This window comes from Camelus bactrianus, chromosome 16 (genome assembly GCF_048773025.1).
Source record: "Camelus bactrianus isolate YW-2024 breed Bactrian camel chromosome 16, ASM4877302v1, whole genome shotgun sequence".
Lineage (NCBI taxonomy): Eukaryota > Metazoa > Chordata > Mammalia > Artiodactyla > Camelidae > Camelus > Camelus bactrianus.
This window is the reverse complement of record NC_133554.1, coordinates 39,964,290-40,108,468: the sequence shown is the minus strand read 5'-3', so window position 1 is coordinate 40,108,468 and position 144,179 is coordinate 39,964,290. Positions and strand designations below refer to the sequence as shown.

Here is a 144,179-nt window from a genome sequence, read left to right as displayed (position 1 = left end):
ACACAGCAGCAGAGTAACTGGTGGCTTCAAGGAGGACTACGTGGGCTCAGACGGCGAGCTTATCAGTGGGGTCTAGTGCGGATTAGAGTGCCTGCCCCAAATGCTCTGGACTGTGAAAGACTCTTGGGAGCTTTACGCAACACAAGAGACAAAGGGAGGGAGATTCAATTATGAGCAAGACTTTTTTTTTTGCTAAGCCCAGTAGGATGGGGGCTCTGAGTCAGATTTAACTGAACTTAGAGAGTTCTGTGACAGTTTGTGCAAAGGTTCAAAAACATGACATAAATATGAACAGAAGACTGCCCTGGCTCTCCAGGGACTTGCAGCCTAATGGAAAACTCCCCCTGCCCCCACGTTATTTCTTGAGAACATCCTGAGGAATTTTGTACCTTTGTTATCTTTGACTTGATTTGATCTCTAGAACTGCATAAAGTTGCTAGAGTCCATTTTGCAGACAAGAAAACTGAACTTACAGTGGTTTAGCGACTTGCCCTTGGCCTAAAAATATCAGATCCAGTGCCAGAATACGGGACTTCTGACCCCAAGCCTGGTTCTTTCCACTGCACCAGGCGGCACTGCTGATTCACGAAGGATGAGGAAACTTTGGTAAGGCAAAGGGCAGCAGATGGCTCTCAGTACTCTGATCTCTTGGGCTTGTTTCCTTATCTGTAAAAGGAGAATACTGCCTCACCAAGTGAACAGGATTTTGTCTGTATGTGTGATGTATGTATGCATGCATGATGTACGAAGCAAAGTGCTGGGTGTACATTCCATGTGTTAACAGGTTATAACACACAGGCATAGATAAAAGGAAGCTGCCAAATATTCCCGAACAGAGTGATGTGAGGTTGGAAGTTGTTCAGGAAGATAAACCAGGCAGGTGCGTGCAAAGCAGGTAGAGAGGGGTTAGACAGGAGGCAGGGCACCCAGCTCTGAGGGCGGCTGCTATGTGCAGTCCCATAATGAACCACAGGGCCTCAGCTTGGGGACCAGGCAACAGGGACGGGAAAGGGAAGTGGAGAGGATTGAGGACTGATTCCAGGGCAAAAAAGCACCAAATGGCATATTCTCAGCATGTTGTCCTTAATGAGAGGAGAACCGCTTAAAAAAAAAAAAAGTGAATGACACATTGAGATAATGTGACACTTTGGGGGAAATAATTATGTTTAAACTATAGTTTTTTGGCATGGAGTTAAAGGCAGCTACTAACTATATTTGCCTGCTCTCCCTCAAGCTGTAAGCAATTTTATCAGTAAGACTAATTGAATGTTTGAGAATATCTAAAAGAAATGTACTAATTAAGAGAAAGTGTTTCCTAAGAGCTCTCTATCTCAAAGGAAGGAAAATGAGTATGACAGATCAGGGTAACAAATTAGAAGGCAATTTTACGAGGGTTTGGAGAGCATCTTCAGTAATCTCTGGGATTCCTCTCAGCAGAAAGCTGTAACAGACTTTCGGCACCTAATCTTTTTAGCTTTTAAGTGTCTTCAGAGAGTTAGTAATAAAGAGCTTTGCAAGCTGAACAGCTCTCTGCCGGGGTGGGAGATCTTAGCCGAGCGGAGCGGAAGCCATCAGGCTGAAGTGCAATCCTCTCTGTTCCAACTTGGCCAGCAAATCTGTTGTCTTCAGAAGGAGGAATAGATTTGTTTTTCTCCTGGCTTTTGCTTTAGAGAAACAAGAGGAAATGTCCTGACAGTAAATATCTTCGGTGAGATTCCCCCGTTTTTTCTTTCTTTTTTTTTTTTTTAAACTTCTAGGCGTCTCTGATAGCAGACAAAGCAAGGCATGTTGGGGCAGAGCCTCAGCTCCTTTCCCAAGGAAAGTCCAGGTTCAATAGGAGTTGGCAGCCTGTCAGTGGAAAGGAAATGTACCACGGTGTCGTTTGGGTGGCCCTGACTGAGGATCTGTGCTGAGGTGCCCTGTCAGGCTTGGCCTCTGCCATCTTTAGGAAGACCTCTGAGGTTCTAAAGTAGAAGGTATGAAGAAATGGGCAGGAAGTTTGGTCCAAATTAAAGCCACTAAAAAAGACTCGTCCTACAACTTCAGTGCATTAGTTCTTGTAAAGGAATAGTGATTGTAGTTAGCATTCTTTGAAAATAATCAAGCCACAGGGCTTTACATATTCTAAATGTGTCACCTTTAAAATCAGGCAAAATTGGTGGTTCTTCTATAGCTTCTTTCCTAATTATGCAGCGTGAGTTAAAATACATTTTGCAGAACTAGGATAATGTTTGGCATCAAAGAGCCCTCAAGATTCAAATCCTTGTTTAACGTTCACTGTTTTTGAGCAAATTAGTCCTCTGCTCGTTTATCTGTGAAAGGGGAGGCTACCTCTCTAAGTGCTGTTGGATTTTCTGTATGTCTATGTGGGGTGCACACATACAGGGAAGGACACAATAGGAAGCCACAAGACCCCAAGGAAGAGGTGACTTTAGAGGCTATGTGACTGGATGGGAGGGAAAAGCTGGGGTGGCCCACAAAGGAAGAACAGTAAGATCAGATAAGGATGGGGGGCTGGGGAGTCAGTACCAATGGGGACAGGGTTTCTTTTTGGGGTGATGAAAATGTTCTAAAGTTAGATAGTGGTGCTGGTTGCCCAACTAACATACTAAAACCCATCAGTATACTTTGAAAGGGTGAGTTTTGTGGTATGTGAATTATATCTCCATTATACTGTTATTTTCAAAGAAGGATGCAGAATACATGAGTGAGAACATTTGGGGACGTAATGGAAAATGAGGGATTTTCATATTCTCCAGGGTGGGAGGTGTGACAGTGGAAAATCAAGTCCTGATCTACAGGATAAAAATGTCCTTATTTAGGGAGGGTAAGAACCTGTTTTTCTGGCTAAATTCTACAATTTCACATTTCAGTCATACCTCCTGAAGTTTCATTTTGGTAAGAGATTCTCCTTCACTCCTTGGACTAAAATTATTAGGGGAATATTCCTACGACGCTTTTTGAGTTATAGGTATTAGCTTTTCAGTACCTGCACTGTTTCACCCTGGGTTTTAGGACACCATGAAAAATACTTACCAGTATCAAAATTTCATAGTCACGATCCCAATCTGCCTCAATGGCACTGTTCCAATACAAACAACCATAGACACACCACTCAGATTTCTAATTTATTATTAAATTACATAACAAAGCTTCTTCTATACAGTCAGAAAATGCACATTTAGATGAGAACAAAAATTATGTACAAATACAATAAACCTGGTTCCAAGAAGCCATTTTAAAAGCAAAAAATTAGAAAGTGCATTTGTAATTTTTAAAAATCTGTAATGGCATTTTTCATGAGGAAACATCTCCCATCATGGTAAAGTGTGACTGGAACTGATATCCCTCCTTCTCTAAGAGCTAACAGGATGGGAATGGATGCAAATACTTTGATACTAAGTGATAGTGCGGATACTTAGTACAGCACAAAGACAATGAGTAAGAGCCCTCAGGACGTGGCTCAGCTTTGCCTCAGCTTCTTATCCAATAAACATCCTTAAGAGTCACTTGTTCCTCATTTTCTTTTCCCCTATGAAACTTCCGGGTATGCAGGTTTATAAAGGAATACCAAGATTAGCTTACAAAGATCATGATGAAAAGTTCTGTATCTTTTTGGAGACCAGGCTAAACAACCCTTACCCCGAAAGGAGAATGGAACACAATCATTTTAACTCCCAGTAGAATCCATTTGCTCTTAAGTTACATTTGCCACCAAATTCAGTGTAACACTAGACATGGCCATCTATCCTCAATAGCTTAATACTGCAAGTTAGTAAACTCAGTCAATTTCCAGGAAATCATATCTGGCTAGTGATCAAACATGAGGTACCAGAAAACCAAAAAGGCTAGTCCAGTTCTTTAAAGTCCTTTTCATCAGTTGAGATTATTAACAATGAAACAGAAAATTAATGGTGGGATGCAGGTCCAAGGTGCCTCAATTCCATAGAGGCCAAAAGTCACTGCATCAAAAGGCTCAATAGGTACATTTTTCTATTCAGATGTTTTCAGCATCCAAAAGGAAAGAATGGTAAAATTGATATTATTTGGTTCCAGGTACAAAAAGTGCCCTCATGATGACTCCTCTCATCACCCATTTCCATTCTCAGGATTTTAGTCCTATGTCTGATCTGAGAGCTGGGCAGTATGGGGAAAGGCATCCTCTAAAAATTTGTGAATTCTGGTACAAAGGAGATTAATAATGAAGAAGAAAAGCCCTTTTCTAACACTAGAAAAATAAAGGGTGAGCAATGCAGGTTTAAAGGGACGCCTTCAGCATCATTAACAACAGTAAGAAGAGCACAGAGACAGCCAGGACAGAGCAAGGAAATCACTTCAGTATCTGGCCTTGAACTTGAGTAACAAATTAATTGAACATTTTAGACTAAAGTTACCAGCACACATTAAAACAAACTCTCAGAAGTAAACCTTTTGGAATTTTCTGCCCTTCTTGTTGCCATGGTTTTTTATACTTTAAAGTGAAATGGAAAATTCTGAGTGGTTATTTAAAAGACCCCAAAAGGAGTGATCCGTTCTATAAGAAAAATGGCTGAGAGAGTAACTTCCTCTAAGAGGCAACATTTGGGGCCAGGAATAGAAAATTCCTTGGACCTGGCTCTGACTGGCTCTCAGAAGCAACTTACTGTTGGCCCCTGAGCCAAGCAACTGGTTTGTAAGGGCAGCAAAAAAGTTGGAAAAAAACAAGAAAAAAAGAAGTTAAATGGCATAAAACTTTAAAGAGTTCAAATAAATTATCATGGGATCCAAACTGAGCCTCTACTTGTAAATGGCACATTTGTACTTCCTTACGCCAGGGCTTCCTTCCGCAAAAGGGGATGGGAAGGAAAGGGCGAGTCCTGCCCTAGCCATCTGCATTCGGCCCTGGGTCACCTCACTCTGGGCTACAGCACTGGGAGGTTAGTCAGACCCACCTGACACCAATATCTGCACCACACTTTTTCAACTTCCTTGGAAGAACTATTTTCTTTATTTTCATTAAGAAAATAACCAATATAATTCTATTACTTCATTTAAGCATAACCCTAATGGAAAGGCTCATTGGTCATCAAAAGTATTTGCTCAGGTGCAGCAAAGCTAGATGAGCTGGGTCCTCATTTTACTCTCATACCATCAGCTTTAATGAATGCACCAAATAATCAGACCAGTAAAAAAGACTGGTAGTATAATTAAATAAATAACTTTATTTATGATACTTCAGATTTTATAAATGCCAACTATATAGCAACCAAATCCCATAAATTCTAGTTGAAGCACAATAACCGATCAAAACCCTTTGAAAAATCAAAGATAATAAAGTATCAGGGGAGAGAAGTTTGTTCTCCCAACAGAGAATTTAATAGATGAACTTACTTCTCTGATCTTTTAAGGTTCACACTGGGAAAGCTTAAACTTTCTTTTAAGGGCATCCCCAATCAACTAACTGATCAACCAACCCATATTTAGAAAAATAAAACCCCATAGTTTAAAAAATATATATCAAATGCTCTTCATACCCAGAACATAATAAAACTTTTGACACCAGAATGAAAAATCTCTCAGTTTCTGTACTAGACAGGGGTTAGTCTACTCCACCAGCCGTGTATCAAGTTCATCTGAACGTCACCGTCAATACACTGTGATGTAGTTAAGAACTACATCCTAATATCCTTTTACTCCCTGTGGCAGAGTCTCAAACCAAGACTAAAATACCATAGTAAATTCCAAAGGTGAAGAACAGCTTTCTTGCTTGATGAGGAGTGTAGATGTTAGAAGTCTCCAAACTGTGGCCGTTTAGACAGACAATACAGAAACTGAGAAATGGTTAAACTTGAAAAGAATTCTGGTGGGTGGTTTAAAATTTTGTCAATGTCCAGGGATGGTAATAGAAGACAGGTGCAGACAGAGACGGATTCTGTCATAAGCACCTTCAACAGTAAAACCATTCTCTGGATGTTTGGAAAAGCTTAACAGATTTGGAATGAATACAGAATTCCTGGTACATCAGAAGGTGGTTCTTAAACTTTTGCTCATAAGTTGTGGAACATTTATAAATGGAATTATCTGGATGGTGACCCCTCACTCAGTGTCTTTTTACATGTGGCTTGTTAAAGAGACCTCACTGAAAATCGAGCAGCCTCCTCACTCAGTTGTCTTCCTCACGTGTTAATCCTGACATGATGAGCAATAGTTGGGGGCACTGATAGACATGGCTTGTTGTCACGGCAGAACTGAGATTTCATTTCCTTGTAGTAGCAAATATTAATCCAATGAAAGAAATAAACAAAAACCCCTAAACAATGACTGACTTTGTAAAAAAAGCCTGTCATTCTTGATGTTTTTCCAGCAACGCAGTTAACCTCAGTATGTGCATGATTAAAAAAAAAAAAGAAAAAAAGTTTTGTAGTGCTTGTCCTGTTTCAGACAACCTCAACTGTGTTGAAGTTGGCCTGTCAGCATCTCAAACATTCTGTGAAAAATGTAATTTTTCTTGAATACCAAGAGAGTTGGAGACAAAGAGTAGAAATTTATATCACAGATTATTAAGAAATGACTTGTGATTTCTCATGATGAGTGTAACATAAAAGGACAAAAACTATGTTTATTCACAACCCCATCTGGTGGCTGAAAGGAGAGCAGTCTCTGGATAGAGAGAAACTTGGTTTTCTGAAGGGTAAGACCTGCCTTGTCATCAGCCTTCAACACTATCACTGAAGCACAGAAACTCTGCTTCTGATGGGCTTACTTACCTCTTGGTGAGACAAAAGCAACTGAAAACATTTTTTTAAAAAACTAAAAACAGAAGGAAATGTGTGTTAGAAAAGACAGCACAGAAAACCTGTGACTTCAGCTCAACCTGACTATGTCACAGAGTCCAGCACGATCAGTCTTGAATTAATCCTGCTGGTCAGGCTAATTATCAGGTCAGTCAACTTCTCCTTCCTATTTTTCCTTATTCCGGATCAGGGTGTGAAAGTGGTGGCTGTCAAGAGTCCCTGGAGATGTCCCATCAATGGAACGCATACAGCAGCAAGAGGATGGTACAGACACCAATAACTCCTCCCAGGATGAGGGAGTCTCGCCGCTTCCTAAGGTTGATCCGCTGGATCAGGCTGTTCACAGCAGGAAAACGATCTTTGGGAAGTCTTTATTAAGGTCATATTTGGAAGAAGCCTCTTAAGTGAAAAGTCACAAGAAACACAAAAATAGAGATCAGTGGAGTACAGGAATGATAAATAACAAAAAGAAACAGGGAAAGAAAATCACACTGAGGGCATTTTAGCAAACACACATGCCTACCACTTAAGGTCCCAAATTCAAGTCTCCCAGTACACTGCAGTACACAAGTAATAATAATGAAAAGAAAAAAAAATTGATAGAGAGAGAGGGAGAAGAAAGTAACAATGATGACAGCTGGCTGGTACCCAGGGACTATCGCCAGGCTTCAGGTCCGGCTGGGAGTCAGCGTGGTCAGGAACAGAGCAACCCTGCACAGACGGTGCAGCCAGCTACAACCATTACCACCACCCTGAGGTTCCTGCCTTTCCTTTTCTCCTCATCTCTCTCTCTCTTTTAACCCCTTCTCTCAGGAGACTGGGAAGTTTTGCCAGAGGGTTTTGAGGAGTACCCAGGCCCTCTTGGATTCAGGCAATTAGTGGGAACCAACTCTAGTGTCTGTATAATTAAGCACTGGTTAATTATTTAAAATTCTGAATTTACTTTGCAGCAGGAGGCAGGATATTGCTAAAAAAAAAAAAAAGTGGGTTCAACTGCTCTAGCTGTCCTATTTGAGAAACATAAAAAAAGGAAAGATAGGAAATGTTCAAATTTAGGGGTTTTACAGAGGTCACAGCCGTATTTTACTCAGTACTGCGAAGTATCTTCCTGTCTTACTTGTTTCTATGCTGTAGATCAAAGCACATGCCTGTGTGTCCTATAGTGTTCTGTATTTCTAGAGCTGGTTTCTGACCACACGCCTGCAGGTGCATCCTCTTTGTTAACAGAGGTAGTATATCAAGGTCAGGAAAAGCACCAACAAAACCACGCTGGATACGAGGGAGCCAGACCAATCCCAACTCCTGCTGAACCCTCACTGCATTTTCCTGTAATGAAATGACCCTCAGCAGGGACTGTACTGTGTATTTATATAATCTACATGTTGTATGTGTAGGCCCATGTTTTCTTCTAATCTTGAATTTTCCTGTGCATATTGAATAGAGCTTCACACACTGCAGGTTTTAATGTGTGTTTTGAATTAGTTAATGAAAAAGAGAGGACAATAAGCAGAAACAATTTTTAAAATGCAAAAGAAAAGAGGCATGAAGTCATGGGCAAAATCTGAGCCCCTGAATCCAGACATACCTTAAGTCGAACTCTACCCCTGAATTTTACAGATACATGAAGAGATTAATTCTCTCCTTTTCTCCCTTAAGTCAGCCTGAATTAGGTTTTTATTACTACCTCTCTGCGGAGTCCTGACTAACTTGTACCCATTTTATTTGATTTTTTAAAAAATATTTTTGGGGAACAATTGTAATTTGTGGTAATAATAATAAAATGAGGTAATGAATATAACAGTACTCTGTAAACTATCAAACCCTGAATAAAACAGAAATGATTTTGGATGTGCGGTTTTATACTTAGGGTGACAATGCAAGAACAAAATTCACAAAAAACTGTAGGATATTACAACACACTTCAGGATATTCTTTTCCTCAGGCAAATAAGGTATCAAACTAAAAGCGACCTGAAATTATCCAGGAACCAGAAGATACTCAACTTTTGAAAATCACAGGTCCTGTCCTCATTAGTAATTGGGAAGGAAACTTTTTTCTCTAAAAGGTTTGACTTCTCAGAGTAAACAAAATGTTTTAGCTTAGCAGGCTTATCAGTTTCTCTGCTGGGGTTCTCAGAAGTATTAGTAATACTAATTTAAATTGGGAAACTGAAGAATTAAGAAGGTAGAGGTCACAATAGACAAGCAGTGAATCTATCCTAGAGTTCAGCTTGTGTAGAACGAGTCACAGTGGAAATACTCTATCAGCAGTTACAACTCACCCACGCGTATAGTAGCTGTCCCTCCCCTTAGAAGCATCTGCCACTGACCTACTCTCCAAACTGAGAAGAAAAAGCTCGTAATTTATGTTTACATTAATATAGTATATACTATGGGGCTCTAATATGGATTCAAGAGCTTTTAAAATATAAAACAATTTTGTGAATAATTTGAAAAAACGCACTTCTAATTTTTTTCTAGATCTACTAATAGTAAACCTCTGGCGTGCAATCTTTTAGAAACGGCGCTAAACAGGATGGACTTTCACAAAGTAGGAGTGCCGGGTATATTCTTAATCTGTAATTACTGATGGCCTCTACTGAGACTGAAGCTGGCAACCTGCCCGGGGGGAGGGGGGAGGGAGAAGTGGTGACACAGATTTGTTCCCCCTAAAAGACACAGATTTCAAACTTTCAAAAAGGATACTGGCCAAAGTGTTCATTTTACTCTGAATTGACTTCAACATTCCTCTCTGTGAAGTCATATTTTCTTTTGTTGCCATAGCAATGCTGCAAGTGAGAAAAAGAGAAGCTCATTAAACTGACATTTAAGATTATCTTGCATGGATCCATCATATCTTTAAAAGTAAACAGAAAACTAAGGTGAGCAACATCACCTCTGAAAAGCACTGGGCAGGAACATGGAAAAACAATCACTTCCCAACTCATCTTCCCACTGTCCTTTTTCTGAATGACCCCTCCATCCCCACTGCTATCCTTTGATATCTTTCTGGACAAGGCAGTAAGCCATTTCCTGTGGTTTTTTTTTTTTCCTTCAAAGTAACAAATGAAATAAGGCAACTAACAAATCACATATTATGAAAGCTTCTTAAAACAGTTTTAAAACGAGCCAGGTACTAAAATATCCTTAATCAGGAAAAACTCTGAGAGGGAAGTAGGGAATTACAAACATAAAAATACAACCAAAAGTGTAATATATTACAAAATACTCATATATAACCAGCCCTAAATTTATGAAAAGATTATGTTCCAAAATTCTATTTGAGAGCCAACCGAGCAGATTTTAGGACACACATGCACATTATGCTGGTTTCCAAGCCAGGTGACAAAGGTCACAGATTTCATTAAACAACTGAGAAAGAAAAGAAGTGACTTTTTCACTCTTTGTATAGTTTCTTCCATGTGACTACCTTGATGTGCTTTTTAAAGGAATCCCAGTTAATATCTTTTTGCTATCACTGCCAGGATTAACTTTCATTAGTCTTACCTCCTTGGATATTAGCATCCTAGAAGGCAGGGTCAGAATCCATTTTGATATGTAATACACAGGGGAGTGTTTTAGATACTGGCTTATAAAAAGTAATAAGAAATAAAATGTTCTTGAAGAATTATGAAAATATGTAAAACATTTTTCAAAAGAGGAACAGAAATGAAGAGATTCTGGGAAGATGGTGGTCAGAGCACAAATTCCTGACCTTATCTCTGGCCCAGTTTCCTCCATTGGAAGAACACAAGAACAAAGGCAGACTTGCTGGGGAGGGTCCATCTGAGTCCCAAGTTCTCTTGAGATCTCTAAGGAAGACAGCAAGGGAGGGCTACACTCTCTCAAGCAAGGGAAGAACCAGGGAACTAAGGGCAGGGAAGACTCTATTCTTCTTCAAGCCGGGGGCAAAGACCTACGTGTCACTGAGTCCTAAGGAGCCAAGACAATGGAGGACATGCATCTGCAGGTACAGGGGCTGCAGTGATTAACTGAACTGCTCCCAGTTCTTAAGCTGGGAGAGGACTGCTACACACAGCCAGAAAGACCTATAAGCAGACAGCTGACTACCAGCCAGTGTGACAATCAGCCGCTAAGAGGGTAAATTGCTGGGCCATCTACCACCACCTGGTATGTCACTGCTTTAGGGTCTCCAATAGCCTGGCCTACCAGAGAGCTAACTGAACACATTTTCGAGCAGGCAAGACCAGGTATCCTATTGGAGAAAAATGCTAGAGGGAGTACTCTGAGCAAATGACAGATAAATCAAAATTGAAATTTTGAGATTTGAGAGGGCAAAGAAGAGACAAAAGTGTGCAGGGAGATGTATTAAAAAACAAGTATTGTTTGGAATAGTATTAGACAAACAAAAAACACCCCTCCACCAAAACAAATAAACAAACACCTGGAAACGACACTGGAATGGTTTAGTAGATTATGGTATAACCACCATACTATAAAATAAAATTTGGTTATTAAAAGAATGAGTCAGTATTATTTCTATCAACCTGGAGGGATGTTTATGATATACTAAATGATTAAAGTCAGCCACAGAATGTGTAGAGTATGAGTCCTTTTCATTTGAAGAAACACTCAAATCATCTTTGTGCGTGCTTGTATGACAGTGAGAAAGATATACAACTGTCAGTTAATACAAGTTGTTTCAAGGGGCAGAATGGAGGGACACTGCCAGGAGATAAACCTTTTCTTTATACATTTTAGAATAACTTAAATTGTTACAATAGTAACATTATTACTTTGATAATATATAAATATCTAATAAAGAAAATTAGAGGAATTTCACCTGAATGATTAAGAAACGTTGGCACCAAATTTCCTACTGTTACTTAACTCAGTACCACTATCAGTCAAGTAATGACTTAAAGTTTTCTCAGGTTCTAGAAAATCTAAAGAATCTAAATCTAAAGAATCAAAGAGAACAAGTGTATCTGAAGACAGAATGAAAATGTGTGGAAATTTGTAAAAGGAGTTGTCAGACCCCTAAATTACCTTCCCTAAACCATGCAGTCAGGTGACTGCCCTCAGTTCAGTAGAAGACATAACCGAGATTTTGAAGTCCCAGTGAAACAGCCAGGTCTCTTCCCGATCACTCATTGTGAAACCTACCACTCAGCAAGTCCTATCAGCCATCCACAAAGAATGAGCTTCCGGTCACTAGATTTGGAGCCTCACCCTTAAATATGAACAAACAGCCAAGGGACACCAGACATTTGAGGGAAGCCTCTAACATAAAAGGCAGAGATCCACAAACTAACCAGCAAACAGAAAGTGAGTCTGAGGAAATAGTGGCAATAAAGGAAGCTCATGAAACTCTAAAAATCAAATTATATTTACTGTCCTTTGAGAGGTAAAATAACATCACATCTATGCAACACACAAACATATAGACGTGTGTGTATCTATCCCTTTTGAGAGTAAATTACAAAAAGGAGAGTGGAAATAAAAATGTAAAAGAAGTGTCGAAGGACAAACTGAGTAAACTTCCAGAAAGTAGGAAAAAAAAAAAAAAAGGAAAATAGAGAAAAGGTAGGAAAGTATCAAGAAAAAGGAGGGACGAAAATGATAAACAAACAAAATCTCAAATCTGAAAACAAGTTTCCAGATTGTAAGGATCCGCCAAATGCTTAGTGCAATGGAGTAAAAAAGATGAATGTCAAGCTCACCCTGGTGAGATTGAAGACAAACAAAAACACAGGGGAAAAGGAATGATCCTAAAAGCTTCCAGAAGGAAAAAGCTTATCACATACAAAGGATCAGAACTTATAACTGGCAATGGACTTAAAAAGCAGTACTAGAAACATTGCCTTCAAAAATTTCATAATTATTTTCAACCTAGATTTCTGTATCTTAGCTAAATAGTGAATCAAGAATATGGGTAGAATAGAGACTTTTTTAAATTTGCAAAGTCCAAAAATAAATCTATAAATTAAGAAAGTGGAAGACACTAAATCCAAGAAATAGGTGATCCAATAAAGCAAGTCATTTTAGGATAATGGTGAAAGGACATCCAAGGACCAGAACAGTGAATGCAGCAGGTCTAGAGCACAACCAGTCAAGACTGGAGCAGAAGGAAGTAGGCGACGTCAACTTGAAACAAAGAAAAAAGATCACAAGAAGAGTCAAACTAACAACATGCTTTGTATCGTTATTTCTTATTCATAATTTTTCAGGTTAAGCGTATGTCTATAATAGAATATGATACGTTTAAAATATGGTTGTTTTGTAATAAACTTAATTTACAGGGTTTTTAAAAATAGGTATTAGGGCTTTGTGTAAAGTAACAGAAGTCAAACCTGAGCTGAGCAACCTGAGGCCAATCTTTGCATCATAAATGCCTGTTTTTTTAAACTGGGACTATCACCATCTCCTATGCACTTTGAGTCAGAAGTAGAGAGAGAAAATTAAAAAATCATTTCCGCAAAGCACTTTGTATTCCTTGGAGAACGGATATTATCATCATACATTATGTTATTATCTTGTTGAATATGCACGATTTCCAGTACCACACAAAGTATATCTAGATAGATATACTTTCCCATCTCATTCCATCATTTGGAGTGAAGCTGAGTGAAATCTAGGCTGTTATTTCAAGGGTCAAATACACAGAGGTGAAACATAAGCTCCAAATAATATATAATGCTTTTAAAATGATAAATTATTGATGTGTTTACTGGAACTTCAACTTTCTTACCTGTTCTGTGAACTAAACTTAGACATTTATTTTTGCAACAACAGACAATACTAGTTATACATTTAAAGTTTAAGAACACACTTATTAAATTATTACAAATAAAATTACTAATATTAAAAATGTTAAATTTTTTTCAATAAATTGATGCCTGTTTATATTGTTGTGTACATATTTTAAAAACAGTTCCAAAGGGAAAGGTCAAATTTTCCATATAGAAAAGGAAAAATAATTAGACACTTAAATTACATATTATCCATAAGTAATCATACCTAGCTATATATTCAATAAAATTTCATTTGTGATACCCATCATATTTTGAAACAAAGAAAAACAGTGAAATAAAAGCCCTTCTAATTAAATATTTTTTGCTTTTAACTAGCAAAATAACAGTATCAGTGATTCGACGCTTCTCAACTGTTCCTATTCTATGAGGTACTCCAAATTTTTATACTCATACTACCAGCCCCTAAAAAGTCCAGCTTTGAATTGAAAAGTTTAAGGCAGCTTGGCCAGAGAAGATGAAGCAGAAAGGAGGAAATAAAAGGGAAAAAAAAGAAAAAGGGTTTATAGGGAAGCTTTAAGTAAAGAATCTGGCAAAATGTGACCTGACTTTATGTACTGAAGAAAGGGAAGGCGTCACAATGGAGATGTATCAGTTGACAATTAGGCAATTCTGTGAAAACTTTGTTCAGATGGAAGACCTAGTACATGCAATTCAAACAAAATTCTAAGATATGATAGCTGTATATTATTATAAAAGATTTATTAAGATTATTAAATAATGATAGGAACATGTTATAATCTATTAAATAAAATAACAATCCATATGTCCATTTCAACATAAATTAATATTTAGGATATGAACACTGAAATATTTAGGGGTGAAGAGGCACCATGCCTATAATTTATTTTCAAGTAGTTCAGGAACAACAATTGGCTTAGCATGCACGAGGTCCTGGGTTCAATCCCCTGTGCCTCCATTAAAAGAAAAAAAAAGCTCAGAAAATGGTCCAGATCTAGAATGAATGAATGAATGACTCAAAATTGAAAAGAGAAAAACAAAAATTGTGAAAACACAAATGTGAATCCAGGTAAAGGGTAATATGGAAATTCTTTGTATTATTAGAACTTTTCTGAAATCTGAAAGTGATATTAAAATAAAAGGTTTAAAAAACATATTAATAATAGAGCTACCATTTTCAGATTACCTAGTACCAGCCAGGTATTGTGCGAGGCATTTTATTCATATTATCTTTAATCTTCACAACAATCTTTTAGGGTAGGTATAATCATCAATCCCATGTTTTTAAACATGTAAGAAAATGAAGGCTCCAACTAACTTATCCAAGAACAGAGATCTAATAAGTAGCACAGCCAGGTTCCAAACCAACTCACACTCCAAAGCTTGGCCTCTTTCTGTACGATAGTAAATATAGTAGTGGTTTAGATAGAGCACTGTTCTAGAGTTAGACTCAGATTTGAGGATCTGAATCCTCAATACTATCTATTAGTTATGTGACCGTGGGCAAATTACTTACCTTAATTTCTTTTTTTGTTTTGGAGATAGGCACTGATCATTATATACTATCTCAAAGGTTATTGAGAAGATTAAATAAAATAAAGCATGTAAAGCACTTGAACACAGTATCAAAATATATAGTAGGAATACAAACGCTTGCTGCTGTTACTTCATTTTATCTTTCCTGAAACACAGTGCTTTAGACATTGCTGAATTCTAAAGCACTGACATCATAGCTAGTTAACTTACCTTTTTACTGTCATAAAATAGGTATTTAAAAATTCACCAAACCTAGGGAGTTAAGCAGTTCAAACCAAAGAACAAATTTCCCTTACCTTAAGCAAGACACTACTTGAATATTATTACAGATAATACTAATTAATGCAGATTTCTACAGCTACTGTAACAGAAATCAAGTCTACATAAAAGTTAGATTTAAAGCATTATCAAATCACATGCTTAAGACTGTTTTCTTTTTAAAAGTGAGAATAAAAAGATTGAGGCTAAAAATGTTGAGTATAAATTAATCAGAAAATTAACCTAGGTAAAACAGCCTAACTCTAGTAATTCCAGAAACAAATGTTTCAGGCTTCAAATATATCTTATAAGGGAAAGACACAGTAAATACATTACCATATAATGAAATCCTCATCTTTAAGGACAATGAACTGACTTTAACTCTAGTTACAGGATTAACATGATCTGTTCATTTATGTGCAAACAAAAACAAAGCATTTTTCTTACCTTATTGTCTCTTCTATTAGACGATCTGAGCTGCAAATAAAAAATTTCAAATTCTGGAATTATTAAAAACACATTTAAAATTTGCACTTAATTTTTCTACATTTTACCAATAGATTACTTTTCCAGCCATTTACGTAAAAAGAAGCCCAGACTTTTGAAAGCATCTGGAGAAAATTCTGGACTCTGAAATTAATTAATCCACGTATAATTTTCATCTTATTTTTACTTGTTGGCTTAAATCTATTTCTTTCACAGAGTTACTTGATGATGTAAGTCAGAATAGTTTTAATGACAGCACAAATAAATAAAACCTTTTCTCTAATCTAGACAGCTCAAAGTTGTCATGACCACCTACCCAAAACTTAAGAGTTACAACCAACTTGTTGAGACAAGACAGGCAAATATAGTTCTGATGCCTGTAAGTAGTAATTATTTATACCTTAAAATTTCTTAATTTTTTGAGAAACAAAACCAAATCTCAGCTTGCCACACTTTAGAATTCAAGAAGCTGAATAAAGACCCCAATGCACCTTTGAACTGTAAAATATCTGCCTCCATGCATCACATACTGGAAAGAAAGGACTCCTCAAAAAATCCATTTTAGGAAGGAATTTACAGGTAAATTGGTTGTGAGGAATCAGTTTCCATTTGTTGTTCTTTAGATAAATGGTACAAAAGGACTGAAATTCTAAAATCCTAAAAGAACTACCTGAATCATAAAGAATCTATGAAATATTAAGCAAATATTTTCTAATTTGTTTCTGAAACCTCTAAAAAAAAAACCCCTTATGTATCCACATAAGTTAATCTACTTATATAAATAAAATGGAACTATATTTTCATTATATGTATGTTTCTCTCTCATATACTTATAACTCAAAACAATTGTTTCATAAATATAATCATAGAAATCCAATAATATCAGCAATCATGACATTCATGAAACTGTAAAAAACAAAATGGCTAGCTGCTTTTTCTTACACCCTAGAACCTGAGTTTTAGTCAAGGCTCAAGCACTTAACTGTGTGAACTCACTTCATGGAGTTGTCACAAGGCTCAGAAGATGATGTAAATAAGTATTGTGTGAGCTGTATAAGACACACGGCTGATACAGACTAAGGCACTTTCATGCCTCACAGTCTCTTTCTTGTTCTGCATCCTGATTCTCAACATAATATCAACATATCCTTTGTGAAGCCTTCCTCATTCTACCTATACATCTGGGCAGAACTAATTCTTCTTTATACTATAATATTATCTTTTCATAGCTCTTTGCTCTTCATCAATTCATTCAAAAATATAACAAACATTTAAGACATATCAGACATCACACTATGCACTGGAGGAAAAATATCTTAAATTTGTAAACCTTTTTTCACATGTTATCTCATTTAACACTTTAAAAAATGTCCTATTTCACAGGCTATCACAGTGATTTGTTTATTATGTCTCTAACCAGAATGAGTTCCCACAGGGTAGAGACTGAGTCTGATCCATCTTAGATTCCCTAGAGTCTAGTACAGTACCCAGCACACAGGAGACATTCATTAAATGCTTGATAAATGAATGACTAAATGAGTAAATTAGACACTAGCTGGATCAATAAAATATCAGAGAAATAATCCTTATAAATTTCCACAGTGGGCAACGAGGATATATATGTTATATAAACACATCTGGGAAGAGAAAATTTCTCACTATTGCAGAGCACTGCCAACTCAAGTTTTACCGTTTAACAAAGTCAGGTACCAAATGAAGATGAATTTGATTTCACTATAGCTCCAGGTGAAAAAAAAATGAGTTCTGTATAAAAGCTCCTACTAAGGTCATTCTGCTTTGTAAAACTGGACATTACCACATAAATATGAAAATAAACAAAGTATTGCTCAGGGCAATATCAATTTCCTTTGTCATTTATTTCAATATGGCAGACAACTGTACCACCTGAAGACAATGGAGCTTTGACATGTAATTTTAAACTACCCCATGAGTGGAATGATAGACATATAGTGAAACCAATGCTACCAGTTTTCACAGGTGAAAAATTCAGTTCTCCATCATATGAATGACCCCTGATAAGGTAAGGGATATACACAAAACAATGTGAAAATGGATCACAAACCTAAATATAAAAGCTAAAACTATAAAACTTAAGAAAGAAAACAAAGGACAAAATATTTGCAACCTTAGGATAGGCCAAGATTTCTTAGGCTGAAAATAAATGAACTATAAAAGAAAAAAATCAATCAACTGAAATTCGTCAAAATGTATAAACTTTGATCTTTTGAAAGTCATCATTATGAAAACAAAAAGGCAAGTCACAGGTTCAAAGAAATTATCTGCAGAACTTCTATCTGACAAGGGACTTGTATCCAGAAAAAGAACTCTTACAACTCAGTAAGAAGTCCAACAGCCCAATTAAAAAAGGAGCGAAAGAATAATTTGAATAGACACTTCATTAAAGAAAATATACAAATGGTTGTAGCACCTGAAAGGATACTTATTATCAGCCGTTAGAGAAATGCAAATTAAAACCACAATGAGAATATATTACACACCTACTAGAATGGCTAAAACAGAAGGACTGACAATATCAAGTGTTAACAAGGATTTAAAGCAACTAGTACTCTCAATACAGTACTGATGGGAATACAGAAATGGGACAACTACTTTGGAAAACTGCTTAACAGTTTCCTATGAAGTGAATCATAAACTTACACTTGCCATGCAACCTAACAACAGAACTCCTAGGTATTTACTCAAGAGAAATGAAAACATGAGCACACAAAATTTGTCCTTGAATGTTCACATCAGCTTTATCTGTAACAGCCCCAAATTTAAAACAACCCAAATATCCATCAATGGGTGAATGGATAAACAAATTGTGGTATACCATGATAAAATGGAAGTTATTCAGTTATAGAAAGGAACTGACTACTGACATAAGATCAACCTTAGGAACACTATGCTAAGTGAAAGAAGTGTATATTGTATGGATTCATTTATATGAAATTCTGGAAAAGGTAAAACTAATCTATAGTGACAGAAAGAAGATGAGCAGCTGTCTGGGACTGGGAGACAAGGACTGACTACAAAGGGGAATAAGGAATTTTGGTGGGTAACAGAAATGTTCTGTACCTTGACTATGTTGGGCAGTTAAGAGTGTATACATTTGCTCACGCTTACTTGAACTGGAAACTTAAAATGGGTACATTTTTATTATAAGTAAATTATACCTTGTATATTTGCTTTATGAAAAAAAAATAGTAGCCTCAGACTAACTCCACATGATCTCTCAGTTCACCCCCCCACTGTTTCCTCTTGCTGCATATATGAGGCTGCCCTTTCAGGACCATGAGGAAGGCCTGTAATCTGGGAGAGAGTTTGTAGACAGGCAATAAATGAATGATATTTCTAATATATCCATATCGATAACTTACCAGAAATGATACAGATTAAAAAAATACGGTAATAAGGTTCAAGTTTCTTTTCCCAAAATCTTTTCTTATGTCTACTTGGTGAATACTCATCCTTCAAGGCTCAAATCAAATGTTTTACTTCTATAAAGCCCTTTCAGAAGCTTTAGAGAGGAGTTAACCACTCCCTTTAATGTGACCCTATAGAAGTAAGCACAAATCTCTCCATGTATTAAAGCTTTATTACTTTGCACTGTAATTACCTGTTAACATTTCTGTTCCGCCCCCCACTGCCATCCTAGTGGAGCTCATTGAAAACAGGGCAGAATGCGACTAGGCTTTATCTCTTCTCTATCTCCAGTACCTAGTACAATGCTTTCCACACTGTAGATGTCCAAAAAATGCTTGGTAAAACAATGAAAACTGAATATATATACCACATCTTCTTTATCCATTCATCCGATAATGAGCACTTAGACTGTTTCCATATCTTGGCTATTATAATTCATGCTGTGAATAAAGGGGTGCATCCATCTTTTTGAATTAGTGTTTTCATATTATTTGGATAAATATCCAGAAATGGAATAGCAGGATCATACAGTAGTTAAATATTCTTAATGTTTTGAGGAATCTCCATACTGTTTTCCATAGCAGATGCACCAATTTACATTCCCACCAACATACCCTTACCAACATTTGTTATTTCTTGACTTTTTGAAAACAGCCATTCTACAGGCATGAGGTATCTCAATGGGTAAAGAAGATGTAGTATATACATACAATGGAATACTACTCAGTCATTAAAAATAATGAAATCTTGCCATTTGTGACAACATGGGTGGACCTTGAGGGTATTATGCTAAGTGAAATAAGTCAGGTGGGGAAAGACAAATACTGTATGATTTTACTCATGTCTGGAGTATAAAAAACAACAAAAACAACAACAAAAAAACCAAAATAAATGAACAAACCAAACAAAAACACACAGATACAGAGAAAAGAGCAGAGGTTACTACAGGGTAAGGGGAGGGGAAGATGAAATGGGTAAACGGAATCAACTGTATGGTGAAAAATGCCAACTAAATTTCTGGTGGTGAGCACACTGTAGCATATACAGAGGCAGAAATATGTTGTACATATGAAACTTATAAATGTTATAAACCATCCTTACCTCAATAAACAACAACAAAAACTGGTACAAAAAATTATATGTGCTTTCAGATAAATGCAAAGAAACGGAATGCAATTAGAATTTGAGAACTCCCACCTAAAAGTAATGAATAAACCATTCATTATGCTAATGAAAATCTAATGAGAAGAGAATGATTTAAAAATACACTCTGGCTTTAAGAGATAAGCAGGGTTAGCTGATATTCATCTATTCCTACATGCCACCTCTGCACTGAAGGACCCCAGAGGGCTGGAGTCTCTGTCACCTAGCTCTCCGTACACAGTTCTTGTCTACCGGTCTACTCTTCTGTTCTAATGCTATTATGGGCAAGGACGGGTCAATGTAATTTGAGAGCTGGCCTACTACATGTCAGACATTGTACTAGGTTAAAACTTTACACATGTCATTGCTAATTGTTGTAATACTTTGCAAAGTAAGGGTTAAATTTTCTCCATTTAAGACAGTAGAGAGTCAGAGAGTTTAAGGCCCCTGTCCCAAAATATACAGTCCACACCAGGATTTAAACTCAGATCTGTTTGGATTCAAAATAAAAAGTACCCTAGTAGCAAACCTGGCCTCCTCACTATAAATGGGCTGGATGAAATACATAATCTCTTACTGTCCATCTCACTTTCAGGTTAATTTAACTATTACTCCTTTATGCTTCTTTGCTTGACTATTTAACTTATATCTTCTCTAATGAAAATGTATTTCTATATTAGGAAAAAAAACTTGCTGCCTAAGAATTTTTGCCTATCTTCATAGCATGAATTAAAAAAAACAAAACAAAAAAACCCCCAAAATATCAGTGTTACTGAGGGCTTTGGTAGACTACTACTAAAGGGACTCTAAAGTAGCAAACCTTTAGAGAAAAACTTGACAATACCATATCAAAAGCTTTAAAAATGAATATGTTCTTTAATCCTGCAATTCCAATTCCAGGAATTTATATGGAAATAATTATGGATACATGCAGACTGCAATACGTACAGTAAAAGCTAGAAGTAATCCAAAAGGCCAACATTAGTGAAATGGTTATATGAATTATGGTTTATCTGTACTATAGGATATGTGCACTATTAAAAGTTAAAAGAACTATTCAAAAACAAACAAAAAATTGTCAAATACCATGGGAAAAGGTTCACAATCTACTGATGAGTAAAAATGGTTACAGCATCTATACTAATGAGTGATTTAGATTGTCTTTTTTGTGTTGCTGAATTATTCATATTTTATAAATGAGTGCTCTAAAGCATATATGTAACTTTTTTTTATTAAAAAGTTATTCTAAAAAAATTTTTCCTCAAAGTACCTAGCAAATGAAATACAGAGACAATACTGAAAAAAGAGAAAGTTTTTCATATTACTTTACACACATATTAGTCCTTAATTTTATTATCTAACAAGTGTTTGTGATTTACACAAAATACTGATTTTTCTAAAGCGTATTTAGAAGCTCTGTGTTCTAGTATTGAGAGCAATGACTAGGTCCTTGTTGCTGAGACTAAGCCCTGGTCTCCACAATTCTCCCCATTCATCAGCTCATATTCCATTCAGCTTCATTCTGCCTCAGTTTCCCTCTGTATGCAATGAGCACAGACAACCTTTTTTACAAGAATGCTGAAAGGAATATATATATATATATAAAACATAATATACAAAATAATCTGAGAAACAAAAATGGGAAAAATCTTTTGACTGCCAATCTTGTCATTTTTTTATAACCCTAAACAAATTAAGCTGTGTGCCCCTAAATTGTTGTGTTTTTTTTCCTGTACAATGGACAATACTAAACTCCTAAAGGGTTTTCTTTGAATTATTAAAATAAATGCAAAACTGAAAATGTTCATAAAAAATTTTAATAAACAGTGTGTTCTGAAATAATGAAATATAGGATATTAATTTATATAATAACTCTGGTATACTCTTTTCAGCATCAAATAATTCTTAAAAGTAATTAAACTATTGCATTTCTGTGTAACTCCTTTTAGGGTAACAAATATAAGAATGTTAATGCAATCTAGTCTTTATTTTGTGCTATTTGAGTTACTTTATCCCTCAAATTACTCTGTACTCCCCAAAAATAATAATATAGTTTTGGATGTAATGCAAACATCCAAAAAATTCTTTTTATGGTGGTCTCTCAAACACAAAAAGAACTACCAAAGCTATAAATAGCTATAAACTAAAATACTCTAGGAAAGACTGCCCCCTTGTGCCAATCAATAATATTTAACACGTTAAGAAAACACTAAAATCTACTTCTGAAACTAGAAGCACCCAGACTTCTAAAAAAGTCTTGATCTTTCCGTGTTCTGATTTCAACAGCTTATATTTAAAGTGGTAATCTTTTTTTTAGGTTTTTTTCTGGAGGGGTAGGAGTGGGAATGGAGGTAATTAGGTTTACTTATTTATTTACTTTTTTTAGAGGAGGTACTGGGGACTGAACCCAGGACCTCATGTATGCTAAGCATGCGTTCTACCACTTTGAGCTATACCTTCCCCCTAAAGTGGTGATCTTTAAAGAAAAATAAATTGAACAGTACATTAAGCTTATACAGACATGACTAATTTATGACATCCAGCAGCAAATATCAACATAATTCATATCATTTAAGTATCATGGATACTAGTTGCTCAAGTGCTTAGAGGCTGAGCTCACAGAGATAAGTAATTTTCTGATCCTTAAGTTCTACAACAAAATACAAAGAAAATAAAGAAACCAGTACATTTCAGAGGAAAAACAGATAAAGCAGGGATAGAGTACGGTGGCTTGTTAAAAAAAAAAAAAAATATATATATATATGTAGTTATCCAAGTTTTTAGGTATTTTCTTCTGAATTCTTAGAAAATAAGATACTTTCTTTGAATCTGATGTATGACCAATTACCCTTTATAAAGCTTCTTGACATATATAAGTGGTATCAATCCATTCAAACATAAGTCAGTTTCAGTATTATCAGTATTACTAATAACCTATATTAGTGGACAAAAGTATTAGAGCAATAGTCTTGCTAAAGAAAAGAAACATTAAGGCAATAAAAGACGTATTACAGGTAATGTGAATGCAGATTTGTATATTTGACAGCATCATACCTTTCCTAATTATGGTCAGAACAAATGTATTTCTACCAAATAGGATCATTAGAAGAATTAAATGAATTAGCATCAATAAAGCACTTACTATAATAAACACCATGAAATATTTGCTAGACAAGTAAATGAATCAGTAAGTATGCACTACATAGTATGCATACATTCAGTAATACATACTTTCGAAGGTGGTCATGTTCTTTCAAAAATAGTTCAGTTCTTCTGTTGTTTACTCCAGACCCACTTTTATATGACCTAGAACAAAATAAAGAAAATTTAAGAATATTTTTGGCAGACACTGTAAAAAAGATTAAAGGACTGACTCTAGTAATATCCAAAGTGGACAAATTGAGCTTCTCCATAGTTTTGATTAAACAATTAAAACGTATAATCCTTTCCATCTCCTAAAAATGACATCTATTATAAATAGATAAATATGAATGGCTCTCTAATTTAGGCCTAAGACTTTATTACTTTCACCAAATATTCCAACATTCTTAAACAAACAAAAGTCTTACTTTCCCTTTCTTTTTAAAAATTTTATATGCATTTATTAATGATGCTTCTAAAAGTCTGTATTTTTTATCAGTTGCCAAAAATTCCAACTCACTAAAGTACGTAAGAAGAGAATATATATTTATCCATTTGTTTATTCAATAATTCAGCAAATCTTTTTTCAACATTTGTTAGGAACCAGACATTATAACAGTGAAATACACTACCTAGCCACATGTTGTTCACAGTTCAGAGAGGTTCATAAATTATGTAACTGTAATTCAGTATAAATAGGAACTATTATTATAATAATTTGTACAAAAGAAGAGAGTAGTAATTTCTATAGGGTAGGAGGTAGATTAGAGAGATTGTGAGAAATGTAGAGACATTCTTCAGAGAGAGAAAATCCTTAAAGGGTATCCTATAGAATGAGTGACAATTTATAGTTATAAAAAGTGGAAGATTATTCCAGGAAGGAAGCAGAATGTGTTCAGTGTCGTGGGGTGTGGAAGAACAGGGTGGCTTCAGAAAACTCATCTTGAAGAGTAAGGCTTGGGAAGACAGTGTAAAAGATGAGGAAAGCAGAGGGCTTTAGAGCATTATTTTTCCTTTCTTTGTCTATTTTATCCTGTATCTTTGTTTTCTCCAAGAGGAAGTAAAACCGAAGTTTTTAGACTGATTACTACACAGCACATTGGGTAGGGAAGCCACTGAAATGGAATGTTTTCCTTCACAACGGTACATGCAGCCCATCAACTGAAGCCTCAGGAGCACTAACATGAAGTGAAAGATCTGCCAATTTGGCATACTTAAGGATTTCTATCTTGGTCTTAAGATCACTACAACTTACAAGAAAATGCTTGTATCACCACTATCAACACTTTCATGTTTTGGCTCTTTAGTTCCAATAAAGTACCAAGAACAAAACAAAAAATTGAAGTAATTGCATATATACTGCAGTAAGACAAAAGAGGGTCACGCCGTTAAAACTGTATGACTGGCTGAGTGGCAGGCCTAATGTGCAAAGCACAGCAGGAAAGAAAAGACCAGGAAAAGCAGCATGGTATATAACCAAGAGCACAATGCACTTGAAGATTGATCATTTGTATTTAAATCTGTACTTTGTCATGTATTAGCCAGTTAACCGTAGACAAGCCTCTTAATATCTAGTTTCATAAAATGCAACTAATAATTTCTATCTATATCAAAAGATTATATGAAGCCAAAAAAGAGATAACATGACAAAGTAGTGTGCAACTGCAAAAAAATTTTAAATATTAGTTATTACCACTATATCTCATCTCACTAATCATATTCTGCCATGTATGACATGAATTTGAGTATATGCCTTACTCCCCTCTAGTATCTAGATTATAAACTCCTAGAGGGCCAATCTGTCTTTTCATTTGTACCTTCCACTGTGACTAACACAGTGTCTCACTCATGGTTAGCAATCAGGAAATGGTTTAGTAAATGAACATGTTTCTTTTATGATCATCTTTCAGAAAGCAAGTTATTACACTGGACTGTAGTCTAGTGATTCTCACAAATTGTGGGGTAGTTAAATGCCTACACATTAAAGGTTGTACCCAATTCATTCTTCAAAATATACATGTAAATAGATCAGAAAGAAATTAAACACAAGACTTACACGTTCCTGAGAATTATAAATACCACAAAATACCTCATATGGCAAAAATGTTTCATTTTTTTCACTCTTATTTGTTACACAAAGTACACATGACTATATATAAACATATATATAAATATACATATACATATATATAAAGATAAGAACATAGATAAAACAGAGACAAAAATAAAAATCAATTTTCCAAGATAATTTCTGGAGGTAGAAACATAACTGGTGACTGGATACTCTTGGGTTTAAAGTTTTGGACAAAAATTTTGAATAGAATGAATATTAAATGATTTCTGCTACAAAACTGTTTTACTGTTACAACAAAATAAAGGGTCTCTAAGAAAATGTTTATTAGAGTACACGTGATATGTATCAGTTTATGACATGGTAGTCCATACCACAGTTTATGAAACTGAGTATCATACTTATGAAACCTAAGTACCATAAACTTACCACACGTGAGACAACGACAGGCATCAACAGATGGTCCAAAAGTGCAAAGTCTGCAGGTTTAACTAGATGCCCAATGGATTTAACCTTGCCAGTCATACACAGTTGCAAAAAAATTTTCAAAAATGTGTATGAAATGCCAGAATATATTATGGAAGGTGAGGTAAAGGGATGGAAGAAAAGAATATATTTTTAAAATTATGGATTGAGAGCAGCATAAAAATGTTGGAAGTCTTTAAGTAATCTGACAGAAGATTATGACTTTATTCTAGGGAAATAAAGGCTACTTTGATAGCTACCTGAATATATAATTGTTGGCATAAGGGAAAGAGGGTAGGGGGACAGGTGGTAATCAGGAAGAGAAACACACAGAGCTTCAGTTATTGGTAATGTTATAATTCTTAAGGTGGGTGGTAGATCAGAGAAAAACTCCCAAAGACATCATCTAAACTGGACTTTGAATTAAGACAGGAAAGTCAAGGTTGCCAGGAGCCAATGATAAAACCATGGGAAGCTGGAGATAAGGCCAGCAAAGTAGATTAGGGCCATACTGTAGAAGCAAAGTTTAAAGAACAGTGAAATGGAAATTAGAAACCTTGAAATCTAAATCATGGTTCTGCTCATCAATTTGCTGTTAATCGTGGATATACTCTAAATCTAATTCTGAATAAACATCCTACAAAATAATATAAAAGGTAACTTACTCAATATCCTTTCGTACTGATCCCATGAGATTCTCCCTTTCCCGTATTGCCATAAAGTTTGCTTTGGTCTTATGGAATTCATGTGTATAATCCTGCAATAAATCAACATCCAGTCTCAGCATAAGCTAATTATAAACGGTCATCTTATTGAGCCAGTTATGTATTGTTATATTTAAATTTCTGTCAGAAAACCTGCTATTTAAGAAACCAAATTGCCAAGAGGTAAAAATAACATTATAATCACTTTCCTGAAGAATGACCAACTTCTTTCAAATAAAAACAATTTGGAGCTAGAGTAATAGTGCCACTAAATCACCTTCGTATCCCTTAGTATCTTGTCTTATGGGGCTGAATTGTAAAGAAACAGTAGTCCTTAGATAAAATGACTTCAAATCACCTAGGATAAAACTTAAGATGCTCTTTCTACTCATAAGTGCACCTAATGGAGCTTATTTTCAAATTTCATCCTTTTGGAACTCCTGCAGAAATTTAATTTCTAAACCAATCAAAGGAAGAATAGTACCAAGAGAAATGTAAAGAATAAAATAATCTTCAAATATTTTCCTTTCTTTTTCTACCATATTTCTAAGATATTAAGGAATACTCATTACTTTTAAAAATTCAGATAACTATATAAAGAAGACAGAAAACATAATCCCACCTCTCAGAGAGCCCCCTATTGACCCTTTAAAAACAAAAATAATGGCTCAACACAGGGTGCCTACTAAAAGAGGACCAAAAGGGTAAACATAAAAACCACCCTGCTCAACAGTTCATAATATTATCATCATTTTCCATCATTTTCTTTCAGGAAATATGTTTCTATTATTTCTTTTCATTTATGCTAAAGAAATCATATTATATTCTGCCATGCCTTGTTTTCTGTAGTTCATAAAATATCAAGTAATCTTTCCATATTAGCAAATAGAAATCTACATTATTTTTAATAGCTATATAGAATTCTATCTATGATTCTGTAATTTAATAAACTCCCTACTGATAAACACTGTAGTTGCCTTTTTTTTTTTTTGCTGCTAAAAAAAATGGTTCAAAAAACATTCTTTTATATACTTCACTGAATTCTCTAAGTGTATTTAAAGGGTAAATGCCTAGAAGATTAACTGGGTCAAAGAATCTTACATGAACATTTTGATAATGCTAAACTGCCTTCTAGACTAACTTGTGTTCTCAGCAAATGGATGAGTGCCCATTTTTCTACACTCTTGTCAATAACAGGTTACAAATGTTTTATTATTTGCTAATCTGACAGGTGAAAAATTATCTTATTTTGATTTGTATATTTTTCATTTGGGAATGTGGCTGACCACCTTTTTATGGTTTTTGCCACTCATTTTCTGTAAATATCAAGTTCATATGCCCATTTCCTCACTAGGTTATCTTTTTCTTATTTCTATGTACATTAAGTAAGTTAGTCATTTGTTATAGTTTCTGGTATTAGGTCTTGCTTAGGACAGTCCTTTACTACCTCAAAATGTGTAAACCATCCATGCTTTATTCTGAACCTTTATAGTTTCCTTTTGTAAATATAAATCTTTGGTCGACTTGGAATTTACTCTGGATAAGAGGAATGAGTTAGAAACTGAGGGTTCCCCTCCCCACAAATAATTAGTCAATTGTTACAGCTCTATTTATTTTATAATCTCTCTTTCCCCTATTGAATTAAAATAGCTCTTTTATCAGAAACTAAATTTTCATGCGTATTTGGGTCTATATATGAACTCTATTCTTTTCTATTAGTCTACTTTTTCTCCAGAATCAAACTGTCTTAATTATTCTAGCTTCTTAATGGGTTTTAATATGTGGTAGAACAAGGCATCCTTTACTACTTATCTCCATTTTCACATGTTTTTTTTCTTGGTTATTCTTGTATTCTGTAATTCCAAATAAACTCAAGTGTCATTCTGCCATTTTTTTTTTAATGAAACAACCAACAAAAAACCCTGTACACTGGGACAGTATTCAATTTATAGGTTGATTTAGAGAGAAAGCTTCCCATCCAGAAGCAAAGAAAATCTTCTTTTATGTTCCTCAGTAGAGTTTTACATATACAAGTCCTATACATTTCTTACTAAATTGATACATAAAAGTTTTATAGTTTCTTCCGTTGTTATTTTCTGATCAATTACTGTTTGTGTGTAGGAAACTATCTGCTGTTATATATTAATTTTGTAAGCCATCAACTTATTGAATTTGTTTCTAATTTTTTTTTTTTTTTAGTTTTCTTGGTTGTATTAGCTATATAATCTTATCACTGCCATATAACACAGTTTTTGCCTCTTCCTTTTCAAAATTTATATCTTGTTTCTTTTTACTGTGTAACTGAACCACCAAGAACTTCCAAAATAATGTTAAATGTCTGTGGGGATTGTGTGTATTCTTGTCTTGTTTTTCTCTTCAATGAGAAGTTTTTTAGTGCTTTATTATTAAGCATGATGATAGCTTTTAACCTGATATACACATTAGCACATTAGGTAAATACAGTATCCTTCTATTCTGACTTTTTAACAAGAGTTTAAAAATTAAAAACGGCTGAATTTTTTCAATATTAAATATATTTGCCTTCCTATTTGTATTACTGTATCTTTAACAACCCCCATGTACATTTTTAAGAGTTTATTCATTTCATTGGTACACTTTTAATATTTTCTCAAACAGTATACTAAATACAGCAAATTATTCCTTTTCTATGTTATCTTCAAAGCCTGATGAGGAAACCATCATACTGTTGCTTATGACTGACCACTGGCTATTTCACTGTTTCAGCTAACTAGTAAGCAAGGTGTCCCACAGTAGAAGTATGTTTACTTACTGATGAATATTATTTAATTTTACCAGGCAAAAGCAAGAGCTATTACATATTTTCAGAATTTTATAATACCAAGAAAAAAAAAGTGAAATATGACAAATGTCTATAGCATTGTATTTATCCTCTCAGAAGATTTTTTTCCCCATTGCTCTCTTAAATAAATACACGTGCACACATTCCATTCACAAATTAAAAAGAAAAACAAAACCCTCCTATAATAACATAAAAATCTCAAGCCCAGTATTTTACCTGCAGTATGTCTCTGTGTCGCTGTAATGTATGCATCAGTGCCGCATTCAAGGAGGGGACACCTGCACTGTTGGTATATTCTGCCATTTTATCATTTACTCCTGTAAGCTAAAAAAAAAAGGAAAAGGAAAAGAAAAGAAAGAAAGAAAAAGAAATCCAACAAAAATATTTTAGAAAGCACTATAAAGAGATAAAAATAAATTATTTGCCTACACGCTCTTCTGGCTAATAGCAAAAAACAAAAACAAGAAGATAGCAGACAAGGATTCAGTATTCCCCCAAATAATCCATAAAGGCTAAAGTAATACCCATAGGACATTGGAATGGCTGTCATCAAAATTCAAGTGGCCTGGAGAGGCCACTTGAACGAAAGGGTGATTTCAATAAATATGTCTGCATTAATATAATCTAATACCATATCTAACAAGTACACAATTAGCGGCAAAATAGCCATTTAACAGAAAGTACTTACCCTTGCCAAAAGCTGTTCAATCTCAATTGCCATTGTTTCAAACATTCTATCTTGGCTTGATCCATTTAAGAGAGGTGTTGTGTCAGAGCTAAAGGGAAGTTCAAATAAAGAGAATCCATTACCAATTTGCAGATACTAATTACTATGTATGAAATAGATAAACAAGGAGAGCTGTATTCAATACCTTGTAATAGCCTATAATGAAAAAGAATATAAAAAGGAACATATATATGTATAACAATCACTATGCTGTACATCAGAAATTAACACATTGTAAACTGACAATACTTCAATAAAAAGAGAATCCATTACTTAAACCTAATCATTTAAAAATACTTAAAATAATGTGATTATTCTTAAAGAGGGCTGAGATATTCTGTTTCTTAAGAAACTATAATTTTATAGGCATTTTCCTATAAGATCACACATGTCCTAAATATTAAATTCAGTATAAAATATAATTTAATGTAAGACTGTCCCAAGCTTTAATAGGTCCAATCTTAATAATGCAAAGAAATTCTAAATGCTCATTTACTGTTTCCCAAATGAAAGCAATTTAAGCTATCGCAGTTCTCAATAAAATGCTGAATCTGAAAGAACAAATTATGTAAACTAAAACTATAGAATTATGTGGTACAGCATATAAGAGGAACCGTAAAATGTACTATGTTTGCTATCAGATCTGTGAGGAATAATCTTTTTTTTAACCTTAATTATGGTTCCTTAGACCTTAAATTAAGTTTTCTCCTCCTTCCATGATTCTTTCCAATAAATAAAATGGAGATTTAAATGACCCACAAATTGGATAACTAGTTATTAAATAATCAGGAACTGGCTTTAAGTCTAATATAGATAGCCACATCCAGCAGGGAAGCTGTAGTACCAACGCTTTACATTTCCACTTATATTATACAATTGTTTCTATTTTGTTTTGCAAAAATGTGCTAACTGTCTTTTAAAATCTTCAATAGTCAGACCTATGTTTTTACAAATGAAACTTACGTTTGACAGATTCAAATTCTAAAATCATGTCTTGAAAGTTTCTTTTGCCTCTTCTGAAAAACCACTAACCTTCATTAGGTCCACAAATTGTATATATCATCATATGAGCAGCTTCAGCTCAATACAGATCTCAGTTATACTGAACACAGACAAACACCCAGGCAATGACTATGCTCTCCAATCTTAATGAAGACTTTGTCTTGTCCTGCGATAGTGCTTGAACGCAGTGAATGAAAACAGATTAAATCACCAGTTTAATGGCCAAAATTACCTTGGCTATATCCTTTCTCCATATGCATACCTACAGTAATAGTAACACGGAATGAAATAGCCAAAAAGCAGCTAATAAGGAGGATTTTTAAGATGTTTAATTAGGTCCAAATTTTTATTTATTTAAAAAATTTATTTGCTCTCAAATATATCAAAATATCTCATTCTTTATTACATTTCAGAGCTAACCCAAGGTTCTGTGGTTATCTCTTAAAATATGCCCAGCAAAATTCTCTATATTCTACTGATACAGATCCTCTCCTGCCAGATGTATGAAAAAGAACAATGGGATAATGATGTAAGCTCCAAGAGGAGGAAAACTGCCCCTGTCTTACACACACACACACACAAATATATATATATTTGCTTAGCACCTAGAATAGTGCCTGGCACATGATAGATGCTCACTGGATACTTGTTGAATGAATGAGGAGGCAATCTCTACCTTCAACATTCTCAGAAAAGTATACAACAGGGAAATGGTCAAAAATACAGTCTCCACAATAATAAAATTCAGTTAAATTTAATTGATTTTACAGGTATGTGGTGATTCATAGACCATAAAGTTCTCAAAAGTAGAAAGTAAAAAAATTCCTCCTGGAAGAAAAATTCTGGTCATCACTGAGCTTATTCATTATGTCACACTTTCAACCTGGGCAACAAACAAAACACTTTAGAATGCAAATTGCATCTTGATTCTCATGGCCTTAGGTTTCTTATTAAAGGGGACAACTTGGCTGAAATAATTCCACAAAATCGTTCCCAATTTGTTGTAGAATTTCTAAGGGAATGTTTTAAAATAGTTTTTCCTTCAAAGGAGTCATAAAAGTATGGGCGTATCTCAGAGACATTGCAGGTTTAGTTCCAGACCACCGTAAGACAGCAAATATCTCAATAAAGTGAGTCACACTAATTTTTTTGTTTCTTACTGCATATTTAAGTTGTTCACACTTTACTGAAGTCTATTAAGTGTGCAATATAGCACTGTGTCTAAAAAAACAATGTACGTACTTTAATTTAAAAATACTTTATTGCTATATGTTATAAACAGATGTGCTATCATCTAGGCTTTGTTGTTCCATTTACAGAACACAGGCAGAGTAGATTTAGCATAATTTTAAGGGCCCTAAGATTTCTGGAATGGTAAACGAGCACTGGCTTCAACTTAAAGTCATCAGCCACAATTAGCCCCTAACAAGAGAGTCAGATCCTTTTTTTTTTTTCCAATTACAGTCAGTTATAATGTGTCAGTTTCTGGTGTACAGCATAATGTCCCTGTCATGCATATATATACATATATTCTTTTTCATTAAGGGTTATTACAAGATATTGAATATGATTCCCTGTGCTTATACAGAAGAAATTTGTTTTTTATCTGTTTTTATATATAGCGGTTAACATTTGCCAGCCTCTCCTTTGAGGTGGCCAGGCACTGACCTCTTCTCTCTGGCTATGGCATCTTCTTCCAACAGAAGGCTGTTTCATCTACATTAAAAAATCTGCTCTTTAGGGTAGCCACTTTCACTGTCTTATCTAGATCCCAGATAACGTGCTGCAGCTTCTACATCAGCACTTGTGCTTCACCTTGCACTTTTATGTTATGGCAATGACTTCTTTCCTTAAACTTCATGAAGCGACCTCAACTGCCTTCAAACTTTTCTTCTGCAGCTTCCTGACCTCTCCAATCTTCACAGAATTGAAAAGAGTCAGGGCCTTGCTCTGGATTAAACTTTGCCGTAAGGGAATGTTGGTGGCTGATTTGATCTTCTATTCAGACCACTGAAACTTTTCCTGTATCAGCAACAAGGCTTTTCACTTTATCATTCTTGTATCTGCTGGAGTAGCACTTCTCAATTTCCTTCAAGAACTTTTCTTTTGCATTCACAAGTTGGTTATTTGGCATAACAGGCCTAGCTTTCGACCTATCTTGACTTTCAATACACTTTCCTCACTAAGCTTCATCATTTCTAGCTTTTGATTTAAATTTGATTTAAAGTGAGAGACATGCAACAATTCTTCCTTTCACTTGAACACTTAGAGGTCACTGTAGGGTTATTAATTGGTCTAACTGTAATACTGCTGTGTCTCAGGGAATAGGGAGACCTGAGCAAAAGGGAAAGAGATGGGGGAATGATCAGTCTGTGGAGCAGTCAGAACCCACACGAGATTTATGGACTAAGTTTGCCATCTTATATGGGTGCAGTTCATGGCGTCCCATCACAATTAGGACAGTAACATCAAAGATCACTGATCACAGATCACCATAAGAAACACAGTAATAATGAAAAAGTTCGAAATATTGCGAGAATTACCAGAACATGATACAGAGACACAAAGTGAGCAAACGCTACTGGAAAAATGGCACCCACAGACTTGTTAGACACAAGGTTGCCATAAACCTTCAATCTGTAAAAAATGCAACATATATAAAGAGCAATAAAGCAAAGCACAATAAAACAAGGCATGCACGTATTAAGTTCATGAAACACAGAGAACACAGAAAAAGTATCATGAATTGTATCTCTTCACAGTTTGGGGTTTTAAAATTACATACTCACTGGCATAGGCAAGTGGCAGACTTATTTTCAGGAAAAATGCTTTCCAGTGATAAAATAAGTTTACTCATAGAAAAGAACAGTCCTCATTTTCTTTACTTGCTAAGGAAAGGTGAGCCCAAAGCAATGTACTGCAGTCAAAGCTATGTTACATGCCAACAGCCCACTTTTAGCTTCTGGAGTCAATATGTTGGCCCTGCTATCTTTAATAATGTGACCTTATAAAAAGAAGAAACACTCTGGCTATAGTACTGAAATGAATCTTCTGTTGGAAAGGACACAAAAAGATTTGGAGCATGGGCTCTGGATATAGAAAGACCTGAGTTCAAATCCAAGCTCAATTTTTATTGTTTTTATTATTATTAGCTGAAAAATATCCAACCCACCACCAATCCCAAAGGATGTAAAATAAAGAGAGGATAACAAGTACCAACTCAGGAATCAGCAAATCTACTGCTAGATACACAGAAATATTTTTATAGGTAAAAATGTTCCCAGTAGCCTTTCTATAAAGCTCTTAAAACAGCACCCAAGACATGATAAACACTGTGTCAGCTATTTAAATTATTATTAGTTAGCAAAAATTAGAAACAATGTCCACCTACAGAATAAGCTGTGATACAGTCATATAGTATAATACTATATGCAGAAAATGAATATATCAGAGTTAAATGTATCCATAGTTTAATCTCAAAACTAATGTTAAACAAAAAAGCAAGTTGCAAAATAACTATTGTAGGATACTAGGAATTGTTTAGGAATACAAACGCCATGTAGTAAAAATATATGGAGACTATGGGGAGGGAGAAAATGAGATGCTGTCAGGGGCTTCAGTTGAATTGGTCATGATTATTCTTAAAGTGGGAGACAGGCACATGGGGATCCATTATATTAATATTTTTTTAAAATATATTTTTATTGAAGTATAGTCAGTTACAATGTTGTGTCAATTTCTGGTGTACAGCACAATACTTCAGTCACATAGGAACATACATATATTCATTTTCATATTCTCTTTCACTATAAGTTACTACTGACAGTGATATTAAATACAATTCCCTGTGCTATACAGTATAAACTTGTTGTTTACATTATATTATTCTTTATATCTTTCTTAGTGTCTTCAATATTTTCTAATATTCTTTGAAATGAGTGGATGGCCTAAAATGAGATTCACAGATAAGAATAATGGTTTCCGTATGTTCAAAACAGTAGTATTCCAGTTTCTTAAAAAAGAATCAAAATTTAAAAAGCTTAGATTATTAATAGTGAGGATACACTCTGCATTAGATTCATTCTAAAACACCAGGTTAGCAGCAGTGGGTATACTCTGCACTTGAGTAGTTCCTCAGATCCATTCAGCAATCAGAAAATATAAGAAATATAATGTGGGCAGGGCAATCACATTTCCTTACAGTAGCTGAAATAGAAACTTATTTCCGAGGCAAATTCATCTTTAAGCCTTAGCATTTTCCTCCTAACAACACCACAATCTTTGCTTAAGAATCCCAAATACATGTTTAGTCTCAAGAATTACGAATTTTTATAATCTCTAAAAAACAACAAACACCAACACACCAAATTACAGAGTTACATATTTTACTTTATATTTTAATGCTATAAAACATTATAAAGTTTAAGGCATAAGAGAGAGAATTTGGTAGTACCTATACCTGTCGCGTCTTCCATCTCGGGCACTGCTGTGACTGTAACTTGTACACAGTTTACTGAAGGAAACTAGTTTCAGGTCAAGTTCATTTTCCAGCTGTCGAGCCTGTTTCCTAAGATCTTTAACAAAATTATAAAAGCAAATAATTAGACACAACAAGTCCACTGATAGATATAAAAATCACAAAATTTTTCTGAAGAAAAAAACTACTGAAAATGATCATGTATCTAAATTCTCCCTTAAAGACAATTGTTAAAAGAAGGAAATATAACACTTACCCAGAAAAGCAAATTGTCATTTATTTAAACTTCAGATGGGGCAAAAAGGGGAGAAACAGTGGGAGATGCAAAATTTCAGCTTTATCTCAAAGACAGCTAGACAACAAATGTTGTTCTAACATCCCTGAAATTGTTTCTACAGCAATAACTAAAATTTTGTAATTTAGGGGAAAACAGAAAAGAATACAAATCACAAAGGAAATGAATATGGTTTATGACCAGCATTATATCAATTTACCAGCTAACTTTACAAAAAAGAATCCATCACTGTTTTTGACAAGGATTTTCCTCTTAATGTCCCAAAGTTTTACTAGGCTTATGAAATTCTTAATAGTAGAGTGATTAAGAGATTGAGTGTAAAGAAAAGATCATTGACAAAGATTTAAAAAATTGTCTTCCAATAAGCTTACTAAAAGAAATTTGGAGAGGCTGAAATTAACAGTAAACAATGTGCTACCAACAAGGTCAAACGTAAGTATGAGAGAAATAAGAGCATATGTTTTAAAATAAGCAAACAAGCATGCAGAGAAATTAGTGTAATAGTCTGGCATCTAAGTGGCTGAGTGAGAGAAGCCATATCTAGATGTGAGTACACTCATTCATTCATAGTGAAGTAGAGGTCAAAATAAAAAGGTTGAGATAATAGAAGGCATACTATGAAGATCTCATCTTTCAGGAATAATTAACACAAAATATTATTTCAGTATACCTTTATCCGCAACCAGAAGTAGGATCGCAGAATGCAGGTAATACAATGGAGAACATTTTCCCAGGGACAAATCTCAGTTAGAACCTCAATTCTGCCTAAAGTTCTGAGATTCTGAGAATTGGCTCTGAGATGCATTCATAATCTACTTAACTTATGAGCCTCTACTTTTTGTTTTTTAAATCCTTCTCTTCAGGGGTTTTCTATGCATTAGTAATCATGTGTTTAAAGCACCTGGCATAGTACAGGCTGGCAATAATAAGCTGTTGTAATTATTACAGCATGGTGCTTCAAAATAGTAAAGCGTAATGACTAGCATCCAAGTGACAGATAGCCACTTTTACCAAATTTAAACATATTTTCTAGCTAGCACACACATTTCAAATAGACGTTTTAATACATGTTTTAAACTATAAGCATACTTCTCTGTAATTAGTAACTGTCTTCTCTAGTAGAGAACATCAAGGTAAAAGCATTTCCTAAGTATGACAGGCAAGTACGGATGAACTTGGAATTAGGTAGATTAGAGCAAGTCGCTGATAGTGACAATACTGTTATTTGTGGTTTCCAAAGGCTTCAGTGGGTAGCAACAGGAAACGGGTTAAAAGGGAAAAGGGATTTGGAGAGTAGTTTCTATTCTGCAGTAAAGCAGAGACAATTGAAAGAAAAGGCTGAGCCTTCTCTGATCTTTGTTCATCATCATGGTCCAGGAATGAATTTTTACATGAGTTCACTTTATCGAACCGTATTTTCAGGAATTAAATAAATGTACTTATCAAGTCACAAGATGGTTTTTTTGGTAGACGAGGTAAGGCAAATGCAATAACTACAATTCACACTGATCTCTCAACTTTCTCTTAACAAAACCGATCTCCAGAGCAGAGGGTAAAGTTATTTCCTCTTCCTCCAAACGCGACTGGACACCCAATTCACGGAGTCCCAGGCTGAAGCTGCCAAGGGGACCCAGTAGGCTCACACAACTTCCCTCGATGGACCGGATGGGCAAGTTCCTCCTTTCTCTTTTCCTACTCAATTGTCCAACAGTGACCTCAGCTCTTAAGGCGCTGACTCTTCCTGTCTCCTGGGCTCGGGACATTCTCTCTCAACACTGGTTTCCTCCCGGAGTTCATGCCCCAAGCCCCTTCCTCCGAGTTCCGCTACCCTCTCAACCCAGCTCTCCTCCGGTGACCCCGGCCCCTCTTCCTCTCGGTTCCGGCTCAGCCCTCTCTGCCCAACCTCTGCCCCAAGTCTCGCTGCCTCTCAGGTCAGCCCCTCCGCAGACCGTACGGTCTCTTCAGCCCCCAGGCCCCGGGGCTCCCCCTAGACCAGCCCCGCCCGCAGCTCGGCCGTTCTGGAAACCAAGCTCTTCTCTCTGCTGCCTGCCTCTAAACCGGTCCTCCCTCAGCCCCTCTGCTCCTCGGCGAGACCCTCACGGAGCTCTCCCCTCACCTTCCCAATAATTGCTGGTTCCTGCCGCCATCTTTGTTGTCCAACGTCAGTGGGGATAGGAGAGTAGAGGCGACGCAAGCTAGAGAGTCACCTCCACTCCTTCTTCCGCCTGGCGCCAGGGCCGATGGGATACGTGGGCTTCCATAGACACCGCCACCTGGCGGTCAAGCCGTCATTTTACACCTTTTGAATAGCGAGACTGAAAACAGGTTTAGCGCCTGACACGCCCTGAGTATCTGTCTTTCTGGTGTTCGTATCCGCTCTCCGCGCCCCAAACCTGCACCATCGCCGTCAGCTGGGTTTACCCCCTCTCTAGCAGGGATCTCCTAGGCTGAGAAGAAAGTCATCCTTATTATGCAACTGCCTGCTTCCCTCACTTTCTCTCAAATGTGTATCTTCAGCCAGCCTCCTCTTCTCGGAGCCAGAGGCTTTTTTCTTCCCAAGACCAACTCCCTTCATCCTCACTCCGCCCTTGCTCCATTATCCCACATCTCTGACATATGTGCCCTTCTCCACTGGCTGCCTCTTCCTCTGTCTACAGTAGAGTCCCAGCCCTCCTTCTTTTTCAGGCGCCAAATCCAGAAAGTGTGTGCAGCTTCCATGCACCTCATCCTGACCCCTCAACCTGTTAAAATCTGCTGTCAGAACCCACCCTTTATAGATACATAAATGATCACAGTCTAAGTGTGTCCATATTTCACCAGTTCTGGTGAAATGTGGAAACCTAACCTCCTGTAAATATTTTAAAATCACACCTGTCCCTTTACTCACTGCCATTTATAATTGTATTTAATATTTCCTCTACATTCGCCGCGAACCACACCAGATAATGTTATAATTTTTGCTTCAACTGTCAAACATAACTTACAAAGTTTAAAAGGAGAAGGAATGCCTAGTGTTTACACATATTTTACCCTTCCCGCTTTTCTTTCTTCCTTTCTGGTGTTCCAAGATTTTTTTTTTTAATCATTTTCTTTCTGTTTCAAGAACTTCCTTTAGCCATTTTTTTTTAAAGAGTAGGTGAGCTGGAAACAAATTCTGTTAGTTTTTCTTCATCCAAGATGTCTTGATTTCCCATTCTTTTCTGAAAGATATTGTTGCCAGATATAGAATCTGGGGTTGACAGTTTCTTTTTTACTGCACTTGAAAATTGTGCCAATTCCGTTTTGCTTCCACAGTTTCTGATGAGAAATTGGCTGTTACTTGAATTGTTTTTCCACTGTAGCTAAGGTGTCTTTTCTCTGTGCTTTCAAAACTTTTTCTTTTTCTTTAGTTGCCAGAGGGTTGATTATAGTGTGACAGTGTAGATTTCTTCGGTTTTATCCAGCTTCTTGAATCTTAGGTTTATGTGTTTTGGCACATTTGGGAAATTTTCAGCCCTTGTTTCTTCTAATACCTTTTCTGCCCCACTCTCTTATTCTTCTCCTTTTGGGACTTTGATGATGTGAATGCTAAATCTTTTGTTATAATCCTTAATATCCCTGAGGCTCTATTAATTTTTTTCAGTCTATTTTCTGTTGTTCGGGTTGGATAATTTCTACTCTTCTGTCTTCAAGTTCACTAACAGGAGTGTCTTGGCTCTGTCTGCTTCATTCTGCCGTCGAGCCCATTCACTGTGTTTTTTATTTTAATTATTGTGTTTTTCAGATCTAAAATTTCTATTTGATTTCTCATTATATCTTGTATTTATTTGGTGAGACTTTTTTTTTTGCTGAAACTTTTATCATTTGTTCTAAGATCATTTGCAATTGCTCACTGAAATATTTTTATTCTATCCTTGTTAGATAATGCCAATGTCTGCGTCATTTTGATGTTGGTATCTGTTGTCTTTTTTTTATTCTGTCATTCAGGTTGAAAATTTCTGGATTCTTTGTGTCATGAGTGATTTAAAAAAATGTATCCTGGATATTCAAGGTATTACAAGGCTCTGGATCTTATTTAAAACCCTTGTTGAAGCAGAACTCCTCTGACGCTATGCTGATGGGAAAGGTGGGGGAACTGCCTTGTTACTACCAGGTGAGAGTGAAAGTTCAGGCTCTCCTTTGGCCTTTTTTGATACCCCAGGTGAGGAAGGTGACTTGTTACTGCTCCCCACGTGCCCTCCACTGATGCTATGAAGCCTCGTTACCGCTGTGTGGTGGTGGAAGTCCTGGAAGTCCTCTCCACATGGGCTTCTTTGATACCACCCAGGCAGTGGGAAAGAGTGCTTCATTACAGCCAGAAGGTGGAGTCTAGACTCCCCGTTCAGCCTTTGCTGGCAGAGGGTAGAGATGAACCTCAGTTTTTCCTGTAGCATTTGCCTGGAGTAGTACAATTATTATCTAAAACTATTTTGTCCCAGTAGGCTGTCCCTTTCCTGGTCCTTTGGCTAGAGAAGTTTTTTCCTTGGGTTTTTTCTTTTTTCTTTTTTTTCTGTCTGCACCCTTTGGCATTCCTGGTTGCCAGCTTCTCCAGCACCCATTATGGGATATCTGAAGCAAAAAGAAAACCCAGGAAACTCAGCACCATGTCATTCCTTGGATGCTGGAGATTCCTTGGAGGTTCCTAGCTGGTCTGCCTTCTCTCCACCTTTGAGTATCCTTATTTGTTTTATATATAATGCACGAGTTTTTTGCTGTGCTTATGGGAGGAATAGAAGAGAAATGTATCTAGTCCATTTTGTCCAGAATCGAAAGCCTCCATTTAATTTCTAATAGATTTTAATCATCTGCTAAAAATTCTTCATCCTGTCTTTTTTACTTTCTTGGATTTATTCCTTACCATTATCTTAAATAAGGTTCTGATGGTAACTGAAAAAATCTGTCACTCCCATGGGACTGTTTCTGCTTTTTTTTCTTGATCTTTCAACATTTGGTATGTGAGAATAAAGGTAACGTTTGATTGGATGCTGTATATTATAGATTAAAATCAGTAGTAGTCATTTGAGGCGCCAGGTGGTATCTTCCTCCACACAGTTTACTGTTGCATCTTGCAGGCAGTTCAGGGGCAGAACAGCTTACTCCAGTAGGAAGTGGGACTGATGCCAAGTGGGATTCTATGATTGTAAAAATTGGTCTGCTTCTGATTAGCCCTTACTCCTAACGTGTAGCCATTCAAGTGTCCTAACTGAAAAGCTGTTGTGGTGCCCCCTTCCTTGATAGGTGCTGAATTCATATTTCCCGCCACCAGCAGTACTGCCTAAAAGCTTCTGGGTGGCTTCTCTGCCTCCTGTCTGGCCTCTCTGCTACTAGGTATCTCCCTTAGTCACCACTTATGAATCAACAAATGCCTCAAGGTGAAAACTTTGTTATTTTCACCCCCCTGAACTCCCTTTGCTAGGATCTTGACCCCCTACGTCCCTGTTACTTTAGTAGCTCTCTGATCTTTCAACAGGTCTTGTTGTTGTTGTTGTTGTTCTTAAATCCAGCTTTTCTGGGGGGAAAGGGTACAGCTCAAGTGGTAGAGCGCATGCTTAGCATGCAGGAGGCCCTGAGTTTGATCCCTAGTATTCCCTCTAAACATAAATAAATAAACCTAATTACCTCCCCCCTCCCGAATAAAAATAAATAAAAATCTTCAAAAAAGATCTAGCTTTTCTATTTATTCTTGATGGGAAGGTCTTTCTGTTTAAAGGCAATCCACCCATAGCTGGAAGTAGAACTAAGTTATCATTATTTCTGACTTAACCTGTAGATTATTTTGTATTTTCCACACATAATCATGCCTACGAATAATGACAAATTTGTTTCTTCCTTATCAATGTTCCTATCTGTTATTGACATTTCCATGCTTCATGGCTGAGATCTCATCTGTCAACACAGCAAAGTTCACATGCTTTAGTGGGGCTTTTGTTGGTCTGGGTTGGTGAGAGGGAGGGGTTGTAAGTGTTCCAGTTTTGCAGTTTGCAGTTGTCTTGCAAGACTCTACATTTCCAGTTTTTCCTTTTCACTTTCATCACCTAATTGTCAGTAGGTGCTTCTCCTTTTTCACTTTTTTCTTTCACCAGAAGCTAGTGTTTCAGAGATTGCCTCCCCCTTAAATTATACCAGCCCCTACAAATTGTACTCACTCTGAAGCCCCTTCTCTATAGACTGTGCTCTGTTTGGACATGTTTGGGCACGTTTTTTAGACCGTTCAGACTTAGTCTTTCTGTTAGTAGTTTTCCACTAACTTTAGGCCTATTTGCTAGCATCCTTTTTCTGTCTTTCTTGCGATTCATCTCTCTCCCTTCTCTCAACAAAGCCTTGCACTGAGGTGGTGTAGGGGCAGGCTTATGAGAGTATATGCTGAGATTTGGTGGTTTTTCTTATTTTATCATTAGTTTGAAGTTTCAAAATTCTCTTGCTTCAAGTTACCCTGAAGTTTCTATATAGACTTACTTTTTCCTTCTTGTTTTTTGCATTATTTTGCAATGAAATATTGGGAGACGTGTAGCTAAGGTTGCCACCAGTTTTCAGCTACCTGGAAGTTCACTCTCATTCTTGAAAGATATGTTCAGTATAGAATTTTATGTTGGGAGTTCATGTTTTCCCTGGCACTTTTGAAGTATAATTTCACTGCACTGGTTTTCATTGTGGGGAGTGATTCTAATCTCTTAATCTAATTGCTAATTCTTTGAAGTTAATTTCTTTTCTCTCTGACTACCTTACATTTTTTTGTCTCTGGTGCTCAGCAGTTTCACCGATGTGTCTAGATGTGGATATTTACTTCTTGTGGCTTGGATGGAGTGTCTTTAATGTATAGATCATTTATCAGTTTTGGAAAATTCTCCATTGTTGTCTCTTAAAATCGTTTTCTGCGCTTCATTCATTCTCCCCTTTCCCTCTAGAACTGATTATCAAACGTGCATTAGTCGTATTTTTACCTTCTCCTTCATATTTTCTAGCATTTGTCTCTGTGCTGTGTAAGAGAATCTCTATGGATCTATCTTCTTATTCCTGCTTCTCTGTGTCCAATCAGCCATTGCAACTATCCATTTAATTTTAGTTTCTGTATTTTAATTTCTAGAAATTCTATTATTTTGTAGTTTCGTATGATAATCTCAGGTTTATCTTTTATTTCTTTGAAAACAGTAAGTTTATTTGTTGTACAGTGTTTGATAATGTCATCGTCTAAAACTGGTGAACTTTTCTGCTTTATTACTGGTAGTATCTTATTTTACTGTATATTTGGTTATCTTTGTTCATGTTTGGTCTTTGCTCCTGAAAAATAGTGAGATCTCCTCCAAATCTAGGATGGAGAGATACCTCACTTGAGAAGATCTGAGTTTAACTCAGTCAGCCAGAAGTAGTCCCATGTGGCTTGACACCTGGACCACGGAGGCTATGCATACTGGGCTCGGTTCTAGACATCAAGTTTCCTATGCCCATTCCCTTTCAAATGTGTTCCATTCAAGTCCTGCTGAATAGCAAACTACAATCCTTCCTCTTTTGCCCTCCCAACACCCACATCCTCCAAATAAAAGTCCAGCAGCCAACTCTATATTATCTTTGCGACTTTTCTATACATCTACATCTTCTAAAATTATTTTTTAACTCTAGAAGTCATTCAGTTCAGCTGTTACCATGATATGCCCACTTCCCATCTATCCCATTCCCTAACTATCTTTAGGATCAATTCTTCTGGGCACCTAACATCTTTCAAATGCCAAATCAGAAGCCTGTTTGATCTCAAAAAAACTCTAATAGGAATTATGCAATAATAAATGATGATAATAATTATAAATATTGGAATAACTCCAAATACTCAAAATTAATAGTGATATTCAGAGCTAGCAGTTTAGACCTTCCCCATGACCCTTTCACTTTGATTCAACCTCAGTGACAAACAGAATATAACCCATGTTAAAATTTCTATTTAATTTCTATTTAATCCACAACCTCTTTCTACATATTCCACCTTAAATTTCTCCTCCAGCTTTCATTTTTCCATCTACAGCTTTGACTATTTCATGACCTCTTCATATTGCTTTTAACTGAATCAAAATAAATGGTCTTAGCTGAATTTGAGACATCCATCTCACTATACTCCCACTTCCAAATACCACATTTTTTCAATCTAATCAAGCTTTTCATCCTTCTGTTTCAAACTTCTTCCAGGTTGGCCTCTAAACTTGAAAAACATTCTACTCCAATTATTGCTTGTTTACACAGTAACAGGGACTAGGATTCCATCTGACCCCAGCCAAATGCCAAAGAGAGAATATGTTTGCTTTTTTTTTTTTTTTTAACATGCTATTGACTAATGTAGGTAGAAACTGTGACAGTAAATTTAAAATTCAGTTTTATATGCTGATTTCATTGCTTTTGAATTCCGGGTGATGATGTATTTATATGAGGTCTGTAAATAGCATAGCATCAGTTGGCATTCTAACTACATGTAAGAAGAGATGAAGACCTGCATGATGGCATTATTCATAACTAAGTAGTGCCTTAGCACTGAGCATTCACGTTGACTTTTCTGAGAACAGTATCTAGAAAGCTGAAAAACTGAACATAATCAATAGATTACTGTTTATGACACAAACCAAAAGGTTCTTGATTTAGTTACGAGCAAACTCCAGACAAAAACTCGGGAAAATATTTCAAACACTGGGCAAAGAAGAACCGTCATCACTGTTCATATTTCTTAGCAGCAGTTAAGTAAGGCTGTTTTCACTAAAGTAGCATAAATATCACCTAATTTTATTGTAAAACAAATGTGAAGTGTTTGGCACAATTTAAAACTTTACTGCCATGCTATAGACAATCTATGGAACCACATAATGGAAAACGTTTAAGTTTTTTTTTTTTTTTCCAGTGTTCATGTCTAGGACTTCTTCTAAACTAAAAAGGCCACGTGTAAACAGATCTTTGTTCATGTATTTGGTAAAATAACTTTATTTTAAAAGAAAACAGCAAATGATGCTGATTACCACGGTCACTGAATTCTGAGTCAAATATTATGTTGGGCTCTTTGCTAACGTTATTTCGCTTAATTCCTACTACATTCCCATTAGGTATTATTCCTTAACCAGTAGAGAAACTGAGACTCAGAAATGTTAAGAAACTTGTACAAAATAAAGTCACAAAGGAAGAAAGTGGCAGAGCCAAGAGTCAACGTAGACTGGTTCAACTCTAAAGTCCATACTCAAATCTCCATGCCAAACTTCCTCCATAGCAGACCTTCTTTTTAGAGGAACCAGTCACTACAGAAGTACAGCTTACTTCTATTTCTGTTTCTCAGGTCTGGAATATGAGTTCCTTGTCGGTTGAGCCCCATGTTTTTTATTGTAACTTTGCTTTTTCAATTCCCATTAGAGCAGCAGTATCAACAAATTATTGCTAAATGAAAAGGGGATGCTGAATTCATGACTGCTGTGCCCTCAGAGTGCCAGGAGACATTAAGTCAGCTCACCGTAAAAAAAGAACCAAATTTTTAACAAGCCTGAGATGGGTTCATAAACCTTTCAATGGTCAGCTTTATTGTGTTCATTGTGGAATGACATTTATCAATCTAGCTGCTATGTAATTATTCCAGAAACATAGTTTTGAGTTAATTCATGAAGGCAGAAACACTCTGCAGTTAACAACTTGTATTCCTTGCCTGGTACTATTTTTCCCCTTGTATAGGTAGAAAAACTAAATCCGTAACTTTCAAATTGGAACAATAGCTTTTTCTGGTCTATTGCTTTTGAAAAAAGATTATGAGACAAAACACAAAGAAAGACAAACATCATAAAATAACTTTTATACAGGATTAGTAGATCTGTTTACATATAAAAAACAGAAAGGACCTCATTACAGTTAGATTTCACATAAATTACACAGATTTGACTTTTTAAAACTACTATTCAACTTCGTTTAAAGTCCCTTTTAAAAATTTCATTTTGAAGGCACAGTGCATGAAGTAAAACCAAAAGCTGAAGCACTTGAGATGAATGAGTCTTGGGCACCTCATATAAATAGCTATAGATTGTTCTGGAGCTGGGGAATGTCACTCTGAAAAAATGGAGAGGTGAAAAGTTGATTTTTAATCTGAGTATAAAAAAATACCATTATGTCATACCTCCAGAAAATCTGCCGCATGGCCGGCACAGACTGTAGCTAGTACACTCATGTCATGCCTTTTATAAAAGCCATAATCATACATATTTATATAATTTATATCCAACTGCCTCAAAATGGTAGCCTATTTTCAAATTCCACAATAGATTCTGCCAAATCAAAATCAACCGGGGTAATATTCTAAAAATCAAGTGGAATATTAATGAATTATTGCTAAAAATAGGAGAAATGAGCATTGGGAAGTATTTCTTCACGAACTGGAAATCCAAGTTCAGCTGACATTAATCAAGGACCCTACTTACCCTCCCCGCAAATGTGCTTTAATTAAAACAAATCAGAAAAAAGTTGCTAGATAAAAAACTACTGAACACCAACCATCGTGGAATTTTTTTGTAGTAACATGAAAGTTGCTTCTGTTAAAAACAATTCCACCAGGGAACCGTTAACATAGGGCAGTATTACAGCATTCATAGAAGCTTTTAATACAGCAAGGACAGAACCTGGCACAAGTGCATTTCTGGCCACAGGAAAGTCAAATGGTTTACTGCTGAGAACACATGGAAATGGAGGAACAGGTCATGGTTACTGAGTAACCTGGCGTTAGCTCAGAAACACAATAAGCTCAGGCATAAGCACTACCTTTATTTATTTGTCAACTCAGAATTAGTTTTAAGTTCAATATTTATCAAGCCAGCAAATCCCATTCAGGTAAAAGTTATCAAAGATTAACCAATCACTGGGCCACATACACATTACGTTTCCTTTCTGGAGGAGGACAGAGTCCCAAAGTAAACACCATCCGATGAGAATTACAAGCATTCCTCAACTGGGTGGGATCCCAATTACTACTCAAATGTTCAGCAAAATACATAAAAACCAAAGAAGGGTCTTTCCTTCTGAAATTAACTTGAGTTTACCTTACTGAACTGCATAATCAGTACAAGTACACTTATATAGGCAGACACTTCGAACATTACTTACTCAGTCACTTGACTTTTATTAAGGAGCTGGGAGGGAATAGGGCTTACAAACTGACCACCAGGACCAAAAAAAAAAAGCCTTGTGAGCAGAGAAAGGCACAACTCAGGTTTGGGCATATTTCTTAATACTGTGATACTTACTTGCCTCTATGACTCCAAGGAAATGGAAAGTCTCTAGGAGAAATACTGAAGAAATGCATTCCCTAAGCCATATGGCTTCAATGCCTTAAGCAGTTAATGTGGTCTAATATCAGATTAGATCCACAAATAAAAGACAACGCAGGGCAGAGAACACAGTCTTAGTAGTCATGATCCTGTACATTCATGTTAACAGGTAACACAGGCTGAGAAGGCCTTGTTTTCCAGAGCAATGCATTATTTATAAATTCACTAGAGAGTCAAGGTTTATGGCATAATTTGGTTTTCTTTTCAGGAAAAATTAATAAAAGGACTATTTGTATGTTCATTTCTAAAAAAAATGTTTACACATGCTTAAAAGGTATGGACTCCAGCCACTGGGATGTACAGTGAAAGACATGTTTAATTCAAGAGAGAAATGAATTTAAAAGGCATCCTCTAGTGAAGACCAATGCTAATAAAGTGAAGGCTGTCACGTCAACTTGGTTTCATTTCTACCTGCAATGTCCCAAGCAGAGCCAGTCACTCATAGGCCCTTTGTTGGTTTTCTGACTTCGCACTCTTAAAAATAAAGCTGAAAAGTGCAATACCACCACATCATCCCCTTAAGGAAAGTGTAAAATATGATTAGAAGAAATTAAATCATGTATATTTCATTAAGAATTAGCACTCCACAAACTCTGTTCTGCGTATGTGGTGGGCAGGATGGGGTGGCAAGGGCTCAACATTGAGTTTTTAGTAACAGGATTAATAGCAGAATGGCTTACCCTTGAACTACACAAATTAGATCACAGACACTCATTAATAAATGTCATGACTTCATTATTTCTGCTAAACCAAATATTTTCTTATAAAGCCACTTTGAGTACATTCCTTACAAAACTTGGCTGAATGACCTAGGTGGGTGCTAAACCACTCCACATGAAGGCTTTGGGATGACTGATACATTACTGTATACAGGATACGCTTTGAAAAGATGAGAGCAAGTTTTTTGATCCCCTGATTTAGTACAAGTTCAGCAGCAACTTGGCCATTAAAACATTCAAAGGTATTAAATCACTAGATCATTGTTAAGATTCATACTTACAAAAAGTATCATTTCCATTGAATAGCATGATATGACAAACACAATAAAACGTAAATCTTTTAGGCCTTTGCAATAACCCCGACTGGCACTGAAGATGACACTTTCTCACCACAGTTACTTTTTTTTTTTTTTTAATGGAGGGAGCAATATTTAAGTGCTTTCAACCGAACTTTTTAACGAAACTGGTTGATCAAGAAGAGACGGTCAGATGAAACATGAGGACAAAGAACCCAATCACTTGCAGAGGCCTTTATGGATAAGACTGGCCAAACTATTTCAATGACAGGGTGCTATTACAGGGCGCAGGCTTGGGCTGGACGTGAAGTGCAGATATTTTGTGTTCAAGTGTGCAAGTAGGTCTCTTCCACACTTCCAGGTATTTTCAGTAGAATTCAGATCTTGTAGATTGCCAGCTCATCTCAAAAGCCTAACTGTACAACATAGAAAAAGTTTCAAATTTAGGAAATATTAAAGAATTAGGCATTCCTAGAATAAACTAGTGCTTCACAGATAAAAGCAGCAGCACCTGTGGGTTTTTACCAAGTTAAAAGATAGGCAACATGAGTTTCAGCTTTTGCTAGATCTCCCTCTCAGCTCCACTCAAATGGACACTTAGATCTTGTACAACAAAGTCAACAAGTTCTTCCTTAAAATGGGGATAATTAGAACTTTGCTAAACTTTACAAGAGAGGTAGTGAAATCCTGCTTAGAAGACAGCCCACAAGTTCTAATCTAGCCTCGGAACAGGTAAAAAGCCAAATACGGAAGCCCATTTATTCATTTCCTAATATTATATAAGCTTCAAAATCAATTCAGCCTCCATTAAACCTGAATAATAAGAGAAACTCCAGCTATTTGATAACTAGAGAAAAGTACTCCTCAGTAGGTTGAGAAAAACCTCGAGTTTTTAAAGCTTTATGTCAGATTCTGACTGCTGTCCCTGCCTTAATGTTTCTGGATTCTTTTGGCCATTTAAAACAAAGAGAAAAAGCTAAAGCCACTAGTAAACACCTGATGTGCAAAATACAACATCCACTAGTTGGCTTTGTGCAGTTATAACATAAGCTCCAAACAGCTGATCTTAAATTAAAAGGAAAAACAAAGTGGCTGTCCCATCTCTGCTGCATAAATAGAAAGCAGATTTTTTTTTTAAAGGTAAGAGTACTTTAAGAGGGGAAGTCCAAAACTGCCAGCCAATTTCACAGAGAATACAAATTTAGCAAGTTAACTTCCCAAAGCTCTTTGAAGAAGCAAGATAGTCTTTCTTCTTAATGCAGTGTCTCCCCAAAGGAACTGCAATTTTGCTTGGTACTTATGCTGGGAGAGATGCAAGATGTGTGTTTCAATGTTTACTAGAATATAATGTTTCCTCTTCAGTGTCCGTTTCATCCTGAAACTCATGACTTAAGAGAGACTTCTTGGAGCCGGTTGACATCAGGCGAATTTCATCTTCATACTCATCATGATGCTGCCTGAGCCGATGAAAGCCATCCTTGTGTCTGTTAGACTTGATTGAGCAGATACACCAAATAATGCAAGCTGTTAGGATCAATGCTGACATGGTGGCACCTGCCAAACAAAACCACCATGTGAGTGGTGTCCTATTTGAAGGATATAAATAAGCAGCTGCTTACAATGGCACTTTTTATAATATGCCCTTCATTTACTTTATTTCTATTTCATGCATGTAAAAACAACCTTTTATTATTACAGCAGTAGTGTATGTATCATATGCAAAATTAGAAAAATATAGATAAGCGAAATACTAAAAACCCAAACCCCACTTCTCATTTCTGTTTCCCCAAGATCATTTTTAACAACCCTAGTAAATATTTTTTCCAGATTTTTCTTCATTCATGTGTATCAATATATATTTTTTCTTTTACCACAATGAAGTCAAACTGGGTCTACTGTTGTGCAACTTGCTTTCTTATCAATGACTTCTACTTTTCCTTTCCCAACAATTTTCATCTCATCCCAAACTCATTTAAAATATTTGTGCAAAGGGTTTCAGAATAAGAGTCTAAGTAACAGAAAATAATAACAATAAAATCAGAATAAAAATTAAGTTCACAACAGCAAATGAGTGGCAGAGTCAGATTTAAACCATGGCTGAATACCAGCTGCTGTGTTTCTAACCACTTAGTGATTAGAAACTGGTTCAAGTTAAGAACTCCACCTTAAACAGTCCACAGCAGGCCCTATGATTTGACCAAGTTTCCAATATATCACTCTCTCAACTAAGGAGCTCTCCCTACCACACCCTGTATTAAAGCTTGGTTATTTTGCATCAGGTCCAAGTTGTACTTAGAAATGAACCAAGGTTCTCTGTGTCAAAAGATAGCAGAGTATTTATTATTTTACCACATTTTTTAAAATTTCTAAGCAATGGCACACATTAATCCTGGAGAAAACAAATCCTTTCTCCTTCTAGGATCATGACAGAAACAGAACTAATATAAGTCAAAGTCCAAGGGACTTACGATTTTAGTATAAAGCAAATCATTCACACCCTCAACAACTCTTTATTACGACCACTAAGGTTCCCTATATGCCAACTATGGTTCTAGGCAGTGGGGAGGCAGATAAAATCGCTGGAGCTTATGTTTTAGTGGGAAAGATCGAATACAAATAAATGACTAAATATATAATACAATGGCAGGTAGTGTTAAGTGCAGTAACAGAAACAAGTACAGTGGAGATAGTGGCAGGAGTACTATTTTAGCTAGGGTAATCAGGGAAGGCCTCTCTGTGGAGGTGACATTTGAGTACAAACCTGAAAATGTGAGAGGACAAGTCATGAGAACACGTGAGAGCACAGTGTTCCAGGAAAATCATGCTTGGATAAGGAGACATAGAGGAAAAGTGATCAGCTTCAGGTGATTATGGAGGCGATCCACTCTCAAACTGAAATGCCAGGATTGGTTTTAACTTCAACTACTGAAAATTTAAATTTCTTTACCTGATACAGTTACCACAAGCTCCCTTGGTAAACCAAATATCCGGTTATCTGTGTCAAAGACTATTACCACAGAACTAGCTGCATCATGATGCACAAAGACCTAGAAAGATAAAGTGCAAGAATTGTGAAAAAGTTTACTTAAGGTACATTGTATCCCTGCTCTATTCCTAGAGCCTTTATAGCAAACCAAGGAGATGGTTCCTTGTCATCTAAAGAATACAAAATGCTACAAAAATTTCCCTTTTGTTGTTAAAGGACAGAACGATTACAAGACATCATAACCAAGAGGTGGTCACGTTTTTTCTTTATTCCTCACAAGCTTTCTAACAAGAGTTTCCAATTACATAGAAGCACTATTAACAATAAGAATTTACATGACAACTCAGTTCAAGTTTCTTACCTGTGAATGTTGCTGCTGATACCCGTCAGCGATGGCATTGATGTTATGGACACCTGGGGCTAACAGCACATGGAAATAGCCTCCCTCTTTTGTGTGCACCTTTATTCCTTCATTGAGCACAATGACGGCTTTAGAGATCGGTTTTCCAGTCTTATCTTTAACAAATCCACGAACTCCCTTGTGAACCTGAAAAAAAAAAGTTTAAAATATAAATTTCTATTTTCATAGTGCCAGATAGTCTGGAGGCAACAGCTTGAGGTGTGACAAAAACAAACAAAACAACAAAACCCCACCTTAAGACTGGCTTACTCCTCCTTCCCCACTGACTGTGCCCTCATCTGCTAGTCATTCACTGCTTCAGAGGCACAGAGATGGAAATAAGGGAAAAGAGGACTCTGATACAGCCAAAGCCTAAAATGTTAGAACCCAAATCTTCTGACGCCTTGAAAGATTTACTTCCCACCACAGGACACTGTCTCGAGTAACTCCGCGTGATACTCAAATGGAAGAACCTGCAACATCGCACAGGGTTAAATTACTTAAATATACACAGATCTGTGAACTTGTGGCATCTATTTAGGCAATATAAGATGAACAAAATTCTCCCTTCTATATAGATTTAAAAATAAAGTTTTGGTAAAAGATTAAGAAAATGTCTTGACAAAGGTTTTCATTAAACACTCTTGGGAGTTTGTTTTCGAGTGAAAAGAGAAAGACTCACCTCCACCAACATGCTAAGAAGAGATTTTTTATTTTCTGCCCATAATGAAGGGAGCTGTGCGGCACTAGGAAAGTAGCAGCAGCTTGTATATACTGTGATTTCTGGACAGTGGCCATAGGTAACACTATAATCCTGGAAAAAAATTCAAAAGAATGTAGGATAATTAATATGTAAAAGTAAAAATGAAACTTTGCAATGCAATAAATGAAATGAAGGGAATAAAAAGAAAACTTTGTGATGTGAACAGAGAATCCATAAAGCATTTCACAGAGAATATAAATAAACCACTTGGTATTATAATCAGTCACAGACATGGTCAATCCTAAGACAGCTCTTAAGACCAGGGATAGTGGGTAATTCATTTTTATATCTTCAGTGCTTCCAACAGTGCCTGGCAGGTAGAGGGGGGTATATCAGGATTTGTTGGATAAATGAGTAAGTACATGCAGAGGGTCACCATCCCTCTAAACCCTAGAACTTCACTGCTATTACTGCCTTTGGCGCCCTTTGCAGTAGAAGCACAGGCACCTGCCCTCTGATACCCTCGACCTGCAGGCTCAAGCCACCACACAGCAATACAGCAATATTAAGGCAGGAAATGCTTGTGTGCACAGGTTCCAAAACCTAATTTAATACCTTTTCCCCTCAAACCTGCTCTTCTTCCTAATTCAGTTAATGACATTAACTCATTTTCTCACACAGATATGAAATCTCTTGTTTTTGACTCCAGTTTCTCTCATCATCCAGAATTTGCCAAATCCTATGAATTCCACCTCTACAATGTCTCTGAAACTTCACCCCTTGAATCCACTCCCACTGCCCCACTCTAATCTGGGCCTTCATTAGTCCTTATCTAGGCGGTTCTAAACCAGTCTCCCGGCACCACAGTCTGTCCTTCCTCCAAACTATCTTAACCCACTGTTAAGAGATTAGTTCTTCCATAGCACAGCTGAGATCATGTCACCTTATCCCTGCTCAAGGCCTTCAGTGGCTCCCCATTCCTTATCAAAGCAAAGTGTTCAAAGCCCCAAACTCTCTTTCCTTTCTTGTCTTCTGCTGGTCGCCCTTACACCCCATATTCTAACTTAACTAGACTGCTTATGGGCCTCTGCCCACACTGCTTCCTCTTTCTGGATGTCTTAGTTCACCATCTCTGCATCCCTAATCTCCCCCATGAAAAGAAGGCTGCATTTCTAACCCTTTCTGTCTTTAATTTCTCATGGCATATTGAGAGCTGCTCTCTTCTAGATCAAAGCAATTAATTCTGTAACATAGTTATTGTACCATTGGCCAGGGAATGTGTTTTATTTATCATTCATAAAGCAAAGTGCCTCACATGTAGTATATACTTAGTAAATAAAGGAGGGAAGGCAGGCAGGGAAGGGGACAAAATGAAGTTTCTGGTTGCACATGTAAACGGAACGATGAGCTAACCACCCAACTGCTAACAACTCCTGATTAATCTGAAGTGGATGGACAACAAATTAAAATGCTATCAGAAAGAAATTAAAGAAGACTTATTAAATGGAAAGACATACTATGTTCATGAACAGGAAAACAATACTGTTGAGATGTCAGAACAACCCAAAGTCATCTACAGATTCAACACATCCTCTAAGAAAATTCCAACAGCCTTTTTACAGAAACAGAGAAGCCAGCCTCAAACTCAAATGAGACTGGAAGGATCTTTGAATAGCCAAAATAATCTTGGAAAATAACAAAGTTGGTGGACTCACAGTTCCCAATTTAAAACTTACTACAAAGATACTGTAATCACAACAGTGGTCCTGGCTGTCCTGGCTTAAGAATAGACATATAGATCAATAAAATAGAAGTGAGAGTCCAGAAATAAACCCATACATCTATGGTCAATTACTTTTTGACAAGGATGCCAAGACTACTCATCAGGGAAAGAACAGTCTTTCCAACAAATAGTGATGGGACAACTGAACTTCCAGAGGCAAACAAATGAATCTTGAGCTCCTACTTCATATCATATACAAAAATCAGCTCCGAATGTGTTCATGATCTAAATATGAGAGCTAAATCTATAAAACTCTTAGAAGAAAACACAAGAGTAAATTTTTATGACCTTGCATTTAGCAATGAATTAGATATGACAACAAAAGCATGAGCAACAAAAGGAAAAAAATAGATAAAACTGACTTCATCAAAATTAAAAACTTTTGTGCATCATAGGACATCATCAAGAAAGTCAAAAGACAACCTAGAAAATGGGAGAAATTATTGGTAAATCAAATTATCTGATAAAGGTTTAGCATTCAAAATATATAAAGAATTCTTATAGCTCAACAAGATTGAAGAAAAAAAAATTGTAAAATGGGCTATAGATTTGAACAGACATTTCTCCAAAGAAAACATACAAATGGCCAATAAGCACATAAAAAGATGCTCAAAATCATTAGTCATCAGGGAAATGCAAATCAAAACTACAGTGAGATACCACTTCACACCTATCATGATGGCTATAATAAAAAATGGAAAATTACAAGTGTTGGTGAGGGAGGACATGGAGAAATTGGAACCCTTATACATTGCTGGTGGGGATGTAAAATGGTTCAGCTGCTATGGAAGTTTGGCAGCTCCTCAAAAGTTAAACAGAATTACAATACAACCAGCAAATCCACTTCTAAGTATGTACTCAAAAGAATTAAAAACAGGGGCTCAAACAGATACTTGTTCACAAATGTTCACTGCAGCACTATTTGCAATAGCCAAAAGGTGGCTATCCACCTGTCTTTCAACAGATGAAATGATAAACAAAATGTGGTATATACATACAGTAGAATGCTATTTAGCCATAAAAAGGAAGGGAGTAGTGATGCATGCTTCGAAATGGATGAACCCTGAAAGTATTCTGCTAAGTGAAAGAAGCCAGACACACAAGAAAACATATTGTACAGTTCCACTTATGTGAAATACTCAGAATAGGCAAATACATAGATAAAAGTAGACTAGAAGTTACCAGGGGCTGGAGGAAGAGGAGAATGGGGAGTTATTGCTTTGGGGAGCAGAGTTTCTGTTCGTGGTAATGAAAAAGTTTTGGAAATAGATATGGTGATGGTTGCACAACATTGCTAGTGTATTAATGTCACTAAATTATACAATTAAAAATGGTGAAAATGGCAAAAAAATTTGCTGTCAGAGTTTAATTTAAGGGCTGACAGGTCAAGAAAGCCAAAAAGCAGATGCCATTCACTCTGCTGTATCAGAAAAGCTACCTGTTCCTTCACTCAACGTCCAACATGTACTTATAATTCCATCGTCACTGTACTCTATAAAGCATACCTTCATGCTGCCCAGGTGACTATGCCATTCTGCTCCACGCATTACTCCTCCTGGAATATTCTCATCTAGAAAAGCATTGAGAGTTAATAGGATCAGCAAGACCATAAGGCAAGTCCTCCTCCTCCCCCAAAGCAGCCACAACAATAACAGAGGGTAAGGAAAATACCTACCTGATTTATTTGGGCAACTGGGCTGACCCATATGCATTGATGGATGATTATTTGCATAAAGAGATGCCAAATGCTTTAGAGTCTCTTTGTTTTCCACTACAAAAGGAAAAATTCAGAAGTTAGTGGAGAAACCCAATTTTCCTCCAAGTTCAACATCATGGACACAAAAGTCATTTTCCTTTCCTTTTAGTAAATTTTGCACCTCACTGAGGTTTATTGACGAGTCATTAGAATTAAGCACCTGGTTCTGTTCAGCTCAAGATAATCTGAACAAGAAGACAGGCACCTTCCTTATATTAAAAGGCACTAATGGTGAGTTTAACAACAGGTTACCACACTAAAATACAAACCTGTTTTGGTATGTTTTACTACATTTTGGGGCACCTGCGGCCTAACAGCAATATCCCTCGTAAGCTGCGTTGAAAACAACATGAACTATCTCCATATACAATGGCCTCAGAGAGATTCAACAGGCAACTATTTAACCATCATAAGGTGCAACCCGTTAGTCAAGGTTTAAAGCAGGGGAGGGCAATTCTGTATTCTTAATATTTGGCTACATAATATGAATTTCTTGGGGGCAGGCACTGTGTCTTTTGTATACCCAATACCTACAGACATAATAATTGTTCCATAAATGCTTATGGAGTAAACTGAACGGATGTGACAGGACGGCTACACTGAATAAAGCTAGGCCATCATTAGATCTGATATTCCTCCTCCAAGTGACTGTTTGAACTGTTGACATATGGACAGTCTTCTTAGGTTGGTTATTTGTTCATGCAGTGTGCTCAAATGCTCAACATTTGAAAAAATTTTAGAAGGGACATTACCTAATTGAAATGTCCTATCTCAGCTTAAACAGTATATATGTAAAGTGACATTTTACATACCTGTTTGTACTGGCTTGTCATATGGGTATGTGACCAACACTGAACCACCATCTAAAGCAACAGAAAGACTGAAGTCCTGTTTCTGAATCAAGTTTTCAATGATGGCTTTAGTCTCAGGTTGGGAGGCATTATCTAAAAAATAGAAAAGTCAAATATAAAATGTTAAGTTTTAAAATTTCAGTATGAGTAGCTAAGACAATATACCTTCCTTGAACACAGTCAAAGGCTAACTCAGAAAATCTGTAAGATAAATACTTTATTATTCCCTAAGTCACTATCTCAAGCAAGAAAGACATATTCTAGGAGGTAGGTTATTTTGAGTTTTACATACTTCAGGATAAGGTGAAAAGGTTAATGGCTCTAAGGAAGTTTAAGAAAATTATTACTGGAAACAAAAAGGGATGGACATATCCCCCTTTAAAAAATAATAACCTGTCTTTGAAAGAAAGTAAGATTTTCAGAAATGGGGGTGTTTTTTGCAGCATTGTTTGCAAGAGCAAAAAATTAGAAACGAAATGTCCATTCAGTAGGGAAATGGTTGAATAAACTAGAATATAACCCATACATTAACAGCATATTTAGATGCCATTAATAAGAATGTCAGAAACTTGTAAGTATTGAAATGGATAGGTGTCGACAACATACCCAATGGAAAAAGTTGCAGAACAGTATGTGTAGCTGATGATCTTAAGTAAGAAACAGACCCTCTCAAATCAACACATACACTGTGTGTATGTGTGTGTATGTACACACATTATAAGAGGGTATGACTATTGAACCCTCCCAAATATTACTGATTGAATTTCTTAGAAAAAACTTGAATTATTTTTGCAGATGGAAAACAAGAAAAATTTGAAAATTTCTTCTAGATGTTTCTATTCATTTATATTGTGCATCCTAGACAAGAAAGCACTCCATTACTCGTCTACAAAATAGGATCAACCAATCTCCTAGCAAAGAGAAAATCATCTGCAAAGTACTTCAATGGCCTGAAAATTAGTCTTACTGGTGAAGTCTGTATCCAGGTCTTTGCCATGAGCATTTGTCTGTCCTATCTTTGAAGTACAGTCTTTCTCTTGTGCTCTCTCCCGCCCATCTGGATTTAGAGAAGGGACAATCACAATTCTAGTCCTGTCAACCAACTAAAACAGAAACAGAAATCAATGAGTTTATTATTAGCTCTTCGTGGAATCAAAAGATACCCTCCTATGCCTCAAACTGAAAGTGTTTGTTGTTTGTTTTAAACACAGATTTAAAACGCAGAACTAAAAAAACAAATAAAATTCTCTCCTGCTCCAAATAAATTTAAAAAGAAACAAACAAACAAAAAAAAAAACTGCACCATTAATGTTCCCAGAGACCTCCTGGTAACTTACAACAACGGTCAGAAACCACCATGTGTAGGCTAAATCCAGCCTCCTGCTTGCTATTGTAGGTAAAGTTTTATTGACACACAGTCCTGCCCATTCATATGACTGTTTTTTCCCCTGCAGTGGCATAGCTGAGTAGCTGCAACACAGAACATCTGACCCACAAAGCCCAAAATACATACTATATTGCCCTTTATAGAAAAAGTTTGCTGACCACTGGTTTAGGTTAATAATAATGGTAGTATTATATTTCCAGATTAAAAACTGGAACACATAATCTGACAAATATTAATGTATGTCTAGAAACAATGAAACAGAAGAGTTGAAATCAGTGTATCAAAAAAAAAAAAAGCAGCAGGATATCTGTCTGATCCATAGTAATTTCTCTCTCAGATGATCCGTATCCATAGGCAGTGAAAGCTACAGATACGGCATGAACTTCTAATACAATTCATCCTACATATTTTTAATTGTAAGTGATCCCTCATTTATTTATTCTGGTAAAGTAGTCAAGAGCTTGAAAATATATCTGAGATCCTTTAATTCATTTATTCTTGAATCTCTCCCCTGAGGGAGATTTTTTTTCCCTCAAGTCTATATGCTTGGGTCTCTAGGTATGTGTATATTTTCTTGAACTCTCCAGACAATTCTGGCACTTAGCTCAAAACAAATGGCAATCTAAAGTGATCTAAACCTAGCTAGACCAGAGAGGCAAATTCTCACAAACAAGGAGTTTTAAAATTTCTGGTAGGTGTTTCGTCTGGGATGTACAGTCTCTTATAACCATCAGATCAGTAGGAAGAAATTCTGTCCAAATACTGGAATAACCTAAGGAGCTTTTAAAGGATTACCGATGCCTCTGGGGATAAGGTAAAGGCGGTGGTAGTTTTTAAAACTTCCCAGATGTTTCTAATGTTTCTAACCAGGGTTGAGAACCACTGTCCCAGGTACTCTCTCGTTTTAAAAAAAGAACAACAACAAAAAATCTTTGAAATACTCCTCTAATTCACATGAAGAAGTCAATGGGATTTGTTTTGTTGAATATGGTAAAATAACTTTTGATCAAGTCTGATTTAAGTTCACCTCATCTAATCCCACAGGTCCCTTCTGATCCTAATCATGACATCAGTTTTTTTCCAAATTTCTTTCAGGGGAGGCAGTATGGTATAAAAGAACAGTACAGGCTTTAGAGTGAGACGTGCTTGGGTTTAAATCCCAGTTTTACCACTTAGTTAGTAGCTGTGTAACCTCCTGTAAGTTATCAAGTATCTCTGCCTCAGTTTTTACATCTATAAAATGGAGATAACATAATTGCAGGGCTGAGGATTAAATTATGATATATGTAAAGTACTTAGTCTAATACCTAGCACACAGTAGGTATTAAATAACTACTAGTTCCTTTCCCCTTTATTGAGTTCTACATAGATAGTGTCAATTAGCGAGTGTCCTAGATGGATATACACTCTTTCCTTCCTTTCTCTAAGGCAACACTGAACCAGGCTGCTTAATCATACGTGGTCAGCTTCTGGATCAAAGTTCTTTTCTGTAGTCATGGGTGGCTGGAGTAGGCATTGCCATATTGCTTTTTCTAAAATCTCTTAGCAGTCAAGATGTCCAATAATTTCATCTTTATTACATGACAAGAAAAACTATTTCTCTTCCACTTTATGTTTCAATATAGCATCCTAGTTATAAATAACTGGGAATGGAAGTCATTCAACTTAGAATGCACATCACTGTGAGTACAGCCTGGAAGGGAAACTTGACTTTACATAAAGGAACAGAGGACTGAATGCAAAACTTTATTATTTTTTCCTCTATGCCTTTTAAGATACACAAAGAAATATAACAGAAAGACACTATTAACAATGACTATATACCAGGTCCATTTTTAAAGAGTAAAAGTTTATAATACCCTAAAACTGCCTCTGTGTAAAATCTATGGGAAATTAAAATTTTTAATGGTGACTTGATATCACTGTATCTCTTGAGTTTTCTCCTTTTAAAGCATGTCAAAACAGGCCATTTTCTTACTTGGGTAACAGCTGGGTTCTTTTTGTAGTTTAGGCAGAGAAATTCTGCCAGAGCCAAAAGCAGTTCAGTTCCAACTGGAGCATTTCCATGGATACCAGCAACAAAACGAATCTTTGGTTCTTCAGGCTCAGATACATTGGGCTTATTGGAGATTTCAAGGGACCAAATATGACGATATTCAGCACTTTGTCCCAAACTTTCAAAAACCAGAAACAAAAAGTCAGCAAGTAATGAAGCATTATGTTCATGCTGCCTTACAGATTTTTTAAAAAGACATGAAAACAAAATATGAAGTCTTAAGTCTGTAAATAATAAATTTTTGTGTCAGAAAACATTAGTAAAATTAGTTTTCCTTGATCAAAGAAAGCAAATAGATGTGAGATCCTACCAGATTTAGGAAAGATTATGATTCAGTTCAGCATTCCTCCAAATTCAGTAACTCTCACACCGTCTTCACAGTATTTACCCCATCTTCTATAACCTGTACTATTACTTAGTTAACATATGTCTCAAATTAACTCAAATTTTTATTATGAAAAATTTAAATATACACAAATGTAAGAGAACCTTACTTTTAAAATCTAAATTAATTTATGTAAATAGGACACTTTATACTTTACTATAAATAAAGTATCAGTATTGCAGTAAAAATAATTTAAAATGCTCTGCTTGCCCAAGAGCTCTGAGCTTAAGGCCTGCTTTCTTTGCTATAAAGGGAGATTTACAAGAGTTCGAAAAATATTTGTTAGCACTAAATTGAGAAGAATTAATAGAAAAAGTATTGCTTTCTCACAATGTTATTCAGTGATACTTAGCAACCACTGCAGGACCACCTAAAACTGTGTTGTGCTTCCCCACTGGCAGGTGCTGCACATTTTGGGGGGAAATATTTAACTTTTTAAAAAGCACATCTTGAATTGAAAGGCTAAAAAAACTTAAATGAACTAAGTAAATGGATAGCAAAATAATGTCCAAGTTTTTGTTTATTTTACAGTAAGAGTCTGTGCCTCTAAATGGCACTAAAATGGACCCTGTTAAAACCTGACCTGGGCAGAAATATTCAAGAATCAGTTGAGGAAGAGAGGTAACTGGTATTGCCAAAGTGAACATCATTCTTTGCAACCACGAACACTATAAACCAGTATTTGAGAAGCTAAATTTACTGGTAAAATTAAAAGAACCAAAGAAGGAGAACAAGTGAAAAAGTAAAAGGCTAGATAATGCTTTAGGTTTATAATAGAGAACCGTACAATCAGGGCAAAATGTAAAGTAAAAGTCCTACAAAAGGCAGATGATAGGAATCAACAAATCAAGGAAATAATTTTGAAACAGTGAACGTGAGGCAGAGAAGCCCCAGGAAGCGAAGGTAAAGCCGTCTCAGGCATCAGTTTCACATAAGCCGGTGCTGCATGTTTTCGCAGAATCGTCATCACATACGTCCCTAAAGCTTCCGGGAACAGTGACTGAGTAGAGACTAAAGTACAGCAAATGACAGCCAACCGGGCTTCATTTTCTAATTTGAAGGAAACAAAAGGTTAAACATGATCCGCGACAAGTGAGCTCATAGTTCCAAATTTGCACCCTGGCCCCAGCAAAATAAAACAAACTCGACAGTATTCAGTCAGAACATGAATCTGCAGCCGAGAAGTGGAAAGGGCTTTGAAATCAGTCAAGGCAATCATTAGAAAGAAGGATTTTACATTTTCTGGAGGCACAGGTTATACATTGCTAATCTAACAAGTTAATTCTGCCTCAATGTTCTTCATTAGTTTTCAAGATACATTGTTAGAAAGATCTCCAAGGAAATAACTGTTTCAAAATAAGTAAACTCCAACTCTCTATACATCCAGCTCCCAAATATTTCTAAATGATTTACAAGAACCATTTAATGTGGCTTATGCTGAATGTAATCTCTTGAAAAAAGAAAGGAAGAAAAAAGGAAAGAAGGAAGAAAAAAGGGCAAAAAAGAGGAATTAAGAAGGTGCCACTTACTTGGTAAGATTTGTAATTTGTGGATAGTTCATCACAAGTCCTCTCAGAAACTCTGATAAGTCCTTGTATGAATGGTATCGATAAAGATCCAGGTTTGAGGAGGAGCGTAACACAAGGTCTTCCAGGCCATGCTCAGCTGAAAGGTCTTTGATTAAAGTTTCAAACTCTTTGGTAGTTGGATCACTGGCCTCTTCAGTGTTGGTGCTGTCCCCTTTTCCTTTCTTTGATTCATTGTTTGAATCTGTTGAAGATCGAACAAGTGTGAAGTTGACCTGAATAGCCCCTTCACTCTTTACTGTCACATTCTTGGTAATTGGATTATACCTGTAATAAAAGAAACAGATCAGAGCTATGCTTCTTCAGCTGGAGAACCCAGGCCCTGGGAAAACAGAGGTGTGCAGAGGATGTGTGAATACTTGCAGAGATAAATGTGGTGCATCTTCCTAAAGGGTCAAATTTTAAACTTTGTGATCATTTAAGATTTATTTTAAACATGAACACAGGACAGACAAGGGTAGACTATAAAATAAGAGTTTTTAAGATTAAATATGACTTTAAAAGAAAGCTTGTGCTTTCTTCCCATGTTTCCCATATGGGATATTCCCATATTTCATGGACTCTGAGTTCACTTGTCTGCCATCAGGGTATATGGTTCAAAAAGTTTGAGAAAGTACTAACTTAAGACTTTCTGTACCAAACGCATCATTCTTGCCCTACTTTTCAGATACCTTGGTGCTGTGGTTTTTCCAGTACTAAGCCAAAACTGAAGAAAACCAAAAAAGACTTCTTTACTCATTAGAGTTAAGTTCTAAGCCACTCATTTACCAACCACTAGGTATTTGGAAATCATTTTTTTTAAGTAACAATAACTATAAATGTTTCCATGTATTTACCCTTATTTCAATGAGTGGTCAAACTAACTCTTCAGAAATAAGACAGCTAGTAGGGGGAGGGGAAAATATTCTGTGGGAACCTCTACACATACCAAAACATAAAAAAGACAACTACAAGAGGGTAAAAACGGTAAGTTTCAGATTAAAGAGTCAGGTGGTTTCCGTCTCAGGTATTTGTAAAGGATGGGGAACATATAAGGAAAATTAAGTTTTTTCCAAGGAAAAAAAAGATCATAAGTTAATTTTTCTTTTTAAGTAAATATATCTTTGTGGTAAGAATAACTGTAAAAAAGATGAAAACGGCCTTTCTTAGAGAACAGCAATAAGTAAGAAAATCTCACTGACTCAAGAAGGCAAAGGTACAACAATAAAAAACAAGTGTCTGTGAAAGAGTTTTAAAAGGGTACAAATGTAAAGTGGTGGTATTTTTTGGACATGACTAGAAATATGCAGAATAGGAGTCGTTTTTCCCACCTAACAAGTACTTCCCAGAACTGTCACCAACAGTGAAGGAAATCACTCACTAAGGCTTTATATCTGGACAGGGGGCTGGTGACCTGAGAGGAGGTAGAAGAGACCACCATTCAAAGTACGTAATTTACAGGTTTCTTACATCTGATAGTTCATGTACTCACTTTGCCACCATAGAAGAGTCAAATGTGTAACCAGCTTTAAACTTCTCAGCATTAAACTCAAGTTTGCTTAGCAGGCTCTATAAGGCTTTCTGGCAATAATCTTTCAAAACGAAACTATGGTTGTTTCATCTCCAAGCACTCAACTTCAGGGCACTCAGTCACTCACCCTCGAGCAGATGCTGTGATTTTATAAGTTCCTGGAACCAAGAGACGCCAGTAATCTCCAGTTTTGTAAGTAGTCACTGGGTGGTTAATTTCAGCAACACTAATGGTGGCATTTAATATACCTCTGCCGTCTGTGGCATCTAGGACGAATCCTTTGACACCCTGATGAACCTGGATAAAGGACAAGGACACCCAGATTTCACTGGTAAAAGTCATCAACTTCTATTGTGGGAGCTCACATCCAAAATAACAGATTGTTAAAAAATAAAAACATGTGGAACAAACAGGGCTTATGGAGTTCACAGAGTACAGCTAAATGTAACTGCCCGCTAAACAAAATATTTTAGCTTCTGAAAGGCAAATTTTTCATAAGTTAGATCTGTCTTTATCACGAGGAAGATAAATAACTGTTTAAACGTGAGCACCAATTGCAAAATATAGGCCATTCTGCAAGAAAACTGGCCTGGCTATTTCAAAAAGGAAATGTCATTTAAAAATAAAACAGAAGGACTATTCTAGATTAAAAAGAGTAAAGAGATGTAATAATCAAATGCAGTATATGAACTTTGACTAGATTCTGGTTCTAAAATATAGCTATAGAAAGACATTTTGGGGACAAGAGGAGGAAATTATAGAGTATGGACTAGGTATTAGGTAATATTAGGGAATTGCTGTTAATTTTCTTAGTTAAGATAGTGGCAATTGGAGATGGCATGTAGGAGAATAACCTTACTTTTAGAAGATGTATTCTGAAATATTTAGGGATAAAATATTGTAACACGTGCAATTTACACTGAAACAGTTCAGCAAAACTGTGTGTGTGTGTGTGTGTAAATAAAGCAAATGCAGTAAAATTTTAAAATTGTTAAATCTAGGTGAAGAAATAGTAGTACTTATTGTGTTAGTCTTATAATTTTTTGATGATTAAAATTTTTCAGAATAAAATATTTAAAAAAATTAGTATGCAAACTCACAGCCTTTATGTTACTCCACTCAGCAAAAATAAAGCAGAAACGTACTGACACAAAGTATTGGTCAGATAATCCTGATAACTTTAACCACTATTAGCATATTTAATAAGTCTTTACCTACTGGCCACCATGCATATCCAAACAAAAGGAAATTAATCATCTCACAGTAAACCACTGGCAAAAAAAAAAGAATAAAAGCATTTACCCCATACCCCATTTTTCTATCACTTGACAAATGGTTATGTGTGTATTCAATTTATGTTAGCCTTGTATAAAGACAAGGGTAAAAAGTGACCACTAACCATTAACAGCAAAACATCATTACATTATTTAATCATTTTCCTCTCCACACATACAAATAAACTCATTTCCATCCATGAATTTTCTATATAAACCTCCTAAAACAGGACAGGAGGTTTAACATGGATAGGTTAAAATGGAATTCAAATGGGGTGTATTTTACAATCAGTGCATGAAAACCACATGTACACACAAAAATCTTCTTGCTCTTGGGGGAAATTTCATGTCACTCTTGAATAAGTCACCTGTTTCATAAACTGGATTAGAGATCTTCGATTCTGTTCCCAAAATTTTGGCAGATCTTTCTCAAATGGGTATTTCACACAACCTAGTTCAATAGTCACTTCAAAGCAATTTGTTTGTAAATAGTTCCAGTCCTGCATACCACCTAAAGGATAAAAATTTAAATCCGTTACTCTGAAGCTTTAAGTAGTTCAGATCCCAAATGATAAGCAACATTCCTAGTAAAAAAAGCCAAATTCTTCTTTTATCAGCATGGTTGAAAACCAATAATGCATTCAGTTGAGAGCTCTTTGATGCCTGTGGTATAGGCAGAACATCTGCACTTTCATGCTCAAGAAGAATTCAAATGCAGCTCCCACTCTCCTTATTAGCACATTTAAGGCTCTTTGTAATATAGCCAGAGGTAAAATATAACACTTTCATCAACTTTTAGGACATCACTTTTACTTAAAACTCAAAGCACACCAAGTATAAAAATATTTGAAAAGGTTATTTGCATTTTTAAAACTATTTATGCAGTATTTTTAAAAGAATGATTCTTTCTTAAAATTAAAAAATCAGTAACAAGGAGCACCCTCCAAGAGGACAGAAAATCCATCAAGTTATATGGCCTTGATATTGATAAAAGAAAATTTCACTGAAATTTAGGGAAGTCATTCTGGTTTATACATGAATTAACTTGAATTTTACACTAAAATAGCCTGCTGGTGGCCTATCAAATGTGCATTGTACTTGTGCTTTGATTATTAAGGAAAAGGGCACACTGACGAGAAGCAAAGAATGTCCATGTCAAAAATAAAAGTTAAATGCCCCTCTTCCTGGGACACCAATGCTGGTCCTCCCTTGATGATAAGATTCCCTTCTCAGGTGCCAAGGCCATACTGACTCACTGCGTACATGCTGGTATGCTCTTTTTTTGAAACCCTGAAGAAATTCACCCCTGATTTGTTAATGTTTCTTTGTTCTAACAAGATATAAAATTGTGCTGGGAACCATGTTTCTCCATTCTCCAGAGCAGCACCTCAGAGTAATCCAGCCTAGTCCTCAGTTTGGCTCAAATAATACTCTTTCCTGTTCTTATTATTGTTTACTGATTATTTTTGTCAACAATATAAAAGATTGTTTTACCTGGTACATTATACCAACTGGCTCCATTTGTTATTCCATGTGGGAAATATTCATTAGGGTACATATTCTTGCAAGGTCTACCTTGAAACATCTGGGAATTTTCCTTAAAAAAAAATAATTTTATTTGTATTTATTTGTATCTGCATCAAGAAACACAGGAAGAATTAGGGGAAAAAAAAAAGAATAGCTACCAACAGGAGTACCAATAGTTACCAATGTAGAGTCATGGAAAGCAGAGAGTCTTTTCAATGGATAGCTTTCTATGTCATTTTGATTTTTCACTGTATGGATTTATTACCTGTTTTCTTCTTTAGTCTTTTAATATGGTGAATTACACTGACTTATTTTCAAATGTCGAAAGAGAAAGCAGCTACAGACAATATGTAAAATAACAGTTGTGGCTGTATGTCAATAAAACTTTATTTACAAGAACAGGTGGTGGGCTGGTTTTGGTCCCAGAGCTGTAATGTGTCAACCCCGCCTTAGACTACTAGGTTTATATTTAAGTACTTGTCAAGTGAAATAAACTAGCATGCTAGTTTATGTTTGTTTAGTTTATGATGTTCCAGGTACTGTGCTAAAAGCTGTAGAAGAAAAGATACTACCTGAGCTTAAAGGCTAGTGGGGAAACACAGGCAGTATGTTTAAAAGTGAGGTGGGAAACAGAGGAGAAAAAGAGATAATGCTGTCTGAAAGGAATCATGGAAGGCTTAACCAAGAAGAAAGTATTTGACCTGAGTCTTGCAAGACTTTGTTTTAACGCATTTTTAAACAAAAAATTAATTTTCATGGTATTTTATGTTTAAGCACAAGCCTACCTTGGAATAAGAAAGTGCTATTTGTTGAAACACAGTATCATCTGGTGATTTACTGTATGTGGCAACACCTTGTTCATCATCATCAAAAGGGTAGTTAACCACCAAAGAGCCTACAAGGGAAGTGAGGAAAATGCATTGTGTTACTTCTTTCAAGATGAGGCATTAACATAAAGTGAGCTTTTCACAATACTGCCACAGACAGGAAACCAGTACAATTTTCCAAGGCTAATTTCCTCAATAGAAATGAAAAAAAAAAGTTGCTAACTTCCTCAACAGAAAATCAGTGTGGATAAATGAAATATTAAATAGCTATGCATGACACTTAAAGGTTGCCTTAACTGGAAAGGTCTTGGGAATTTATCTGAACTTACAGGTGTAATTTACATGTTAGTGCTGAAACCAGAAGTCATACAGGCTTAATTTAAATAATTTTTACATTTTAAATAAAATTTATAATATTTAGGATCAGAAAAATTGAGCAAAATTGGATACTCTTTCAGTAAAATTCAGATATTTATAAGGTCATGGAATTTTAAAAAAAGAAAAGACCCTTGAAGTCCAATTAACCCAACCTCCTCAGATTTTATTTTGCAGATGTGGAGTCTAAAATGGAGAGACTAAATGACTAGTTAATGTATGGTAGTAGAGCCAACCCTGACCTTCATTCAGAAAAAAATGCTAAAATTTTCTTTTATGATCATATTATAAATTAGTCAATTGAAATTATATCCCACAATTTTTCATGACCTAAAGTACAGAAAGTGATGTTTTAAAACGTATGTAAAGGATATTAACTCCCTTCATGCTCCCCACAGGGCAGAAAGCAATTAGGGTGCTTCTCAGGCAAAAGCCCTGAACTGCTCCCCTACCACGGGACCAAATTCTTTATTTTCCTACTAGTCACACTGTTTTCATTGGTCCATCTGTCCATTTATTTGGCATCTATTAGGCTACTCAGCTTTGCCTTTTTTGTCATACCTTGGCATGGAAGTAAAAGAATATTCAACTTGAATCCAGATGAAATAATCCTGTGATAACAAATATGAGCAAACATTCTCATATTTTTAAAAAATTTAAGAAGCAAGTATGAAGAGCTGTGTTCATTCTATTCCCAAAAATAGTTCTAAAAAGAATAAGTGTACTTCAACACTTGATCCTACACAAACTACTCCAAAAAATTTAATTTCACCCTGGATCTGTGACCCATGTCTAAAAATTACAACAGAAAAAAGTCAACTTCTACTTAATATTGTCTTTCAAATGGCTAATTTTCTAAGGCCAAAAAAAGTCATAAAAGACTTGATATTCCAACAAGTTTATTTTAAAAAATTAGTATGAACACAAAAAGCATGAGCAATAAAAAACAGATAAATTTGACTTCATCAAAATTAAAACTTTTGTGCATCAAAGGACATTATTTAAAAAGTTAAAATACAACCTATAGAATGGGAGAAAATATTTGCAAATCAGCAATTTGATAAAGGTCTAGAATCCAGATTAAAGAAAGGACTCCTGCAACTCAACAAAAAGCTGAAAAACCCAAGAAAAATGGGCAGAAGACTTGAATATAAAATTCTCCAAAGAAGATATACAAATGGCCAAAAAGCACATGAAAAGATGCTTAACATCATTAGCCATGAGGGAAATGCAAATCAAAATTGTAATGAGATTATCACCTTTCACTCACTAAAATAGGTATAATAAAAAAAAAAACAAAACCCAGAAAATAACAAGGTAAGGATGCAGAAAAACCATGACCCTCATACATTGCTGGTGAGGATGTAAAATGCTTCAGTTACTGTGGAAGTTTGGCAGTTCCTCAAAAAACTAAATATGAAATTATCATCTGATGATATTTCCATCAAAAAGCCAAACACAGAATAACCCAAAAGAATTGAAAACACAGACTCAAATAGACATTGTATGGCAATGTTTGTAGCAGTATGATTCATAATGGTAAGAAAATGAAAACAACCCAAATGTCCATCAATGGATAAATAGATAAACAAATACAATGGACTGTTATTCAGCCATAAAAAGAAATAAAGTATTAATATATGCTACAATATGAATGAACCTTGGAAATACTAAGATAAGTGAAAGAAGACAGACACAAAAGGTAATATATTACATGACTTCATTTCTATGAAATATCCAAAATAGGCAAGTCCATAGAGACAGCACAGACTGGTGGTTACCAGGGCTTAAGAGGTGTGGGGAACGGAGAAACTGCTTCATGGGTAAGAGGTTTCCTTTTGGGGAGATTAAAATGTTTTGGAATTAGATAGAGATGGTAGTTGTACAACACTATGAATGCACTAAAAGTCAAAGAATTATATACTTTAATACAGTTAATGTTACATGAATTTCAGTAAAAAAAAAATCAGTACCAAAATTTACAAAAAGAAATCCTACTTTTCTCTATATTCTTTCAAAATCCTTCTAAATTGTTAAGTTGGCAGCAAAGAACTCCTGTTAAATTTCTTTGCCAAGATTTCAAAATTCATTTAAAGATTTTAAAATGAGAAAACAAAATACATTGTGGAAAGAAACATACCTACATGATTGACGATCTATCCCCTACCATGCCAAGGTCTTGATACCACATGTGTACATTTGTAAATTATTTTCACTGGAATGTAACTAGTATTAAGCTTTTAGATTTAGCCAATATGACATGTGATGTATTCTGAGAACATTTTTAAAAGCTTTAGGTAAAAAATATTTTCTGTCAAACATGGTATAAAATTCATAAAGTAAGAAAAAAGCCAAAAAAGTATTTTGCTAACCAGGCTATAACTTCATCATTCCTGTTTGGATCTTTGAGAATCTTCCATGATTACCAATTATAGAAGTATTTTCTCCTACTACTGGCAAGGTTTCAAAGCAATTTTTGGAGACTCTCGATTTACTTCTTAAATACAAATAAACATAAGTGTGCACTGTCATTTATAAAATGGCAGGTTAATCTATATGATATGAAATCTCAACTGTGATGTATCCTTGGATATTCCAACAAATGTTGACACTAAATTTCTTACCCACTGCCCCTGGTGCTAATAACTTCATTCTTTTTTTTTTTAACTTATTGAGATAGAATTTATATAGCATACAATCCATCCATTTAAAGTTATATAATTCAATGTTATTTAGTATATTTACAGGGTTGTACAACTGTCACTATAATTTAATTATAGAACATTTTAGTACTCAAAAAAAAAAAAAAACCCCAAAACCCATATCCATTAGTGGTCACTCCCCATTCTCCCCCATCACTATCCTCTACAGCCTGAGGCAACCACTAACCTATTTTCTAACTCCATGGATTTGCCTATTTCTGAATGCTGCATAAAAATGTAATTGTACAACATATGGTTTCTTGCGGTGGGCATCTATCACTTAGCATGCCTTCAAGGTTCACTTATGTTAAGCATGCAACAGTACTGCATTCCTTTTCAGAGCCAAGCAACATTCTACTGTATATCACATTTTATTTATTATCAGTCAGTGGACATCTGGGTTATTTATACTTCTTGCTTATTACGGATAATGCTACTATGCACATCCACGTACACGGTGACGTGTAGACATATGCTTTCAGTTCTCTTGGGTATTGACACTTTCATTTACACAACCCTAGTCGGACATTGTGATGATTTTTAATCTTGACCTCTCATCCTATTCAACTAATAAATCCCTGCTGAATTATATGGAGGTGTATGAGCTCAGATACTACAGGAGAATGAGGTCACTGTGCTGCAGTTAAATAAACAACAGGTAAAAGATAAAAGAATGTCAACATCTAAACATATATAAAAGGGCTTATCAAACTTCAGGGAAAAATAAGGGCTAAACATTTGGATCTGTTAGTGTTTAATTTTCATGAATGACAAAGAACATGTTAACCAAATTCCCATGAGAGGGATAAATATAAAACACTTGTGAGGAAGAAATACAAAACACTTGAAGAATAGAGTGACAGAGAAATACAGGAAGGGAGAGAGAGGAAGAGGGGTGGAGGCCAGAGGGGTCAGGTGAGAGAGATGGATGGACAGAGAGGAAGAGGGAGGGAGGGAACTGGGAGAAGGGAGAATGGAGGACTATGGGATAGGGGAGGGGTAGGAGAGGAACGGGAAAATAGCCAGGAAATTGGCTTAAAATGATTGAGAAAAGAGCTTTATTGTTCTTTGCCATAAAAGCAATAACAGGATACTTGCTTTAAGATAGCCTAAGACTATAAACAGATAAAATTTCACTAGGATTTTCAAATGCTCTCAACAAGAATTAATTAGTGAACTATCAGGTAGCTGTTACCTCCATGCAGGTTTGCTGACAGTACAAATGGATAGGCCTTCATCCAGCTCATTACAGCAATAGTTTCTGGTTGGGTAGGATCCGTGATCTGAATGAACTGGTCTGGGAAATTTCGGTTCAGGTCAAAGTTGTTGCTGTTGTTTCTGCCAATTACACTTACTGAATCTCCTGTATGATAAAGGATTCAAATTTAAGCCGTGTGTCACTTACATTTTAATCCAACACATACCACTTTAGCTATCTTAACCCACAGGTAAGTGTGAACACATCAGGCTCCACTGTGATCAGTCACACTATGACTGAAACGGGGCGGCACCCTGTGGGGCCTTCCCGAGCACAAAAGCTCCTCTGTATCCTGTTTCTTGTTTGCTGAAAAAAGGCTTTCGTCTTCCCTGAGTTCAAAAGAGCACTCACGAGCAGTTACTAATTAGGAAAGTGAGGAAATGCAGAAATAAAGGAAAAGCAGTTAAGCAAGAAAAGTAATGACAATAGTTCAGGATAAAACAGAGCCCTGGTTCTTCCTCAAAGGCTATACATAACAATCTGACACATATCTTTGAGTTGTTCTGCGGGAACTAAGACCCCCACCCAGTAGAGGGAGGCAACTACAGGCTAAGCACATGCATGCAGACCCCAGACTGGCTGGAACCAGAAAGTTGATGATTAAGACTCCTGAAACATCATGCTGTTACCTCACCACCAACCAATTAGAAGAAAGTCATGTACTCTGTAGCCTTCACCCCAAATGCTGCTTCTGAAAACTCTTCCCTGAAAGCCATTGGGGAGTTTGGGTCTTTTAAGTACGAGCTCCCCATTCTCCTTGCTTGGTGTCTACAATAAAAGTTGTACTTTCCTTCACCACAACCTGGTGTCAGTAAATTGGCTTTGCTGTGTGGAGGGTTGAGGAGACCCTAGCTCGGTTAGGTTAACATGATTAAAACACACATTGTTTTTATATTGTACATTAAAAAAAAGTATCTCTCCAGATCTTTTGAATAGAGAGGTAAGACCATTATCCTCTCATTTCTGCCCTTGGTCATACTTCGAGGGGAAAAAATCCAACCATAAGAATTATATTAAAATAAGGCTCAAATTCAACAATCTACATACAATGACATGATCGCAGTGTTGAGTAGGCATGACTGAACTGAGGGGGCCTCAACTGTACTAGTATACAGCTCACTAAAACAATGTAAAGAAACAGACCAAATGAAAAGAAAAAAAATTGTGGTATGCTTACATTAAAGTGATCACCAAAAGGTAAAGTTAGTCAAGAACATACTTGGAAGTTTAACCTGATGGAGGAGAAAGGGTTCAACTTAAATTTATTCCATTTGAATAAGGGGTAGGAGCCCTATTATCATTAATATGAGAAAAAAAACGCAGGTGAAAGAAAATGTACTGGAGGGCTCACTAGTTCCATCTTTCAAAAAGGTCTCAAGGGAGGAATGTGGGAGGGATTTGTGAGGCTGACAAGGAATGAGGTCTTTAGGCAGAGAATCTAAATAACATAAATAAGGATTAACCTGGTCACTCATTAGTTGATTCTCTCAGTGTTCAGTTGGTCAGAGTAGTGAACCACGCAACTGCATATTCACATTGTGATAGCTATTCTACTCACTGGTATCACTGCCTGGAAGGAACCACAGGTTGGAAAAAGATGGGTTCTCACTCTCCCAGGGTTCTGCATAAGGTGGCCCACGTAAGCAAGCTGCTCTCCCTGCCCTTACTATATTGCCCCAGGAGAGATGGGCTAGCTGAGAGGGGGGGAGGAATGGAAAGTCAATAACTTGGCAGTTTTAGAACACATATGCATGGGGAGAAGAATTGGGAATCAAAAGAGAGTCACTGGCTTAAGAATTTGATCTGAGTTTTCACTTATGAGATAAGGTTCCCATGACAATAATTTAACAAGAATTACTGTTAAAATGGAGCAATTTGTAAAAATCTTACATTATTTTAGTAAATAAGAACCATTACCAAAGTGGAGAATTCCATTAAATATAAACTTGGTAACATAACTGTTGAATGAACTAGCCTATCTTATAAGAATACAAAAGCTAGAACCAATGATAAATTAATTATCAGAATAAATAGGAAGAAATTCCAAGGAAACAACCAGTTCAAATCCTTTCCTACCCCCAAATAATCACACCATATAATCATCAAAAAGGTTAAGCATTAGTAGACAGCTATTCTTTACCTTCCTGGGCCTTTTCATAGCCATCAGGATTCATGGATGGCATAAGGTGAATCCTAGTGTTAAGAACCAAGTCTGTTACTTCAGGATCTGTTCCAAAGTTCTTACAAAGGTATTCAATGAGGTTCAACAGCAGTTCTCTTCCAACCACTTCATTTCCATGCATGTTTCCAATGTACTTAAATTCTGGTTCACCTGAAAACAAAATAACTATATGGAAGACTTTTTTCTTCTTCATTTATCCTGAACTCTCTCTGCTTTTCCCCCAACATATACAAAGACTCAGAACCAAAAATTTAAGAAAAGATACATTTTGGCCAAAGAAACAGGGAAAAGCATCTTATACCATAATATCCTTACCAATATATAAAAATCCAAGTAAACCATACATGCCATATAATATAAAAATAAAAATACTATTAGCAGAAAGAATCTAATCTATGTAGTACACTAAATATTGCACCTAATACAGATTATCAAATGCATTTTCTTTTTTTCTAGCAAAAAATTGGTTACATTTTCTTTGATCCAGTTTTACATACTGTAGGTGATCTTTCTAGGTGAAACAGAGCAACACAGCACATAGCTCTGAAAGGCAATACTGAAATTGTGCATAAAACTGCACCAATTACCTGGTTCATGGACACCTGGATTATCTGATATCTCCATTACATAAAGTTCTCTTGACTCTACCGATTTTCCCAATGAATAAAGCCGGGTGATGTTAGGATATTCATTGGCAAATCTTCTCAAAAAGATTTCCATGTCAGAGAAATGGTGGTGGTGAAAGTCCTTTGGCTGAATTGGCTGGTGGGAGGACTGTGTTCCAAGAGGACCATTAAGTATAGCAACTGTGCTGGCAGTTACTACAGCCTCAGTTGTGTCGAGTATTACTGAAGCCACAGTTGGCCGAAGGGAAAAATTCACCTTTGTGGCTGGTCCTTCTTTCACTACTATATTATTAACAGTCAGTGGCATATACCTGAAAAAGAAAATTTGAAAAAGTAGATGGCAGAGTTAAATGGAAACACACAATGCTTGAAAATTATAAAAGTACAAGAGCCTTTTCAAACTCCTGCTCTTAGTAATCTATCAAAACTCAAATCAAATAAAGACTTATATATACATTCAAGACTTTTAGGATATTATCTCACAAAGAATCCCCGATTAAGTCTTTAAAGAACTATTTCTCTTAATATTCTTTCAGGTTCCACACATTAGAATGCTTACACAAAACTACATTCAGAGGAGAGAACAGGATGAAAGATGGAGGTCATTAATCCACTGTAACTACTGCTACAATACTCAAAGCAGGGATAAATTATCCACTTCTTTGCAGTGCCTTACCAAACAGACATTCCAACTACTTTCCCAAATAGGAAAGTTCAAAACTAAAGGTAATTTATTTGCTGAAGGTAAATCTTTAGCAAAAGGAGCTTCCAGAAAGGTATCCAGGGGAAGTAGGAAACCACTCATTTCATATATTAGAAAGCTGATGTAAGACAGCTTTTCAAAATATCTTTTACAGAATCCTGAGTTTCTTCTACTTTGGGATTCAATTAGCCTTGAGGGCAATGCTTTACACAACTGATCATCTTTTCAAGCTTTTAAAACTGTCTTTCCTCCCAATTTTACAATTATGTTTTGTATCCAGTTGTACTGTTAATGTGACAAAAGACTCCACAATAGGATTCTCTCATTAAAAAAGGGAAAAAAAAAAACTGGAAAGTAAGGAAAAATAAAAGCCAGATACAGTAAGTAACATTTCCTAGACTATATTTCTGTCTTAGATATAAACAGAAGCTTGACATTTTAAGAGTCTAGTTTAAATTCTTACCCAGTTAAAACTGCTGTAATGTTATACGTTCCAGGAACAAGTAATCTGTGGAAATCACCAAATCTGCCTGTTGTGATATTATGATTAATACCAGCCACTGAGATAGTTGCATTCTCTAAGCCAGATCCTGTTACAAAATCTTTAACAAATCCTGTAACTCCAATGTGGACCTAAAAAAACAAGAATCAAAGTAGACTGCTCAGAAATAATCAATTTAGCAGGGAAGAGAGCATAACCTCTCTGCACTGATGCTAGAATTTCTAAAAATAAGGTTACTCCTCTATCTCCCTGAAACATTTTTTAATCCCTCCGAGTTAAAATAAAATATTGACCAAAAAATTAAATCTTTAAATTTAAGTCATATATATCTGAAACCTAGACTGGCAAAATGTGCTTGAAATTCGCTCTCCTCAAAGCCAGACTTCTATTTTTCTCAACAAGATATAAGTAATATTTTCTAGTATATCCTACAGTATTTAAACTTATGTCCATGGTTCATATGGCAGTAAAGGTTCTCAGGAAGTATTATCGCATGATGTTGTAAGAATATGGCAGTACAAATGTGGCTAATTATTTCAGGTTGCAAACGTGTTGTCAGACAGTCAAAGGAAGCTGTCCAGAGGAAAAGAGCTGGGGCAAACGGTAAAGGAGGCAAAGCTATGTTGTCACAGATTCTAATATAATAATTTCTAAAAATAATCTATAATGTTAAATAATAAAAGCAGATAAATAAAGTGTATCTAGTATATATTATTATTCATACACAACCGAATTTCCCCCTTATTTAATCAATTATTTCAATACCCCAATCTTCCATTCAGCTATTTTTACCTTTTCAATCAGAGTGATCAAAGACTCACGATTGTTCTCCCATTCTTGTTTAAGCTGTGAAGCAGGTGGGTACTTGCAACAAGACAGTTCTAATGTGATCTCAAAACAGTTGGCCCACACATAGTTGTAATCTTGCATACCACCTGAAACATGAAGGAAAAAATAAGCTTATTCTAAGGATTCTACCCTCGAAAATAACACAGAAATTAAATCAGCCATCTCTGCATGTATAAATTCTCTTTTCACTAAATTGTTTGAAACTGGAGAAGGCCTTGAATTATAGAGAAAACAAGGTGAAAGGAATACATGTTGAAAAGGAATATACATAGAGGAAGTACATCTGATTGATAGGACGAACAGTTATAAAGGGCATGAATATACCAGTTAATAAAATGGCAATAATGGTAAAGCTCTACATTTGAGTGTTTACTCTATGCCCAATCGCTTCCACAAGCTTTATGTGTATGAACATTTAACCTTTACAACAACTATATGAGGTAGGTATTGCTATTTCACCCATTTTACAAATGTGAGAAGTAAGGGAAAGGTTAAAATTTTTGACAAAATGAACATGATGGATACACACGATCTTAAAGCTGTGAAGGATGTTCAGGCCAAAGCATTATTAAGGAACTACTATTCTAACTGTACTCTCCTTTATCAAGAAGGTGACAAGAGGGGTCTGGCTTAAGATGGTAGAGTAGGAAGATCCTGAGGTCACTGCTTCCCACAGGCACACCAAAATCACAACTACATATAAAACACCTATCTCTGAGAAAAACCTGAAGAAAAGCAGAAAAGATTTTCCTACAACTAAAGACATAAAGAAGGAGCCACAGTGAAATGGGTGGGAGGGGCAGAGATGCAGTCTAGTCAGAACCCGCATCCCTGGCATGATGACTCACAGCAGGAGGAATATCATAACTGTGGAGGTCATCCCTGAGGAGAGAGGAGTCCAAGACCAACACTGGGCTCCCCAGCCACGGTCCTGCATTAGGAAGACAAGCCTCCAAAATGTCTGAATCTGAAAACAAGTGGGGCTTAAGTTCGGGAGAACAGGAGGGCTGTAGAAAACTGAGATTCTGCTCATAAGTGTGTGTGCGACAATACACTTGCTCCAAGCTCCTGCACAGAGGCAGCAGTTTGAAAGGCACCTAGGTCAGACCCACGTGCCGATCTTGGAGAGCCTCCTGGAGAGGCAGGAGGCAGCTGGGACTCCCCCTGGGGACTGAGATGCTGGCAGCAGCCATTTCTGTGACCTCATTTTATCATGTTGACACCAGCACTGACAGGCACCATTTTGGAACCCTCCCACTAGCTTGTTAGAGCTGGGGGCCTGCCTCACCCAGCATCTTGACCACAGTGGTCACACAACGCTGGGCTTCACAGCCAGCCAGCCATGCCGGGGCCTGTACTGCCCACCAGTGTGCCCGAGCAGTTGGCCCTGCTACAGCAAAAAGGCACAAGCAGCCCACATGGGAACACCCCTGAGGCATCTGGCTTGGGTGGCCTGAGGGGAGCATGCTGCTGAGCCCCATAGGAGATCTCCACCATAAAGCCACTTATTCAAGATCAGGAGACATAATAGACCTACCAAATGCAAAGAAATCAGCACAGAAAAATAGGCCAAATAAGGAGACAGAGGAATGTGTTCCCAGTGAAGGAACAAGACAAAACCTCAGAAAAAGAACTAAATGAAAAGGAGATAAACAATCTACCTGATAAAAAGTTAAAGGTACTGATCATAAAGATGCTCACTGAACACAGGAAAAGAATGAACACAGTGAGAATTTCAACAAAGAGAAAATATAAAAAGAGCCAATTAGAGCTGAAGAATACAATAACTAAAATAATACTAAATACAATAACTAAAAAAACACTAGAGAGAATCAACTGGCATAAAAACAGACACAGAACAAAGGAACAGAGAACTGGTGGTTCCAGAGGGAAGAAGGGTAGAGGAATGGACAAAATAGGTGAAGGGGATTAACAGTGTATCTTCCAGTCATACAAAAATAAGTCATGGGGATACAATGCACAGCACAGGGAATAAAGTCAACAATACTGTCATAACTTTTACAGTGACAGATGGTCACCAGACCTATCATGGAGATCATTTCATAATATACACAAATGTTGAACCACTATGTTGTACACCTTAAACCAATATTGTATGTCAACTATACTTCAATTAAAAATAAATTAAAAAAATTTAAAAAGAAGGTGACAAGTGAAAAAAAGAAAGGCTAGTTAACGTAAGTGGCATAGTTAACATAAACCAGGGAAAAAACAAAAGACACAACAGACACTTTCACAATGTGTTTGGTGGAAGAGGAAAGCATAAAGGGGAATAAGCATCCGTAGGCAACCACCTTCACCACTTCTACATCTACATAAGCCCACATATTCATTCTGTAGAAAGCCTATTAGCTTTTCTTTCCTGTCACTTGATTCATAAAACAAAAAACAAATAACTTTTTTAGGGCAATTTTGTGTTCGCAGTAACACTGAGCAGAAGGTATAGAGATTTCCCATATATCCCTTGGCCCCATACATGCATAGCCTCCCCTATTACCGACATCCCCCACCTGAGTGGCACATTTGTTACAACTGATGAGCCTACATCCACACATCAATACCACTCAAAGTCCATAGTTTACCTTAGGGTTCACTCTCTGTGTTGTATAAGCCATAAGTTTTCACAAATGTATAATGACACGTTTTCCTATTATAGTGTCATACAGAGTAGTTTCACTGCCCTAAAAATCCTCCATGTTCTGCCTCTCCATCCCTTCCTCCCCCCAAACCCCTGGTCTTTTTACTATTTCCATATGGTTTTGTCTTTTCCAGAGTGTAATATAGGTGGAATCATATACTATGTAGTCTTTCCAGGTTGGTTTCTTTCATTCAGTAATAGGTATTCAAGGTTCCTCCATGTCTTTTCATGGCTTGATAGCTCATTTCCTTTTAGTGCTAAATAATATGCCTCTTTTGGATGTACCACAGTTTATTTTATCCATTCACCTATTGAAGTACATCTTGGTTGCTTCCAAGTTTTGGCTATTATGAACAAAGCTGCTATAAACATCTGTGTGCAAGTTTTTGTGAGGACAGAAATTTTCAACTCCTTGGGGTAAATACCTAAGAGCACAGTTGCTGGGTTGTACTTTTAGAGTGTGTTTAGTTTTATAAGTAACCACCAAAGTGTCTTCCAAAGTGGCTGTACCATTTTGCATTCCCACCAACAATGACTCAGAGGTTCCTGTTGCTTCATGTCTTCACGAGCATTTGCTGTGTTCTGGATTTTGGCCATTCTAACAGGTCTGTAGTGGTAACTTGTTTTAATTTGCATTTCCCTGATGACACATGATGTGGGACATCTTTTCATGTTTATTTGCCATCTATACATCCTGTTGGTGAGATGTCTGTTACGATCTTCGGCCCGTTTTAAAATTAGGTTATTGTTTCCTAAGTGTTGAGTCTTAAGGGTTTTTTGTGTATTTTGGATAAGTCCTTTATCAGATGTGATTGCCTTCTTTTTTGGCTGAATAATACTTCACTGTATGTATAGACCACATTTTCTTTATCCATTCACCTGTCAATGGATATTTAGGTTGCTTCTTCACAACTATGAATAATGCTGCAGTGAATATGGGTGTACAAACACCTTTCAATTCTGTTGTATTTATACCCAGAAGTAGGACTGCTGAATCATATGGTATTCTATTTTTAACTTTTTGAAGAAGCTCCATACTGTTTTCCATAGCAACTGCACTATTTTATATTCCTACCAACCATGAAAAGGGATCCAAATTCTCCACATCCTCACCAACATTTATTTATTTATTTATTTTGATAGTGTTCATCCTAAGAGTATAAGGTGATATCTCGTGGTTTCGATTTGCTTTTTCCTAATGATTAGTGATATTGAGTATCCTTTCATGTGTGTGTTGGCCATTTATATATGTTCTTTGAAGAAATGTCTATTCAAGTCCCTTGCCCATTTATTAATCAGATTACTTGCTTTTTGTTGAGTTGTAGGAGTTCTTTATATATTCTGAGTATTAACCCATTAACTGATACATAGTTTGCAAATATTTTCAGTAGGTTGCCTTTTCACTCTGTTGATTGTTTCCCTTGCTGCACAGAACACTGGAGGGTTCCGAACAGAGGTGCGACATAATCTGAACTGCCTTTTTAAAAAGATCATTCTGACTGCTGGGTGAAAAACAATTACAGAGAAGCAAAAAGAAAAGCAGGGAGATGAATTAGAATGATGGCTTGAACTAGGCTGGTGATAATGGAGATAAAACAGAGAGATTTGAATGTAGAAAGGACTTGTTTAAAAGGACTCAAAAATGACGTCTAGATTTCTGACTTGAGAGACTATGGAAACAGTACTGTCATTAACTGAGAGGGTGAAGGAGAACAAAGGAAACATACAGGGCATGTCTAAGGCTGTCTTTGGTCCTCTTCTCTTATTTTACTTATTTCCTTGGTGCCTCATGCAGGTCCATGGTTTAAATATTATCTACAGGCTGGCAATTCAAATTTCTATGTCCAGCCTACACCTCTTTCCGAGATTCCAGACTTGTATATCCAATTGCCTGTTCAATATCTCTACTTGGATATCACAAAGTTAACATATCCTCACCTTCCTTAAACCTGCTCTACCTGCAGTCTCTCCCATGGTTAAGGGCACTTCCATTCTTCTAGCTGCTCAGGCCAAAAGCCTTGGAGTCACTTCGCCTAACTAAAGTATCAGGAAATCTTGCTAGTTTTAACTTCACAATATATCCAGAATCCAAAGATTTCTTCTCACCTCTACTGCCGCTGCTCTGGAACAAGCCATGATGCTTTCTCCATCTGGACTTCTGCAATCACTCTTAACAGGTCTCCCTGTTCCTGCCCTAGGCCTTCTATGTTCTTTTCTCAACAGAGATGCCAGAATAATTCTGCTAAAATGGAAATCAGATGTTATTCCCCTATACGAGGACTATTTCACTCAGACTAAAAGACAAAGCCTAATGCCCTGAATCATTTGTTCTCCACGACTCTCCTTCCCTCTTTAGCCTCCTTTTATCTCTCCCCAACACTAGTTTTGCACCAGCCACACTGGCCTCCCTGCTGTTCACTGGATACACTAGGTATCTCCTGACCTTGGGTCTTTGCTCTAGCTGTTCCCTTTGCCTAGTATGCTCTTCCCTCAGATTTCCTTACCCTCTACCTCCAGCTCTTAACTCCAATTTCAACTTGACAATGAGGCTCATCCTGATTTCCTCTTTTAAAAGTTGCTACTCACTTTTCCCCACAACTACCCCCAAAGCCCATCTCACCAGCACTCAAAATTCCTCACATTTTTGTTTTTTTTTGTTTTTTTCTACAGCACTTCAACAATTTACTTATTATGTTTATTATTTACTGCCTGTATCTCCTTGCAAGATTATAAGCAACATGAGGGCAGAGATATTTGTTATGTCCATTGATGGATAGTCCAAGCACTAGAACAGCACCAGGCACAGGGTAGTCCTTCAATAAATATTGGTTGAAAGAATGAAAGTTAAGTAGGTTGGGGCAATGGGAAATTAGGATTTCTGTTCTGAATGCATTAAGTTTGAGATTCCCATTGAACATCCACGTGGAGATGTCAAATAGAGTTTGTCTTCCCAGAATATATGTGCAGGTTTTTAACTACCATAAACCCAGTTAACTGGGTCTTAACCTTTTTTTCTGAGAAGGCAAGCTATCCACCTTTTGGTTTTCTCTTATCTGCCAACATCTTGGCACTCAGTTTGGGTTTGAGAGAAAAATGGTGAGATGCTGATTTTTATATCTCTTCAAATCATATCTAGTCACTAAGTGATGTTAGTCACTTTCGGTCATTGCTGACCTCCGATCACATTTGGTAACTCTCACCTGCCTGTACACATGTGGACATACAAATGTCAGTCACTGTACATCATACTTATTAACCTCCAATTTTTACTACTGTATTGGTCACAGTACAATGGTCATTGTTTGTAAGACATTATACTAAGATTATAGGGATTTATAAATAAGACATATTTCCATTCAGAGTTTAGAGTCTCAGTGAGGAAAAGGAACACATAAAAATAACAATTTCAGAGCAATGAAAGTGTGAACTAATCTATTTTTTTTTGCATATGTGAAACTTAATAGAAAAAAATCTTCCCATCTAAGGAAAAAAACTTAACAGGTGTATCAAACTGCAAACACAGTCAACTCATAATTTAATTATGCCAGAAGGCAGTGAAATAGACTACTTACAATACTATAATCACCAGACTTGAGTTCTATCATTCTTTTGTCTACACTTTATCTTACTTCAGCAGCAATTTAAGAAATACTAGCTAAGAGCCACAAGAAGACAAAACTTACAGTCATATTTTAGAATGTTATCTATTAGCTATTTAGGTGTAATAGAACTGTAACTAGCCAGCTCCAATCAATAACATGTACAAACATAAACCCAGGGTAGGGCGTGGGGAGGAAGGACAAGAAGTCTTTTAAAAATAAGACTCAATTCCCAGAGAAGAAACTACATTCGGTGGCCTCTGTTCCTACAGATCACACACTATATAAATAGTGAGTTTTTTTAACATATAACTCTACGAACGTCTAAAACTAAAGGTCTGATTCAAGGCAACAAATTTCTTTTTGTAGGTCCTATAGGTTTAGGGAAATATTACATTGAATAGTTTACCTAACTGTAACACATCTTTATAGAATTAATATTAACTGCATAATATGTAATTTAGTGGAAATACAGAATATTAAATCTTGACATACATTCCCCAAATTTTCCTTTGATAAGACACTATTTAACAGAAAGTCATGAAAGTCATGCAAAATGATATTGGAAATAAAAGGATGTCTATGTAAAAACAGTACATAAATCAATGCCTTTCCTGTATTTCAGCAATAAGAAAATATAACAGAAAAAAGATACTAGCAACAAAACTCACAACATGTATAAGATTAAATGTAATAAAATGCATAGTGTAAATCAACATTATAAAATTTTACTGAGATGTAATCTCATGCTTTTAGATAAGAGGCTTATAAAGATATCAAATTTCCCTGAAATTAATTTACAAATATCATGCAGAAAAATAGGTTTTTACTGGAAGTGAATAAAATAATCTAGAATCAAAAAAATAAATGGATGAGAATATCCAAAACAACATTAAAAAATTAAAATGATAACAGACTTGTACTGTCAGATATTACAATGTATTATAAAATCATTCTTACTAAAGCAGTGCAATTAAGATGTCAAAATAAATAGACTGGCAGAACAAAACAGAAAGCACAGTGACAGAAACAAATGCATTTGGAATATAATTGAAGACACATTTAAAACCAATGGGGAAACAATTAGTAACTGTTATATGGATAACTGGTTAACTGTGTGACAAAAAAGGTGATATTTACCTCATACCATGCCAAATAAAGTCTTAAGCCCATGTGGAATTTAATGTAAAATGAAGCTATAAACAAAATCAGAAGCCAACTAGTATTTTCACACTCTCAGGATGAGGAAAGCCTTTCTAAGTATGACAGCAAACCATAAAAGGAAAAGGATGATAGATTCAACTACCTAAAAACTGTAAAGTATCTGTTGATCAAAAAACTGCCTTTAGGAGAGAGGGTATAGCTCAGTAATAGAATGTGTGCTTAGGATGCATGGAGTCCTGGGTTCAATCCCAGTACCTCCATTAAAAAAGTTAAAAAAAAAAATCTAATTACTCCTCCCCTCCAAAAATCGTTAAAAAAGAAAAAAAAAAAACAACCCTCCCTTTAAAAAAGCAAAACAAAGAAAAAAAAACAGATAAAAATAAAGTCATAAAGAACTGGGTAACAATTTAGTAATATGTATATAAAGTCTTTAAAACAGGCAAGAACTTAACACAGAAATTCCTTTTTCATGAATTTATTCTAAGATAACAGCTACAATGATGAGTACTATATTGTTTAACCTGAAGGATACTAAAACTGGGAACAACCTGAGTGTGCAAAAATAGTGGATCACTTTAGCAAATTAGGATGAAAAATGGGCTAGTATGCAACCATTTAAAATGTTGCAGACACACATTCGTGGTCGTGATATTAACATGTAATAATAAAAAAAGGTTATAAAACAGCATATACAAGACATACCTTTTTGCAGGATACTTTAAATTTTATTCTTCTTTGAAGCCTACAGTTTCTCAATTCCCCTTTACTCAAGTATGAATCAGGTAACTGATCCAAAACAATTTGACAAACTCTAATCAACATGCTCCTTTATAGCTTTTTAAAAAAGTTTATTGTGCTACAATTTACACACTGTAATCCCCTTTAAGTGTACAGTACAATGTGTACAGTCATTTAACCACTACTATAAACAAGATACAGAACATTCTGCATCACTCCAGAAAAAGTTCCCTTCCTCTGCTCCCAGGCTGTGGGGAACTATTAATCTAATTTCTTTCCCCATATTCTTCTCTTCTCCAGAATGTCATATAAATGAAGTCACACAATGTACAGTCTTTTGTATCAGGCTTATTTCACTTAGCATAATGTTTATGGGATTCATTCATATTATTATATATACAAATTCTCCTTTTTATTAATGTATATTCCATTGTATGAATGTAGTACATCTATTCACCATGTGATGAATATTTGATTGGTTTCAGTTTTGGGGGATTATGAACAAAGCTATATCTAAGTCTTAGTGTGAACATATTTTTTCATGTTTTTGGGGAAATACCTAGGATTGGCATGGCTGGATCACATGGTAAGTAAGTCTACGTTTAACTTCATAAGAAACTGTCAAACTGTTTTCTGAAGTGGCTGTACCATTTCACATGTCCCTCATCAAGGTATGAATGCTGCAGTTGCCCTGCATCCTTACCTAACAAGCTGCTCAAGCAATTGCTCAGCCTTTTAAGTATCCTAGTGGGTGTGCAGTGTATCTCACTGTGGTTTCACCTGTATTTCCCTGACAATTAATGATATTACACATCCTTTGATGCCTTTATTTATCTTCTATTTGGGGAGAACTTGGAAGTCAGAGATTTTGAGACCGTAGACAGGAGAGAGCTCAAGCGTCCTAAAAAGTTTTCTATGAACTCCTGGGCTCAACCCTCTACAGCACGTGTGAGCGTCTGACCCTAAACAACGTACCAAGAGCACCAGGAACTGATCTATAGAACAGACCACTGTCCAGGTTCTAGACTGGTCCCTGCGTAGTGCACACACAGGACAGATCTGAATAGGCAGTGCAAAGGCTCTGAAAACTGAACTGACAGTGGAATCACAGCCCACAGAAGGCAAGTCAAAACTTGCAGCTGAACCAAACTCATTTACTGCTAGAACAAACAAAAAGTTACCACTTTTGAAAGGATTTAAACAAGGCTCAGCTCTCATAACATAGATTCAAAATGTCCAGAATATAATCCAAAATTATTTGACATTTGAAGAACTAGGAAAATGTCAACAACTTGCATGGGAAAAATAACCCATACACACTAACCTCAAGATGACCCAGATGTTGGAATTATCAGACTAACCTTAAAGCAATTATTATAGCCATGTTTTGAGGAAGTAAGGTTAGATAGTCTTGAAATGAAATAAAAGAAACAAACAGAAGATGTAAAAAAGAATAAAATGGAAATTTCAGAAGTAAAAAATATAATAACCTCAAAGTTTAAATTTTACTGGATGAATTCAATAGAAGAATGGAAATGACAAATAAAATGAGAGTTAATTTGAAAATAAATAAATAGAAATCACCTAATCTGGATAATAGAGAAAAAACAGTTTTAGGAGCAGTACCAAAATGTCTAACATTCTTGCCACTGGAGTCTCAAAGGAGAGGAAAAACAGTGCCATACTGAAAAAAAAAAGTTGAAGAAATAATGGCTAAAAACTTACCAAATTTGGCAAAAGGCATAAACTTATATTTCAAGAAGCTCAAAAAATCTCAAACAGGATAACTCAAAGAAATTCATCAAAGACAAAGGAAAAAATCTTGAAAGTAGTCAGAGAAAAATGACACATTTATATAGGGAAACAATTTAAAGGACTGAATTTCTCATCAGAAGCCATGAGGCCAGAAGACAATGACACAAAATATTTAAAAAAAAAAAAAAAAAAAAAAGTCAATCCAGAACTCAAGAGTTTTATATGCAGGGAAAATATCCTTCAGGAATGAAGTCAAAAACAGATATTCTCAGTGAAGGAAAGCTAACAACCACAAGCAGATATGCTTTAAAAGAAATGCTAAAGAAAGTTCATCAGGCAGAAGAGACATGATACCAGAGAAAAACTTGGAACTCCAGGAATGAAAAAAACAGAATGGTAAATGGTAAAAAAACAGAATGGGTAAATATAATAAACTATTTTTCTCCTCTTAAGTTTTCAAAAATATGTATATCAGTTGAAAGCAAAAATTATAACACAGTCTGGTGTGGTTTTTAATGTATATGTATATAATCCATATAATATACATATAATGTATATATGTGTAATACATACAATAAAACTACAACATAAAGTAGGGAGGGGTAAAGAGTGTAGTGGTAAGATCTGTACATTCTTGAAGTGGTAAAATATTACTTCTAGGTAGAACTATGAAGAGTTAAGTATGTAAATTGTAATTTTACATACAAAATGTAAAGAGCAACTACCAAAACAAACCTTACAAAGAGATATAGTAAAAAAAACTATAGTTAAAATGATATAATAAACATCCAAACAATGTAACAGAAGTCAGGAAAGAGGAAGCAATGGAATAAAAAACTGAGGGACAAACAAAAATACTAAAAAGGTATACCTTAATCCAAACATATCAACAGTTATATTCAATGTAAATGGTGTACATGCACCAACTAAAAGAAACTGTCAAACTGAATCAAAAAACAAGACCCAACTATATGCTTACTTTAAATATAATGGTATTAATAAGCTAAAAGTAAAAGAATGGAAAAAGATATACTATGCAAACAAATCAAAAGAAAGATGGAATGGCTGTTTTAATATCAAATAAAGTAGACTTCAGAGCAAGGAAAAGTGCAGGTATAAAGAGGGATATAACAGAATAATAAAAAAGTCTATTTATCAAGACAATATAACAAATCCTATATGTGCCACCTAACAAGAGAACTTTAAAATACATGAAACAAAAACTACTAGTACTAAAAGAAGAAACAAACAAATCCACAATCATAGTTGCAGACTTCAACATTCCTTTCTCAGTAATCAACAGCACAAGTAGACAGAAAATCAGCAAAGGATAGACAAGAATTGAAAAACACCAACTATATCTAAGTGACATTTACAGTACATCACACCCAACAACAGCAGAACACATTCTTTTCAAGTACATGCAGAACATTCACCAAGACAGACCATATCCTGGGTCACAAAACAAACAACACATTCAAAAGAACTGAAATACAAAATATGTTCTTCGACATGATGGAATTATATAGAAATCAATAACAGAAAACTACCTACAAAATATCCTTGTCTTGATGAAATCTCGTAACAGTAAGGCACATTCCTCTGAGTCTAAAATAATGAGCCATTCCCAGAAGGCAATTAGTGAGCTGTGATACACACCTTAATCTACGTCTTTCTAAACTCGTAAGTCAATCAACATCAGAAGTGTAGCAAACTAACTTATTTCACAAGACAAAAAGGATAAAGCTATCCTAACTTTAGAGTATCGAAAAGTCTTTGTTAACCAGCTTCAAGTTTTAGTTTAAAATTACTTCTAAAAAATCATCTAAAAACCCGGAAATAAATGGCGATGTTAACTGAGTTATGAATAATTTAAGAATTTTTTTGTGAGATGCCACAAATAGGCATTATTTGCCATCTGTGTTAAGCTTCACACTTATTTTTCCACTACTAAATGTCAAAGACTGTATAAGTAATCTTAGTTAAGTAGCTGGTTCAGATTCGTTTTCTCGATTTTTTTTCTTAACAGTAAACCTGCTTACACAAAGCTAGAGTTCACCGTGAGGGAGAACACTGATCTACAGATAGATCTGACATTACTGACAGCTGCAGCTACTGCCAGATTCACTTAAGACATTCGTTTATTTTGTTAAGCTGATATGTTATGTGCCTCAACACAGACTTAAGGATAAAATGTCTGATTTCAGAACATTGTCTTTAACCAGTCAAAGAAAATGTTAATTTGAGAAGTGAAACATTCACTATAGGCATAGCTCAAAGCAATAAAGCACTTTACTAATAGTATAAAGGACCTGCTATTTACTCTACTTATTAAAAATCATAAGTAAGCAAACCTTTAACATCCACTCGTCACTTAGGGGGCTATCTAAACTAATGACCTTCAAACTTTTTTATTTATAGTAAAATAATTTTGAAAAATTATACAACACTTCACACATTTTAAAGTTGGTATCTAAAAGTTTCCATCTTAAATTTAAACAGTTGCAAACAATGTAATTCCTTGCATAATGTAAATTTTTATATTTTTAAATAAAACTCTTACGTTATTATTTTAGGTGAATCCAAATAAATAAAAATACTATAGAGATTTGATTACTAGAATCATCTATTTAAAACCTGCATGAATATACTCTTTTTCAACAGGAGTAGTTGTACATCTTCTTTTTCCCCTTGAACTTTTATTTCCATTCCACTTGCTCCACTGATTATCTGAATGGGATACACTTGTGAGCTTGAAAGTCCTTTATTGATCATCCTATAATACTTCAATTTATAATATATATGTATGTGTATCTAATTTCCAATAAACTTGATGCACTATTAAATTTTTGTCTTCTAGATTATATTATTATAATAACTATTGGTATACAATTTATCAGTAAAGGCACAGTTTTATTATAGGTTTTGATAAATAATAAACCTAACAGGTGCTAAACTACTGAAACTATACCTTTTAGTGAGAAGTTTGAGTTATGCTTTTATGGTACCATTAAAGTAATCACCAAATTGTCCCTTTTGTTTTTGGTGCCCTGGAAGTTTGTTAAACTTTAAATCAGCATACCACAGTATGATTCAAGTGAGTAGGAAAGTACACCTATCTTCAGTTAAGTAAGAGAAGAGGATATGGGATTGAGCCTCCACAGCCAGCATCTTAGGCAGAACAATTTTAGGAAAGAGTAGGTATGGAAGATCTGGAAATTTATTTCCTTAAAGGTATCCTAACTAACCAGTCTCCTCCTCCTCCCCACACATACCCTGTTTCAAAACCACTGATTTAGACTATTTCCTCTATTTCCAAGGGGAATTGGCAAAAAAAAAAGACAAATGGTATACATTTTACTTTTAAGCCTATTTACCAATCCAGAGTTTTCCATGCTCAGAAAAAAGTGAATGCAATGTATTGTGAAAACTACAATGTTTTCATTCCTTTACCAACATTAAAGAATGACTAATAACCATTAGGAATCTGTCCAGCACCACAACAAATTGTGATCAATACTACTAGTTATGGGTAGCTAAATCTTCTCATCAAAGGATCTACTCATATTCATTCAACTACGTTAATCCATTTGTCTCACACATAATCTTCATATGCTTTAAGATATTCAATTCATTTTTATCATGGAAACAGTCCCTACTACTCTTTTCACTAGAGAGATCTAGCTTTAAGGAGGTGGAGAGCACTTAAATAAATTCAACCATTCATTCAAAGATGGGACACTAATGATTCACTCATGTCTTACACAGAAAGCTAATGGGAAAAAAATATAACCAACGCTTCGATGTTAAAACTTAAACATAGCAAGTTTTTTTTTAAACTTTCCTCAGGAGGCCAACTATAAAGTATCAAACTGTTTTATACAAGAATCCTATAAATCTTTTACAGAAAAAAACTGCAATGTATTTTTTTCATTAGGAAAAGCATTTTAGAATACATAAATATAGATAGGCAATTTCCACTCTATATGTAAATTTGCAGCTTACTGTTATTTCTTTAATAAAATTACTTCAAACAATAGTGAGAAGTCCTCACAACTCTGACTTCTGTGAATAATTTATGGATAGTGAGTTATTAAGTGATAATTTTGCACTTCTTGAGATATTTTTAAAAGTTAATGAACATGATGTTCATAAAAAATTTTAAGTGGAACATCTGGGACAAATAAATGGAAAAAACAGAGGTTGCCTTTGAAAAAAACTGTCCCAAATTGATGGTCTTTAAATTCAAGTTTACTTTCACTAAATCTTAACTGAACTTGGCCTTTGTATTCTGAGCAACTTATCTTATGAAAACCTATTTCCTTCACCACTCCCACTGAATATATATTTGCTAATGATATGCTTCTACAAAGTTAAACTAAATTACACAGTCCTGTATTTGTTTTCAGTTTTGTCTAACTTGGTTAACACTATCTCTCACACAGCTATTTGAACTGCATTTTCCTTTTTTTTTTTCTTCAAGCACTTTCTCATTCTCTACCACCTTAGTTCAAAAAAAAAAAAAAAAAGAGCACATCCAATTTTTAGATATTGTATCTGAAGATTCAGTGGCCAAACCCTAAAGTAGTGTTTAGTTCTCAACGTTCCTGTAAGTCTATTATTATATTACAAAATATACACCATACTGCTCCTAAAGGTCAGATTTTACATGAGGCTATATTTTAGTTTACTAAAGCAAACTCATGACTTAAGTAGAAGCAAACATTCTGTTTGAGTATCATTTTACCTTCATGTTTTCATTTTAAATTAGGTGGCACTTGGATTGAAAGAGAGAGGGAAAGGAAAAGGAAGAAAAGAGATCCAGCCAGCTCCTTAATGTGCAAGATCAGATAAGATCAAAAGCCCTTTACTAATGAATATTTGATTATCAATAGTATTCTTAAAATATGAACAGGCTGAGAATATCTAAACTGTCAGCATTCCTTAAAGAAAACATCCCGGTACAAAGTGCCAGAAGTACATTCACTTTGGAGATGAAAAAGCACCCATCTGTTCATATATATATATACACACATTTTTTTTTCTAGTTGGATTTCTGGCTCCAAGAAGTTAAATTATGCCAGGAAACAATATTAATTCAATTTTCAAAACCATGTACACTGCCATATGCTTTCCACATGTCTCATAACTCCTAAATCTCTTTTATCATCTTGACCTCTTTCCCAAGCTCCAGAGCCTATCTCCCAACTGTACATTGGGTACTTGCAACTAGTACATCAAGTACCACCTCCAATTTTCACTTCCCTCCCATCTAAACAGAAAACACACACACACACCCCTCCAATTAGTTTTTTCCCAATTTCCATTATCATTCTTACTTACCCAGGCTCAAAAATTCAAAGTTTTATCTTTGGGTCCTTTTCTTAACACTCTGTTCTACTATCTAGCTTGATGGTCAATTCACAATTCTTGCAAAATTTCTTATATATCTCATACTCCCTTTTCATTCCCACAGCATCCCTCCAGATAAAGCCCTTATCTCCAAAAAGACCTCACTCCAAGTAATCGTAAAAACCTCCCTAAGTCTCTCTTCCTCTAGGACTCTTTCTCTGCCAAAGCATTCTGTATAAAGATAACTCCAAAATGAGTAACACCACACTGTCCTTATTATCAAAGAATCCATGCTCCAGCAGGAGACACAAAACACGAACAACAGAAGCAGATACACATTATACCGATGTCAAACAAAAAGCTCTAGGAAGGCAAGAGAGTGACAAGTTACTATAGGGGAGGTTTCCAGAAGGTTACAGCTGAACTGGAGAAAAACATTCCAAACAGAATAGTCCAATATGTGAAGGTTCATGTTTTGCAGGAAGGACAAGCAGTTCAGTGGAAGGTGAGAGGTAGGAGAGAAGATTAGAAATGTAGGCTTGAGTCAGACTGTGGGAGCTTTAGTGTCATGCTAAGAAGTTTAGACTTGAACCTACTAAAATGTGAAACAAGCAAGCAAAGTTATAAAAATGCTTTAAATTTTTGTAATTTGCTACTTTGTTTTTAGCATACAACTTTCAAAACAAATAACACAAGCACTAATAGAACTAGACATATCTTCATTAAGTGGTGACCAATGGTAAATCACTTATCATTTATACTTTAGATTAATAAGCAGACTCTGCAGGAAAATTAGATACAGAGACAGTATTTTGTACATGTTCATTACATCAGATTGGTTTATGTTATTTAAATCCTCTGTGTCCTTACTGATCTTTTTGTCTTCATGATCTAACAACTACTGAGACAGGCATGTTTAAAGTCTCCTACTGTATTTACGGGTTTGCCTATTTCTTAATATCAGATACTATATTTTTTTCAGTTATGTACTACCCAACTGATTCTTTTTTTAACTTTATATAGATTCCAATTTTCTTGTGTCATAAGGATGAAACATAATGCCCTGTTTAGTGACACAGAAAATGCTCCTCAAGAATAAGCTTTTCAGTCCATTTTTGGACCAAATATAACCTTTTGTGCTATTCACAACTGTTCGGTAATTATTTCCCCCATGTTCTTTCCTTTTTGTCAGCAATCTACTTCAATATTTAGAGCACATTAGTGCTGCTCAGACTGACCTCCATTTTAGGAACAGAATGGTTACCCACATGATCAAATGAGTTTAGATTCACACCCAAAAAAACCTGAATTAGTTACACTATATGCTATTTGGTCACATTTCATAGCTCTCTTCCCATAGCATAAAAAGAGAGGGAAGAAAGTCTGATAAATCCACAGAACATTTTCTTCTTCTTCCAGAAGAGAAAAAAATTCATAATTAGCAGTTTGACTCAGCCCCAAGTTAGCAGTGGTTTAAAACAACGTTAAGTATTAATGTCTTACAGCAGCTGTTTTAGGAAACCATAGAACGCATGGGCTCACTTGAGCAACACGAAGGCCTGACAACTATATTTCTAATGAATTTCCTATCTCAGTACACATTTATATAATAAAGCAATCTAAGAGTAGATCATCTGAGATAAATATTTATAGCTCAGTCCTCACTGAAAATGAGTGATATATAAACAAGACAGGACAAAATAAAAAGCCTACGTAGCAGATTTTCACAAGCAAACTTGAAGCTGTTTTGTTTCTACTTAGAATTTGAAAATAAGTCAATTTGCCACAAAGTGACCCAAAACAAGGTTCTGTTAAACAGCAGGTCATGATCCACTAGGTGGGTTGTAAGATATATTAGTAAGTTCAGACAAGCTTTTCTTTTGTTTAATGAAATAGCAGAGACTAGAAAAGACAATAACAGAATACATTACAAAGTAAGTACTGTTTCCTAAAATTGTTTCAGTTGTATATACACGCATATATGAAACATACATAAGTGACCGAAAGATATTTTATATTGTAGGTCATCATAAAAAATAAAAGTTTGGAAAACACTGATCTAGGACCTACCAATAAGATAAAACTTATTTTTCTCTGTGTAGGAGCAAAATTAGGAAGAATATTTTTATAAATTTTTGTAAGATTATCTATTAAGCTCATCTGCCTAAGATTTTAAATAACTATGTACTCATTTTTCAGATGCTTGGAATTCATTTGTTCAAAAATTCAAAAAAAGACTTATTGCTTAACTTCGATCTATCAGACATGGTTCTATGTGCTGGAAACTGAAAACCTGGAAATTGAGATTGACTGGTGTGTGTGTGTGTGTGTGTGTGTGTGTGTGTGTGTGTGTGTGTGTGTGTCTCAGAGAAAGAGAAAGACAGACAGATATATTGGACTTGTGTCTCTGAGACACACACACACACCCCCCTAGTCAATGGCAGAGCTGGGATTCAAACCCAAAGCAGCAGGATTTCAAAGTTCTCCTCTTAGCCTCTACATTACACTGCCTTCCAGAGTCCATACATCTACAGGAAAAGAAAGTATAACAAAGTTATGCCCAAGAAAATTTCTAACAGTTATACAAAACTGTGACCTTCGATCATATAATTTTGATCATAGGTGGTCTGGGATTTCTCATCCTTTTAAAAATTTCTGTAAATTGAAAGAGGGCAATTCTTAAAAGCTGACGGAAACTAGAATTCAGTTTCATTAAGTTTGCTTTGGAATAAACATACTAGACCATCAGATGATTTTTATAATGTCTTCAAAACCCTGAAGAAAGAAAATAATAAAGAATGGTAAACAAAAGGCATACAAATCAGCACACTTGTGGTCTTAAAAAACAAAAAACAAAACAGAAGAAGGCTCACTCCATGAATAAGTTCAGCTTAGGCTCTCACAATAACAGGCTTTAGCAGAAGAGCACAACAATTCAGACCTTACTAGGAGAGTCATTCGCTAGACGGATACCAAGAGAAGCAAGGCCACCCACCTAGGCCGCTAGATATGGCACTGAAGGTGAAGGTGGTGAGGGCCAGATCACCTCACGTCCCCCACTCCTAATACACTGTCTGATCCCTGACAGCAGGAATTGTTTCTGTTTTGTTCACACTGTATCTCCATCACTTAATACAGTGTATGGGATGTGGCATGTGCTCAGCAAATATTTGTATACGAATGAATGATTCACACAAGTTATTTCTTCCCTCAGGCCCTGATTTCCTATAAAGCAAAAGGGTTGGACTAGATCAATACATTCAATTTCAACTCTAAAAGTCTGTAATTCTTTGAGCTAGAATTTCTAAATACGTCACATAAAGTGTCAGTAAAACTGCTCCAGGACATCCGGGTCTGAATGTATGCCTAGTTACAAGGTTTCACAACATCTTACTCACTGCAGTCCAGTATAAGATAAACAATGAATTTCCGTGTTGAAACTACTGTAACTGCTCAATATTGCTGAGATAGTAAGAGAAAAGCTAATTATTGTAGAAATAACACAAAGTATGTCTGACCATCCAGCTAAAATAGGAAAGATGTTGATGCTCATAAAAATAATAGTAATGGCAGCAGTAAAATTTAGCTCCTTCAGATATTTGAAGACTCAGAAAAATTTGTTGCCTGGCTTAACCAAATAATCTTACTGTGAAGGAAACACACTTTTTTTTAAAAAAAAATAGTATAACATATATTTACCTTCCTTAATCAACTGTCAATTAGAAATTACTTTCCAACCTTTTGCAAATTTCTCCAAAAAGGAAAAATAAATTATTTTTAATCCATTATTTTAAGTAAGATCTCAAATAATGAAGAAACTTAACTATATCACAAAACCACTCTTTCATGAAATCAGGTTTTATTACATATATTTGCTGAAGACTGAAATGAGATTAAACATTAAAGTACTTCCCTTATTTACAAAAAAAAATTTTATCATTTTCAAATCACCTCTAATTGTTATGGGCAGAAAGTTTGGCTTCTAAATAATTCAAACCCCCTTCTATTTCAAACCATTTGTTACATATTAGAAACACCGGTAGAAACTATAGGAGAACCAGAAAACTCTAGAAAGTATCAAGTCCTCAAACTTAGCACTCAATTTGGGCAGACATGGCTTGACATAAAAAGTCAAAAATTAATTCAAATATTTAAATGAAGGCACATTAAGAGAAATGTCATAAAATACTTTATAATGTGATTACCAATAAAAAGGTACAGGAAGACCCTAAGGCATTCACCATGGGCAGATTCTAAGAAGATAAAAAGTTTGTGCCAATATTTCCATGGATTGACTTGTTCTTTCTGCTTACTCTTCATTAAACTAAGACTATGCAGGAAATCCAAAATCCAAAAGTTATTAATGAAAGGGTATCGAAAGTTTAAAAAGAACAATAACTGTTTTTATAGCATGTAAAAGGTAAACTTTAAGCTTATTTTAACAATTCTTTTAAATATAGCTTTCCACAAGAAACTGCTGGTGGGAATGTAAAGTGGTGCAGCCATGGTGTAAACAGTTTGGTGGTTCCTCAAAACTTAAATATAGAACTACCATATGACCCAGCAATTCCGATCCTGAGAATATACCCAGAAGACCTGAAAATGACTCAAATAGATACTTGTACACCAACATTCATAGCAGCATTATTCATAGTAGCCAAAAGGTGGAAACAACAGATGACTGGATAAATGAAATGAAGTATACACATACAATGGAATATTTCTTAGCCATAAAAAGGAATAAAGTTCTGATACAGCCTATAAAGTAGATGGACCTTGAAAATGTTATGCTAAGTTAAATGAGCCAGACACAGAGGGACAAAGATATGATTCTAGTTATATGAAATATCTAGAATATACAAACCCACAGAGATAAAAAGGAAATTAGAAGTTATCAGTGGCTGGGGCAGTGGGGGAGGGAGAATGGGGAGTTACTGCTTAATGGTTATTGAGTTTCTGTTTGCGATTTTAAAAATTTTGTAAACAGACAGTGAGGACACAGATGTACAACACTGTAAATATAATTAATACCACTTAATTCTCTACATTTTACAATGGTTAAAATGGCAAATTTTATGATTGAGATATATATATACACACATTCTTTTCAACCACAATTTTAAAAAACAGCATTCCTCGGTCACCTCAAAGATTAAAATACAAAATGAAAATATGCTTTTATGTAAAATGGAGAGAAGTGGTGGTCATCACATTAAATAAGCTGTCCAACTTGGCCACTTCAGCCTGACTTTATGTGCTTGGTAATGTGATCAAAATAATGGCCTTGCTGGAAATCTTGACCTGAGACTCTTATCATGAAGAAAGCGACAAATCTATGGGATGTTTTGTGGGACAAATGGCCTGCAGTCTTCAAAGGATTCACCGTCATTAAGAAAAGAGATTACTGGTATGACTGCGCTAGATTGGGGAAACTAAAAAAAAAAACACAAGAGCCAAATGCAATGCTGAAACCTTGATTCGATTTGATCTGGAAGAAAACAAGCTATAACAGCTATTTGGGGGATAACAGAAGAAATCTGAGTTATGAACAGCATGTGGGATGACAGTATTGAATTACTGTTGATTTCTCAGTTACAGTAATGGTACATGGTTATATAAGAGAATGTCACTGTACTTGGGAAATTACATACTTGGGAGGTACTTACAGGTGAAGTGCCATGAAATCTGCAACCTACTTTTGGGTCATTTGGCAAAAGAGAATGTGTGTTTATAAGAGGTAGGGAACATCTGTGGTAAGGTAACAGTTGGTGAATTTAAATGAAGGATATATAGGTGCTCATGTAGTTTTCTTTCAATTTTACTGTGGGTTTGAAAACTTCAAAATAAAAAAAAATTAAAATTCTTCAAAGTTTCCTCTTTCCACCCAAAGTATATATACTAAAAAAGCTAAATGAACAAGGGGCACAATGTAGCAAATTCAGGGCTTTACATACCTTCCACATCATACCAATGCGCACCATTTGTGATCCCGTCTTTGAAAGTCTCATCTTCATCTCCGGGACAGTGAGGTGCACCAGTTTTCATTATGGGGTGGTTTGAGGCATAGGCTTTTGCCAAGTATTTAAATACTTCATCATCTGATGTTTTACTATAGATTCCAGTGGCCTTATGTTCTGGAGAATCATCAAAAGGGTAACTTGCTACCACTGAGCCACCATGCAGATTTCCAGAAAGTACAAACCTTTGAAAACACAGCCAAATCACATATCACTTTATAAAAGGCACATAAAACATGTATTTCAAAATTCTACATCTTTCATAAATGAACTTAGATATTTCTCTTGAGACCTAGAAGACAACTCTAGCAGCTGTTATAAGCAGACCAACAATAAAAAGAGAAAATGGAAAGTATTATCAAATCAACAAATTTCAGTTTTTATAATTCAAGTTAACTTCAAGTAACTTTAAGGAATTTTCCTATTGTTGAAAAAATAGCTGAATAATACAGTATAATGTTTTAGGAGACATCTTTTCAGGGAATTCTAAATTCAATGAACAATATGAACTTGCCAATATTCAACCATATTTTGACTGACAAAAATGACAACTTCATATAGTTCAATCTAATTGTATTTTATAATGTGTTAATTTCATAGAAGGCCTGGCTTACATAAATAAATATTTGTTGAATACACAAGTTAGGTTATTAAGTTTCATGCTTTTTATATTACTGTTCAAGAAGAATTTTTAAGATACAGAGTTTAACTTAAAACAGGATGTGTTTTGCCTCATTCTAGCTTGAAATACACTAAATTCACATTTTCAAGAGAGAAGCCATAGTTAAGAAGATTCAGGGGTAGAAAAACCTGACACAGTGAGCTGCTTTCAGAGAAAAACAATATAGCACATAAAAGACTAGTCCTCCATTGCACCACTGTAAAAGCAGCTCTCTTTCTAAGCCCAAGGTTCTTGTGCCATTTAAAAATAAACTGACATGGAGACTAGGCTGCTTCTATAAAAGAAACGTGTTAATTTTTTAATGTTTTTTACTTTTAAGTGAACCCATTTACAATTTGGTCAAATTTATAGATATAAAAATACTGAAGAATGCCTTTTATGGTAAAAGCTAAAGGCAAAAGCATGCTCAAGTCCTATTTATATATTTTCCCCTCATGTAACAGTTCAAACCATTACTGTGAGTGGAGATTAAACACTTTTCTCTTTGTACCTGAAAAATGGATTTTTCACTTCTCCCTTTCTGTGGTTGAAATAAACTGACATACAGGTATCTAAAGGGGGTTGATACACAACACTTCTTTCTATATGCTTGGAAGAAAATTAAGTCTATAATATGTTTAATTTGAAAGGTGTTTTAAGTCTGATCAGTACTTCCAGAGGAGGTCAAACAATGAAAATTACTTGTAATACAGAATCTGCTCATCAGAAGACAGAACTTAGCTGATAAAGACAGTGATTAAATACAAGAATAGACTATGAAAGGAGACTAGTTAAAAACTAACATAATTATAGTTAATACACTTCCAGACACCAGAGGAGGATGCCATTTGGTGTAGTGGCAATGACATAGGCTCTGAAACCAGGAAAATGTGGGTAAGAACATTTGGTTTCCAAGACATGTTGCTCACTAGTAGCATGATCAGAAAGTTGCTGCCTCTAAATTCACTGAACTCCAGTTTCTCTCATATGAAAAATGGGAATGCCACCTGCTTCCGAGGGCTATTACGAGAATTAAATACATCTCCCAGCACAACTGGAGATATCTAGCACCCTGCTTACGGAATCACTACCCTACAGACCATCATTCTCCTCCCCATTTCCATTGCCAGATAGAATGATACAGAAACAAAAACTAAGTGTATATTCTAACATTCTAACTCCACCTTACCCATCCCTCCTCCATAGCAAGGTATTAACAATTTACTCTCTGGTTTCTATGCCTAAAATAATTTATGTACTTTTTACCCCTGCACTGACTTTGGGAAAGTTACAAGGCCAGCCCAGTTTAGGCAATCCATTCAGCAACAAATTTTCTTGAGTGTCAATTGGAAGTCAAATGTTCCAGGCACTAAGGAACATCAGTGAAGAAACAAATACAAAAAAACGCCCTCATGGCACTTATATTCTAATGAAAAAAATGGGTGACTAAATATTCCAAATAAGTGAAGCATGCTACTTTAACTATATATTTTCAATTAAAAATTTAAATTCCAAGATTCTCTACTAAATGCTGTTTTTTTCACTGTTTGACATTTCTTGCAACACTTTTCAGAAATGCTATTAAGATAGCCTAACAAAAGTAATGAAATATCTGCAATCTACTTGAATGATAAAATTCAATTATTAAATTTTCCTTACTCCACTCCCATAGTTTTAAAAGTACCAATGCCACTCTTATAAGGATGATTTCAAAAGAAAGTGACATCTATTACAGTGGCTGTAAGATTACTGCTTTCAAGTCTTTGTCAAACCAATTTTGCATATCAATCCAATTTTATTTGAAAGGTATTTTATGGTTTCTATTCAAATCAATTCTCTTAAGTGTTTCTCACACTTGGTTTCAATATCATATATCATTCCTTGCATAAGATTTAAAGTAACTGCTAAATATATTATAAAAAATTATAAACAGTCTATAGATATTAAAAAGTCAATCTCTAAGTTAACTCTATCATGCTCCCCAGATAACCCTATAAATAACTTTAAAAAATTAAGAAAACTTGATGTCTGATAAACTAAATTCTAAAGATTTCAGGAAGTTGTAGATGTATATCCACCCCAACAATACGATAATGCTTTTCACAAACATACCCATAAAATCATTTATATGCTAATTTCCTATTAAAGTCTAAGCAGGTATATTTAATTAAAGTAGTGTGCCAAAAATATGAGGGTCAAGTAAACTATAAAATATTTTAATGATGGAATTAAAATCTTGTATATTTTCCTAAGCATATATGTCAACTATCAATAGTACGAAATCATCTAATGGATGAAGTATAAAGTGAAATAAAGAAAATAAACTTCACCTTCCAAAGCAAGAGGAAATAAGTCTTAAAATTTTACATATCCAAAATAACAACAAAAATTTATTTCTAATACAGCTGGGTAAACAGGATATCAAGAAATTATTCAAATGATTTATTTCCCATAATACACTGAAAAAGGTAATTTCCCCATACAGACTGATGCTTGCAGTTTTTAAATTTCCTATCCATAATGGTGACTCTATATTTAGGAATTAATCTCAAATTGTATGTGTACTTGTTTTTTACTTTATTCACATATCAGTGTTCTCTGTTATTGATTCATCATTAAATAATATGCATCTTGAGGTTTTTAAGATTGAGAACAGATGGATGTCATTTTCACCTTATATAGTCACTTACTTTCCCTTCCGAATTAGGGTTACATTTGAAAAGTGGGAGGGTATGTTAGGGTAGTCCCTAGCCACAACACAGAATGACTTTCTGTGTAATACCAACTGACACAGGTGAGCTTTTAACATTTTCACCAGCTCCTATCATTGAACTAATTAGCCCAGACCATAACATACAATCGTTAAATACTGGTGATAGGAAAGAGTTATCCGTAGAGGGAATTTCTGGTTCTAGATTTAAAGTTTAAAGCTTTCAGTATAGTCTCAAGGTGACTTACACCAAAACAAAGCTCATTTTCATTTCTGGTCATAGCACAATACTAGAGGGAGAAACCTAGTCACAGAATTTACATCCCTGCCAGGGTCCTGATGGAGCATTTTAAACGTGTCATTTAAACAATGCAAACAGTGCATTTGATACATCATCTCAGAAAGGCCCAGGCCATCACAGCTTCTGACAATAAGCTGTATGTTAAAGTTGTATTTATTATGTAAATGATCAGAGGTCCTGACACTGTTATCTTTAAAAGAAAAATCTTTCCAGAAAGTGTATGTTGAATTAATATCTATGAGGGATCTTAAAAGGAGGAGTAAAGTGAGAGGTGGGAGATAAATAGAATCTAGAATTGTCATAATGCCCATGAATTTTTCAAGGTCTGCTACATATCCTGGAATCATCACGAAACCTTGTAGAAGAGATGATTCCAAGTCCCACAGAGAAAGTTCTTTGTTCATTATTACTTTCATCTTTTCTGTCACTATAGAGAGCTTCTTCAAATCAAGATAAATTGCTTCACAAGCCTTACAAAGACAGAAAAACGGGGATATGCTGGCAAAGCTGATGCTTGAAAATGAGAAGAGGTGCATGCTCACTTCAGACATTGTTCCATCTGGAGTAAGTTCCCTCTTCCTTTTTCCTCTCCTCCTCCTTTTTGCAGAAAATCCCACCCATCTCGAAACATTCAGTTCAAGTTCTACCTCTTCCACAGAGATGACCCATATTACTGCAGCCCACACGCATTTTGCCAGTAGGAACAAATCCTGTAAAGTTAACTGGGTATATAAACATAACTCATATCTAGTTATAATATTCTTTTGTTATACACCAATTTCTCGAGGTCCTCATGCTTCTTTTCATTTTTTAAATCCCACCTAGAGCTTAATAACACTTAAGATGTGTATTAAGTGTGGCCCTGGCCCACTAACAAAGTGCACAAATGGCATCAGAAACTGTAGAGTCTAAAATGAAGCAGCTCACAGATGAAGTTTCCAGATCTGTACAAGTTCTCCAGCCATATCCACATGCTCCTTAGCTGAGTCAGAGGGTACAGCCTGGAAATGAACCAGTTTCTCTCAAAAAACCAAGAGGAAGACCCCGGCAGAGGAAGACCTGTCATTTCTAGGCTACAGTCTCCTTCCATGGCTGTTAAGAGCGCTAAGAATCAGGTTGCCTGAATTTTAAGTCCCGATCACACTCTGCACTATTTAAATTATTTAAACAGTCTGACCCTCGACTTCCCCTTATGCAAAACAGGGATGTTAATGGTATCTATCTCATCAGGTTGTAGCTAACATAAACTGAGATCATGCAGTCCAAGGAAAGGCCTTAGCACAGTCCCTATAGTAATAAGACAACCGCAATATTGTCAGCCTATTTATAAAATGAGTGAGCTGATCTAGGTCATCCTTAAGGTCTCTTCCATTGCTCATATTCTACGGTCCTGTGAGAACAGGAACCAGAATGCCAGAAAGGAGTGTCCCCTCCAGCCAAACAGCGCTCTCTGCATCCTTTGAACAAATGACAGCCTGCAGGCAGTGCTTCTCGGGCAATTAGCGGGACAGGAGGCTAAACGGACTGGGTCCTGTCCTCGTTACTGGGTGTTGCCATCCATCCTCACTCCCCTCGTCCCTTAGGCCTGGAAGCACTGTTTGAGCGCCTACTGAGCGCTGGACCCAGCCTCTGTCCCAGGAGGCTCACGCGGATGGAGTTGGGGGTGGTGGAGGGAGGGCGCCACTCACTTGTTCCTGCGGATCCAGTCGATGAGGGCGCGCACCTCGGGCACGTCGTCCAGGGACGGGGGCTCGCCGGTGCTGAACTGATCCGGGAAGCTGCGGTTGAGGTCGCGGCCCCGACTGTTGTCCCGGCCGCTGGCCCCGGGAGGGCCGCTGTCGCTGAGGCCGCAGTCGCCCTCATGGGCGCGCTCGAAGCCGTCGGGGTTGAGGCTGGGCAGCAAGTACACGTCGGTGGTGTTGAGCAGGCGGACCAGGCGCGGGTCCCCACGGCGGTAGCCAGCAGCCAGCTCGCGGGCCAGGTAGATGAGCACCTGGCGGGACACGGTCTCGTCGCCGTGCATGTTGCCCACCAGCTTCACCTGCGGCCGGCCGGGCAGGAGCGGCCCCGCAGCGTCGGGCCCCGCGTTGCCGTCAGGAGGCGGCGGCCCCAGGCCGGCCGTGAGGCGCAGCACCCACAAGGGCCGGCCCTCCACCGAGTTGCCGATGCTGAAGAGGCGGGCCAGGCCCGGGGGCCCCGCCGCCGCCGCCTCCTTCAGCGCCGAGCCCAGCTCCTCTCCGTGGTAGTAGCGGTCGAATTGACCCTCGTCCGCCTCGGTGCCCGCGCTCGTCGTCGTCGTCGTCGCCTCCGCCTTCTTGATGTGCGCTGCCCGGGCCGGGCTCCTCAGCAGCAGCAGACACAGCAACAGCGGGAGGCGCCCCGACCGCAAGGGCGGCCGCGCGTCCCAGTCGCTCGCCATCTTCCAGCAGCGCCGCTAACCCCGGCTCCGTTCCCGGGGCTCCGCGCTCCAGGCGGCCGGGGCCCGCCGGATCCCCTTCGCTCCTAGCAACCCCATCCCGCCCTCCGGCCGCAGCCAATCGCGGGCCGGCCTTCTGTGGCGTCACGCCGGGGGCGGGGCTGTCCTTAAAGCAGCAGATCCCTGCTCTGGGCGTCCCTTCCTCCAGTCGGGGGAGAGTTTGGTCGCTCTCTTCCTTGGTCAAGGTTCCTGTCACTCTCTTTCCCTCCTCCCCGTTTCCTCTTTTGCGTTTGCTCCGCTTCTCTACTCGCTCAGTCTCTTCTTTATGGCTTGCCCCTTAAATTCTCACCCCTTTCTCTCTATGTACTCTTACTAGCTTTCTTTCCATCTTTGTAGCAGCTTTTCCCAGCTGCGCTTTAACGCTTAGAATCAAGAATCGAAAGAATCAAAAGGTTCGAAAGAATCAAAAGACTCGGAAAAATTCAAAAGGTTCGAATGAATCTACTGTGGACGAGCCAAAGGACGCCTCAGCCCTTTCTGCCTTGCACCACCGCAGTCCTCCTTCTTAGGCTTGAGCCCAGCGCTCCGCAAAGTGGTTGAAGAAAATGGGACACTTGGAGTGGCTGAGGGCTCACTACCTCTTTCCAATTTTTAGTTTGTGTTGTAAGAAGGTGTCTTCTTTTTGTTTAGTGGAAATCTGCTCTGTAGTAGGCTCCCTTTGTGTTAATGGATTTATTAATTTGGTGTTACCCCAGGTTATTTCACAGTGTGCTGGTCTCAGAACCTCTGTAGGCAGATTTCATTTCATGGTTCCCTTGCCCACCTCCCACACCTCTCCTAGGCAAGTTGTTTGTTAAACTGTGGCCTTAGAATGACATTTCTGGAAACACTTGCTTGGTGAGAATAATTCCTGAATGCCTCAAATCTGGCAAGTACAATGTTTTATCTGCTAGAGAAGAGGTCTTTACACTGGTCTTTAAAGTAGGCTTTAGTGACTTTAGCTTGAAAAAACAAATCCCTCACAATCCTTTTATCCAGTGTGAAATTCTACCCATCAAGCAACATAATTGTAGTATCTGTTCAAGTTCCTTCTTTCAGAGCTAGGTGTTTGAAGGCTCCTTCCTTGAACTATGATTGAACCCTAATATGAATAGGAAAGAGTTAATTCATTCTTTAATCAAATGTTTATTGAGCAACTACTGTATGCCAGAGCTAAGTGCTGGTAAGCAATTCACTCTGCTCAGTTAGAGACTGGATACTGTTTGTGATAAGTGGTACAATAGAGATATGGGGGCCCAGGTGAGGGAAACCTCACTCAGCCCAAGGAGGAGTAAAGGAGAAGGAGAGATACTGGGAGAGGAAGGGAGGAATTCTGGGTAGAAGGAGGAACAAGCACCAAAGGCTGCAAGGCTTGGAGAGCAATTCTGGGAACTGCAGGCAGATCAAAATTGTGAAGGAGCTCACAGGTGTGGAGGACACAAGCCAGAAAAGCAGGATCAAAGCCCAAAGAGCCTCACAAGCCAGGCTCTGGGGAGCACCTCTATCTATAAGACCATGGAGAGCCACTGATGGATTTTAAGCTATTTAGAAAAATTCCTCTGACAGTAACATGGAGAATGGAGTGGAAGGTCCAAGACTTGAGACCAAGAAACCTGTAAGGATAATATAATCCAAGAAGATGAGGCTCTGAACCCTCAAGGGCAGTGTCAGTGGAGGCAGAAAGAAGGAAATGGGTTTGAAAGACATTAAGGAGGGAAAGTGGACAAGATCTGGTGACAGAGAGAAAAGACTGTAGGCTGCCTTCAAGTTACAGCCAAAGCAACTTGCAGGTGTTCACTGAGATATAGGACAGGAGAAAGTGCAGGCTTAGGTGAAGATGATGACTTTAGCACAGTCACACTGGTCCTGTGAGCGCCTCTTCCCCATGCTTGTTTGGTTTAGTGCACCTCAGACACAGCAGCTGCAAGTCATCAGAAACAAAGCCCCAACTCTGCACAGAGACCACTCCCCCACGGGAGTACTTAATCATTACACTGTGCACTTTTACAATAATCCTAATCAAAGAAGCCCCAGGGGACATGTTAACCTCTAATCAAATATTTCCTTTTCTACCATTTTCACTCTCTTTTGAAACCTCTTCCTGCCAACTCACTCCTGCAGCCCCACCTAGAGAGGCAATAAATAAACAAGCATGAGAGCAGTGAAATAAAGTGATGTAACTTGAGCCAGCACCCTCCCAGGAATCCTTAGCCCTCCCGCCTTGCAGTTGCAGCCTCTTTCAAGTCTGAAGCCTCTGTCCTAAGCAGGTACTCCGAGCTGGTGGTTAGAAGTGAAACCCTAAGCTCCCGACCCAGTCACTGCTTACTGGAGGGGAATCTCCAACTAAATAATTCCAGCTGCCCCTGAGAAGTCTTGAACCTTGTGACAGGTGTCCCTTTTCTCCTTCCCACAAGGAAAGTCTTGGCCTCACAAGTGTGAGAACTTAGGAAAAGGCTTCCTACTCACAGAAGCAGAGTGGTAATGACCTGGATTTTTTAAAACACGGCAGAGCTATTGGATGGCCTGCCTGACTTCAGTAACCACTTTTTAGAAAAGACTCATAGGTAATTGATACATGACATAGATCGTGAACTTGTAAATGTCACATTGTCTGGCAGAAACACCCACAGACTTACACATTCAATTTGACATGTTTAAGGACCACCCATCCAGTGAAAGTTCTGCTGTGCTGGGTGCAGGAGGATTGGAAGATGAATGAAGGATTTCCCTCTCCTAGGAGACAGCGTCTGGTGAGGAAGATAGAACACAGACAGGCTAGAATGTGTCCACAGGGCCGGTGCTATGTAACAGGTTCTGTGCTAAACCCTTTACACTGGTTGATAAGTCTAATCCTCACAACAGTCCTGAAGTAGGTACTATTATCTTTCCCATTTCAAAGATAAAAATACTGAGGCACAAGATCTTACAGCTAGCAAGCCACAGATCTAGGACTCAGACCCAAAGAGTCTGGCTTCAGAGTCTGTATGCTTATAAAAAAAGAAAAAACTGCTTTTTTTGTAGTGAACTAAAAAAAAACCCAAAATGAAACAAAACCAAAAACCGAAAAAACCCTGCTGTTAGAACACAGAGAAAAAAGCAACTAATTGTGATGAGTCAGAGAAAATTTCATAAATACTGTTAGATCATGAGCTTTGGCTGAGTTCAAATTCTAGAACAACCCTTTTCTAGCTGTTTTAACTTGGGGGAAGTTATTTCATTTTTCTGAGAATTAAATGAGATAATCCATGTATAATATTTAATGGAATATTTGATACTTATCATATAACAGACTTTCAGAAATCATCATTTTTAGTTTGGCTTTTTTTTCCTGTATTTTTTTCTGTTCAGGAAAAAAAACAATGGAGGAAAGGGCAGCGAGGCCAGTGAGGATAGAGGGACAGAGGCATGTAGTCAATGGTGGCTGGAATATAAGCTGTGTTGGGAGGAGCAGCAGGAGCCATGGCTATGAAAGCGGGATAGTGCCAGATGATGGAAGGCTTTAAATATCATGTTAAGGTGGTTTTGCTTTATTCCGCAGCAAATGAAGAACACAGACAGCTGTTTATGAAGAGAGTGGTGTGGCTCATACCTGTGTTTTAGCAAGAGAATTCCAGGGGCTGTGTGGGGCAGACTAAAAATCAGTTCCCACCCAGACAAGAACTGATTCTGGCTAGATTAGTGAGGACAGAAAGGAGAAGAAAAATTAGAAAAATATTTGGGTTATTAGATTGACAAGATTTAGCAACTGCTTGGGTACAAGGGAAGAAGAAGAAATAAAAGATGACTTTCACAAACTAGTGAGCCTGACTAGGTAGATGGCCTTGCCAGTATTCAAAGCATGGAAGACTAGAGAAAATCTCTTTGAGATAAGGACTAAATTGAATTGACCATTGGATTTAGCAATGCAGAGGAGCAGGAGACAAGGTGGTGGAGTAGAGAAACTCACAGCTCGCCCTCTCCCACAAATAAACCAAGCAATGATGAAGTTACTGATGACCTTTATAAGGGCAGTTATGATGGAATGGTGCAGGGAAAACCTCAAGGGAGTGGGTTTAGGAGAGACTAGAAGGTGATAAAGTGGAGTTGGGGAAATAATTCTTTTGAGGAGTCTGTAAAGGGAGTAAAAAATGGGACAACACTGAATAGGGAAGGAAAGCCAAGAGAGTTTGGAGGGCTTTGGGTTTTTTTAAGATGGGAGGAATTCCAGGTTGTTTATATATTGATGGGAATGATTTAGTAAAGAGGGAAAATTTGACAATGCATTAGAGGTGGGGAGAATTGCTGGAGCCAAGCCTGTGAATATGAGGAGTCAAGATGGAACAGGATCTAATACATCAGTGGAGGATTGGTCTTAGGTAGGAGCACAGACACTTCACCTGTAGTCACAAATGGAATGGCAGAATGTATGGCATAGGTACAATTAGGTGACATATGGGAGCTGGTGGATGTTCTCTGCTGATTGCTTTTATTTTCTTAATGAAATGAGAAGTAAAGCCATCATCTGAGAGTAAGACTGTTGTAGCAGGTGTTGAAGGTTTGAGGAAATCGAGAACAACGTGAAACAATCATCTCAAAGAGTGAAGGAGAGAAATGGAGAGTAATAATTTTCAGCCATTGACACTTAATAGGGACCAGCAGTTTTTTTTTTTTTTAACACATCATCTAGACTTGCTAATGAGACATGTAACAGAGGGTTTATTTTTATTTGTTGGTTTTGTTTTTACAGAGTTTATTCTTACTTTCTTGGAGTCTTTAACTTTCCAGGCCAAAGAGAAATAAAAGATGTTTATTGAAATCTCTTTCAAAATTTGCCCTGGATTAGGTAGGCCTATTTTATTTTAATTTTACTCAAGCCTGATTCTAGGGCATAGACATACTGCTGCCCAGACATGAAGCCATGACAGAATTTGATCTGTATTTCCAAAAGACTCACTATTTGCCAGCATCAAATGGACAGCAGTTCTAGTCTCAGGAGGAAATGAGGGAGAGAAGCAGGTATCAATTACTTTTAGTTGTACATATCAAAAAACCTGACTCATTCTAGCTTGAATAATAAATGGGATTTATTGGCTCATATAACTGAGAAGCCCAAAGGAGAAGTCTGGATAGAGGCGTACCTTTATCCTGTGGCTAAATGGTCACCAAGCACCTGGTTTCTCTTTGTCCCTTGACCCTGCCTTCTACAATGTTTGCTTTATTCTAAGTCTGACTCCCCTTGTCATCCCAAAAGGACTGCCAGGAGCTCCCAAAGCCACATGCTTTCTCATTGATACTCAGCAAGAAACAGAGGATACCCTTGTCCTATCAATTTGCTGCATTACACTCAGACTGGATTACCTGCTGACCCTTGAACCAGTCACTACAGCTGGTTATGGGAGATGGCGTATGCTGATTGGCTTAGCTTAGGATATGAACTCTACACTGCTGGGCCTGGGGATGGAATCTAATTCCCAGGAAATACATGGATCCTGAAATGGAAATCGGGGCCTACGGCAAGGCAGATGTGGGGAATGGAAGCTGGGAAGACAACCAATCAATACCAACCTGCTTTTCACCATCCAAGTGAAAGCAGCAGGACCTTTTACTCACTCAGCACTTAAGAGGCATATCTGTGTGCCCTGTCCTGGGATGGGGGTAGAGGCAGGTGGAGGAAGAACTAAAGGAGAAGGAAGAGGAAGTGCTGCAACACAGTGAAATAAGCAATAGTACGTACCAAGTGGTGATGACCAGCCCCTGCCCGGGGTTTTAGAGTTTACAGCATTGTAGTTTGTCTCACTAATCCTCATAATTTGAAAAGGAATATTTGCACTTATTTTTGGCTGTCCAGCATCTGAACCCCTTCCCCTCATTTGGGGGAACCCTCCACCTTAGGGGTCTCGGTGGAAGGCAGAGCCTTCTCTCACTATGCAAGCTGAAAATGCCTCCTGGAACACAGGCATGTAGCCTCGGTTTGGCCAAGCAGATGAACTTGTGACGGACTTTGATTTGGGAGCCAGTTGCTGCTTGAACTAAGAAGCAGAGTCTGTGGATAATTCTTTTTGGCTGTGGTGTGTGAGGGTGTCCACAACATACAATTTGAGGGGTGACAGAGTAAACAGAACATTCGGCTCCCAGCACCAGTGGGGGTGGTGGGACAAGCTGCAGCTGTTGGTACTTGTGAGACTAGCAGCAGGTTTCTAAGTTCTGCCACTTGCTTTAGGGCATTGTTCCTATCTGTGTATGACCCCCTAGCAATTCTGTGAGCCAACTAGTATCCTTTCTGTAAAGCCATTTTCAATCAGAGGCTGCAACTAATTGAAATACAACCCTTTGAGGTTAGTATCATCATCCTCATTTTTCAGGTGAAAGCACAGGTTCTGAGAGATTAAGTAACTGGTGCCTAGGACCACATTCTCTTCCAACTTTAAACCCCATACTTTTCTCAGTACATGCCTCATTCACATAAAGGAGGAACTGAGAAAGGCTCCTTCATTCTCAAAACAGTCCCTTCTTCTCACCTGTCTTATGCCTAAAAGGTACCACTAGAGAGGACTTCCTCTGGGTCTGAAAGCTTTTTCCCTCAATTAAAAGGAAAACACTCCAGGGATCTTGAAATCTTGTCAGCTGACACCAGGATGGACTTGTTTAACAGCTGCTTGAGAGTAAGTGCCCATGAAAGTGGGACACAGGTGGGTAAGACAGGAAAGGGAGAGAAACACTAAAAGAGGAAGAATAGAGTTGCCATGTGACTGGGGCAAAAAACAGAACTTGCCCCTACATTTCTACGAAGCATCTTTAGTTCGCTGACTTAGCCCACCGAGGTCAAGAGTGATGTCAGTAGGGGAAGCCCCAGGGGGAACTAGATTGCTTCACACCAATGGTTCTCAACCTTGCTTACCCTTCAGAATCCCCTAGGGAGCTTTTTGAAAATACAAGTGCAGGGGGAATGGGAATGGCTGCTGGATGGATACGGGGTTTCCTTTCAGGGTGAGGAAAATATTGTGGAACTAGATAAAGCTTGTGGTTGCACAATATGGTGAGTGTGCTAAATGCCAATAAACTGTACACTTTAAAATGGTTAGTTTTATGTTATGTGAGTTTTGACTCAATTAAAAAAAAACTAGCTCCCTGAATTTCCTGAGAGGGGAGAGGGTGATAAAGAGCATGTGTGAGGGTGGAGGGGTTTCAGAGAAAAGACTGGAGGAAGCTGTTGAGAAGTGTGAGACTTTAGGAGAGAAACACCTGTAAGATAACTTCAGGGAAGGCTTACCACACTTCACTTTTCAAGGCTTCCATGGGAATTGGGTTTGGATTCCTTTTGGATGTGACTCTGTGCTGAGACAGGGCTGAGTATAGCATAGTTTTACTTGGGTTACCTTATACCTGTTTTACAAGTCTTCCCAAGGCTGGCCCTAGAGTCTAGCAACAAATTCAAATGGGACCAAGTGCTCTCTTGCCCAGATGTAGTAAGTAAGGTATGTCCAGGTCCAAAGACGTCTTCCAATAAAAACAGCAATGAACTGGGACTGTGTGCTCTTGCATAAAGGCCCCAGGGCACAACTCACACCTCTTAACCAGAAAAATATTTGGTTACCAGGGATGATTTGGCAGACGGCAATTTCAACCTCTAATTTTGATGAAAATACTTGCTGAGACTGAACTGGCACAAACAAAGCACATTCACACCCAGCCAGCTGGACTCCATCTCAAGAGTACAGGATGAAGCTACAGAAGGTGAAGAGAGTGATACTATTTATGGGAACAATCTGCAGTCATCTCTCTGTTGTAGGTCTGGGTGAAAACGGCACAAGGGAATTATAACAGTTGCACGGAGAAAGCAGCTACTGAAATGCTACCAGCCCACACAAAAGCCAAGGCTCCCTTGGAGACCCCAAGCCCCAGGGACACAGAATAAGGTAGTGGGTTTGCAAAACGATGCTCCTGAGAAGCAATTACTAGCTCATATGCTCAATACAGAAGGGAAACATTTTACGCAGCACCCAAGAAAGGAAAGAACAGGCAAGGAAACCAGATAAAACAGGCTGAACTGATGCAACCAAAGACGAGACAGAACAGATGGATATTATAGCAAATCTCTAGGGACACCAGAGCAGATGTTCCTGTCAGGTTCTCTAATGGGGCTTCCCAATGCCGCCCTACCCCTCACTCCCATCTTTGTTTCTTTCCCAGCACTTCATTCTACTCTGTGTGTCTTCCATCCATTTGTTGATTGATCCAACAGAACTTGACTAAGCATAATCTCTATGCCAGATCCAGTACAAGGCTCTGGACATACAGAAGTGAGGAAAACACAATTATGGCCAAATTAAGAAGAGTCTCAGAAAAAAAAACAGTAGGGGGAGGATATAGCTCAGTGGTAGAGTGCATGCTTAGCATGCACGAGGTCCTGGGTTCAATCCCCAGTACCTCCTCTAAAAATAAATAAATGAATAAACCTAATTACCTCCCCCCAAAGTAAAAAAATAAATAAATAAAAATTTTAAATGTGAAAGTATAAAAAATGCTTAATAAAATAAATTAAAATTATGAAAGAGTCTCAGAGTCTTAAGAAGTAAAGAGGTGATAGTATCCCCTTTCCAAAGAAAATTCAAAATAAAATTTTATTTTTCAAAATGACACAAATCTTACATATATTCTAGAATGAAAATAGCTTCTTTCTAGATTTGGGGATTACAAAATTCACATTACATTAGAGATGAATGTTTCTCACTCTCATTTTGGTCCCTGCTTTGCTGGTGCCTTAAGGTGTAACCCAGAAATGGACAATTTCCTTGCCCTTAACATGCTTATAAGAGGGAGGATGGACTCTTCCTTTCTGGCTACCATGCCTGCTCTTCTCTTTCCCAACTTCTGGTAGCCACCATGGCTGTAAATGAGTAGAGGAAGGATGGGATGGCAACAGGGAGAGGAATTAACATTCTGAAAAAGGGTCCAGCTTTTTGCTGACAAAAATCCCACAGAATCATCAGGCTTTCACATCAGGCTGCTGAATGCACTCGTGGGAGCTGTGCTTCAGGATATGGAGGTTTTAAGAGGAAGAAAACGAAGATATCAGAGGGATGAAATGACTTCCATCTTAATGATAAACTAAATCATTTCATACTTTTTTTTTTTGGCGGGGGAAGGTATTAGGCTTGTTTGTTTGTTTATTTATTTATTTAATTTTTAGAGGATGTACCAGGGATTGAACCCAGGACCTTGTGCATGCTAAGTATGCACTCTACCACTTGAGCTACACACTCCCCTCCTCATTTCATACTTTCAACACTATCTAAATTTATAGAAATTGGGAGGTTATATGACCCAAATCAAAGATATGGCTTCAGCAAAAGTAGCCTTGTCCATCGTGCCCTTGAACACTAGAACTAGAGGTCATTTCTCATAACTGAACTCAGGTACCATTGGAATCTAGTGGCTAAAGCCTACGGATAATGTTAAACCAGGTAGGACTTGAAGAACGGTAGGTCCACAGAAAACCAGTATACGAATGGGTCAAGACTGGGGAGGAAAAGAGAATTCCCGAGATAGCTTCCAATAGCCAAAATAATTAGACTTGGAACTTGGAAATTGTAGAAAAAGGAAGTTTCCAAAGTTCAGAACTGGACAGTGGAAGAGGAGTTAAAAGCCAGTGATTTACTGAGCAGTGTTGGTTTCTAAAGGCAACATTAAATAGTCAACTGAGAATATGAAAAAGAGAATGTCAACATATTAACAAGGTGGGGTAGGCCTTCCAGGAGGCATAGATGAGATTTTGGCTACTGGGCCAAACGGAATGTTGCTCAAGTGGCACTCATCTCCCACTTCTTAAGTTAGCCCGAGAGGCCATACGAGCCAGAACCTAGAAGTGGTTCGTGGATGGTTAGATAAGCCCATAGATGAGAGATGTGCAGTGAGCTGAGTGAGATTAGAAGTGTCTGGGCTATAATCTCAAACTTGTGGTTATCAGTGAATTGAAGAACCAGGGTTCCAAGACTTTCAGATTTCATGAAAATACAAACTTTTCTTAAAAATCAGGGTGAGTATATAGGCAACTATCGTTTTATTCGCCTCTACGAGTACCCTGCTTCTTTGGAAACAGCCCTTCCCCGTCACAAACATAGTTACGGCAGGGCGGCCCTGTCACAGTTTCTCCATGCTCCAGCTATAGAGCAAGCACACAACACAGATCAGTCTCCACCGTAAATATGGTGATTGGTTCAAGGGTGGCATGATTCCCAAGCCAGGATAATCAGAATTCTCTAACTGGAACTAATGGAAAAGTGCTCTCTTTCACCTGGAAGGCTGTGTGGACGAAAGCTTAGACTTGCTTGAAGATAAAGTTCCGATTTCATGGAGACAACTGAATTTCAAGAATGAACCCGAACATGCAAAGAGAGGCAGGGAGGAGAGGCTCTGTGGGAGAGTGATCTGAAGGTAACTCCAGTCACTCCTGAGGGCAGCCCCACCCCCTCTCTGCCCTCTGGTTTGGTTGCAGAGGCAACACATTTTGCTTTCCACTTAAACTAGTTTAAGTTGTGTTTCTTCAGCTTTTATCCAAAGAATCCTGTCCTAGCAAAGCCATCTGGCAATATTCCTGAAGGAAATTAATTGCCTGGGAATTTATTGAAAGTTGCACGGGCACTTAGCAGACACCAACTAGAATGGTAAAAACTTTTAAAATTGACAGTGCCAAACGGTGATACACAAGAATGTTCATAGCAGATTTATTCATAATAGTTCCAAAATGGAAGCTTTCCAAATGAGAATGGATATACAAATTGTATATATTTATACAATGGCATCACACTTAGCAATTAAAGGTAATGAATTACAACAATGTGGCTGAATCTCAAAAACATTAGATGCCAGACACAGAAGAGTACATACTGTATGATTTCATTTATATTAAGTTCTAAAATAGGCGAAACGAATTGTGAATGTACTTAATACCACTACACTGTATACTTAAAAATTATTAAAATGTTGATTTCCAATTAGCCTGGTTTCAGGCTCTTCAAAGGTGTAGTATATCCAGTTGTCTGTCGTGCTTTCTTTAAGACACATCTGTTGCAGTGTTTTGGTATGCATTCTCTTAAATGATGATCTTCTATTAAAATATTGCATTTTTCCTAATTAAAAAGGAAAGTAAATTTAAGTTATGTGTATCTTAGCATAATTTTTAACAAAGAGTATTGGAAAAAAGTTACGTAGGGGCTGACATGTAGCTGTCGTCTTTTTATTTTGCCAAGTAAGGACATTGAAAACCTGCCATCTCCTATCACCTGCATCTCATAAAAAGAGAAATATTTTTGAAATGAAAGAAATGTAAGGACATAGTCTCAGGATAAAGGATAGTTGTTTCCCCAAAAATGACATTTGGACATGTTCTCTCACATTATTCTTACTTCTATTTTGTTACAGATTAATAAAAATAAAAATTCTTCCCATATCAGCACCAGTTTAGAGACCAGAGTTTGGAACTGCTACCAGTAGATACTACAAAGTGGGGGTTGATGGCATCAGTATTGATAAAAACCCTGAGCCCACCAAACCATCATTCTGACCCAATATGATGTCTGCAGTGTCCTGAAAGCATGCTTTCATTCACGTGTGGAAGAATACCAGGCAAAAATGTCCCAGAGACAGCTTCTGAAAGACTGAAGATCAGAGAGGCCTCTTCATCAGAGGATGGCAGTGAGGTCTGGGGAAACAATGTCCTTCTCATCCTGACACCATCAGAGAGCATGCTTGTGGCTCTTCTGCACATACGTATGTTCTAATTTGTGTGCCTTATATAGGGTGCCTGCGTAGCCAGCAAAAGCTCTTGCAGCTACGGCTTCCCAGAAGCCAGGAAGTGAAGCAACCCAGCACTGACACAGCCAAGGAAGCTGAGTCTGCGTGGGTGGTGGCAAGGTGAGAAGAAAATGTAGTAAGTGTGAAACCACAGGGAAATTCATAGCTGGTTCCAAGGTTCAACCTTTGAAGTGAGTCGAGTCCCAGAAAATTCTGGGAACTTGAGCACTGATTAAACTTCATGTGCCTGTTTAGGAAACAGGTGATTGGGCATCGCAAAGTGAGGTGGTCCAGGAATTTTCAGGGTCTGCATGCAGCCTACCCACTTCTTATTCTTTAAGTAGCGTTAAAATATTTTATTAAATTAGCATAAAAAATTCCTTAATAATACCACCAAAATTATTTACATATTATTAAAGCAAGACACAGTTGAAAGGAATGAATGTCATGTGATTTAATATGATAATCTCAGCATTTGTATACATATAGTACATCAAATAAGATTTTAAGTATCTTTTCTATGTTGTCTCCTCCTAGGTAAGTAGCTGCAATATCAGTGAAAAAATCTGATATGTTAAGGCATATTTTAAAATATAATGGCATACTTTCAGAAAAATCATAAATAACTTACTGTCTTTTTTTTAATGGAGGTACTGGGGATTGAACCCAGGATGCATGCACTCTACCACTGAGCTATACCCACCCCCTTGAAAAATCATAAATAAGGACAAAAAATGTTTATGTCCTTCCCATGGGGATTGCCTCTTCACCCTTCTCAAGTTCTCATACCCTATGCCAGTCTGTGCACCTAGAGGGAGGCTCTCTATGCCCTGCTTAGGCTCTGATACCTTTATGAGACCACCCCCACACATGAACAACTTCCTTATATCTGGCTCAGACTCTGAACCCCACATTAAGCCACCACCACCACCACCACCACTCCACATGGATACCCTTCTCTCCCTGCACAGGCTCCAACTCTTTGCACTCCAACACAGGCACCTTGCTCAGATTCTGATGCCCACCCTGTGCTGGGCTGCTCCTCTGAGTGGATGCTCTCCCCACAAGCTCTGACACTCCCGTACTGGACCACATCATGGCATGGATATCCTCCTCACTTTGATTGCCAGCTTTTCTTCCTTGTTCAAACTTGTAGGCCCTGTTGTGCAGTACCTGTAATTGTTTTGCCTTTTTTCTAGATTTACACAGATTCAATTTCATAACTAGTCTTGTTATAATCCTGTTTTCCTCATTCCTTAGTTTTTCATTCTGAGACGTCTTAATTGGCTGGATTTCATCCCCAGGTAGCCTTTTCAAAAAGCTACTTGTATGTGCCTTATGTGAGCCAAGCCTTGGCACATTTGAGACTATCTGTTGGTTGCCTTCATATACAGGTAGAAATTTAGCTGGGTATAAAATTCTTGGGTCACCCTCATTTCTCCTTAGACCTTTGTAAACATTGCTCTATCACCTTCTGGCATGGACCATTGCTGTGACTACATTTGAACCTAGCTTTATCTCTTCCTGTTACAAGTGACTTGTGTTTTTTGCCTAGATATGCATAAGATTTTGCACTTAATTCATGAGTTTAGTTATTTCATGTGACTATGTCATGTTTCTATGCTTTTGTGTTAATTTTTCCTGCAACACAATGTATCCTTGAAATTTGTAGATTCTCTTCTTCATATCAGGAAAAAAATATATGTATATAATCCCATTGATAAGGTCTCCATTCTCATGACTTAATTACCTCCCAAAGACCCCCCAACAATCATATTGGGGGTTAGGATTTCAACATACAAATTCTGGGGGGACACAAACAATTCAGAACATAAGGAAAATTATTATTGTAAGTATGATCCAAATACGACACTTTTAATGTTCTTTCTCAGTTCAGGTTTCAGATTCTAAAATTCTGTGAATGACCTTTACTGTGTGTTTGAGTCTGTGTGTACACATTTGAGCATGTGAGCATATACTTTTCATATGAACGAGTAAAACAGTACCAAATATCTGCTACATGTGTGCCACTGTTTACAGCAATATTAAACAGAAGAAAAACTTATTCAGGAACAGATATATCACAGGGTCCAGGTTTTATGAGCATGTGAATGTGCAGACTATGATGTAATAGGCTGAGATAAAAGCCCAGTAGTCAATTTGTTTTCCAAGAACTACAGTGACCAGACAATAATTAGAACTAATTTTTATTTAACCTTAAAGAATGCTTAAACACTGTACAGGGCAAGGACGTAAGTACTTTACACATATTAGTTCATTCAATTCTTACAGTAACTAAATAAAATAAATATTAATAGGCCATAATTTAATAACAAGAGGACTAAGCCTTAGGTGAGTTAAATAAATCTCGAGAGTTGTCTCACTAAGTTGGTTTGGAACCAGAGTTTCCCAAAGCAGTGTCTCCACATTAATCCTCTCTCACCCATCTTCTGCTATAGAAGGAAGTCCTGAAGGAAAAAAAAAATGTGTGTGCCTCTAAAGGGTATTCATATTTTAAGAAGTCAGATCTGTTTGTTCCCCTGAGTGTATATTATCTTTACAGCAATACATGTCAAAATTGTAAAACATATGGAGGTAAAACTTCTCTAAAAAATCACTTTTAGTCATTGTCACCCAGTCTTTTTTCCAGCTGCTCCTTAGATCCTTTCACTTCATGTTCCAAAAGGCACTCAAGTTCAACATATTTGAAGTGAAATCATTGTTTTACCTCCCAAAACTTTCTCTTCCCCCTGATTAGTCACTGACAACTTCCTCTCCCTTGCCTTCTACATTCCATTGGTCATCAAAATCTATTGCTTCTGTCTCTCATTCCCTCATTGTGATGAATCTGTTCCTTTCCTTTCAAAATGTCACCACTCTAATCCAGTCTCATCACCACTGATCTGCAATGTTGCATTGCAGGATAGCTTCATTAGTCTCCTGTCCTGCCATCCTTCTGCCGTCTCTCCTCTTTTATCCCATACACAGGTTCAGACCTACCTTTCTAAGCAGTGGTCTTCAAACCTTTTTGAGAGATACTCTAATCAGTACAAATGCTTGAGCATGAATCCCTACTATATTTATTTATTTCTATATAATGTACACACATGACTAAACATACACGTGCATTACTTAATGTACACAAAAACAGAAATTAAAAGGAAATAGAGAGGAAATGAATAATTTAACTTATAATTTTTACTTGATTTCTTCTGGAACAAAAATATTTTTGCTCTCCCTATAATTGAATAAATGTCATTGTTTTTGAAAATATCAGTTTAATCATTTATGAGTCAGAGTTTCACGAGTATGTTTCTAACTTCAGTTTATTTTGAAAATAGGTTTTAATTGTCATCATAACTGAAAAAGAATTCACAAAGTTACATAGTACCAAATGCACCAAAAATGCATTACTGAATCCTAATATTCATTTCCATCCACCAATTATGCAAAATTTTATTGAAATTCAGCCAATAAATATACTGATGCCAAAGTTATTCTTGCAAGCTAATTGAAAGGTATTCTAAATCTATGCCTAGAATATTAAAAGAAGACTCTGTTTCCAACTTTCTTAAGCATGGAGATATAAGTTTTTCATAGGCAATAAAACAGTTATATTAATTTCAGGAATGAAATAACAATGGAAACATTTTCAGGCATTTCAAAGAAAATCCTCCCTCAATAAAAAGTTTCTTTGCAAAGGCAGTTACTTTTTCATTTACTGTTAAATGCCACCTTTTCCTTAAAGGTCTTGGTTAAATAAATGTATTTATCATTTTAATATCTGCTAGGTAGCAAAGTATTAAAAGTCATATGTCATAACAGAAAAGGTCAGAAATTTTGGAACACTGGCCTTTTTGTAAGAGAGTAAGTATGTGATTCATCTTTAGACCGACAATTCTTTTAACTCTTTTACCCTCAATTAACCCATAAACCTGTTTGATACAATTGATTTTTGCTATTGCTCCCCATCTCATTACACAATATTATAAAGATTCTACTACTTAAAAGTTTTGGTGTTTTACTTTTGTCTTTGTTTGAAAATGGTCTTAAGCACACAAACTCTTCTCAGGAGATTTCTCTTACCGTTATGGTAACACTCATGTACAGACAAAGGTGGCTACCAGCATCAATCCATATATTAGATATCAGTAAAGTTTAATATTTAAAAGGAAAACAAATAGAAACTGCAATATATTTTCTGTACCCTAGGGCAGCATCTAATGAACCCCCAGGAATGAGCGCACATACACCCTTTGGAGCCCACCGGAGTAAAGCATTGCTCTGATCCTGTCACTCTTCTACCAGGAGGCCAACACCTGCAACTCACTGTTTGGCTTGAGCCAGCCTTTCTGCTGGGCACCGTCTGACCTTAGCAGCTCAATTACCAGTTACAGTTAACCTGCCTTGTGGCCTCATTCCTCAGGGCTTGGGTGTGAGTTCCAGACTTAATACATACATACATACATACATACATACATACATACATACATACATACATACTACAACAAGAAAAATAGCAAATACAACAGAGCTTACTCCTCGCCTAGTATTGTTCTGAGTGCTTTACATTATTTAATCCTTCTAACTCTATGAAATAATATTATCCTCATTTTACAGAAGATAAAACTGACACACAGAGATTATATAACTTCCCCAGAAGTCACTGACTAGCAAATGGTGGTGGGTGAGTTGGAACCTAGGCAGTCTAACTCCAGAGCCTGTGCATATAACACTTGATTATTCTGCCCTGTCTCGTACCAACTTGCCCTGGTTAATTGTAACAGGGGTGGAGAGGCATTGCTAAGCCAGACAGCTTTCAGCCAATGACATGGCCAATCCTGAGTTCAATGTGAGGTAGTGCTGCTTCTGACTGGATCAGATATTCAAGTTCAGAAACACTGGCTGCTGAAATAGGAAAGAAGCCTGCGAGCCAGAGATGGCTCAAAAGCTAGACTGAAAAACAGAAACTGTGGCCAGTTCCAAAGAAAAGGACCTAGAAGCCAAGAAACAGCATGACCAGGAAATATGAACAATCACCACCAGTTACTAATGCTGCATATGTCCCAAACTCTGTCATATTTACCTTATGTTCCCTATAACTATTACAAAGACCCTGTGAAGAAGGTATATTATGCCTTCATTTTCTAGACAAAGAAACTGAGACTCATAAAAATGAAGTCATTTTCCTAAGCTCCATAACTAAATTAAGTGGCTCAGCCAGGATTTGAACCTAGGTATGTCTGAATTATGTATGCTAAAGGATGGTTTGGTGTGGAGGGGCGCTACAATCACCAGCCTCTCCATAACCTCACATTCTAGAAAAAGAAAAAGTAACACTTTCCAAATTGATGAATTTTGTTTCTAAAGGCAGACAGAAAAATATCAAAACTATAGCAACATCATTGAAATCTATGGTTTTTTTTTCAGCAAAATAAGCCTATAAATCATCTATTGCCAAATAGGTATAAATCCAATTATGAAGCTAATGACACATTTGATGCTTAAAGAGAAAGTAAACAAAAGTCCTCTACCTAGTGACACCATAGGCTGTTGCAAAAATTCAACAGCACACAATGTGAGAGAGCTATTACTCTCATGTGTGCATCCTGGAAGCTATTTCCTGACACATAGGAAGGAAACGACTGATGTGCTATGTACCAATCAGCCCTCAACATATGTGTGCTACATAAATGAAAGGAAAATGCTCCATGACATTTAATTCTACTTATCACTACATATGCATGCTATGGGAGAAGACATTTTTCATCTATAATTATTTTGTGAGAAAATACATGTCGGAGTTGGTACTGATAGAAACCTGACCAAATGTTTAGCAAAGATAGGTGGGACTGACTACAGGAACAAAAGGTTACACTTGAATGCCAATTTTCTGCTTGATTCCCAGAGAACAATTAGTAGACAACATGCACCCTGACCTTGAGTCAAGGATGAAGGAAAGAGTGAAGATCGCAAATATGATCAGGTCACAACCACTGAGTGAATGTCTTTTTAGTGAGAAGAAACAAGATTCTGCTATTCCATGTGGAGGTATGTTGCCTGTTGAAGAAAGACACTCCCACACATTTTTTTAAATAAAGGAAGAGATTTATAGTATTTCTTTGTGACACTCACAATGCCTGCAGAGGCATTTCTCTGCTTTTAACTGGATTATCTCAGCTCTGTGTTCACATTCTTGCCTGGCCTGAACCTGCCACTTCAAGGGGCACTGAGGCAGTCCACTGCCACGTGGGCCTCCCAGAGGGTTCTCACAGCATGGCAGCTGGCTTCCCTTAGAGTAAGTGAGTGAGAGAGTGAGAGAAGGCCAGCAAGACGGAAGCCACAGTCTTTTTGTAACCTAATCTCAGAAGTGACATCCCATCCCTCCTGCCCTAATCTATTGGTTATAAATGAGTCCATAGGTCCTGTCCACATACAAGGAGACGAGATTACACAGGCATGGATACCAGGAGGTGGGGACCACTGGGGCCCTCTCAGAGGCTGCCTGCCACAGTATCCATATACTTCATGGGTGTGGTTTTACTTGGACCAGTGTGTCACACAATTCACTAGCCCTTGGTCAGTGAAGGGCTCTACTCTTCCATATAGCATGGCCTGAATTCTCAGTGCTCTGTGATCCAGGAGGCAGAACTGGACCAGTCATGTTGGTGGCTGAAGATGGGTGTAAGGGCTAAATCAAACCCTAATTTAGAGGTCCAGGGCCCTTAGGTACACATCTATTATAGAGAAGGTGGGTTTACCCCTGCTCTTTTCAGCTGGTGTGACTGTTAGGTGGGATAGGTCTAAAACTATTACTCTCCCTTCCCGTGGCAGGGACAAAGGTTGTCTTCAGTTAGCACGCCCTTTTAGCTGGGATACACTGAAAACTGGATTCATCCCAGGTTCTCAAATGGAGTAGGTTTGACCTGAGAGGATGCTCCATCATTATGGACTGGGAGTTGGTTTTCAAACTTTAGGCACTGTTTGTTTAGGCCAGTCAGTCCAAATAAGAGTGGCCTGAATTGGGTCAGTGAGTCTTTTACTGATCTGTTCCACTAGGGATTAGAGATTGTTGGTTGTCTTCCAGTTTGCATTTTCCTCTTTGTCCTTAGTAACAAAATCCCCAGTTATTAGCTTGGCACATGGCTGCCTGAAGTAAGGACAACAGTGAGAAGTCTTCTTGCAGTTAGATGTGGTCATGTGACTGTGTTCTGGTCAAAGGAATTTAAGCAGTTGTTGGTATTGGCAATATAAGTAGTTGGTATGAGCCATTTTTGAGGACGTGTCCTTACAGGTGAGCACAATGCCCAGCTTTGCCTTTTTCCTTTGTGTTGGCTGGAACATGCATGTAGTGACTGCACCTCCAGCAGCCATACTGAACCAGGAGGTAACCTGGGGAGCAGAAGCCATGCAGGATGAAACAACACAAAAGAAGGACATGATGACATGCCATACCAATGCTGGGGTAGCTGTCTTTGGACTTCTTAAATGCGACAGAGACATAAATTTGCATTTTTGTTTGACTCATTTCTAGGGTTTTCTGTTACTCCTAACTGAATCTCATCCTAACTAATGATGTGGCTTGGTTCAAGTCCAGATCCTAAACATATGCAATTCAAATTTTGTCTTGCCGTGACCTGAGGTGGCCCACTACTTCCTGCAGTGCTCTTCCAGTGGGCAGGTATTGTCTCTAAGTATAAGGTAAAAAGTTACAGCAAACATTGCCAGGTTCCCACCGGTGATGGGTAAGGACGTAGGATGGGCAGACTGGCTTTGCCCAGAGCATGGGGGTGATATGCTGAGAGCCAGATGCACCTGCTGAACTGCAGGGGTGGGGCTAGGTTAAAGAAGGGGCTAGTCTTTGGGGTTCTCTTCAGGTAGTAGGACTAGCAGGAGGCTGTGGGGCTTTGAACGGAGCTCTCCAGGCGTCTGCCCTGGGTACTGCCTAAGTCCAAAGGCCTGACAGGTTTGAGATACGTAGGTCAAGTCTCCGTCTGACTCAGATATGCAGAGCCAGCAGGCACCTTTCAGAGTCGCCAGGGACAAGGAAGTACAGATAAAAGACAAATAAAGCGGGGAATAGACACAAACAAAAAGCCTATATCAAGCACCAACGTGGACAGTGTTTGCGTTGTGTGTGCGGTGCCAGCCAGAGGGCCCTGGGAAACAAAAGCTATGCCTGTTTTCCTTTCACGGGCCTCTGTTCCACGGTGTCGACGACTCGCTAGTGAAACCCACACCCGGGCTTATGCCAGGCTATGCTTAGCTCCCATTCTCCTTTCCACAGCATGCCAAGGAAATACTTGCCTCAGGGCATGCGGAGGGGACATTTCTGGGGTATTTAGTGCCGATGTTAGCAGTGGAGAACCCAGGATATCCATGAGTTTCTTAGGCTCAAAGTATCTCTATTGTAAAATGCAAGTCCTGCCTTGTGGAAAGGGTAGGAATTTCCTTTAAGGAAGAGGAGCATTTCAGCAAATGTACAACCTGCCATCAAAATTCTGGACTGTGCATATCTTTTTTAATGTTTCTGAACTGAACTTTAGTTTGATAAATTCACTCCACTATCTTTAGATTGTTCTATTTTGGTATATACTGGCCCAAGAATGCCTGTAGTTCAAAATCCATTCCCAGTGCCAATTATTTTAAAATATATTTCCCCAAATTAGGCAGAGGGACATTCACTAGTCCAGAAGGGGTCAGTGTGGAAGGCTCAATATGGAGTGCAAAGGGTGTGGGTCTTTAAGTCAGGTAGACCTGCACTGAAATCAAGACTCTTACACTGGAGTCCAAAGATACTATCTTAGTTGGGGAACAAGAAATGAAGGAGTGCATGCATGGAACTTAATGCATGTTACAAAGGTGACCAGGTGAGGAACTAAAAATATTGATAAAACCTTAGCAGGAAGCAGTTGGGGAGATGAAATGGAAATGCTGTCAGTACACTAGGACTTTATCACTCACAGCAGGAGGTCAATTGATAAATCAAGAAATGACGGTATTTTTTTCAATGAACATCCATGATGTGCCAAGAATGGTTTGGGTATTGAAGATACAGACATAAAATACTAAACTAAAAAAAAAAGTCACTGCCCTCATTATTCTACTAATAAGCTTATTGGTTAAAAATAGAGACATTAAGATGACTACCAGAAGAAACAGGAAAAAGTTTGAAAAGAGGTGCTTTGAGGAGTGGATTTAGGATATATATATATATATACACACATACTTAGATACACAATTTTTAAAATTATTAACAAAACATTCTACTACCAGCTAGCTATAGATCCTTGAATAGATTACTTAAATTCCCTGGGGCCTCTGTTCTTTTGTATGGAAATTGGGAAATAATAAGGCTATTTGTTACAGAAGTACCTGGCAAAAGACAAAAGAACATAGACATTGGTGAGAACTGAGCATCCTGAAAGAACATGGAGCAGATATTAGTATGGTTTCCACTTGGACAATCCTGTGCAGTCACTGATGTAATTGTCACTGCTCACTAATGGACAGCTAAGGTGGATCTGCTGTCCTGACTGTATGATTGCCTCGGAACTTTCACAATTGGCTACCTAATCCCTGAGGCACTGAGGGCCTCATTACATAAGGGAGAGAACAATTGTGAATTAAAGAGAGAGAGATGACTGTCTGGGATCAGGATGTAATTAGTAGAAAAACACTGAAGATGTCAGCACAACAGAGCAAGGAGGATTGCTGACATCCGAGCTGGCTATAAAGGGGAAAGTGTATATATGTGATCGTCTGTGTGTTTACACATACACAAATACCCAGGGGAACGTCCTTGTCCGTTCTGTGATGAGTCAGTGCTTGTGTGTGTGGGAGGGTGGGGGAGTAAGTTAGGAGTGGGGTGCAGGCAGCACCTGTACTGGTAAAGGTTCTACTATCCAACCCTGAAGAGGAGAGCCCTGATTTGTAACAGTTACCCATTTCAATGGTGTAAATGCTCCCAATGTGGCCAATTTCAAACTACCAAGTTGAAGCCACTGAACGCAGAGCTTGGGGGAAAAGTGCAGTGTCAGCTCTTAGGAGTGGTACGAGCAGTCCCAACACGTTGCTGGCTGCAGGTCTGTAGCACTCTTCCCTCTCAAAAACAGAACAAAGCAAAAACAAAAACAAAACTTCTTACACTCATCTGCTTCTAAAGTTGTGGATATTGCTTTAGCATTTATTCCAGAATCCAATCCGCACATACCGAACAGAGTTGTTCATTTAGCCCTAGTTGATTATTTACTCCTTTGTAAAGTTCATGGCTCATCACAACTGATAGGAATTCTGGAGCTAGAGTTTTGTTTGTTTTTTTTTTCCCCTCCAAAATCTACACAATGGTTGGCAAGACCATCTGTTTTTTGAGAAAGCAGCCCATAGATGCCATAGACCCATCAGTGAGCCACCCTGCCCCTAAAGATTTGGCAAACTCCTCCTGGCCAAGGAACACTTTGATCAGGCAAGAAGGGGCTCCCTTATTTCTGGTGCCCCCACAGTTACAACTCTTTGGAAATTAAGTGGCTGCCCGGTTCTTTGGCATGGGTATGAATCTGTTTCTCATCCTAACAGGAAGCTCTCTCATTAGTCCCCAGACAGGCTTCCCTTTGAAACTACCCCCCACCTCTTTCCTCTCTGAAATCCTGTATCCTGGAGCCAGACAGGGCTAGATCCAAGCCCTGTGGGGCCTGATGTTTGTATATCTTGGGGAGGGGAGGCTTCTGTAAGGAAAAAAAATACAGTACTACAAATATAAAGCTACTAAGGTCAGGACCCTTAGACAGAGCCTGTGCAAATAAGGGTCTCCAACAGAAGCTTCATTAGCTTTCAGTAAATACGCCCCTGAAGCCAGACTACTCTCAAAAGGAAACTGGATGTTTGCTTGGGGATGGTGAGTGGCAGAATGTCCTGCTTTTCCCCCCCTTTTGGATGAGGAGGAGACTCCAGATCTCTGCTTAAAAACTCTGCCTTCAAGCCTGATACTGAGTGATACTATCTAGCTTCTTCTGAGGAACCCATTTTATTCTGCGTCACTCCTACTGTATTACATAGTGACTTCGCCACTGCTTGGTACAGAATAAACCAGTTATGCCTGTAACAGGCAGAGATCTGCCCCACTGGTCCTAGGAAATATCTTCTCTACCCACTAGCAAAGTCTAACTTCAGAATCACTGTGGATGAGAAGGGACCTCTAGTGGTAAACCTCAAAGGTCACATCACTGCCACCTTCCTCTGAAAGGTGCTCTGGCCTGTCAACTCTGCATTGTCAGTCCAAGAGGTGGAGGAAGGAAAATATAGGATAGATAAGAGGAATTTTCGGTTTTGACATAGTTAGGTTGTGTAGGATATGGAGGGTAGGATGGCTTCTGCTGCGTGATGTATAGAGGACATAGTAGATATTTTTCTGTATACTTTCAGAAAAATCTACCCATCCCGAGCATGACTGGACCCAGAGCTGCGCCAGGGAATGAAGGGACATAGGGGAAGCTGAAATGTGACTTTAGCCTATTTCCAAAGTTATAGATGTTCTGCATTTTGAAAGCCAAGCATACTACTGTGGAAGAGTAGATTTTAATCTTTTATTAAAATCATGACTCTTTTGAGAAGCTAATTAAAAAAATCAGAAACTATCCCCCAAGAAGAATACCCATGTGCACCTGCACACATGCACACACACACACACACACACACACATCTTTCTGCCTACAATTGAAGGATTTCACTAACACTCTAAAGCCACTCATAGTGGCTCAAGAAGCCAAGTTAAGAAACTCTAAAATAAGGAATTTGGAAAAAGGATACAGTGTGACAACGAGGAATCTTGAATGGATTCTAAACTTGTGTCACTTTGGACAAGTCCCTTCACCTTTCTGAACTTCATTTCTTTGCCTATTAAAAATGGGAGGATTAGATAGAAGTAGGATGCCAGATGTAAGACAAACATCTAGTTAAATTGGAATTTCAGATAAAGTATTTTTTAATATAAATATATTCCAAATATTGGCTTTGTCAAAAATTAACAGACAGTAGTTGCACAGGACATACCTACACTAAAAAATTATTCATTACTTACCTGAAATTCAAATTTAACGGGTGCTTGTATTATTTGCTAACTCTGGTACCCCAAACAAGTGGCCTTTCAGGTCTCTATTTAAGGTCTAAGATTTTTGGTGATAATGGAATCCTAATGGAAGATGGGAAGCTAGAGAACTATTAATTACAGTTTAAAAGCTGGAAATTCTGAAGTCCCATGACCAATTTTAAGCAGTCTGGTGGATACTCTGTCGGATTCTGGATGGAAAGTCACCATACTGGTTCCCTGCATTGCTCAGAGAACCACTCTATCATCGCAAGGCTGTGACTGCCAGATTTCTAGCTTTTCTGTCACATTAAAACCCTCAGTGGTCTTCCCGCTGACCTGGGCAGATAACCCTGCTGGCCTGTGACCCGCCAGCCATTTGCTGAACTGCTGCCTCTGTCACATCAAGCTTGGTGCCAGCAGATGTGAAGGCTGCAGCTTGAAGCCTTCTGGAGATGGCGCTGGTCGGCAGTCAGCTGCGCCACCCCTCAGGTCTTTCCTCCTGGTTGCCTGTGTCCCTCTCCTGTTCTTCATTCCACACAGCAGGAAGTACCATGGGGCCTGTGTGCTCACAGATTCCATCTCCCCAGGGCAGCCTGGTGTACACATTTTTTTCTGGGGCAGAGCACCCAGCTGGCACATCTTATTTATCTCCGAGTGGGATCCTCCCTGTCTTTCCTCCCTCTCTCCCTCCCTCCTTTCCTTCCTTCTTTCCTTCCCTCCACTACTGTTTCCTCTTGAGCACCCACCATGCACTGGGCACTGTGCTAGGCACTTACCCTTAGCTGAGGGGCATCTACCTTCATCGCCCTCATCAATGCTTAGTCCCACAGTCCATAGTTCTCAAAATGATACCCCTGAAGCACCATGTCAGTCACCTGGGTGCTTGTTAAAGATGAGATTCCTGATGAACGAAGGGTGCCTGGAGACTCCCCCAGGTGCATCTTATGCTCACTTAAATCAGAAGGCCATGGCTGCCAGTTCTTGGACCCCCTTCTCTGTCCAAAACTGGAAGAGCCTGATGTGGAGCAGACTTTTTCTAGTCACAGGAATTTCCAGATTCCAGGCTTCCTGTCTTCTCTCCCCCTGGTCCTGAGCTACTTGTGGAAGATGTGGAGTACCGGACTCTGGTAATCAACCAACTACTTAAGCTTAATGGTAACTACTAGGCTTAACTACTTACGGCAAAATGGTTTCCTCTCTCTGTCAGTCCTAGGAAGGAGGAATTTCCTGAGAAGACTTAAATGGTCTAGGACAAATCATGCCACTTCTTTGACTCTCCAGAGGGAGCGCCATGATACCATTTTTAAATCTGAAAATGCACTCTATGGATCCTGACCATGGTTAACTTTCCCCTCTAGAATGTAAGGTCCTTGAAGCCCAGGAGCTCATTTTTGTATCTCCCAGGGTACCCACTTCACATTGTGGAGTTAAGGTAGCACCATTCATTTTATAGACATCATAGATTTGGATAGTTATTAAAACAGTTCTCCACAGATGGCAGTAGACTGACTTGCAAAGCCAAGTCTTACTAATTCATGAAAAAGATATCATATTGGTTTGGATGGGACTGGCATTCCCAATGCTTAGAGTACTCAGCAAACAGTAGACACTCAGTAAATATCTGCTAAATACTTTTCTCCAACATTTTAGTTATGACAATGTCAAACATACAGAAGAGTTGAAAGAATAGTACAATAGTACTTTATACTCCTATTTAGATTCTAGATTCAGTAAATAACATTTTGCTGTATTTGTTTTGTGTGTGTTTATTTTTTGCTGAATCATTTGAAAATTAGTTGCAATCATCATTATTATGACTTAACCCATAAATATTACAGCAGGCATCTCCTAAGAATGAGGACATTCTCTTATACAACCAGAATACCATTATCACACCTAAGAATAATTGACCATTATTTCCTAATGTCATCTAATATCCAGTTGTAGTTGATATTGGTGCCCTACCCACATTCCCTTGGCCTAAGTAGAGGGTACCTGTAAACTGTTCCCATGTAATGGGTGACATCCTGAGTGTCTGCTTGGACATCCACAGCCAGACCCAGAGAGTACACAATGCCTTCACGGAACAGGCTGGAAATGCTGGGCAGTCAATATCCCAAGAGTGTCCCCTAACCAATGATGGAGAGAAGTTTGTGGATAAATACTCAAGCTTCGTGAGTTGATTCTGAGATGTGTTCCACACAACGTGTCAAAAGGGTCCACAGCGACAGTTGCCCACAGTAACCTGTTCATTAACACATCCTTTATTAGGTTTCTTTCCTTCCCCATCTCACTTCCTTACTGTGCTTCCTGAGATCACCTTTCAATAAACTACTTGCATGCAAAGTTTTGTCTTCGGGTCTGCTTTGGAGAGACCCAGAACCAAGACGTCAATCCATTGCTAAGTTCATTTAAAAATGATAATAGCAAAACACAGTGCCCATAGATCCATACAGAAGCAAACGCAAAACCTGCTGACATGGTGCTGGCAACCCAGCCAACAGGAAGTGCTCTTAGTTATGATTCTCACTGGAACAATGCTAGAGTGAGGCTGTGTTTATTTATTGTGCCCTGCCCAGCCTATATTAATAATAGTAATAACTGTGACTTAATAAGAGCTTACTGTGTGGCTGCTTCACATGCTTTATTTCACTTAATCCTCACAGTGACCTTGTAGGGAGGGCACTATTATTATTCCCATTGTATTGACAAAGAACCTGAGGTCCATAGAAGTAAAATAACTTTATGAAGTCACACAGCTAGCAAGTGGCAGGTGTCTGCTGTGCTTAACCCAAGTGTTAAAATGTACAGATAACCGTAAATATTCTCTTATTCTAGTCTTTTTTGTGTGTGTAAATATATATATATATATGTATGTGTGTGTAAATATATATATATTTCTAGTCTTGTATGAATGGGAATAATAGTACTTTCAGATAAAATTCATGTTGTAACACCACTATAAACATATATATTTTTAACCAAAAAAAATATTATCTTCATATTTCTAGTTCTTGAAAGTGTAAAGCAAGGATTCCCAGTCAGGTGAGTGCCTCAGAGGGATAAAAATTTCCCCTGCCATGCCCGGTTTGGTACAGTTTATATACTAGGCTTGGGTGACCAGTGGTAAGTAATACTTTCCAGCATTATTTAAGTTGTGTGGAATCTTCCAATGTTTTGGCTGCTGTGAAAATCAAACTTCCCCTCAGACTTGCCCCACTGCAATTCTCAGGCTGTCAGATTATCAAGCACAGCCATCTAACTTGAGCCTGACAACTTTAAGTGAGATGTGCAACAAATTTTTGCACAAGGTCAGGCTTTCTTAGAATGATGACATCCCTGTTAGTAATATCTGACCCCACCTAGTGACTTAAGTACACATAAAAACTTAGATCTTAAGATGTCTTTCCCAATTACTGTCTTCTCTAAGAGTCCACAGAGAGAAACAGACTTTGAACCCAATGTATTTTATTTATTTGACCTTACTGTCATAAAGTGTTCAAATTCAAGTATTATAAAGATGGTAACAGGAAAAGGATCATGGTTCCTGGACAGAGGAACGACTGGCCAAGGAAATCAGCTTTTCAGAGCTTAGCAGGTAAGTGGTAAGATTTTGTCTTACATAGAAACTAGAGAGTCATGAAAATTAAAAACAAGTCAAGTGAGGGAAATTCATTTTGAAAAGTTGCTGTCTTGAGGTGGAATGGAAAAGGAAACAGCAATCTTTTTCCTTAATAGGGAAGGTAGGATCTGCCAAGAAGCCCACACTCTCAGTATTTAAGCACCTACAGTTCACAGTGCTTGAGAAAACTATCAATGACCAAATTCTGAAATCATCACAGAGTTAACAATGCTGTGACAGAAATCTAACTGGCAAAATTTTTTAATTACCAAAGAATCAATAGCGTCTTATTGAAAGATTGATGTAGGCTTGCCAGCCAGAAAGGGTGAGCTTGGCAGGAACAAAATCCGCCCCTGTCATGACAGGCCTGGGATGGGGAGGGGCAGAACCAGCACCCAAAAGTCACAGATACATTCCAGCTCCTGAATGTCAGTATTCGTGTTAAGGAGATAGAACTCCTAGTTGCTAAGGCCTGTAGAGTGGCCAGGGACTGGAAGGGATTAATAGCAGCTTCTTAAAGGAAGATATTATTAATTTAGGCAGGAGGGTAGTTGAACATGGCCTTAGGAGTCCTGGATTCAAATCCTGACCTTGACATTTACAAATTATATAATCTGACATTTGGTCAAATTGTATAATCTCTTTATACCCTTACAAGAGACCTCAAGAAGGTTGTTAGGGGCTTAATTGGGATTGAAATAGTGTATGTAAAGTGTTTAGCACAGTGACTGTTGCTTAGAAAGCATTCATACATGTTTCTGCTGTATTCTTAGTGGTACTGCTGAAAGGAACTGATAGATACACGTCTTTCCCAGGTGGAAGCAGGGAATATCTTTGGGAGAGGGATGGCAGTAGCAAAAGCACAGAAGAAGGGAGAAAAGAGGCCTGTGTTACTTATTATTCTTAGTCCATGCTGGGTCAAGGGGGAGGTGTGTTATGAGGGGGAAGAGTAGCAAAGGGAAGGGGGAAAGCAGAGATTAATGTGGTTTGGAACTAGAAGCTGTGTTGCAATTGAGTGTTTTCTAAGGTACAAACCATTTGAATCTATGGGATTTCGAACAGTATTAGCAGAGAGCAACTATATAAAAATGACCCAGGAGAGGCTTTCAAAACAAGAATTACTTTTTTCAGTAGGAGCTGTCTGAGTAGAAAGCAAGTTTCATTTCTCTTTCTATTAAAATGACATTCTAGAGATATCAATGTCTCTAGGAAAGCTTTCATCTTCCCCAGGGCTGCCCTGTAGCTGCCCTGCATCTGATAGCCTATATCCTTGTGGTTTCCTTTTTTGCTGTCTAAAAAAAAAAAACAAACAAACAAACAAAAAAAAACCTTAATACTGGAAGTACTTTGAACTTAGTAGTCAGAACAGGGTTGTTTAATTAAAAACTAGAAATAGTACCGTTATAACTGGGATGACTCATCTGGGACTTTATTTTAAATATATAATAGGCAAGAGGAAGGTTCATAAACTCAGTGTAGACCAAAGTACAGAACCAACTGCACTCTTTTCCCCCTGGCAGATCAGACTCAAATTCATTAAAGATGGCACGGAAGACCAGCAGCCTGATGCAGACGTGCAGGCTTCTTCTCTTAGTGATTTTATTTCTGCCATGCGAGATGACAAGTAAGTTAACATTCTTTCTGGTCTCTTTTTAAATAAGGAAAATTTCAGGTTAAAAAATGATCAGTGGGCATTGGGAAAACACAAAATTCAAACTGGAATGACTACACAGTTGGTATGGCTCAGAGTACAGAAGATAAAATAATTAGAATCAGGAATGCAAGACCAAACTTGTCCACAATCCTATCATCTAATCAGAAATGTTTTCAAGTCAGCTTTTGCCCAGAGACATTTTCAATTTTGATATTTTTACAGGAATTGTTAGAGATGTAATTTACATTGTGCCTGTTCACCTAGTATTATGTCTTAAATGTTTTTCCATTTTGCAATAGTCCTTTCTTTCTCCTTTGCACTTCCCCACTCCCACCCCCTTAGTATGCTATTTCTAATCCCTTGAAGTAAACAGTTTAGGTCTGGTAAGTATTCCTCCACCTATTTCTCTATTTTTATCAATCCTATTCAATATATAGATACGATTTTTCCCAAGACTTTTCCATATGTATGTGTGTATGCATGTGTGTGTGTATAAGTGGGGTAATTCCATACATAATGTTTTTTAACCCAGTGGTTCTCAAACTTCATTGCACATTAGAATAGCCTGGGGGTTTTAAAAAACCTAATCAATGCCCAGGTTATACTAATATTAATTAATCAGAATGTCTGGGGGTGGGAGCCAGGCATTAGTACGTTTTTGAACATTCCCCAGGTGATTTCAACGTGCGGGAAAACTTGGTCATCGTCATTTTAACCTTCTCCTTTTTAAAATTAATAACACATTCTAGATCCTTTTCCTTATAAAATCATATAGACCGAAATGACTATTTTTAATCGTTGCAGAGTATTTCATTGTACTGATTTAATATAATCTATTTAACCAAGCCTCTAATTATGGCCATTTAGATTGTTCACTCTATATTAATAGTTTCTTCCTGCACTTCCAGGTTCTGTTTTAACTGTGAATGGTAAAACTGAAAGCTATACGCTGGACACTGAGCCTGGACTCCAAGAGTCTCTGAGATGCGCTGTTCAAAACCATACCAGAGAGGAAGAACTTCTCTGGTACCGAGAAGACAGGAAAGTGGATTTGAAATCTGGAAACAAAATCAACTCCAGCTCTGTCTGTGTCTCTTCCATCAGTGAGGATGACAATGGCATCACCTTCACCTGCAAACTGCAGAGAAATCAGTCAGTGTCCGTCTCAGTGGTGCTGCACGTCACCTGTGAGTGAGGGGAAAGAAACCGCTAGTCGGTCTGTGTTGTCTGTACGACATGAAGTGGTAGATGAACTCTGGGTCTGAAGAGTATGTGCATTTTAACATTTGCTTGATGCTGCCAAATTGCCCTGTGTATGCTCCTAACAATGCATAGGGGGCCTACTTCACCTATTTCCCCACACCCTCGTGAGCCCAAGCATCCTCAGACTCTGAGAATCTGCCAGCCTGATTTGAAATTTTATTCTCATTTTCTAAATTAAGAACGAGGGTGTTCACCTTTTCATATACGCATTGGCTTTTCATGTTTCTTTCCTGTGAAATGCCTGCTCATGTCCTTTACTCAAGTTTTCTACAAGTTATTTGCCTTTGTTCTTATTGACTTATATAAAGGCTTTGTGTAGGAAGGAAATTAGCCTTTTGTCATTTTGAATTGTAACTACTTCTTTTATTTATTTTTGACATTTTCAAGTAGTTCTTTTTTTGCCATATTTGAAATTTTAAATGTTTATGTATTTTAAATTATGAAACTTTTCTTTTGTGGTTTCTAGCTTTTGTGTTCTATTTAGAAAGATATTCATTGGGAATCTTTTAATGTCACTTTAAAACCCTCAAAGGTGAAGCTCTTTCATGGTTGGGTTCCAGGTATTGGTAACCCATTGGTGGCACTATCTGGAGTTAGTGGTCCTTTGAATGATTCTACGGAGGCGATCATGTTGGTGGTTTGGGTGGAAAGCTGGTTCTACATGAGGGAGGTGTGGATGGTGTGGTGAGGGGTGATGTGAGAGAAGGTAATAATATGGTGTGGTCTGGTAGAAAGAGCTCTGGACTTGAAACCTAGTAGTAAAAAGTCAAAGCCATTTGACCCTATGAGTTCAGCAAACTTTTCTGTGAAAAATTGATGCCATTGCTCCTGAGATAAAAAGGTGGAGAAAATGTCAAGGAATCCATTTCTGGAATCTGCTAGCTTGAGTCTCCAGAGTAAATCATTTGCATGTTCCTGGGAAAAGGAAATTTGTTTTTTATTTTCTATGAACTGATAAAATGTGATTTTTAGCAAGCTACCTCTTTACTTAGTTAGAATCCAAGACTGTCAGGCGACCTTGGAGGTCTTGTAAGCCCTATAAAATGACAGATGAGGAAACTTGAGGCCAAGAATGAGGGCCTGAATTATCACAGCTTGAGCTGCGAACAGAACACAAATCCCCAAGCTCCTAATCTAGTACTATTCCCATTACACCTTCTTAAGAGAGACATGGCAGAAAGGCCAATAAAATGATTCAACAGCTCAAAGAAATGATTTTCATTTTCCAGCCTGAATACACATTTAAAATTATCTTTATTATAACCTCCTAAATATTATTGTTGCATGTGTATATAAAAAACCAATTGGTCAGTGATTCATAGTGACAATAACTGACACAAACTCATCAACCAATAAATCAAAATGAGGTCATAAAGTGACAAGAATATCATGTACAATCCTGAGGAAGTATTACAGATTATTGTTACAAATGGCGCATGGAGAACTAAATGGAAGTTGATAGTACACTGTTTGGAGGAGGGTGGGCTGGAACTTCCTTCATACATTGTTGCTGAAAGTATAAATTGGGCCTCTTTTGCAATATCTATCAAAATTTAAAGTGCACCTACCTGACCGAGGGTTTCTACTTTGAGATGTTAACCTTGGAAAAATACATGCACATATGCATAAAAAGACATATACAAGGAAGTTTATTGAAGCATTGTTTAGCGTTTTAAAAATAAAAATAACCTGATGCCCATCAAAATAAAATGATTAAAGAGTCATATATTACATTATAGCACTTGAAAAGCAATGAGCTAGATCTTTGTCATTCAGTGTGAATATATTTCAAAAGCATACAAGTTATTGAGAGAATGAAATCTCTTATGTAAACCCTCCTCATCCTCCTAAAACAATACAATGTATTTCCTATGGGTACATCATACGTATAAAACCTATTTTTAAAAAACTACAAGTATTACATCAAATTCATAGCAATAGGTACCTGTGAGAAGTTAGGAAGTGACCAGGATGGAGTCAAGGAGTTCCTTATCTTTACCTGAAATATATTAATTTTTTAAAAAGGAAATACTCATGTATAACTGATATGCTTTAAAGTTAATCTTAAATAGTTAAAAAAAAAAAAAGGGAACAACTAATAAGACCTGTCCATAAGTGGAACTCGTATATTTTGGCAATTATATTTTCTACTCTCACAGCTTCCTTCATATCTGAATACCATATTACATCCGTGTTGGATGTGGATATAAAATTCAAGAACATTCCAAAGAGCAACAAAATGTCATTCTTCTGAGAGAGTTATTAATAGCATAGCCTACTCAGGGTCTAATTATTCAGTGTGCAGATTACACAAGCTCCTTTTTTCCTCCTCCTCTGCCTCTATCTCATTCCTGCTGCCCACTTTTCATGCATTTTATTACTCTTCTGTACCTTAGCCAAAAAAAAAAAAAAAAAAAAAAAGAAATGTAAGGAGCATGGAGAAGAGGGGAGAGTCAGCTCAGCCATTTCTCCCCTTAGATGTTGGAAAGCCCTGGTGGGAGTGAGGGTTGGATTTATTTGGTGAAGATAAATGTGTTTGACTATCTGTGGGTCTACATTTGTCCTTATCATGGAGGGAGTAAGGAGTTGCTTACACAGAGGGATGAGAGGGACTCAAGGTCACGCTCACCTTCCATAGGTGCCAGAGTTACCACGATTGGAGCACCTTCTGGGGGGAGGACATTGTTTCTAGAGGAGCACTGAGGAGATGCAAATATGCATTGTTAAAAATGTGCCCAGGGCAAGGGTGGTTAGACAAAACACAAAAATGGAGTGTGTGAGGAGCCCTCAACACCACCGCCTCAAATGACCACTACAAAAATAATGGTACTAGCACTGTAGTAAATTCTTTACAGGCATTAATTCATTTAATCTTCACAGCAACTCATGAGGTAGGTGTTATCCCACTTTTTAAATAAGGAAACTGAGCAGTTACTTAGCAGCTAAGTAACTTTCTCAAAGTCACAGGAAGTGATGTAGATGGAATTAGGGCTCACAGCATTGCCTTTTTTCTTAATACTATATGGTTTTATCCAACATTAGCACAGACTGATACATAGCATACAGTAGGTACTCAATAAATTTTTGTCAAATGAGTGAATGACTTATGAGATAGACTGAAGGAAGATCTTGAACATTGACAGTAAACTACTGCTTATCTTCTAATTTAACCTAAATGCTTGAGTCTTGCAGTTCCTCCTCTCCTAAGCGGAGATGACTTCCAAACAGCTGAGGAAGGCAGTAACGTGAAGTTGGTTTGCAATGTGAAATCCAACCCCCAGGCTCAAATGATGTGGTACAAGAACAGCAGCATCTTGAATTTAGAGAAAGACCATCACCAAATCCAACAGACAAGTGAGTATCTTCAACTGTCAATCACCAAAATCCAGAAATCTGACAATGGAACCTACACCTGTATTGCAAATTCATCTGTGGAAATGAAGACCAAGGACTTTCACCTTATTGTCAAAGGTAACTCTTTTATTTATTTATTTATTTATTTATTTATTTATTTATTTATTTATTTATTTATTTATTTATTTAAATATAGTTGATTTACAACATATTAGTTTCAGGTGTACAGCATAGTGATTCAATGTTTTTATAGATTATACTCCCTGTAACATAATCCAAAATAATGGCTATATTTCCTTATGCTATAATATCCTTGTTGCTTCTATTTTATACATAGCAGTTTGTATCTCATAATCCTATACCCCTATCTTCTCCCACCCCATCCCCTCTCCCCACTGGTACCTACTAGTTTGTTTTCTATATCTGTGAGTCTGGTTCTGTTTTGTTATATATACACACACACACACACACACACACACACACACACACACACACATATATATATATATATATATATATATATATATATACACACACATTTATTTTTTATTCCACATATAAGTGATAATATATAGTATTTGTCTTTCTCTGTCAAATGGACAGAGGGCATAATACTCTGCAGGTTCATACACAAAGGTAACTCTCTTTTTAAGTAATACCTAGCATAGTGCAAAACTCAGACAGATGCTCAGTAAATATTTTTCATGACAACAAATGATGATGACAATTATGATTAGTAGCTAGGGTTTTTTGTTTGTTTGTTTGAGAATTATCTCCATCCAAGGAGGTCTCCACTAAGAATTCTGGTCCTTTTTAGGGGAATTATACCCATTCCATACAGGATACTTCTTTTTGAGCAAAGCTCCTTTTCTAGAAACAAGTAGTAGGAGACAGTTCTGTTTGGCTTTTATGGAAGAGTATCTCCATGAATTCTCTTAGGTAACAAGGTTTGTAGGAACTAGACTTTTGAGTTAACAGCCTAATGACAAACAGAAGAGAAGTCATAAACACAAAGAAAAAAGATACTGACTAGATAAGAAAATGAATCTATAAAATCACTCCTAACTCTGAAATTGTAAACTTTAGGCTAATCAGAAGAAGGAGTGGAGGAAAATGGGGGGGAAAGTCCCTTCTCTTGGCTTCATGCTTCCTCTACCTAGGTTTGCGACCTCTGCAATAAGAAGGAACAAATGAAGTTTGAACAATTGTTTTTCCCTCCTTATATTTCTCATTTATACAGAATGAGAAAGGCGAGATACCTGGTGTGGCAGATGCAGAAAATGCTCATGTACACATTTCCTGGTCTGAGGCCAGTATGCTAGGAGCAGCCTAACAAGCTGAAGCTCCTGTATTTTGTTAAAACATCATTCACTTTGTCATTTGCCTCCCTGTGCCCACTCATTGTCTTTCTTGCCAGACCCCAGGAAGCCAACTGAACCCCTGCCAGAAGTGTTGGAGGTGTGACCATAGGGCTTTTTATTGGGGTACCAACAGAGCGGCTGGTGGGAAGGAAGAGCCGCTGCCGACTGAATGCCCATCACTGTGATTACTGGCGTGTTCAGTAATTTATCCTGCAGAGCAGTGACAGTATACCCAGGGGCTACTTGCTTTAAAAACCAAACCCACAAATTCTTGGTTAAGAAGGAGTCATAATTGCTCTATGTCACATTAAAAACATACAGCTTGGGTGGCAAACAGGATGCCAGCTTGGCAAATTAGCTTTTAGGCGGGCAGAATCCTGTTTTGGGTGCTCTTCCAAACCAAATGGTTTTTCTTATTTCTTTTTGCTTTATTGCTTCCCTGGCTGTTGGCTGCCTTAAGAGCATAAGCACTCTGCTGCTGGTGCTCAGGCTAAATGTCAGGTTTGCCATTAGCTCTCCCAGCTTCACAGCTCAGTGGGGTAGTTTCTAAATGAGGCCACACAAAGTGGAAAATGACATCACAGAGCTTTTCTTGAGCACAAGATTTTAGCCACATGTTGGGATTATTTTACCATAATGAACATGGGCGGTGGCAGGGGGCGAGGATACCAGGTCTGGTTACAAATAAGAGAGTAAATGGGAGAGATGCGGTTACACTTGCCAAACTCACTTTCAACAGAAACTAGGAATCTAAAGTGAGCCAATAGCTCAAGCATTTTATTTCAGTTTGTTTATGGAATGAAAACTGTCACGTGTGGCTTCATGTCATTTAGCTTGGTAAAAATATTCTGATCTGTAACTGAATTCTGATTTTTTATCCTAATTGGCCCACCTTTGCCTCCCCTCATTTTCATATCTTTCCTTGGCACTGAAAGTAGAAGGGGTTTCCAGTAAGAAGCCCTTGGGTGCCTCCCAGGGCTGGCTATTACAGAGTCAGGGCTCACAAGAAGTCACACTGAGCAGAGTTTCTCCAGAGGTTTGGTGCAACCCACACCCTCATAAGAATAATTTTTAGCAACAGCCAAAAGAGAGCAAGAGTAAAGGATGCTTAATCTACTTACTCCCTAAAATTATCCTGAGCAGGAACTAGACACATAATGGAGAAGAAAACAGTTAAAACAGTGAAACACTTAAAACAGTGAAACACTTAAAACAGTTAAAACAGTTGAAAGATAAGTGTTAGTGTGTCATACAATTACGGAGGGGTAAATCCTATTTCATAATCTTGAGGCACATAGGGCTTCAAGATTAAATCTAAAGATTCAAGATTAATCTAAAGTTTTCTCTTCCCCTTCTCCCTTCCTTTCACCCCTTATATACTATCTCATGACTCTTTGTCCTTTATAATACTATCTCAATCTGCAGTTTCTGTTTTTTTAAATGTCTGTCTCTCCCACTAGAATTTGAGCTCCACAAAGGCAGGAGGCTTCCATGCCTGTCCTATTTTTTGCAGGGCTGAGGACAGCGCCTAACAAACAGTAGTCATTTAGCAAAAATTTGTTGATTGCACTCAATCCACAAACTCACTTGTACAATAAAAAATACACGGTTTCCTATAAATTCCAAAAATTTTACCTTAGCCAAGATTGGAGCCCCTTCCCCTCCTAGGGTGGCACCAGAATCCAGGGGCTTAGACAGAGTCATTTAAATACCCTTGTTGATCTCAACCACTCTTACTTTTGAAAGGTTCATCCCATATCATGTCAAACATTAAAATGAAGCACATGAAGTATACCTTTTTGCTGAGAAAATTTTGAAAGGATATGTATAACTTGCATACATTTTGAATTTTATTATAAATAAGTTATTAGTTTGGCTCTTGAGGTTTAAACATCATTATTATTATTAACAGTGGGGCTATAGTTGACACAAAGTTACATTTTATAGATGCTTAAACATTTATTAATTTTGATTAATTTTGCCACTTTACTTTTGTATTTTGGAGCAAATGCTTTCTTTCCAGGTCTCTTGGAAATATTTTCATAGGCTCTTGGAAAGCTTATAAGCACAGGCACTGTGCCTGGAGTGCCTGGTGAACAAAATAGCTCTGAGCTTACCTGGTGTTCGGAAAATAAAGGAATAGGCTTTCATTTCTAGGCTATCATGGTTGGTGCTGCTGTCTGCTGAGCCCAAGTTAGCTGTACGCTCTCTGTTCTTCCATACCATTTACAGACGAATGAAAATCTTTGCCAAAGTTGGGAAGACTGATACTTCAAATTCTACTTCCCCAGAGGCACCAGGCAGCCACCCTATTTAACGTCTTCTCACCTGCTTGGGGCACTATCACAGTACAGCTACGAGGGTCCCACTGCTCCTGGGACCCACAGACCCCTCTCTCCTTAGTCTAGCAGGTTCCTCACCTTTTCTCTTCATGCTCTTAAAACCTTCCTTCCCCTCTTTCCCCCTCAGGGATACCTCCCAATATCTTTTGGGCTTTTCAAAAGACAGGAAAAAACATTGCTTTCACTACTTGTGCTTTATATGACGAAAATTATGAAAGAAGAAAGCACAAGATGATATGACTACCTGCTTTGGGGAGTTATTCACATTACAATAAATTATCCTTCCAAAAAGGAATGGATTCAAAACCTGTCTCTGCTCGTCACTAGCTCTGTAACTTTGGATGAGTAAACTAACCTCTCAAATTTCCTGGTTCCTCACCTGTAAAAGAGGACAACAATACCTTTCAGGATTGTTTGGAGGCTTTAATTAAGAGGATGAAAAAAATGTTTAGTGCAAGGCACCCTGGCTGGAATACATTAGAAGTACATAAATTAGAAGCATATAAATGTTAGTTTCTCATTTTCTGTGTTTGCCATTTCCAACAGATAGAACTTCCACTGTGCCAATAGAACCCATTATTGCTGCATGTGTTGTGGTCTTTCTGACCTTGTGCTTCGGACTGGTTGCTAGAAGACACAGAATAATGAAGGTATCTAAGTATTCTAAGCTAAAAATTCATCTAAATAAAGGCAGAGAACCGGTTATAGAAGTGACTATAGCGTTAGGACCCATACTTGGACAACTTGGTCTCCCTACCATGAGATCTAAAGTGAAAGTCGCTCAAGGGAGTAAAAATTGTACATATATTGAGTGCAGCTTTACAAAGAATAGACAAAGTGCATTTGGATAAGACCTGAATGAAAATAGCTGTGGTGTTAGAAGTAGGGGCTGATTTTTCTTCCTTCTAAAATTCTCTTTATTGTTGCTATGGTGCCTTTGGTACAATAAATAAATATGAAGAGGCACATCTGCTCTGGATTCAGAGATCTGCATGAAAAAGATGGCACCTTGCAGTACAGCCATATGCCTTGCTGTGGTGGGCCGGTGTCTGAATGGCTGAATGGTCATCCTTGTTGGTTAGCATGATGCAGAGCAGCTGCATGCACAGGTTAATGCTATGCATTTGACTATATGAAAGGGAGGTAAATGTGGCAGAAAGCCTCTAAGTCTCTTCTCGGTCCAGCAAGAGGCACTGTCCTTGAAACATATGGTAATTGGGTGTTATTCAGGGGAAAAATGTCTCCCAAGAAGAAATCCACCCCCCTACCAATTCCAATCCAAAGCAAATTTTTCCTACAAAAAAAGAAATACTCGGTGGTAGGGAGGGTATAGCTCAAGTGGTAGAGTGCATGCTGAGCAAGCATGAGGTCCTGGGTTCAATCCCCAGTACCTCGATTCAAAAACTAACTAAATAAACATAATTACCTACCCCAACAAAAAAAGAAAAAGAAAGAAAGAAAAAGAAATACTCAACTACCTAAGAATCCTAGAAACATTTTGATGTAAGAATTACATCTCTAGAGCAAATAAAAATGATTAATGTGGTTAAAGAGGTAACACCTAGACCAGTGCAGAGATGGCTGTAATCTTCTACTTAAGATGAACAGACATTTGGATTTCCTGTCCTTAGAGCCACCTTGATGCATTCAAAATGTTTATCCATGGGCCTTAGCAAAACAGGCAAACTCATTGCCCTTGTCGTGTTTGCTTTCAGCTCTGCATAAAGAATGATGATCCTCAAAGTGAAACAGCTCTGTAAGTACTCTGGGCTGGGGCAAATGATTTTCCATAAGAAGTTGGGTAGCAGTGGTTTATCATAAAGCCCATCCTGGGCAAACTCCTGAGATGGGAGGTGCTAGAAGGTGAAGTGGTTCACAGGGGAGTGGAGGGTGGAGGAGAATCTTCCTCCACTTTAAAGGAAGACAGGTGAGGCTAGGTTGGAAGGTCGCCTAGAACTGAGAATACCTGAGAATAAGCTACCTCAATTTTGGGCGAATGCTTGTGCAACTGCATTTTATTGCCATATAATGTAAATGTCTGAGAGGGCTTACCCTGGGGGGAAGCCACTGCTGTATTCTCCTTCACAACCAGGTCAGAAGCCACATTCCTCATCCTAAATACTGCCTTCTCTTTGGAGCTTCCCTTAGTCTGTTGGCTCTAGTGTACATGAAGTGGGCAGTGGGTACAAAACACAGAGGCATTCTTTCCAAGAGTATGAATTTTGTTTTGTATTTTTGTCTTAGTGCTGTGATCATTATAATTAATTTCTCGATTCATTTCAGATGAGAAAGCTGAGATGCCATCTAATACAGCAAGAGTTTTGCATCAGGACTTCCTTGATTTATGTAGTCCCATCTGTATTTATTGCTATTATTAAATTCATTCCTGTCAGATTGTCAGAGGTTATGAAGAAGTGTTTCATTAAGCATTTAGCAGTAGTTGTTATGACTAATTTGATATACTTGCAGAACATTTTCAGAGAGAAAACTGTTAAGCATGAAAAGTAAGATTTTGTTAAGTCTTCTCCTTGAAGGATATGTTAATTAATTGAGATTTGTTCTGAAAAGGTTAGTACCTATTTACATTTAGTATGTATTTTCCTAGGTAGAAGACTAACAGACATTTGGGTTTCATAAATCAGTACAGT

General features: G+C 37.3%; 3 protein-coding genes across 5 annotated transcripts; 1 reads left to right on the top strand and 2 right to left on the bottom strand.

Moving 5' to 3' along the window:
* Positions 1 to 5,181: 5,181 nt before the first annotated feature.
* Positions 5,182 to 38,349, bottom strand: GOSR1 (golgi SNAP receptor complex member 1). Of its 2 annotated transcripts, none has more exons than XM_010958230.3 (9): positions 38,196 to 38,349; positions 35,761 to 35,881; positions 30,267 to 30,354; positions 29,795 to 29,902; positions 26,719 to 26,810; positions 23,608 to 23,682; positions 15,748 to 15,777; positions 9,479 to 9,561; positions 5,182 to 7,131 (listed from the first exon to the last, which is right to left on the bottom strand). In XM_010958230.3, exons 1-9 carry the CDS (start codon positions 38,224 to 38,226, stop codon positions 7,007 to 7,009), a joined length of 753 nt encoding a protein of 250 aa, XP_010956532.1. In that variant the 5' UTR covers positions 38,227 to 38,349; the 3' UTR covers positions 5,182 to 7,006. The 2 variants fall into 2 exon arrangements, with proteins under 2 accessions (XP_010956532.1, XP_010956533.1); XM_010958231.3 differs by having other exon boundaries at positions 35,767 to 35,881.
* A 7,538-nt stretch (positions 38,350 to 45,887) lies between these two features.
* On the bottom strand, positions 45,888 to 104,124 carry CPD (carboxypeptidase D). The gene is made up of 21 exons (XM_010958335.3): positions 103,312 to 104,124; positions 97,889 to 98,136; positions 76,611 to 76,753; positions 75,780 to 75,949; positions 74,575 to 74,924; positions 73,946 to 74,137; positions 71,743 to 71,910; positions 67,429 to 67,538; positions 66,611 to 66,713; positions 65,485 to 65,627; positions 63,970 to 64,139; positions 62,276 to 62,599; positions 60,284 to 60,479; positions 57,886 to 58,021; positions 56,880 to 57,011; positions 55,987 to 56,082; positions 55,817 to 55,881; positions 52,508 to 52,639; positions 51,787 to 51,972; positions 51,387 to 51,486; positions 45,888 to 49,993 (listed from the first exon to the last, which is right to left on the bottom strand). The coding sequence occupies exons 1-21, from the start codon at positions 104,040 to 104,042 to the stop codon at positions 49,767 to 49,769; spliced, it is 4,122 nt and encodes a 1,373-aa protein (XP_010956637.3). The 5' UTR covers positions 104,043 to 104,124; the 3' UTR covers positions 45,888 to 49,766.
* A 27,287-nt stretch (positions 104,125 to 131,411) lies between these two features.
* Positions 131,412 to 143,931, top strand: TMIGD1 (transmembrane and immunoglobulin domain containing 1). 2 transcript variants are annotated; one of them, XM_010958232.3, is made up of 7 exons: positions 131,412 to 131,533; positions 133,078 to 133,181; positions 134,120 to 134,398; positions 137,667 to 137,945; positions 142,078 to 142,181; positions 143,247 to 143,287; positions 143,815 to 143,931. In XM_010958232.3, exons 2-7 carry the CDS (start codon positions 133,100 to 133,102, stop codon positions 143,816 to 143,818), a joined length of 789 nt encoding a protein of 262 aa, XP_010956534.1. In that variant the 5' UTR covers positions 131,412 to 131,533; positions 133,078 to 133,099; the 3' UTR covers positions 143,819 to 143,931. The 2 variants fall into 2 exon arrangements, with proteins under 2 accessions (XP_010956534.1, XP_074199289.1); XM_074343188.1 differs by lacking the exon at positions 131,412 to 131,533 and having other exon boundaries at positions 133,026 to 133,181.
* The last annotated feature ends 248 nt before the right edge of the window (positions 143,932 to 144,179 follow it).

Bases quoted from the DNA above. Each gene is read 5' to 3' on its own strand.
- GOSR1 (XM_010958230.3), bottom strand. From the start codon at position 38,226: ATGGCGGCAGGAACCAGCAATTATTGGGAAG. The intron at 23,683-26,718 runs GTAAGTTACCTT...ATTTTGTTCTAG, and splicing joins TCAGTACGAAAGGATATTGA to GTCATATAAAAGTGGGTCTG. The intron at 9,562-15,747 runs GTAAGAAAAATG...TCTCACTTGCAG, and splicing joins CTAATAGAAGAGACAATAAG to CATTGCTATGGCAACAAAAG.
- CPD (XM_010958335.3), bottom strand. From the start codon at position 104,042: ATGGCGAGCGACTGGGACGCGCGGCCGCCCTTGCGGTCGGGGCGCCTC. The intron at 60,480-62,275 runs GTAAGTGGCACC...GGTTTTTGAAAG, and splicing joins CAAATTACAAATCTTACCAA to TTTGGGACAAAGTGCTGAAT. The intron at 56,083-56,879 runs GTATGTAAAATG...TTCCTTTTGTAG, and splicing joins TGACAAGCCAGTACAAACAG to TGGAAAACAAAGAGACTCTA.
- TMIGD1 (XM_010958232.3), top strand. From the start codon at position 133,100: ATGGCACGGAAGACCAGCAGCCTGATGCAGACGTGCAGGCTTCTTCTC. The intron at 134,399-137,666 runs GTGAGTGAGGGG...TGAGTCTTGCAG, and splicing joins AGTGGTGCTGCACGTCACCT to TTCCTCCTCTCCTAAGCGGA. The intron at 137,946-142,077 runs GTAACTCTTTTA...CATTTCCAACAG, and splicing joins CTTTCACCTTATTGTCAAAG to ATAGAACTTCCACTGTGCCA.